The 135,421-nt window shown below is 43.2% G+C and overlaps 4 protein-coding genes and 2 long non-coding RNA genes across 14 annotated transcripts; 2 read left to right on the forward strand and 4 right to left on the reverse strand.

Moving 5' to 3' along the window:
• Positions 1-4,188: 4,188 nt before the first annotated feature.
• Positions 4,189-5,342, forward strand: LOC105091844 (uncharacterized). The gene is made up of 3 exons (XR_837405.3): positions 4,189-4,343; positions 4,429-4,557; positions 5,197-5,342. It is a non-coding gene; the product is annotated as an uncharacterized LOC105091844 (long non-coding RNA).
• On the reverse strand, positions 4,749-16,553 carry RIBC2 (RIB43A domain with coiled-coils 2). Its single transcript, XM_010983426.1, has 7 exons — positions 16,293-16,553; positions 15,405-15,486; positions 13,273-13,617; positions 12,101-12,219; positions 9,690-9,917; positions 6,072-6,238; positions 4,749-4,932 (listed from the first exon to the last, which is right to left on the reverse strand). The coding sequence occupies exons 1-7, from the start codon at positions 16,404-16,406 to the stop codon at positions 4,854-4,856; spliced, it is 1,134 nt and encodes a 377-aa protein (XP_010981728.1). The 5' UTR covers positions 16,407-16,553; the 3' UTR covers positions 4,749-4,853.
• A 117-nt stretch (positions 16,554-16,670) lies between these two features.
• On the forward strand, positions 16,671-88,115 carry SMC1B (structural maintenance of chromosomes 1B). 2 transcript variants are annotated; one of them, XM_010983429.3, is made up of 25 exons: positions 16,671-16,824; positions 28,246-28,434; positions 30,083-30,195; positions 30,285-30,488; positions 32,710-32,948; positions 34,235-34,493; positions 35,466-35,606; positions 42,650-42,732; positions 43,324-43,531; positions 44,881-45,066; positions 46,717-46,896; positions 53,840-53,986; positions 62,090-62,227; positions 62,530-62,646; positions 64,170-64,276; positions 72,298-72,439; positions 73,252-73,397; positions 74,745-74,898; positions 78,167-78,265; positions 80,084-80,240; positions 80,721-80,875; positions 81,894-82,045; positions 83,900-83,969; positions 86,574-86,684; positions 88,014-88,115. In XM_010983429.3, exons 1-25 carry the CDS (start codon positions 16,716-16,718, stop codon positions 88,113-88,115), a joined length of 3,708 nt encoding a protein of 1,235 aa, XP_010981731.1. In that variant the 5' UTR covers positions 16,671-16,715. The 2 variants fall into 2 exon arrangements, with proteins under 2 accessions (XP_010981731.1, XP_064347442.1); XM_064491372.1 differs by lacking the exons at positions 81,894-82,045; positions 83,900-83,969.
• On the reverse strand, positions 80,652-88,533 carry LOC135322506 (uncharacterized). The gene is made up of 4 exons (XR_010383089.1): positions 88,394-88,533; positions 87,160-87,304; positions 83,826-83,955; positions 80,652-81,249 (listed from the first exon to the last, which is right to left on the reverse strand). It is a non-coding gene; the product is annotated as an uncharacterized LOC135322506 (long non-coding RNA).
• A 1,983-nt stretch (positions 88,534-90,516) lies between these two features.
• On the reverse strand, positions 90,517-116,531 carry FAM118A (family with sequence similarity 118 member A). 8 transcript variants are annotated; one of them, XM_031463429.2, is made up of 11 exons: positions 116,287-116,531; positions 111,667-111,739; positions 109,758-109,969; positions 105,962-106,074; positions 104,912-105,164; positions 101,436-101,657; positions 99,525-99,653; positions 98,221-98,506; positions 96,549-96,581; positions 94,785-94,868; positions 90,517-91,658 (listed from the first exon to the last, which is right to left on the reverse strand). In XM_031463429.2, the coding sequence occupies exons 4-11, from the start codon at positions 106,006-106,008 to the stop codon at positions 91,639-91,641; spliced, it is 1,074 nt and encodes a 357-aa protein (XP_031319289.2). In that variant the 5' UTR covers positions 106,009-106,074; positions 109,758-109,969; positions 111,667-111,739; positions 116,287-116,531; the 3' UTR covers positions 90,517-91,638. The 8 variants fall into 8 exon arrangements, with proteins under 8 accessions (XP_031319289.2, XP_064347443.1, XP_031319284.2 ...); XM_064491373.1 differs by having other exon boundaries at positions 101,436-101,624; positions 104,912-105,167; XM_031463424.2 differs by having other exon boundaries at positions 104,912-105,167.
• Positions 116,532-125,325: 8,794 nt separating this feature from the next.
• On the reverse strand, positions 125,326-133,124 carry UPK3A (uroplakin 3A). Its single transcript, XM_031462230.2, has 6 exons — positions 133,025-133,124; positions 131,894-132,049; positions 130,729-131,008; positions 129,001-129,083; positions 127,299-127,431; positions 125,326-125,640 (listed from the first exon to the last, which is right to left on the reverse strand). Exons 1-6 carry the CDS (start codon positions 133,074-133,076, stop codon positions 125,481-125,483), a joined length of 864 nt encoding a protein of 287 aa, XP_031318090.1. The 5' UTR covers positions 133,077-133,124; the 3' UTR covers positions 125,326-125,480.
• Positions 133,125-135,421: the final 2,297 nt, after the last annotated feature.

Consider the following 135,421-nt stretch of genomic DNA (forward strand, 5'->3'; position numbering starts at 1 on the left):
GCAGGGCCACTCCGCATACCTGCATTTCCACAGGATAAAAATATCTCTGGATGTGTATTTACCCTGCAGGGCTCATCGCCAGGAGATGGCCTGTCTCACAATACCCTAGGCAGGCAGGCCTCACAACCTGCCCTATCAAAGCTGTAAATCCCACTGTTCAGAGAAGTCCCTGACAGGTCTTACAACCAGGTATCTGTGCACAAAATGATCATACAGCCCCTGCTCCTGTGTGCACAGTCCCCTTCCCCCAATGACAGACCCTGCACGGCCACCCTCGGGGCTCACACGGGCACCTCTCATCTGTGTGGCCCACTGTTGCTGATAGCAGGGTACCTATTAAACTTTCCTAAACTTTTCTTGATTCCTTGTAAATTCTTTTACCAACCCATGTCACTGGCCTCCCACAACAACAGTAACATACTTTAGCTAGATTTTCCTAGAGGGGTGCAGTCCAAAGGAAACAGGTAGGGAAAGATACTAGCAAAAACACGGAGAACCAAAACAAAGCTTCTGACGTGTGCCAAGTCGCACCCTGTTGAACACACAAACTGTGCTGTGTCCAGCGTCTCCTTACATCACTTCAGCAGGAAGGATATCCTATTGGTGAAATAATGAGCCAGAATTTAAAATATTTGTATTTGCCTTTAAGACACCATGCATTGTTCAGAGTCTTGATCGCACAAGGATTCTTTTTTTGTTTTTGTTTTGGGGGCAGTGGGGGAGGAGAAGTAATTAGATTTACTTATTAATTTATTTTGAGAGGAGGCACTGGGGATTGGACCCAGGACCTTGAGCATGCTAAGCGTGTGCTCTACCACTGAGCTATCTCCTCCTCCCTTGATTGTACAAGCATTCTTGGTTATATCAGACCCTGCGCACACAGATACCAGGACAAAGCAGGAACAGGCAGGGGGTTAGACAGCTGCAAAGTTCACTTCTCTCTTATGCAACCATGAAACTCTGCATGGGCTCCTTCTCAGCTGGGCCATCTGTAAGGCAGGGATAAGTGGACAGACAAGGGAATTTGGCTCCTGAATTATTCCCGTAAGTCTGCAAATTAATTCACTTTGTATATACTCTGCACTTGTAACTATGTAGCCTGGGGAACCCTAGACTTCGAGATGCTACTCTACCAGGACAGACAGGCAAGGCCAGGAGTGTCATGGAGGCCACAAGGGAGAATCCTTAAGTTATTTAGCATCGGCTGATCCTTCACTTTTCAGTTTTTCCCTCCATTATTCTAAACACTTGAACTCAGAATGGAGCTAAAGAACAATGTGCAAATGTCTTTTTCCTTCCTAGTTATTTTACAGCTTCTTCTTTCAGGCACATATTCGACTTTATTTTTTAGAGCAGCTGTAGGTTTACAGAAAAATTGAGCAGGAAGTTCAGAGTGCTCCCGTCTGCCTCTTCCCTGCCTCCACAGTCTCCTCTTACCATCCAGCATTAGTGTGGTACGTCCATTATGAACTGATGAGTCAATATACCGATACATCTTTTTAATTCTTAATTTTTATTGAAGCGTAGTCAATTTATGATGTTAGTTTCAGGTGCACAGCAAAGCGATAATACTAACACATTATTAATAACTAAAGTCTTTATCTTGATTAGGATCCACGCTTTGTGCTGTATATTCTGTGGGTTTAGGTGAATGTATAGTGACTTGTGTCCATCGTTACAGTACCATACAAAACTGTTTCACTGCCCTAAAAATCCTCTGTGCTCTCCCTACTTTTCCCTCCCTCCTCCTGAACTCCCTGACATCCATTGATCGTTTTACTGTCTTCAAGTTTTGCCTTTTCCAGATGTCATAAAGCTGGAATCATACAGCATGCAGTCTTTTCATATTGGCTTCTATCACTCAGTGATACGCATTTAAGGTTCCTCCATGTCTTTTCACAGCTTGATAGCTCTTTTTGTTTTTTTTTTTTTAGCAAAGAATAATGTCCCACTGTATGGATGTACCACTCTTTGTTTATTCATTCACCTACTGAAGGATATCTTCGTTGCTTCCAAGTTTGGGCAATTATGAATAAAACTGCTATAAGCATTGGTGAGTGGGCTTTTGTGTGGACATAAGTTTTCAACTTTTTTGGATAAATTCGAATGAGTTTTGAATCTTGTTATTTTTAACTTTTCTATACTGCTTTGTTTTAGATGTGTCTCCTGTAAGCATCATATACCTGGAATTATCAAAAGCCAGTTTGTGGAGAGATAGACCATGAAGCAAATAAAGCAGAATATTAACTGCAGAATCTAGGTAGTAGATACATGCGTATATTGTATAATTCTTCCAGTTTCTCTACAGAGAAACTCTGAAAAACTTCCAAATAAATGTTAGGAAAAAAATGAAAAGAAAAACAAAACAAAACAACCCTCTGGAGTGTGTGTGTCTGTAAAATCACAATGGGGCCATTCAGAAGAGAACCAGAGAGGGCCCCACACCTGGACCCTGGCTCTGCCTTCCAGGTTGGGGGAAGTTACCCAGCCTCTCTTCTTTTGCTTTCTCTCTGCAGGATGACAGTCACAACACCCGCTGGGGCCATGGGAGTTGCAAGGCCCTGCCCAGCACTGGGCCGGCAAGCCCTAGTTTCATCAATCCCTGGGTTCATTTTCCTGCCAGAGAACCAGGGGGGGTGTGTTGTGCTGCTGGCCACCAGCAGAGGGCGCACTTAAAGCAGGCAAGCGCCCAGTTTTCAAGCCTGACCTTCCGTTTGGAGTATTTTTTATAATGATGCGAAATTCAGGGTTAAAGCCAGCCTCCCCACATTGGGCGCACGATTCCAGGCATTTAACGGTATTACTGGCGGCTGCAGCAGCCTCCTGGCGCTGTCTCCTTCCTAGCCTCTGCCCATCAGCCCCGTGGATGATTCTGCCTCTCTTTTGCAAGGACCTACACCTGGGTCTCCCACTGGACTGTGAGAGAGCCGAGCCCAGAGCCCAGCATAGCATCTAGGACCTGAAGAGCACTCGGCATGCACTGAATGGACTGACAGCACCTCCATTACTCACTTTATCTCCCTGCCCACACACGGGAGGACTAACAATCTTTGGGCTGTCTCTCAGCCAGTACCCTCCCCCAAGTGTGGCTCGCTCAGTCTGGGCAACAACATTCTTAATGGGATTACCCCGAGCAGCAAAGGGGCCAGGTACCCCTCTGCATTCCCCATTATAGGTTGAATTCTGTCCCCCCAACCCAAAAGGTAAACTGGAATCCTAATCTCCAGTACCTCAGAATGTGACTTTATTTGGAAATAAGGCCATTGTAGATGTAATTAGTTCAAAGTCATCATGGTGGGTCCCAATCGAATATGACGAGTGTCCTTGTAAACAGGGATAACTTGGACACAGACACACACAGCATGAGAACGCCACGTGAAGATGAGGGCAGAGATGGGGGTGATACAGCTAAAGACCCAACGAACGCCAAAAATCACCAGCAAACCCCAAAAGCCAAAAGACGCCAGGAACAGATTCCCCACTCAGAGCCCTCTCTAGGAGCCAGCCCTGCCGACACCTTGATCTTGGACTTCTGGCCTCCAGAACTGTGAGGAACTGCAAATTTCTCTTGTTGAAGCTCCCGGTTTGTGGTATTGTGTTATGGCAGCCCCAGGAAACTATATACCCCCAACCAGCTTCCCTAAAAGTGTCCAGCTCTCACTGATCCCCCTGGGAGAACCCTGCCAATCCTCAGGCTTCGGTTAAACATCAGTCAGGGAAGGGTTCTGAGTGAGGGGACAACAAGGGTCGCGTTTAGACAGAGAGGGAAGGCGAGCTAGGCATTTTGCATCGATGCATCTAGCTCCATCTCGATGGATGATAAAGTGCCACCAAGAGCTGCCCCTTGTCCCCGGCCCGATGTATACGGCCCTTCAAGAAACCTACGTGGAGAAGGTGGAGGTACCTGGGCGGGATGCAGTCATCCTGGGCCTGGGAGCTAAGACCCTATTACTGCCTGACACCCTCCCCGCCTACTCCCCCCGCCCCCGGCCCGCGTAAATGCCTCCCTTCACGCCACCCCTGGCAAATTCCAAGTCACCGTTCAGGGCTGTGGCCGACTGCTAGTCGTCCCGCAGTGTGTACCGTTATAGAATTATTGCGCGCCACGTGGTTAGCTCGGATTCCCAGCCTCCGGAGCAGCTAGGCGTGGTCACGTGCCGCAATTCTGGCCAATAGGCTGTGAGCAGCGGTGAAACGTGCGCTTCCTGAGCCTTGAAGCTGCGCGCCCCACCCCCCACCAGCGTCCTTCCCGTTCTCTCCTCCCTGCGGCGCCGAGTGGGACTCGGTGGTGGAGCGGCGCTGCATTCCTGGACCTACCGGAGGCGAGATGGCAGAGCAACGAGGTAGCCCTGCTCAGCTTGGACGTGCACAAGAGGAGGAAATCAACTTCTGCTTTTTGGGCCACTCTTGTTTTGGGTCTCGTTACAGGGAGCCAGGAGAGAGAAGTGCTTGAGCGCCGGTGTCTCTGGTTCAGCCCCAGGCCCACCCCTTCCCGTCAGCGTGACCTTGGGCAGATCACTTAATGTGTCTATAACTCGGGCTCTTCACCTGGAGAACGTGAGTAATAAGACCCACGCCTGCCTGCTGAGAGGACCGAAGTGATACCCGGCTTTCGTCCCTGTATCCCAGAGCTCCTCTAGAGGCAGCACCTTGAGCTGAGTCGAACGGGCACTAATACTCCTCATAGAAATACAGGGAGAGTTTTAATCAAGCTTTGTCTACAGTGGAAAAATTAAGTTGAAGGGTACTTCTGGACCAAAGAGTGGTGGTTGTTTTTTTTTAACAGTGACTCTTCAAGGTTGCCGCACTTAATACGTAAACGAGTCAGAGAGAAGGAAGGTGATTTTTTTTCATTAACGACTGCTTGTATTAAATTGTGTGAAATAATCTTCAGTGGGATGATTTGTACAGACATCCTTCATGTATTTTCTCCTGATAATGAAACAAGGGGAAAGAGAAATCAGCGAACGCCTGACTTCCTGGCCTGCTTTCTATCAGTGTGTTATCCCCAGGGTACAGAATGCATTCCGGCTTGATGGGCTCAGGGGGAAGAAGGTGGCATTTCATCACCGCGGACCAGTTAGTCCAGGGAGCTGTGCCATCGAAATGTGGGGATATCTTAGAATTCCATGATTGTAAACATATTTGCTCATCCCACTCGATTTCAGTGAAATTATCTCTTAATGCTCCTTTTAGGCCCCCAGTGATGGACCGACCCACCCATCGATAGACAGACATCTGATTGGAGAACATGCCGGCAGGTCCCCTCTGAGTTCAACAGAACTTGATGCATAGATAGATAAACAAGTAAATAAATAACCCAGTTTTTAGTGGCAAGTTCACCTGCTGATCTGCATTTGACATTTTCTGTAGCTGGAACTCTGAACTACTTCTAGGACCTGTCTGTAATGAAGAAGAGACTCCAGGCTTGTTCTTGGCAGCCCAGGAGCCCCTCCCTCTGCCTGGAGAACCCTCCCTGCAGTGGGTGGCTGGCGCTGTCCTCCCACACATCTGAGCCACGCAGCCTCCCCCCAGGAAGCCTCCTGACTCCCCCAGGTTCACTCAGTGCCCTCCCCTGGGGCTCCCGCTACCCTCCATGCACCCCATCAGCAGCACCCAAGTCCAAGCCCACTGTGGGTTGCCAGTGCCCAGGTGAGGGCCATCCAGGGAGGGGTCTTTCCAGGATCAGGGCACAGTGGAATCTCAGTCCCTGGTCTGTTTGGGGACTAGTGGTTTTCCAGCACTTAATTTCTGGCTTCTTAGCTCTGAGCCCTTCCTCCCCTCCTCTTTACCAGGAGGTTGTGCCCAAGCCCCAACCACAACTGCTACAGGGCCGCTGGTGAAATATACGTCCTAGGCCTTTGGATGGGAAAGATTTAGGAAGGGTGAGCCAGGGGTCCAGGCAAAGACAGTGCCTGCACTCTGGGCCCTGCACAGCCAGTGCCCCCCACAAGCCTGATCCTCTCTCTGGTGCCCCCAATTCCCACCTGCCCCTCTTTGACTCTAACCTGGTTCCAGCCCCCTCTGCCTCCCTCCCAACTGTGCCCCCACCTTCCCTGCCCAGCACTCACTGCAGGAGCTGCTCCTTGGCCAGGCTGAGGTTGCTGCAGTCCAGGGCTCTGCGCAGGTCACGCTGCTGGCGCTGCCGCTGGCGCTCCAACAGCAAGCTGGTGCGAGCCCTCTGAAACCTCCGCTGGTCCCAGTCCATGTCTCGCTGGCGCTCTTCTTCCTGGAGCCTCTGGAGAGGGGAGAGGTGGCTCACTCCTGCCTGTCCCCAGTAGAAGGGCTCCAGGGGATGGTCTATGGGAGCTGGCCTTCCGTTTTACAGATGAAGAAACTGAGGTTCAGAGAGGGGGCAGGAAATCAGAAGAGGACCCCCCTCCCCCAGCTGGCATCATCCTGGGTGGCCCAGCTGCTTCCTTAACTTGGGAGGTGTTGGCCGGCCCTCTGAGGCCTGAAGGGACAGCAGAGTCTCAGTTCCAACAGCGCTCCCAGCCGCTCCCGGTATGCAGGGCCCACAGGTGTCAGGTCCCCCACATCTGGGATGCTACCAGTGGGCAGGTGCGCCCCCTGGGGGGACACTCAGATCCCCTGGTCACTTCTAGAATGTGCAGCCCCACCCTGGGCTCATGATCTCGGAGGTGAATTTCTGCATCTCAGCTCATTCCTCGCTGCCTTCCAGGCCCCTCTATAAAACCACTGAGCCCTAGGAGAGGAAACGGGATCAATGCAGAGAGTCACCCCCCAAAACGTGGGTTTTATCAGCTGTGCTGAGTGTGAACGGCTTTATCAGCTCACCCTCCTAGCGGCGAAAGGAAGGGAAGCAGGGGGCCGGGCCCGAGGACGAGCCTCCTTCCCACCCGCGGGTTTTAGGGCAGAGCCTCCTCCCATCAGATGAGCGGGGTAGAGTGTCCGATGGCCCCTGGGGCCTGGGTGAGTTGGCCACCAGGAGCAGATGGGTTGGCAGAGGCCCCAGCCCCCCACGCAGGGGCCAAAATGCAGGTGGTGACAGGCAAGTCACTTGGCCCCTCAGAAGCTCAGTTTCCTCACCTGTAAAATGAGGCTACTTACAGGTGTCCTGGGTTGTGACCCAGGAGGCTCTTGGCAAGAATAGGGAATGATATGAGGGCACACTCGCCCCAGACTGAAAGACTGCTCTTAGCACGGTCTCAACTTTCCAAATTATGTAAGTGCGCAAAAGAAGAGGCGGGAGGAAAGGGCACCGAAGACGGGAGAGTGCTGAGTGGAGTGGGTTTTTGTTTTTGTTTTTTGCCCCTTTGTGCTTTTCTGTCTTCTTAATTTTCTATAAAGATTGAAATGCAGGCATAAATGCCGCTTTCGGGACAGGTGGCTGACCTTCCTGGCTAAGCAGTCAGGCTGGGTGGCCGGCGTGAAGGGCAGGCTCTTCCCACTGGGCTGCTGCCCCGCCTCACCCCACGCTGCCCTCCACTCTCACGAACAGAATGTTCCCCCCAACACAGTTAGCGCCTCCGGGCCTGGAGGTGAGCGGGCAGATGAGCTGCCCCACCTGCTCCTTCCTTCCTTCCTGGTCCAGGCCATTCTCCCACCCGCCTCAACCCCTCCCTCCAGGCCTGCCTGCTTGGAAACTCACACTGACCATGCATCACACTGGCGTGGTGGTCACCTGCTGACCCCGGAGCAGCCCCACCCATCCTTTGCAGGTCTGAGAACTTCTCCAAATCTCTCCCCTGCCGTGATACTGAGTGATGTCAACACACCCAGAGATGACCCTTTCCTTTCTCTGCTTCTCAGCAGTTCTGCCTCCTCTGTCAAGACCTCCTTCCAGCCTGTCAGCTGTCACCCCTGGGGCATGTGCTGCCAGTGGTCCTCCAACTCCAGCGGGTGTCAGAACCCCTTGGGGTGGGGCACTGCTAGGCCACAGACTATGGGCCCCACCTCAGTGTTTCTGGCTCAGTAGGTCTGGGGTGGGGTCTGAGAATCTGCTTTCTCTCAGGTTCCTAGGCGAGGCTGATGCTGTGGTCCAGAGACCCTGCTCGGAGGACCTCTGCCCTCACCTTGTCACCATCGAGAGCGCTACCCTCTCAAGTCTCGCCTTTGAGTCCCATTCGCCACCCCGCTGACCTGTCTCTTCTGCGCTCTCCACACCCTCATTCCAACAGCTTTTCCAGCCTCCTTCCCTGCTCCTCTGTCTCCACTCACTCGCCTCGTGATCCCCGTGATTCCCTGGGTTCGCAGCTTTTAAATACCCTCAGTGCAGTGAGGACTCCATGTTTCTGTCTCCAGCCCAGATTCTGTTCTGAGCTCCAGACTACACATTCAGCTGCCTGCTGGGCTTTACTTGGGAGCTGTGTCAGAAAATATAATTTGTCCACCAGCAGCCATTTTCCCTTCTTCCTAAATAATCACCAGCACTTCAGTGCCTGTAATACACACTATATGTCCCAGCCTTCTTTACAGTTAAGGACAGCCTAGTGACTAAGTTGTCCAATGAAATATAAGTGGAAATGTCTTGTGAAACTTCTGGGAAGTGTCCCTGGTGTTCTTCCCTCTTCCTTCTTCCTGCTGGCTGGAATATGCATGTGATGACTGGAGCTCAAGCAGCCATTCTGCATTAAGAGGTGGGAGCCAGGTGCTGAGGATGGCAGAACTTTAGATGACCATGGAGCTACCACACCAGCTCTGTTTTCTAAGGATTTAGTCTACATGCAAGAAATAAAGTTTTGTTTTATTTAAGATGGTGTCATTTGGGGTTTTCAGTGGAATCCTAAGAGATGTAGATGTCTAAAGAATATTGCACACAACATATCCAAAATTGTACTTGTGATTTCCATTCCCCCATCAACCTCCCTCCTGGACTTGCTCCTCCCACCATCTTCCCATCCCTGTAAATGCAAACTCCATTCTCTCATTGCTTAGGCCAGAAGGCCGAGAGTAACCCCTAAGTCCCCTGTCTCCTGTGTGCCACGCTGAACCCTTCAACCAATCCTGTCCTCTCTACCTTCCAAATAAATCCAGAATCCGACCACTTCTCAGCACCTCTGCTGCCAGTGCCTTGGCCCCAGCCAGCACCATCTCTGACCTTGACCATGGCAACAGCCTCTTCAGTGATCTCTCTTCTTCCCTCTTACCCTGCTAGGTCTACCCTTGACACAGCAATGAGACGGATTCTGTTAAATGCAAGTGAGATCCTGTCACTCCTCTGCTCAAAACCCTCCAGAGCTCCCCATTTCATCACAAAAGAGGCCAAGTCTTCCCCAGTGGCCTGCCAGGCCTTCGATCCTCCACCTCTTGGACCTCATCCTGCCCCCTCCCCTCCCTCCACTTCAGCGACCGGATTCCTCTCTGCTCTGAAAAGGCAGGTGGTCCCACCTCAGGGCCTCTGCCCTTGCAGTTCACTCGCCCTGGTCCCTGGTCGTCCTTTCCCCAGACATGCACACAGCTCCCTCCCTCCCCTCCTTCATGTCTTTGTTCCAAAGCCACTTCTCAGTCCCCTGATGGCCTTCCTCCCCTGGCCTACTCCCCTCCCCAGCACTCAGCACATACGGGATTATTGGGGTCTTGTCCTCCCCCTACTGGAACATAAATGTCTTGAGGGCAGCTTCTAGGCTGGGTGTGACTGCGACTATAACTAGACAGATGCCCGAGGCAGGCGGCAGGTAGCCCAGAGCTGCATCTGTGGGCTCTGAGAGGAGGGGAAGGGCAGGTACCAGCTTCTCCTGGACTTGCTGTTTCTGAATCAGGCGGATCTGCTCCAGCTGCTCCTGCGTCATGCCCTTCCAGCGGTCGGGGACCACGCGATGGGGCCCGAAGGAGCTGGCAGCCTGCTGCGGGTTCTCCGAGAGCAGGTCCCCTCGCAGCAGGCTGGAGATCTCGGCCAGATTGTCCTCTTGTTCTTGTTTTTTCTCTTGAATTTTCTTTTCCACTGACTCCAAGGCCTGCACAGGGGAAGAAGACATTAAAGAAGACACTCCGGGCAACCCCCAGTGGGATTAAGGCACAGGCTGGCAAGTCTCACTGGGGGCCCTTGAAGGAAGAATGTGCTACACGGCCCCAGGGTGGTAGACTTGTCAGGCATGGCTGTGGGGAGACCCTTGGACCCCCGGCTGCCTGGGTGGTGCTGAGTGGGCTGGGCTCAGGGAATCCCTGCCTGTTGGTTGTGTGCATAAGAGCTGCAGGTTTGGTTTGCAGCGATTTGCAAAGCAGGGAGCTGCCTCCCCGCAATCCCCCCATTAGGCTGCCATCCCCTCAGCTTGGCCTCACCAAGACAGGGCTCTGTGCCCCTCCCTGTGGCCCTAGTCACCCTCAGACAGTGGTGGGCCACAAACAACAGCCAAACAAGTGACTCATAGCAGTGGTGTCTTCTAAAAGGGGAAAAAGCATTGTCGCCTCCATGTTTCTGCTGCCCCCCAGCCTTGACCCAGGGGAAAAATAAATCCTTGGCCAAACCCCTGTTCACAGGAGGTTTATGGGTAGAGGGAACGGACCCTGGCTATGTGGCCTGGAGGAAGTCACCTCCCCTCTCTGGGCTGTAGTTATTTCTCTGTGAAGTCAAGAGATGGATCAAGAGACATTTCTCAATGTTACCAGTTCTCTTTAGTACTGAACAGACAGGGCGCTTTGCCAGGTGCCCACACGCAGCAGGTGCTCACAAGGGGGCCACCTCAACTGTGTCACAGAAGCACGTGCTTTGCAGCTGGACAGGCCCAGATTCCAATACTGGACTTGCAGTATTTGGAAGTGCAGTATTTGAGTCTTCCAAAGCAAATCAGATTAGTACTCAGCTGTCCCTAAAGAAGTCAGTTCCCTACTCTGAGCCTGTTTCTTTTATCAATGAAATTGGGTTACTCATGCCCCTCTGATAGGGTGATGAACAACAACTGTGTGTTTCAAGCCACCGAGATTTGGGAGGTGTTTCTCATTCAGGCTCATTTAGGTAGGTGTCATCTCTATTCCCATTCTCCAGATGATAAAACTGAGGCACTTAGAGTGGCTTCTCCAAGGTGACAGAGAAGGGCCTGACCTCCTCTGTGAGGGCCGCCTCTGCAGAATGAAGGGTGGGGCCAGCTGGTCTCTCAGACCTCCCGTGGCTACTGGTTGGTGACGGGGGGGGGGGGGGGGGGGGGGGGATACAGGGGCCTCCGTCTGCCCTTTGTTCCCCCCAGCCCGCCCCATCTGTGGTAGTTGGTCTTCCTTGTTCCTCTCCCCTGCTATTGAAAACCAACATTCTCTCTGGTGTCTGGCCCAAACACTCCAGGACTGTTGATTCCATACCCCCATCAGTAGAACATTTTTGAGCTTGTGTTTCCAATATATTTAGTTCACAGTGTGGTCCTCTTAGACCATAAAAACAGCATGTACCTCATGGCACCCACATACTCACACACATGGGAATTTTAAATGACGAGGTTAAAAATAAATAGGAAGCAGGGTTCTAACATCTTCCTCCTGCTCCCCAGTGGATTCTCTTACTCAACTCTGCAGACCACAGCTCTGGTCAACCAGCTAATCTAATCAGCGAATCCAGGCCAAGCCCCTTCCCCAGCCAGGAAATATAATTACATTTGAAAAGGAAACCTGGAAGGGAGGGGGTCCCATTTCCAAAAGGAATAAAGAACTTGAAACAACTTCAGTTTGGGATGGGTGGAGAAAGGAGTGTTTGTGAGGAAGACGGGCAGAGTTTAGAGAGGAGGGAGCTGTCAGGGGATGCCCCAAAGTTTGCACAAATCATCATCATAACAGTTTCTCCCCTGATGAGTGCCTGTGGACCTGGTCTTGGAGGAACTCTCAGAGGTGGCAGAGAACTGAAAACAAGACCAGGTGTTTGGTCAGCAGCGCTAGGTGGTACCCATCCAGGCAGATATCACTGTCCTCCTATCACAGAAGAACCTGAGGTTTATTTAGAAAGGTGACCTGACTTCCCCAGGTCACGTGGCTGGTTTTGTCAGGTTTCAGGCCCCGATTCAGAGCTGAGGAGCAGGGGCTGGGGCTCATCCATCTCTGTAACTAGGGAGCCCCCAGCGGGGCCCTGTTGGGGTTTGTGATGTGATCCAGTGAATGGGGCGCCCCGGGGAGGTGGCTGTGTGCCTGTCCTCCCCCTCAGACAGAGCCCGGGGCATACCTGGCTCTTGTTGAATTCTTTCACAGCGGCACAAACCGCCTTTCTTGTGGTGCTTTCCAGAGTCTGTAAATGCTTGGCAGTTTCGTCAAACTGCAGCCTTGTCTTCATGTAGAGGTCCTCTGAAAGGAAGCACAAAGCAATCAAACTCTGCACGAGGCCCAGCGCACCTGCCCAGATGTGCAGCGCACCCCGCTGGACGTGTTCACGCGTTGGCTTCTCACCACGCCCCCATCCAAAGAACCGGGATGCGTCGGAAGGTTCTTGGCAGACTCGGACGAGTTCATTTAAGTAAAGCTCTTAGATCAGAGCCTGGCACCGAGTGTCAGCAGTTACCACCTTGCACTGGTAAAGTCTGCTCTGGATTAGTGATGTCTGTCGTGGTAGAGGGCACGGGGGAGAGAGGTTTAGGGGGCAGCCCAGTAGGAGACAAGGTCAGACTGGGAAGGCCTTCTTGGTCCTTGAAATAAGTTTGGTTTTTACTGAGTGAAATGAGAAGCTATTGCAAGGTTTTGAGCAAAGGACCCAGCTTAACTTTTAACAGGGTCATTCTGGCTGCTGGGTTGAGAAGAGACGGTAAACAGGACAAGGGAAGAAGCAGAAGCCAGTCAGAGGCTACAGGAGGGGTCCAGCTGGGAGATGTTGGCCGCTTAGTCCAGAGCGGCAGTGGCGGAGGGGGCTGGGATTTGAGATGACTTGCTGCTGGACTGCAGGCGGCATCGGAGAGGGAGGGAGGAGCCGTGCTGACTTGGGTTTGGGCCTGGACAGCCAGAAGAGCGAGGCACCCACTGATGCAGGTGGTCGGTCAGGTTTGCGGGATGATCAGAGTGTTTTACTGGATATGAACCGACTTAGTCTGGCCCTATGTCTTTCCCATTGTCTTCCCAGCAGACCGTGGGCACTCTGAGGGCCAGAACCAGCTCTGCGTTACCCGGCGCTCCAGCACCCAACTGGGGCACAAGCTCAGAGAGTGTCCCCGCGGAGCGGCCATGTCACTGGGGATGCTCAAACCCTGGAGCAAAGGCTCCGAGGCCTCCTTCGGCCCTCACGGCCAAAGCAGCACATTAGTAGGACTTAAGAGACAAAATGAAACAAGGGGAAAAAATGGTGGTGGGGGGGTTGATTTGTTGTAGAAAGTATTGAGACCCATTTTGTCTTTTTTTTTGTTCCATTACCTGCGCATTTTTGGTCGGCCTGGGCAATCTTCCATTCCCTTTGCTGTTGCAAGGACCATTCTCTGTTTTGTTCCTGTTGGAATTTCTTCCTCTCGTGGGAGTTTAAATCCTCTCCCATGAATTTCTGCATCCCTGATATTGTATTCCGAGCATGGAGATCTGACTGCCAGGCTGGAAGATCTTTCTTAAGGGCGAGGGGGTCAGAGAGGTCAAATTCACGGCGACTTTCTGGCTTCTGGAAGCTCTGTTGGAAGTCACTGATAGCTTTACAGAGATTTTTCCTATCTCTCCTTTCCCGGTTTTCTAATATGCACTTGATCTTGTCATTTTGCCTCATTTCAGCAGCTAGAAGAGACAGCATATCCATAAGCTTACGATTCAGTGGAAAAAATTAATTCGAGTCCACTTAAAAAAATTTTTTTAGTCATTCTAAAAGTGATACAACCCTCCAAAAAGGTAACACAACCATTAAAGAATTAGTACCCTGAATATACAAAAAGCACCTCATAAATTAACTTTTAAAAAAGCCAAGCAACCTAGACAAAAAGAGGACAAAGGATAGGAAAAGGCAAATCACTAAAAAGAAACCTGAATGATCAATACATTTGTGAAAAACATATCGTCAACCTTACAAGATGGGGAACGTTCAATGGATTGGCAAATCTAATACTAACAATATCGCGTATTAGCAAAGATGTGGGGAGATGGATTTCTTCTTCCCTGCTTGTGGGAGTGTCACTTGGTACACTGGTAACTTTAGAAAGCAGTTTGCCAGTATCCCATAAAAATGAGAACATGCACATCCTGTGACCTGCCAGCTCCACTTCTAGGTACACCAGGGACATGTGCAGCAGGGACATGATGCAGAGGAGTCACTAACATTGTTAGCAATTTAAAAAAAAAAAACTGGAAAAAAATCTAAATCAGCCACCAATAGGGGATAGATAAAGTAATTGTGGTTAAAATTCATATAACAAAATATCATTAAAGGAATTTAAATGAATATTCTGTATGTAGATTACTGATTAATTCCAAGAGTAGACTGTTGAATTTTTTTTAATGTTGCAAAAGGATACATTCAGTAGAACACCATTTATGCAAAAATTTAAAACACATACACAAAAACTTTATATCGTCACAGATATACATACATAAATAATAAAGTTAAAACACATGCACAAGAATGATCACAGCTCCAAGGAGGGAAGAAGAGGAAAATGGTAAGGTGGGCGAGAGCTTTAACTACGTTGGTGCAACATTTAATTCTCAAAAAGTATCCTTAAAATAAGATATCTAAAACCAATTTGCCAAAATATTAGCATCTAATCTGGTGGTGGGTACGTACATGTCTGTTCCATCATTTCAGTAAGTTTGAATTCCTTTTAAGCTAAAATTCTAAAAGGTAAAAGGTTTAGAAAATAGGAAACAGTATAAAGAAGGAAATGAACTTTACCCATCATGCCATCACTTCAACTCCCATCACTTCAACTTTACCACAGCTAACATTTTGATGTATTTCCTTTTGGTCTTTTCCTAAGCATATTTTTGCATATTTTTAAACATATGTATATTAACATATATTTAAACTTAATTGATAACCCATTGTATATACAATTTTGTATCTTGCTTTTTTTCCATTAAAATAATCCTTAACTGCTTTAAGAGAAATTGTTGAACATGATGAAGGAAAGTGGATTCTATTTGAGAATTTGATCTAAGAGCCAGAACACTATTATCTGAACCATATCTGGTTCTGAGTCAGCTCATGAGTGTGAGCTCAGGAGTGTATGTTGTCTGTGTAAACAGCTGTCCCCAGTAGAAGGTCTTGAAATTTCTGGCAGAGAATATGTGTGTGTCTAAGGTTTTTCATACCCAGGTTTTTTAAGAAAACAGAGAAAAACTTACATTTATCCTCAAAATAAATTTCCTACAGCCCACATAGAATTCAATAGCTATTTTTGTTTTAAGTGAGGAGGAATCAGTGCGTTAAGTTAATTGAGCACAAGAAATTGTGAAATTTTAAAGGGAGGAAGGGAGTAAAAGTGACATTTCTATATACGTGAGGAAATGGGGACTGGAGTCTAAAGGTACACAGCCCTGAACTACTAGATGGCTATTCAGGGAATACTCACCAAAGGTTTCCTGTCTAGCTTTTTCAGTAGCTTCTTTTATCTTCTGGTCACAAACCTGAGCATCCCAGGCTTCTGTGTCACCCTGGGAAAGAGAATTAGAGCCAAATAATTTTATTCAGTTAATAACAATCCTACTTGTCTTCGTAGCCTTGCCCCACTGTAAACCAGATTTTTTCATATACCTGGATGCTTTCCTTATAGTTGGTTCTTCAGCCTGTCTTAACTTTTCCCAGAGCTTCCTTCTCCTTTTCTTAGTCAATACATCCTCATCCTCAGAACACTACTTAGGCATCACCTCCTCTGGGAAGCCCTCTCTGATTTCCTCTCCCAGCCCCTTGGTGCTCCCTGGCACCCTGTGCTGCCCTCCCTCGCAGCACTGACTCCAGTGCATTCTAATGTGACTATTTTAATGCCTGCCTTCCCCACTGGGCTATGAACTCCGCAAGGTCAAGGATTGCCTCATCTCTTGGGCCCAGCTCGGGCTTGCCACAAAATAGAAACTCCGCTGGCATTTGTCACATGAATGGATTGGAGGGAACTCCTGGCAATGTAGAAAATCTGGCTTAGAGAGAGGAGAATCGCGTTCTAGTTTCTGTTTGGTCACTAACTCCAGACAAGCTCCCTCCCTGCTGCAGGACTAAATTTGCCAGTCTGGCAAGTGATGGGGGAGGGGGGCATTATTCGGTCTGTTAAGATCTTCTTATCCTCAGCAAAGTCAATACATGGAACTATTCTTCCCGGCCAGGTCTGGACCTGTTTGCAGCTGTGCCTGAATCAAAAGTTTCATTCCAAGTGTTCCTCTAGCCTCCTGCCGCCCGCCTCTCTCACCCCGCACCTCTCCTCCACAACCCCTCCTGGCCCCTTCCCCTTTCGGACGGAGGGTCTCACCCCAATGATCCTGTTCCTGGCATTGAAGATTCGTTTCTGTCTGCACAGCTCCGCATGACTCCTTTTGGCCAGGCCATAGTACTTCTCCAGGTCCTTGGGTTGCACTACCTCCATGACTGGGAATCACCAAGAAATTCTAAGAGGGTTTTTTAAAATGAGAGATAAAAATGAAAGGCAATAAAAATAGAACAAGCTCAATCCAAGCGACGCTGCCCTAAGAGGTCGGGCCGGTGGGATCCGAGTCAGCTCCCGGAGGCTTTCCCCACCTCTCGGTTTCCTCGGAAACGTAAACAACTCCGGTTGCTAAGAAACAGCGCCGCGTTCGCCCGTGTTCTCGCTTCCTCTCGCGAGACGGCACGAGGCCCTTCCCGCGCTTTTCCCAACGGCGTGTGAGGACGCCCCTGAGCCTCGGAGGACGCCGCCATGGGTCGTTTGGAGCTGCTGTTTGTGGAGAATTTCAAGTCTTGGCGGGGTCGCCAGGTCATAGGCCCCTTCAAGAGGTTCACCTGTATCATCGGCCCCAACGGCTCCGGTAACTTGGGACCCAGACCGCCTCCGCCCGCCCTGGCCGTCCGGGCCCATCTTGCCTGAGGGGCCCCGCAGGGTGGCCTCGCGGCCTGGACTCGGGCGGCTGCTGCCCTGCCGGCCTCGGCAAACCCCCCGGCCCGGCCCGCACCCTCCGCCTCCGGGACGGGGGTGGGAGGATGGGGCTAGAGGTGACCCTGTGACTCGGCCCAGGGGGGTTGGAGGTGGCAGGGAGCCGACCCTCGAACTCGGCCCAGGGGGTTGGAGGTGGCAGGGAGCCGACCCTCGCTCTCTGCCCCAGCCCTCAGACACCACCCACCTCCCCTGCTCGGGCCGACCCTCGCCCACTGCCCCCCGCCCCCACCCTAAGGCCCCACCACAGGCCAGACCCCGGCCCTGCACCCCCCCACTCCCACATACACCCTCGCTCCTCCTCCCTGGTCACCTGTCCTCTCCTCGCCATTCCCTTCGGTCTCTCATCCAAGGAGGTGAAGTGGGAGCGAGATCTGGAGGAAGTAAGTGGTTCCAAGGAGCCTGAACAACCATTGGGATCCAAGGAGCCCGAACAACCATTGGGATCCAAGGAACCTTCCCAGGAATATTGTGATAATGACCGTGTTTACTGAGCTTTTACCAAGTTCCTGGCAGCGCCTTTTTTGCTTAACCCTCACAAATGGGTGTTGTCCCCATTTTACAGTGGAGGAAACTGAGGTTCAGAGGGGCCAAATGACTTTCCAAGTTTCCCCAGGAAGTGGCAGAGCCTGAATTAGAGTTAGGGCCTGGCCAGGCTCCCCATGACTCTGTGACGGGAACCAGTGGGGTTATGTTACCCAAGCAGGTGATGTAGGACCTAAAAAGAGTGTTCTTTTTTTTTTTTTAATTTCCCCTAAATCTGGAGTCTCCCTTTGGTGCTCTCATCCCAGATTTCCTTTCTTACCTCAGAAACCTTATTTGAGCTGAAAGATAACTGTTGCCTCAGTAAATTAATTTATTTCACAGACACAAAGAAGACACTTAAATATGTGTTTTCCTGGCACACCATATCTGGAAATAATTATTGTGGAACTGTAGTGAAATTTCTGTTGCCCTATAAAAAACAGCTGCTGTTTAATGTTTTCTTTTGCACTCAGTACATGTGAAAAGAATACCTGAACTTAGAAATAGTCACATATTTGAAGATTTTCTTGCCTCTTCTGTGTACTATATTTCCTCATTTTTACTTTCTGTTGTTATCAAAGAAACCTCGAAAAGGTAATTACTTTAATGACTCCTGCATTCTTACCCTACCACTCATTTACTGGGGCCACCACCAGTTGATTCTCACCTTTTAACTGGTGATTATGTGAAGGGTGGCTCAGTGACCTTTTGCAACTCCCAACAGTGCCATCCTGAGAATGAGTATTTGCACAGAGTCTTAAACTTCAGTCCACTTGAACCATTCAAGATCCTGTTAAAACGGTGTTTTTAACTTGTTTAAACTACTGCCAAACAAGTTTCAGAATAATCTTATTTCTTTCCTTAGTTTAAACATACATAATGTGATTAACAGCATATCTTAAGGTTATTGTGAAAATGCCTTTACAAATTCCTCTTGCCCCTCTCTAGATCCACATGCCCAGGAAGCTCAGCTCCCCTCTTGAGAATCACTGGTAACCTAGAGCCTGTTCTTGGTACCACATAAAGCCTGTCATGGATTACTTCAGCACGGTCTACAATGCCATCTTGCCACAATAGAAATTACTGGCTTACTTATTACTGAATTTTGCCTAAGGTGTTCATATTCTTTTTGCTATATGAAGGCCAAAACTCAATATAGTACTTGTTTATGACTGATTTAATGGGTGATATTCCATTTATGTTCGTTTGAACACGTTAGTAGATCATTTTTTTAATTTTACAGAATTATTGGCATATTCAGATAGACTTTTGTTAAACCAATTGGTAATTCCCTGTTATGCTCGTTTCCTGTTATACTTTAATTTAGTTAGTTTTACTATTTGTGATAGTTCTCTGTTGTCACCACCTGCCAAAACTTGACATGTTCTCATTTGCTTGTTTTTAGTAAAATCTAATTTTGGGCTTTTTATGGGTAGCATAAGATTTTCATTTTAATCTTAACCTTATGTTTTCAACTCAAATGCAGCAAATAGCTGTCATATATATACGTGTGTGTGTATATATATATATGTACGTATATATATGTATATATTATATATAGTGTTAGAAGTAGCAAAAGATGTGTAGATTGACAGCTCCTGACCTGAAGGTGTAAGGAGTGTAAGAAAATGACGCACTAACTGAAATAGAAAGCCAAGTAACACGTGAAACTTTAAACAAGGAAAATACAACACCTGATTTGGGGAGTTATGGACAGGAATAGGTGAAGCTTAGGAAAGGTTTTCTAGAGGAGTTGGCATTTGAGCTGGGCTCAAACTGTAAAGAGTATTTTTCTAGGGTTTTGTGAAAGTCTATTTGTGGGATAGGTAATAGTCCAAATTAGCCAGAATATAGTGCGTAGGTAGGGAAGCCGTGGGAAATACGGAATCCTATTGAATAAATCCTTGCCAGAGTGAAGAATTTGTATTTAACTTTCTGGGGGAAAAAGTTAGACTTTGAAGGATTTTTAGCAGGGAACTACCACAAGGGTGCTTGACTATCTAAGGCCATCCTCTCCACTTGTGCTTTGGATCCTGTCCCTTCTTCAGTTCTTTGCTTTTGTAATGATCATCTTTCTCTTTTGAATTGTATGTTTCTCCCTTATTGGATAATTTTCATTGGCATAAATACATACATACAGGACATTGAGGATAGATGGATGTGTGAAAAGCAAGCGTAGTACAATGTTAATTATAGAATTTAGTGGTAAATATGTGGAGGTATACTATGAAATTCTTTCAACTTGTATGTTTGAAATTTTTATAATGAAATGCTTGGGGGAAACTCCCTTGAACCTCACTGTCTTTTCAGGCTGTTGCCCCATTTCTTTTTTAAATCAGTACAGTGAAACTCTTTGAAACAATTGTCTATAGTTCCATTCTCTTCTCAACCCCTTTGATTCAGTTCTCAGCCCCAAACTTTATTGAAATGACACTTATCTAGGTCACTATTGAGCTATATCTATGAAAGTCAGTGGTCAGTTTCGTATCCTTATCCTGTTTGTCATTTCAGCAGTATTTCATTCATTTAAAAATAACTGAATGCCTACTATATGCCATCTACTATTCTAGGTTGTTTGGATTTCATCAGTGAACATGATATAAAAATTCCTGCCTGTGTAGAACTGACATTCAAATTCAGAGAGACAGGCAACAAACTAAATATGAAAAATACATAAAATATTAAAGTGTTAAGCTTAAAAAAAAATAGAAACAAGGGAGGGGAATAGGAAATGCTGAGGGTGTTTTTAAAGAAGTTGGTCACGGGAAAGCCTTCATCTCTCCCTTCTTGAAATACTTTGTTCTCTGGACTTTTGTGAGTATACCAGCAAGGTTTTCTTCTACTTCACTGGCCACCCCTCAGTTACTGGCTGCTTCTCCCCCAGCTCTCTTAAGCGATGGAGTATCCCCTGGGAGTATATCCTGTTTCTTCCCTCTGTTCTTTCCCCCAGGTGGTCTTATTCAGTCCCATCCTTATGCTACTGCCTTTCCAAATTGTATTTCCAGCCTATAATCAGCATTTAGTTTCCTATTTCTAGTAGATATCTGAAACAATATAGTCAGGAAGAGTAGTTAATTTCCTCTCCCCTGCCTCTACCAAACAACAAACCTGTTCCTTCCTAGGTCTTTACCAGCTCACTAAGGGGTGCCATTTACTCATCTGTTTAGTCCAGAAACCCAGAGTAATTCTTGATTCCTCCTTTTACTTTCTACACCCCACTTTCCTCATCCAACCATCTATGTATCCTGATGACTCTGCCTCTGAAATACGTCTTGAATCCAATTGTTTCTTGCCCCTCTTCACTATTATAGTTGAAGCTGCTAGAGCTCTCATTTGGCTTATTGCTGTACTCTCCTAACAAGTCCTTCTGCTCTCTTCCTTGTCTCTGCAAACCAAACAGCAGCCAGAGTGAACGTTAAAGAAAAGGTGGTGGGGGGAGCTATAAATCAAAGCACTCCCCAGCTTAAAATTCTATCCAATGGCTTTCCTCTGCGCTTGAAATAAAATCCATATCTTACCATGATCCACAAAGCCCTTTATAATCTGACCCCTGTATGTTTCTCTTCTCAAATATTCTCTTTCTCCACATTTACTATGCTCAGGTCAGAATTGCTTTTTTTTGCCTTCCGTACACAGGCCAAGCTCATTGCCATTTCAGAGTTTTAGCGTTTGCTGTTCCTTGGACTTGGAATGCTTTTTTCCCAGGATTTCAGATGGCTGCCACCTTAGTGAGTTCTCCTTCATCCTTGATAAGTTCTCCCTGTCACAGCCAGTACATTACCAACTGTGCCAGTCCTGCCTCCATAATAACCTTGCCCTCGTCTCTCTATTCCCACTGCTGTCACTTTATTTCAGACTCATCATTTCCTCCTTGGATTAAAGCAGTCACCTTTTAGCTATGTTCCCAACATTTGGTCTTACCTTACTTTAACCCATGTGGCACACTGCTACCACAGTAATCTTCATTTGTTCCTGCAAGAAAGAAAATCGGTTTTATTTTCTTGGTAGATGAGGAGAAGGCATTTGACAAAATTCAATATCCATTTCCATCAACAGTTTTCTCTGAATGGTGTGATTTTTCAGGTGATTTTAGAAATACTTTTCTCTGTTTTCCAGATACCGTACATTGAATGGTTTACTGTTCTAATCAGGAAAAAAAGTTTATTAAGAAAAAACCATTTTGGATAATCCATAATGGTTGCTGAATTCTTAAAACAATATTTTATTATTGTAAAAGCAGTTTATTTGCATTGTAAAAAATTAGAAAGTAAGCAAGAGTAAAGCGGTAAAAACATATTCCGCAATGCAGAGAGTACTACTGTAATACTTCAGGGCATAGCCATATTGATTTTTACCCATATAGATCTTTTTCCCTGCAAACTTTTTTTTAATGAAAATAAGATCATACGATACATACTAACTTATGTTTCAGACAGTTATCCTCACCTTTCTTTTTTAGTTTATTTCATCTGATGCACAGCTCAAATTCACATTTCCTCACTTGACTCCAAAATGTTCTTTGACCAAACTGTTTTCCACCCCAGAACTACACATTGCATCTCTTATATTCCTTAGATCTCTATTAATGTAGTACAGTTCTTTTATTTATAACACAGACTTGTTGAAAAGATTGGAAGGATTGGAAAAGTTTTCCCACAGAAAATGTTAAGATGTGTCTGATTGCTTCCTTATGATGTTGTTTAGTTTTTTCCTCTGTTCCCTCTACTTTTGTGAACTAGAAGGTGTAGCTAAAAAGTTGATGGTTTCAAGTTAAACATTTTTGGCTAGACTTCATTTAGGTGATGTTGTATACTTCACATTACATTATTATCACATGATATCTGGTGATGCTAAACTAAGGTTGACCCCTGGATTAGGGTGGTGACAGTGATCTCCATTTTACAGTAGCTTTTCCCTTTCTTTCTAACCTAGTGTTGTAGTGTTACTGGTGCCACTTTGGCATTATACACATATTCTCTGTCAACCATTTACCCAGATGGTTTTAATGCCAATTAATAATCTTACCTGGGTCAGCATGTCATTAAGGTTTGCAAAACTAGGTTTTCTAATTCTATTTTTGCTTTCTATATTCATTGGATGGTATTCCTCTATTAAAAAAAAGTTTTTCTTCATTAAGTAGGCTTATACAGTTCACACACACAAAAAAAGCTTGCCCCCTTTCTTTCAACCAGTTTTTTCAAAGAAAAGAGTTTTAATAGGGCGAATGGTTTAAAATTTTTAAAAATTTATTTTAGTTAGCATCATTATGGACTCATGAATTTTCATTGGTGCAATGTACTATAATCTGCCAAAATCATTATTCTTTCTGATGCTCAGATTTTCATAACTTTAGTCAACGGGAGCTCCTTCAAGCTGCTTCCTGTTTCCTTTGGTCGTGACCTCATTAATATTTGAGAGCTTCCTTGCTTTCTAACGTAAGATGTCCCAGTTCTCAGACTCATCTTCAGCTTTCCCTGCCACAGTCTTGGAATCAACCACTTTCCAATAATTTCTGGTTCCTTTTAGAAGGCAAGGTATCAAAGACCACCATCTGGGAACTAGAAGTATTTAGTGCATTTAGATAACAGTGGTTCTGGACCATTCGAGAGGATTGGGCTAAAAAGTACATAAAGGGCTTTTTTGGATTTGTTCTTTTTTTTTTTTTTAATAACAGCTTTATTGAGATATAATTTACATGCCATAAAATTCATCCTTTAAAAGTGTACAATTCAGTGGTGTTAGTGTATTCATGGAGTTGTATAACCATCATCACTATCTCATTCCAGAACATTCTCATTACCCCAAAGAGAAATCTTGTACCCATTAGCAATCCTTCCCCATTATCTCCTCTTCACCCAGTCCCTGGCAATCACTTATCTACTTTCTATGTGTATAGATTTGCCTTTTCTGGACATTTCATGTGAATGGAGCCATGCAATACGTGGCTTTTTGTGTCTGGCCTCTTTCACTTAGCATAATTGGTCCATCTATGTATGTGTTAGTACTAACATGTATTCATACGTTGTGTTTATCCATTCATCTGTTGATGAACATTTGAGTTGTTGCTACTTTGTGGTTGTTCTGAATAGTGCTGTCATGAACATTTGTGTACAAGTTTTTGTGTGGAGATGTTTTTTCATTTCTTTTGGGAATATGTTTAGAAGGGGAGATTCTGGGTCCTACGGTAACTGTTTAACATTTTGAGGAACTATCAAACTCTTTTCTAATGTGACTCATCATTTTACATTCCTTCTGGCAATAAGTAAGCATTCACATTTTTCCACATCTTCACCAATAATTGTTATTGTTTGTCTTGTTTCTTTTAGCCATCCTAATAGATTGTAAAGTAGTATTTTATTGTAGTTTTGATTTGCATTTCCCTAATGACCGATTTTGAGCATCTTTTCATGTTACAGTAATTTTTAAAAATTGAGTTCATGCTGATATTTTCCATTCGGTTTTAACTTAACTGTGTTTTCACCTTCCCTTGATTTTTGTCATTGTAAGTATTTTTCATTACTCTGAAAATCTTATTTCCTAACATGACTAACAAAATTACTTACTTGTTTTAAGTTACAACATAAAGAAAACTCTCTTAAACTACCAGAACCAATAACATTATAGACAATAAAGCTTTTAAAGGGAATATAAAATTCCTTTGTACTTCTTTTTGGTCCTTAGAATGGATCTCACTAAGAATGTGCAGTCAGAATTTTGTGATCTGAAGTCCCTTGAAGTGAATCATTTCTCAGTATGCCTACGTTACTAATTTAATATTCAGTTAAATTTACTTGTTTGTGATTGTTTTCATTTGTGGGATTTTTAACATTTAGGTTTTTTTTTAATTGGTCATGCATATACATATTTAAAGATCAAAACTATAGAAAAGTATACACAGAGAAATCTTACTTCTACCCCTGTTCCCTGTACCAGTCAGGGTCCCAACAGGAAACAGGTGCCACTATCAAATTAGACAGTTTGAGAAAGATTGATTTACAGAAGTGTGGGAGGGCTATAGAGGAACCACAAGGAAGAGAGGAATCACAGGGCTAGCAGCAGTGGAGCTGCCACTACCCCAAGGCCCAGAGAGGAAGGAACCCAGAAGGAACTTTGAAAAGGCAGTGACATTCTGTTGAAGGGCACAGCCAGTTGGAAGCCACCTCCCAGGGAGGAAAGTAGGGAAGTAAATACCCTGACTTTACTCTTGTCCCTTCTTTCCTCCTGCCAGAGCTCCCCACTATCCAAGTCCAACTGGAAGCTAAAAGGCATGAAAGCTTGTGGACAGAAGCAGGGTGAGGAAACAGGTGTCCAACTCAGTTTCTAGGTCCTGCTCTTCTTTACCTGCTGAACATAACCATTAGTTTCTTGACTATCCTTCAGTGTTTATTTTTGCAAATGCTAGCAAATCTCTGTGTATTGTTATTCCTAACCCCTCACTTTTTCTCTAAATAAAAGTTCACATACATATGTTTTACTATATATGCTGTTACACACTTTTCTTTTCTCATTTCTTACTTTATCTTCAGTCCTCTTGTTGCTGTGTGATTCTCCACTGTGTGGCTGTTACATAGTTATTTCAAATAGTCCTGTAATTTTTGGACACAAGTTATTTTCAGTCTTTTTCTGTTAGAAATTACCTATAATGAATTGTATAATTGTGTATTTGCCGTTCTGTAGTAGTGCATATGTATCAGGGAGATAGATTCTTAGGAGTGAAATTGCTGGTTCAGAAGCTAAATGGAGTTATAATTTAGTTAGCTATTGCCAAATTCCCCTTTCATAGTAGTTGTATCATTTTGTACTCTCAACAGTAATTTGTGAGATACCCCGTTTCCTTCTTGCCTCATCAAAAGAATATATTTTCAAAGTTTTGGAGTCTAGTAGATAAGAAATGGTAGCCAAAACAGTTTTAATTTACATTTCTCTTATTAGGACTGAGCTCAAGTGTCTTTTCATATGGTTAAGGGCTTTTTGTATTTCTCTGAATTACCTTTTTATGTCCTTTGCCCATTTTTCTGGTGGGTTATTGTCTGAGAAATCTTCACAAGACATATCTGAAAAAGTCACTGCTATTCCTAAAATCCTTCATGGCATCACATAATCTGTAGCATAAAGTTTAGTTTCTCTCTTATCATTCCCAGCCTTGCAAGCTCCGCTTCACCTCTGTATAGTTACTTGCCATCTCCTACTGGAATGGTACCTTGCTCTCTCATTTGTACCAATGACCAGGCTCTTCTCTTTTCCTGGAATGGTTATGTTTACCTTCAGCACTGCCTCCCCAAACTTCTACTTACCCTTTAAAACTTAGCCGAGAATTACCTCCTGCAAAACCTACTCAGAGTCTCCAGTAGTTAATACTTCCGTTAAGTGCTTCTGTATTTCTTTGTGTTAATTTTATCTTAGAATTTATTATAGTAAATTATAATTTCCTCCTTTTTTTGAGAAGAGTATAGATTTTGGAATCAGACACCTAACCCCAAACAAAACATATGATTTGTTTGACTTTGAGCCTCTGCTTTTTAATTTATGGAATGCAAATTAAATACCCTTCTCATAGGATTATTGCAAAGACTTAATAGAATGGCAGATGTGGAGTATCTGGCACAAAAGAGGGTTCAGTAAAAATTGATTATATTTCCCACTGTAAGCACTTTTGAAGAAGTCCTGCATATACTTATTTTTAGCCCTAGTACTTAGCAGAATGCCTGATTAATAGGTGTTGCATAAATGTTTATAGAATGAATGAATGAATTTGAAGAGGCAAGAGAGTGAAGGTTAAGTCCAGCTAGGAAGCTCTTGGGAAGCGGGAGGACTCAAATAACTGGGAGGATGGTAAGGAGCGGAATGGAAGAGATATGTAAAATTGAAATCAAAAGGGACTTAGCAGCTGGTTGATAAGAGGGCAAATGAGTGGTAAATACTGAGGTTTTGAGATGAGAGAGTGATATGGTAATTCTTATATCTTTGAATATTTGGTCCATCTTTATCAAGTGATGATAGCCTAGAAGTTAACTCTTTCAGAATTATTATTTTCCTGATGTTGGTTTTGGATTATTTACAGTGGAGGTTCCTGATCTGGCCATAACAAAACTTAACTTGGTTCATTCATTTACTTTCTTTTCAACACTAGTTAGCAGGTGGCACTTAATAAATGCTTCCTGATCATCCTCTCCCAGTTACCCTCATCCTTCAGTTATTTCCTCATGATGCTTACTATAATGTATATCTTTTTTGTTTATTGTCTAACTTTCATAATAGATTATAACCTTCATTAGGCAGGGTTGTTTTATCTGTCTTGTCCTTTTACCGTATCTTTATGACCTAGCACACAAAATAATTAATGGAATGAATGAATTTGGATGGGGAAGTGTTTATTTTAGGCAGATTTTTAAATAAGGATTGACCAAAACCAGTTTCTATTTAGTTCTGTTACTGTCAGACTTCAATTCAATTCAGTGAATGTTCATTTAGTCCTATATATGTAACTGTCTACAGTAGCTCTCAGTCTGCAGGTTATCAATTAACCCAAAAAAGCCATGTTTCATACCTGTTAGTTAACTGAGACTTAGCTAAATACATTTGCAGCATTTAGCCACTTCTAGTTCTTTTTAGAAAGATCATAAACTTCTAAAACTAAGCCGTATTTCCAGTGACTGGCAGTATTCTCTTGTTAGTGTTACTTTCCTCGCTTTTGGCACTGGAAGTTTAAATTGCTTGTGGATATGGGGGAAGAAATGTGAGAAAGAAAAAAAAAGTTAGATGTGGTGGTATCTGAAATGATGCTACACCTTGGAAATTGTCTTAGAGCAAACTGTGGCGGTGATAGAACAATTTGCCATTCCTGTCAGAGTCCTCAGGACTACCCCCTTAGGGTGGTTTGCTAGGAGGACTCAGCATATGGTTTTACTCATGGTTGTTACTCATAACAGTGAAAGGAAACAGCAAACTCAGCAAAGGGGAAAGGCTCACGGGGAGAACTCTGAGGAAACTAAGCACAAGGTTCCATGACTCTTCTCCCAGTGTTACACAGGACAGGCTTAACTCCTCCAGCAACAAGTTGTGATAACAGATGTGAAATGTCATCTACCAAAGAACCTCATGAAAGAGTCAGTGCCCAGGGTTTTACTAGGGAATGGTCACACAGGCACCTCTGCCTAGCATGTACTAAAATTCCAGACTCTTAGAAAGAAAGCAGGTATTCAGCATAAATCAAACTGTTTAGGCACAGTCAGACATTCTTATCAGAAAGTTGTAGAAACCCTCCCAGACTCCAAAGCCAGATCCCACAATGCCAGCCAACCTTGTGAGCAGGGCTTTCAGAGGACAGCAGGCTTGGACGTGCGGTGGAACCTTTCTGTACCACCAACTCATACCAATCATAACTATCCTAGCAACCTAGGTCTAGCCCTTGTGAGAATCCTGGAGACAGGATTTTAATTATAAAATGTATAAAATGGGAGTAACGAAAATTCAAAAAAGTTAAGTGTTTTGCCTTGGTATAATACTTAATAATGAGAGAGCAGGGGCTTAGATGCTTAAGTTTAAAATTTAGATCACTTAATACTCTACCGTAGCTGTATAGAAGAAACCAGTGACCTATGTAGAATTGTTCAGGCACATGCATGTTGAATATAGAAAAGATAGACTATTTAGACGTGTGTATTTGCTATATTTTACTTCCATTGGAAGCCTGGTTTCTTTGGCTCTGGGTAAGATTCGTTTTATCATTAAGAATAAATAACTTTGTCTTTCTCTCTCTCTTCTTCCCCAGGAAAATCTAATGTAATGGATGCACTTAGTTTTGTAATGGGAGAAAAAATAGCTAATTTAAGAGTGAAAAATATTCAAGAACTTATTCATGGGGCGCATATTGGAAAACCTGTTTCTTCTTCTGCAAGTGTGAAAATCGTATATGTGGAGGAAAGTGGAGAAGAGAAAACATTTACAAGGATCATCCGAGGTATTTTTTGGTAGATGCTTGTTTAGGAGTCATTTGATTTTTCAAGAGTTAAGTCGAATTAACTGTTTTTTTCCTTTTGTTGAAAGGTGTGATTTATTATTCCACTGATAGGGTGAATTAGTGATTCCTTTTTTGTTCTTGGGTGGCAGATGTCAGAAGCATGTAATAGAACCTGTTTGATTCTTCACTGGACTTTTCTTTAAGCAGTCATATTTATTCAAATTCCCTTACTATCAAAGGTCATTTTTCTCCCTGGTTATTAGGTTAAAGTGAAGGAGAAAGTCTACCTCAAAGACAGGGATGTTGTAAAAGTCCTTTCTGAGGTTCTTTTTGTATACATGTTTATGTGGTTTTCCTAGTGATTAATTAATGAAATGCGTATTTTTGGTTTGTACAGAGTTTTTTCTATCACCAGAAAGCAACTTGAGTGAAATATTTGAATTTGTATTTTGTGATTTATTCATGAAATCCCTGCATTTCCTGAATAAACAAGATTGAGACCTATTTATATGTGTATTTCCTACCTATGCTAGGAGTTTACAGAGCCTCTATAAATAGATGTTTCTTGGTTTTGTTTTTTGTTGTTACTTGTTTTCATTCTGCCTCTAGAGCATGGTTCTAAGGTTCTGATGTATAAACACTGTCTTATTAACTTTCCTCAAGTCCAGTCACAAATAATTTTAAAAATACTTATTGTATACTTGTACCTTAATGTGTAATTTAAATATTTCACCACTGTATCACCCAGATATTTTCATTGGTTAGTTTTCTCACTTTTCTTTGAGTTTTTTATCAAGTCTGTACCTTAGCCGGAGTCCCTGACCTACTTTGTTTACAGTAAACCATCCTAAATTTATTTTTTCCATCTTTATTGAGGTATAATTGACAGATAAAATTGTATATGTTTGAAGTATATAACTGATGTTTTAATATACATTGTGAAATAATTACCAGTCATGCTAATTAGCATATGTATCACCTCACATAGTTACTATTTTCTTGTGTGTGTGTAGATGTGTGTGTGGTAAGGACACTGAAGATCTACATTCTTAGCAAATTTGAAGAATATAATACAGTACTGTTCATTATAGTCATACTGCTTTACATTAGATCTCCAGAACTTACTCATCTTGCATAAATGAAAGCTTACATCCCTTGACCAACATCTCCCCATTTTTCCTTACCCCAGCCCCTCAACCACTGTCGCCATAGCCCCTAACAAACATTCAATTTAAAATTGAGTTTAGAGGGGACACAAACATTCAGACCATTGCATCCATCCTACTTAAAATTGCAGTGCCTCTTTCTTCTACACAGGAACTTCCATACCCCCTTCCCAACTCTATTTTACTCCTTAGCACTTAGCACTTTCTCACATATTTATTTTACTTACATATCTCATTTTTGTCTGTCTGTCTTCATTACTAGGATATAAGCTCCTTGAGATCAGATTTCATTTGTTATGTTCACTGCTGTAGAATACTCTGTGGCATGTAGTAGACACTCAGTATTTGTCGACTGATTAAATACATATATTAACATGTATATTATTGCATAAGTAGCTATTTCAATAAAAAATCTTATTAAGCTTTCCATAGTTGTTGATATATGTCTGGTATTTATAACAGCCTTTATTCTTTTATTTTAGGGGGATGCTCAGAATTTCATTTTAATGATAATCCTGTGAGTCGTTCTTTTTACATCACAGAGCTGGAAAAGATAGGAATAATAGTCAAAGCACGGAACTGTCTAGTTTTTCAGGTAAGTAGCTGTGGTAGTTTATTTGAGTCATGATCTTGAAAATATATCACTATATTTTATGTGTTGGTATCCTTTACTGTTTTTAAAAGGGAACTGTGGAGTTGATTTCAATGAAAAAACCCAAAGAAAGAACCCAGTTTTTTGAGGAAATCAGCACTTCAGGAGAGCTTGCAAGAGAATATGAGGAAAAAAAGAGAAAGTTACAGAAAGCTGAAGAAGATGCACAATTTAATTTTAATAAGAAAAAAAATGTAGCTGCAGAGCGTAAACATGCAAAATTAGAGAAAGAAGAGGTAAGGTGTCATGTAACCAACTGTGCTGGGTACAAACACTTCCTGTTAGAATTGTAGGTATTGGTTTGGGATTACTAAAAAGATTATTTTAAAAACATAAGACAAATAAAGCCCAATATTCATCAGAGATAAACTTTTTGATGTATTTTCCACTGTTGAGGTTTTTTTTCTCTCAAACAGGTAGAACAACCTAAACTGCAAAGGTATCTGATTGTCCCAAATAAATTAAACTTGAGGAGTTTTTAATCTTATACGGCAGAGGCTCTCAGACTTTTGGATTTTGTTCTCTTAACACTTTAAAAATTATTGAGGAGTCCAAAAAATTTCTATTCATGTGCGTTACATATACTGATATTTATTGTATTTGAAATTAAAACTGAGATAGTAAAAAATGTATTTTAATAATCAATGTAAAAATAACTCATTACATGTTAGCATGAATAACATTTCTTATTTTTACGAAAAACACTGCATTTTATAAAACTAAATAATTAGCAGAGTGGTATTATTTTACATTTTTACAATCTCCTTAATGTCTGGCTTAATAGAAGACTGATGAATTCTCACATCAGCTTCTGTATTAACTCTTATTTGTGCTAAGGCCTAGCAGCTTTACCCTCCGTTGGCTTTTACACCATCAGTGCAGACGTCAACACAGTGAAAAAGGCAAATAAAATCTTAGTATTATTGTGAAAATAGTTTTGACCTCAGGGGCTCCATGAAAGGGTGTTGGGGAACCCTAGGAGGCACGGCCACACTTGGCAGATGCTGTTCTGTAGGGGGTTATTTCTTGGTGCCCTTCCCAATGCCTAGTATAGCACTTTGTATATTGTTGAGAGTTGGTTGTCTTTGGAGTAATCTTTTTCAAATGAAAATCAGTTTCTGTCTTTGTCTTGCAAAAAACCTCTTCCCAAGCAGTGCTTCCCACTGCACTGGGAATCCAGTCTCCAGATCCAGCCTGCTGAATCGCCTCTTGTTCACCCTAGAAGCTTTCACTTCCTCCGCTCTCCCACCACACTGACCTTTATTACTCATTGAACATATCACGCTCCCTTCTGTCCTGGAGCCTCTTCTATTTCCTCTGCCTCAATACTTGTATACCTACTTTTTACACAGTTGATACTCTCATGCAGGTTTTCATGAAAAAGCCATTTTCTTAGACAGGCCTTTGCTGTCCACGCTCCCAATCTAAATTAGCATCCCCTCCCTGGTAGCATTGCATTACTCTGTTTTGTTTCTTTTGTAGCATATTTTGCTGTATGGAATTATCTTATTTGTTTGCTTGTTTATTGCCTCTTCCCTACCTGCCCATTAGGATAACAAGATTGTAAACTTACAAGAGCAGAGACTGTTTCTATCTTGTTCTCTAATCAATTTCCGCACACAGAATAGGGCCTGGCACACTCTAGGCGATTAATAAATATTTGAAGAAATAAATGAAAGGTGGATGTGTTCCTTATTAGTGATGTTTCTCTGTTCATATTTTTACATGTGTGTATTTCCTTGGTTTTGTCAGTGAAAGGTAAACTGTAGTATTCATAATATGCTGAAACAGCTTACAGAAATGTAGAGTTGGAGGACTTTAAACATTAGAAGGACAATTAGAATAGTCCAACTTCCTCATTTTTTACTACACCGTGGCAAATGGCTGTTTTCTGTTACTTGGAATATTTCATTGATTAGGAGCTTTCCTCTCAAAGCATCACATTTCTTTCTTTCTTTATTAATAGTACAAATGGTAAGGAAATTCTTCCAATTTACATATTATTTAGAACTTTAACAGTCCTATTAGTAGAAAAAATTATATCCTATAAAAGGAATTTTACCTGGAATTACTGAATTTAATGTTGCTAGGGGCCTTAAAAGTCATATAACTTCCTTCAACTTACAAGTGAGGAAGCTGATGTCGGGAATGCTTGCCAGACTCTGAGGTCAAAACAAAAATGAGGTAAGGACTCAGTTAGCAGGTGCCACTTCATGGTTCTTGCCACCATACAACTGAATGCATGAATATAAAATTGTTTACTGGTTTACTAGTTTATTGTAGAAGTGTATACAGAAGCCTTCTCCAAATAATTCTACTCTTGACAAGAATACCATTTGTTAATGGCATAAATAAAAATTCATTAGAGGTCATTTGTTGGTACTAAAGCTGAGTTTATGCAAGGTCAACTTAAAATATACTCCTTTTTAACTGTTGTTGAATTATACTATTTTATAGGCAGAACGTTACCAGAGTCTCCTTGAAGAACTGAAAATAAACAAGATACAACTACAGCTTTTCCAACTGTATCATAATGAGAAAAAAATTCATTTTCTAAACACTGAGTTAGAGCGTGTGAATAAGGATTTGAGTGTCACGAAAGAGTCTCTTTCTCGTCATGAAAACATAGTTAAAGCCAAGAAAAAGGAACATGGAATGTTGAGCAGACAACTACAACAAACAGAAAAAGAATTAAAGTGAGGTTTTTTTTAAAAAGTTTTTAACAGTTGGATTTTATGTAGATTGATAGAGAAAATAAAAATATAAGTAACATTTTGATTTTTTGAATAAACTTTTTGCCTTGGAATACTTCTAGATATGCAGAAAAATTTTAAGGGTAGTACAGAGAGTTCCCACACTACTCACACTCAATTTCTCTCACTTATAACATCTTACATTAGTAGTACAATTTATTTGTCGGAATCAATGAACCAATATTGATACATTATTAACTAAAGTTCATACTTTATTCATATATTTTTAGGTTTTACCTAATGTTGTTTTTCTGATCCAGCATGCTATATTACGTTTAGTCATCATGTCTCCTTAGGCTCCTTTTAGTTGTGCTTGTTTCTCAAACTGTCTTTATTTTTGGTGACCTTGACAGTTTTAAGAAGCATTGGTCAGGTTTTTTGTAGAATGTGTCTCAGTTAGGATTTGTCTGATAGTTTTCTCATAATTAGATAAGAGTTGATGGGTTTTGGGGAAGAAGATAATAGAGGTAAAATGCCATTATCATCACATTGTATCAGAGATGTAAACATATCATATATGTTATATGACTTACCATCTAATATATCATAATATCAAGTGATATTGCTGTTGATGTTGACCTTTTCTTGCTTATCTGTAACTGCCCATTCCAACAGTAGGAAACCTGGGTTCCACTCCTCCCATCTGTTTGCTTAACTGTTCAATTCCAGTAATTACTTGTGGTGGTATCAGAATTGTTAACCCATATCCTTGTGGGAAGCAGCTTTATCTACTAGAGTACAATGCTTATGTACAGTTCCTTTTGCTTTTAGTTTTACAAACTCTACTCATTTCCAAAGTGACTTCGGTTAGCACCTTTCCCCTCCACCTTCTTCAGTAAGGTTGTTTCATAACTTTTTAATACAGTTAATTCTTTTGTCACATTCTGTATTCCATCTAGGATCCCTTGGCTTCCTAAGTGGTTTTTAAAAATTTGCATACATTACAGTTCACTTTTGGTGCTGTAAAACCATAGAAGTTTTGACAAATGCATGATGTCATATGTCCACCACTACAGTATCATACAGAGTAGTTTATCACCATTAAAAAATTTCTCTGTGTGTTACCTATTCAGTTCTCCCTCCAACGTCTGGCAATCACTGATTCGCTTAGCTCTGAAAGTCAATTTTTAGCATTTCTTTTCAAATGTATAATTTAATCAAAAGAACTTCTTCCTTTATATATTATACAATTTAATTTCCTTTAAAGCAAACTTTATTTTTCTTTTTAGATCTCTTGAAGCACTTTTAAATCAGAAGAGGCCTCAATACATTAAAGCTAAGGAAAACACTTCTCACCACCTCAAGAAATTAGATGTGGCTAAGAAATCAATAAAGGACAGTGAAAAACAATGTTCTAAACAGGAAGATGATATAAAAGCCTTAGAGACAGAGCTGATTGATTTAGATGTTGCATGGAGAAGTTTTGAAAAGCAGATTGAGGAAGAAGCCGTACATAAAGGGCGAGATATTGAACTAGAAGCCAGTCAGGTGAAAAAGTCAACGTGTGGGAAACCATGTTTCTACGTTTCAGCTTCTCCTTTTCATTAGAAAAAATTTAAAGGATAACATCTCTTTCTGATATTTTAAGTGTTGTCCTCAGAATTTAAGTTATGGGGATTTAGATTCAGGCTATGTATCTAGAATCTAAATGTAATCTTTATTCTAGGTTTTTTTCCTTCATAAGATTAGATGACATAACATTTTTGAGCTAATTAAAGAAACTACGTCAATAAGATACATGGTATCATTCTGTAATAAAAGTTAGGTAATTAAATTATATTCTTATGTTTTAGGTAATTAAATTATATTCACATGTAAGGTAGTCTTTTTTTTCTTACGAATGTTGTAAAAACTTAAAAGTCAGATAATATATGGCTTTGAAGAGACATGATCACTTAATTGACAAGGAAATCGATTTACTTAAGATGATTTAAAATGTTAAGTAATGAATTAATATCCAATTTAGTTTATAAGCTTTAATTATAATAAATCGATAATAGATAATCCAAAAATTTGTATTTGAGAATTTTTAATTATACTCTCAACGAAATTTCTATCATTTATCTCTTCCATTAATTTTATGATAATCTTATATCATAAAATATATACTAAAATAATTGTGACTATATAAATAGAAAGAAGATGTAATTTTCTCTGAACTCCTCTTGCTTCTGGATTATTAATGAGTTTTAATCTGCTTTCTCTTTTAAGAATTTCTTACAGAGACCTTATAGAGTTGGTTTTGAATACCTTATTGATCTATCTAAGCAATTTTAAATAAGACAATGTTTATTTTATGTTCACAGTTCCTTAGCTGGAGAAGATGGCCAATTATGATCTAATTTATGTAAAATGTACTTTTAAGAAGTTTAGTTATCTGCTAGTAAAGGATATGATATAAAGAATTTCCTCTCATGCTTCTTTAAGTGAGGTAGCAATGTTTAAATGCCTTTTATACAGCTGGATCGTTATAAAGAACTTAAGGAACAAGTAAGAAAGAAAGTGGCTTTAAAGACCCAACAACTGGAAAAACTACGGTGGGAACAGAAGGCCGATGAAGAAAGACTGGCATTTGAAAAGAGGAGGCATGGAGAAGTTCAGGTACCTTGGTTTGTGCAATAATGATTTAGAATTATTTTCCATGAAATTTTATTCCCTTTTTGTATTGACTTTTCAGTATATAAATGGGTTTATATCAGACATAAGGAATTAATTAAGATTTCTGGATTACCTGTTGTGCTGCTTAGTATCATTTTGTGCTCTTTCATGGTCTAAGGTGTAAATAGACAGTGCCTTCATTTTTGTTGTCAGTAAACATCTTCTGCACATCTATATAGTGATATGCGTGGGCAGGTGTTATTGTCTGTTCTTACATGTAATTTAGTCCAGTGAGGTTAGTGGGAGGACAGACAAAGGGAAAAAACAAGTAAGTATCATGATACAGGTGAATGGAAAGTCATTTGGAAACATTAGGGGCATAGCCGAAGAGGAGCTTAGTAGTCTACATCAGAAGTGACCTTTCCTTGCTTATCTATAACCGCCCAAGGCATTACATAGCCTGTAATGAAATGAATATGAAAAGGAATATATGTGTATATATATGCATATAACTGAATCACTGTGCTGTATACCAGAAATTAATGCACCATAACTGACAATACTTCAATTAAAATAAGTAAATAAATAAATAACAGAAAAAGAGACCAACTTTATAGTGTTCTGCCTTAGAGTAAGGCAGACCTGGCTTCCAGCCAGTCTTATTCTGTCACTGATTTGTGTTGCTATAATTAAATCATTTCACTTCTCTGAGCTTTGATTTCTTTATTTATGCAACGAGGATAGGTATGTCTACCTCATAGTGATGGCAGGTTGAATAAGATGACAGTGAATGTGGTAATACACTGAGCACCTTTCCCTCTTAAGTCTCGTGATCTTTTCTAAAGACTGAGAATTGGGCTGTAAAAATATTGTGACAATTCAACGATAACAATAGTTTACCATATATTATGTAGTCTGTGGGCCATCCTAAAAATGTGACCACAATTTCTAACAAGAATCACAATGGGGAAAGGTTCTAGGCTTTTTTGGGGGGAGAAATGTTCTAAATTATATATATATTTGGAATTTAGGGGAGAAAAAGTTTATTGATTACTTTGCTAGACACTTTTCATTTATTAGCTCATTTACATCTCACAATAATACCATAGAGTTAGGTTTTTGCTGTAGGGTACAAATGAAGAAACTGAGGGCTAGGAAGTACGTCTCTAGAAATGGGTCTGACATCTTCCAGGGATAACAACAATATAATTATAATGTAGTGTTTGTTTGTACATACCATGTATATGCCATGTTTACATCACTGCCATAAACCCAATGTATTTAATCCTCAAACCACTGTGAGGAAGATACTATTATTTTGTTCTCATCCTGGTTTTTTCTTTTCTAAATTTTCTGCCTTGATGTCTACATTTCTCATAACTTTATGTATTTAATTTTTAGTTAGGTTTTATTGAAAAAGTAATATATGCATATGGTAAATTTGCAAAGGAATATGAAGAGAAGACTTCTAGCCACTCCACACTCCCACTTAGAGAGTCCACACCCATAGCTGTTAACACTTTCTTATGCATCCTTCAGAACTATCCCATATATGTAATATATGAGCATATGTGTCTATACATATCTAGGGTGAACTATTGATGTTCCTGATTTATATATAATTAAATTTGGCTGGAGTTTATTGGCCTCAAATCTTCAAATTTGTTCCAGACATCTTTGATGCCTAGAGGGTTGTGTAACGTCACTGTGATGGGTCAGTTAATCTTTAAGAATAACCTTGTAGGTCATTGGGCATCAATCCATGGGGTCTGTTCCCAGAGGCCTTCATTCCCTTCCATTGGGGAAAGAGGCAGGTGGTTGGCTGTGCTCCACAACCTCTCTGAGATTAAGGTCCTTTCTTTTGATACCCCATGGTTTATTTACTTCAGTGTAGTAAAAATTAGAGTTTTTAAAAAAGGTCTCAAACATATACTAAATATGTAGCACATATTCTGAATTGAAAGAAAAATGCATTTGGCTATGAAATGTATACAAAGAAGAAAGGCTTTAGTACCTTTTATATCAATCAGACTATTAAATGCTGTTCCAAATAGCCTTAGTTCAGTAAGAATTGATATTCATATCGTAATTCTGAACCACTGAAAGATTTGGGAACCATCAATATTGAATTCTTTTCAGCTCAATTTAGGGTATTGTTTCCATTCTAATTATTTGACTGCTAATTTTCTGTTACCTGAGATTTTAGATAAATCAGAATAGTGCATTCCTCTATCATACCAGAAAGTAGACTGTTCTGTATATTAAAAGATATGTTTTCAGTAAATTTACCCTTTCTAATCTGTGGAAACATTTGTTAATTGAGAAAACCATTTCCTTTGGAGGTGATGAAAAATTGACAACATTTATCTTTACACATCTCTGGAAAGTCTTATTTGTACTTTGTTTTCTCCCTTATATGCTCAATCCTAAGTTTTTTAAAATTTAGTGTGAGAATTAAACTAGGTTCTCTTTAATTCATCCATTTCCCCCTGTTTTTCTGTGTGATTATTTTCGACAACATTGACACTGAGAAATATTGCATGATTTTTGGTGAGTACACCGTAATATAGCACAATATCGCAGTAGACTCCATCTTAATTGCTTGATAAATTATGGTTTAAAATGCCAGGTTAGTTACATGCAAGGTTGATAATATCTAACATTATGTACTCTTCTGCATTTGAATATATTTCTACTTAAGAAATTATAGACTGTCTGGTACTTGATACCAAACTTACATGTTTAAATTATTTAACATTTTATAGTTCATAGTTCTATAACTGTAATGATCTGGAAATAGAAAGTAATATAGCTTATTCCCTATACTAGGTGGTGGGAATTGAAGTACATCTATGTTCATCAGTGAAATTGGCCTGTAATTTTCTTTTTTGTATGGTGTCTTTGTCTGGTTTTGGTATTAGGATGATGTTGGCCTTGTAGAATTAGTTCAGAAGCATTACTTCCTCTTCAGTTTTTTGAAATAGTTTGAGAAGGATAGGGGTTAACCCTTCTTTGAATATTTGGTGGAATTCACCTGTGAGGCCATCTGGTCTTGGACTTTTGTTTGTTGGGTTTTTTTAAATTACTAATTTGATTTCATTAATGGTAATTGAGCTATTCATATTTTCTGTTTCTTCTTGATTCAGTCTTAGGAGATTGTACATTTCTAGGAATTTATACATTTCTTCTAGGCTGCCCATTTTATAGGCGTGTAATTGTTCATAGTAATTTCTTAATGATCCTTTGTATTACTATTATTACTTCTCTTCTTTTGTTTCTGGTTTTATTTATTTGGTCCTCTTTGTTTTTTTTCTTGATGAGTCTGACTAAACATTTATGAATGTAAAAAAAAATTTTCCCTTCCAGTTTTATTGAGATATAATTGACATATAGCACTGTTTAAGTTTAAGGTATACTACATACTTATTTGACTTACATCATGAAGTGATTATCACAATAGTTTGAACATCTATTCTCTCATGTAAGTACAAAATTAAAGAAATTTTGAAAAAATTTTTATGATAGAACTCTTAGGATTTCCTCTTTTAACTTTCTGTGTAACATACAGCAGTGTTAATTATATTTATCATGTTGTGCATTATATCCCTAGTATTTCTTTATCTTACGACTGGAAGTTTGTACCTTTTGACTGCATTCATCCAGTTCTCCCTCCCACCCTCCTGCCTCTCTAGCAACCATAAATCTGGTCTCTTTTTCTATGAGTTTGTTTGGTTTTGAAGTATAATTAATCTATAACACTGTGTTAGTTCCTGTTACACAATGTAGTTATTTGGTATTTCCATACGTTTCAAACTGATGGCCACAGTAAGTCTAGTTATGCTGTGTCACCTTACAAACGTATTACATAGTTGTTAGCTATATTCCCCACACTGTACATTTCATACCTGTGACTCATTTATTTTGCAACTGGAAGTTTGTACCTCTTAATCTCTCCTATTTCTTCCTCCCCTTATCTGCCTCCCCTCTGACAAACACCTGTTTGTTCTGTGTATCTCTAGCTCTGTTTATGTTTTTTATGGTTGTTCATTTGTTTTGTTTCTGTTAGATTCCATATATAATAAGTGAAATCATACAGTATTCATCTTTCTCTGTCTGCCCCATTCACTTAGCATAATACCCTTTACATCCATCTATATTGTTGCAAATGGCAAGATTCCATCCTTTTATGGCTGAGTAATATTCCATTTTGTGTGTGTGTGTGTGTGTGTGTGTGTGTGTGTGTACATATACATACACAATGGCTATTGTAAATAATGCTGCTATGAATGTAGGGGTACACTTATCTTTTCAAATTAGTGTTTTTGTTTTCTTTGCATAAATACCCAGCAGTCTTATTGCTGGATCATATGTTAGTTCTATTTTTAATTGTATGAGGAATCTCCATCCTGTTCTCCACAGTGGCTGCACTAGTTCACATTCCTACCAACAGTACATGAGGATTTCTCCACATCGTTGGCAGCACTTACTTGTTGTCTTGTTGGTGATAGCCATTCTGGCAGATGTGAGGTGATAGCTCATTATGGTTTTGATTTGCATTTCCCTGACAATTAGTGATGCTGAGCAACTTTTTGTGTGCCTGTTGGCTATCTGTATGTCTTCCTTGGAGAAATGTCTATTCAGATCCCCTGCACATTTAAAAAATTTTTTTTGATACAGAGCTGTATGAGTTCTTTGTATATTTTGGATGGTAACGCCTTATTGGATATATTATTTGCAAATATCTCCCATTCAGTAAGCGGCCTTTTCATTTTGTTGATAGTTTCCTTCTCTGTGCAAAAGCTTTTTAGTTTGATCTAGTCGCATTTGTTTATTTTTGCTTTTGTTTTCCTTGTCTGAAGAGACATATCCAAAAATTACGAAGACCAGGGTCAGAGTGTACTGCCTATGCCTATGTTTTCTTCTAGAAGTTTTACAGTTTTAGGTCTTGTATTTTAGTCTTTAATCCATTTTGAATTTATTTTTGTGCTTGATGAGAGAGTAGTCCAGTTTGATTCTTCTGCATGTAGCTGTCCAGTTTTCCCAACACCACTTGTTGAAGAGGCTGTCTTTTCCCCTTGTATATTCTTGCCTCCTTTGTCACAGATTAATTACCCACATAAGTGTGGGTTTATTTCTTGGCTCTGTATCCTGTTCCATTGATCTATGAGTGTTTTTATGCCAGTACTGCACTGTTTTGATTACTGTAGCATTGTAGTATAGTTTGAACTCAAGAACCATGGTACTGCTCAGTTCTATTCTTTCTCAAGATTGTTTTCACTATTTATGGTCTTTTGTTTTTCCATTCAAATTTTATAATTATTCTAGTTCTGTGAAAAATGCCTTTGGTATATTAATAGGGATTGCAGTGAATCTGTAGATTGCCACGGGTGGTATGGTCCATTTTAATTCCCGTGTACTTATTACATATCATTGAGTGATTGAATCTCTGTTGTCTTTTAAATACAGAAACACTGATAGAAGAAGAAATAACTTTTCAGTGTGGAAAGAGGTGAAAAAATACGTACCCATACTCAGTTTCCCACAGGAATGGTGGTTTCTATGTGGCAGGGGCTATTACTTTCCACAGATCCCAAGATTGCCAGGTGCTGGGCAGGAGTTGGTTTCTCTGGACGACTAGCATGATCAGCTGGCATCGCGAATCCAGAATGCCTGGTACCAAGGCAGTCTGATTATCCCCCATTTTGTGCCCAATAGGACATCCAGGCCCTGACCATTGTCATGTGTAATGATGTCCCTGGCCTTTTACATTTTCTCCAGTAACGCCAATTCTTCAACTAAAGCCATGTCTGAATCTTCTTCCAAGCCCTTGGCATAACAGGTGGTGGACCCTAAGAGACCCACCTGGCATGTGAAGTCATGAGTACGAGGGAGCCCACATGACCTGACATAAGCCCTGGGAGTGGCCAGAGTAAAGACGGAGGCAGGTCAATGTGGTCTTTGACGTTAGCTAATCTTGTTTTTGCCTCTTTGAATGGAATTCTTAAGTGAGATAACAGAATTTCAATATGGAAGCTCTGATTTCAAAATGTGTGAGTTCCTGAAGGAAAGGAATTACATCTTGATCATTTTTATAACTATGGCACCTAGCATAGTAGATATTTGTTCAGTGAATATGTGTGATAAATGAGTAAAATGAGAACATTATCTTCATGATATATGTTTGTCCTTTTCCACCTGAAAACTGTGCTATTTCTTCTCCTTCCTGGTGTTGTATACTGAAAAAGAATTATATTTTTTACTCTTCCACACTTCTGGTTTTAGATCACTTAGTAAGACAAATTAATCTTGCTGTAACACATAGGATGAATTAGACAGGGGGAAGGTTAAGGATAAACGAACTGGAAACCAGCACAGTCCTTGGATTTAGTGATAAAGTGAAAGGGGCAAGACTTTTTTCAAGTCCTCTCCCATAAGCCTACATTGGCCTTAGTCCTTGAGAGCGGGGACTCTGTCCTGTTCATTATTATATCTTTAGTTCTTAGCAGATGGCAGCCAGTGAATAAATATTTATTGAATGAGTTAGTTTGAGAGGTAAATAAGAACTATATATAGATATTTGAAAATGATCCCCTTGGAATTTGAAGTTAACAAAGTAAATTTGCTGGAGATCAGCTATCTAGTAAATGGTGGAGCCAGGATTTGAACACTGATTCTTGGAACCTCAACGCTCTATGCCATAGTGCCTTTTCAAAATTAACATTTGCTCTTATGGTGGGAGAGGGTATAGTTTAAGTGGTAGAGAGCATGCGTAGTAGCATACATGAGGTCTTGGGTTCAATTGCCAGTACCTCCATTAAAATAAGTGAAACCTAATTCCATCCCCCCCCAAAAAAAACCTAAAAAAAAAAAAAAGAAATCACAAGTGATAAAAAAAAAACTTGCTCTTATGAGAATTTTCACATGGTTATGTATGATATATTTCAAATTTACAGCTTTACTATTATAGTAAGCTCTAGGAATATAGTGAAAAATAATTTTATTTGTTTAGAGTTGTAATTGATTTCAGGTTTCATTTCCTATTTTAGGAAAATCTAAAACAAATAAAAGAACAAATAGAGGATCATAAAAAACGAATAGAGAAGTTGGAGGAGTATACAAAAACATGCATGTAGGTATATTAAAATTCCTTTTAGTTTTCCTATATCTCAGGGGTCTGGTATATTTGTGGTATATTTATTCATCAGATGAATGCTTCTGCTGTATCATAATATTCTCACTCCTCCATTTTTTTTTTAATTTCTTTATAGATAATTAAGAATTATACTTAACCACTAATGTTTAACTTTTGAAAATATAAATGTTTAACAGTGGTGAAACTTAAAATTCTGTTTTGGTATTGATATTTTATGATAAAAGTTACGTCATGAAAGCTAGCATGACCTAAGTATTTCTGCCACGAAGAATTTCTTTTTAATTGGCTTTTGCTTATTATTAAGCTCTTAATGATTGCTCTGGTTATAGTGATCTATCCTTTATTTTTCAGTATCCAGAAATATGTATCTTTTGAATCAATAAAGAATGATTAGAATCTCTTTTGCCCACGTTTAGTGCTAGGCTTATTTTATAGTATTTTTCGTCATTTCAAATTGATGCAGAACTATTCTGTTCCTCTGCAATGCCGGACCAGAGTATATTGTATCTTGTAATTCCTAAATTTTGGTTTTTCCTTTTTGCTATATAATGTATTATTATTATGTAGGAATTGCTTGAAAGAGAAAAAAGAGCAAGAGGAAGCCCTAGTGGATGAAATTGAAAAAACAAAATCAAGAATGTCTGAAGTTAATGAAGAGTTGAATCTTATCAGAAGTGAATTGCAAAATGCTGGAATTGATACCCATGAGGGAAGACGTCAACAAAAGAGAGCAGAGATTCTGGAACACCTTAAAAGACTTTACCCAGATTCTGTGGTAATTAGAAATGACTAGTTAATTGAAATTAAAAGGCTAAACTTTCTTATTTGGAAATGAAAATTTACCATTATTAGGAAGCAGTAGTATTTCAGAAATCTGTAAGTTTTGTGTTTTATTATTTATATTTAAAATACAATAATAAATAACTGGGGTAAAATGTCATGTCTATAGACAGATAATTATTGGAGAGAAACATTGACATGAACATATTACACAGAAAGTCCAAGTTATGGCCAGTAGTCCCAAAGGACACAAAGGGTGCCATGAAGTAGTCTGGTGCCCCGTGGACTTCTGGCCTCAAACCTCACTTTCTTCATTATTTCAGTTTTTTTAGAAATATATTTTCAGTAGACATTAATGACATACTTTTGAAAAGTATGAATTTTTACTGAAACAATAAATTTTTATTCCCTAAATACGACTGTCCATCCAGTATTACTAGTGTATTTCATTAGTCCAAATATAGCAGTTTTTAACCTGATGGTTGGACTGTTACCTTCACAGAATTATGTCCTTTAGTATTGGGTCTGGCATCTCACTCTCTTATGACCAGCACCAATATACACTGTGTGGTCCTTGTTTTATGATGGCCTGTTTTCAACATTTGACACAGTTAACCACTTCCACTGTTTGAAACACCTGTCGGTTGGCCTAATACCACATTCTGCTGGTTTTCCTCCTACCTCTCTGGCCACTCATCTTCATTTGTAATTTTACAGCATCCTTCTTGACTTTCTGACTCCTAAATGTTTGTCTTGCCTTCTAGATAATGTCGGCGGGGTAAGGCTATGTGCACCTTACTACATCATGCTATAAACCTCAGAGATGGCAACAGTCGAGGATTTTAAAAAAAAAAAGATCAAAGTATAGCATTGCTTGTTCTTCATTCTGAAGAAGGCAAACTGATAAATCAATTAATTCCTGAGAATGCTTACATAGTATCTCTTAATCTAGCAAGAAGCAAACTCATATGTATTTGTTTCTTTTTGTTTAACCAGTGTCTAGTTCAGTACCTGCATGTAGTAGGTGCCTCATATAGTATTATTCAATAAAGAAGGGAATGGATGAATTCTGTTTAATTGCTGTAGCTTTGGAAAATATCTTAGTACCCTGGTATGACTAGTCCTTCCTTATTAATCTTTTATTAAGTGAAGTATGATACACCTAAATGGATATTTCATAATGAAATTTATGTCCATTTGGATGAGACTCTGTTAAATTATGATATTTATAATTTTTATAGAATTAGTCTTTGATCTATGCTGCTTTGTTACATTAGAAAACAATGAATTATATATTCATCACTAATGTATTTGTTTTTCTCTCCTTTTTTGAAACTTGCTAAGTTTGGAAGACTACTTGACCTGTGTCATCCTATTCACAAGAAATACCAGCTAGCTGTTACTAAACTTTTTGGCCGGTACATGGTCGCCATTGTTGTAACTTCTGAAAAGGTAGCAAAAGATTGTATTCGATTTCTGAAGGAGGAAAGAGCTGAACCTGAGACGTTCCTTGCTCTAGATTACCTTGATGTAAGAAATTTATAATCCTTAACGTTTAGTAGTGATAAAATCTTGTCTTTTAAAGCATGTCTTTGTTACCTGAGATTGTGGTAGTGATTTAAAAAAATCATAGCTTGCATGCCAGTTAGTCAGGCATTCAGATGGCTGGTGTTAACGTATTGGCAGGCAAAGAGTACCATCTAGCAGGTACTATCTTTCTTGATTCATATCATCTCTTCCTAATCTAGTTTTGCCATAATTCACCTTGATGATTTTGAGGACATTGCTCCAACAGTGTGCCAGTCTGCCTACTAGGCAGCATTTTATTTTGTTCTGTAGCAAAGTATAGGACATGGCTAAGGCATATTTTCTGTCGGTGAAATGTCAACCCCGGGTCTCGACTGTAAATATGTGGTCCAGTAAATACATGTCAGCTCTTGGTGGAGCAAGCTAAATTTGGGGTCTTGAGGTATGTTTTGAAAGGCCTTAGAATATATAGAGTTTAAATTTCTGAGGCAGGAACTCTGTCATTATCACAACTGATCCTTCAGTGATTTTTTTCACTGCCTATTAAAGAAAATGTTCTACTTGGCTCAGCTTTCAAGTCCTTGAACTGCAGGCAGTGTGTATAGTGGTTAAGATCGCATGCCCTAGAGTTGAACTGACCTGAATTTGAATTTCAGCCTGCCTTTTAATTAGTTCTCACTGATTTGTTCTTAATTTTTCTGAGCTTCAATTTTTTCATCTGTGAAGTGGTGGAGTTAGTCCTTACCTTGCTGGATTATTGCCAGGAATCATTACATGTGGAGTGCCTGGCACATAGGAGGGGCTCAGCAAATGCTAGCTGGGTGCTAATGGTCCGGACTTGCCTTTGATGCTTTCACACTTCTGCTTATACTTTCTCCATACAAAAACTATTTAACCTAATTCACCTACCTGTTAAAATCCTGTTTTACTTATTTCGTGCTTAAGATTTTTTCAAGGCACACTCATTTTTAAAAAATATAATACAGAAGTGTATCAGGTGTAAAGGAAATACCCCTATCTCTTCTCAATGCCCAATTCCTTTATTGTTACTGTTTAAGATTGCTTCCATACATATAAGTTTATATAAATATATGTATATACACACACACACACATATGTATACATACACACACAGGAGTTTTGCTTTGTTTTACTGTTTTTTTTTAGTTATACATAGATGTGTTTTGATCTGTTTTTTTTTAGTTATACATAGATGTGTTTTGATCTCTTTATAGGCCCAACTTAAAAGTCATGTCAAAGAAGATCTGAAAGCTTTCCTGATCATTTAAACCTAAAATGATTTTTTGAGTTCCATATAGTTGTGCTACTCCTTTGGAAGTATATAAATGGGTATTATCTCCCACTAGATTTTATGATTTTGAGTGCATGAAGTGCTTCTCATGCATTGCTTTGTCCCAGCTACTTAGTGACAGAGTTGAATCTGGAAATTATATCTTCTGGCTTTTTATGAACTGTGTTTTTAAAAAAATATTATGCAAGCCAATTGCAGGATATTGATCTTGTCAAATGTTTATTGTATGTGAGTGCATACTATTAATCATTTGTTGTCACGCTTATGTATGTTTTTTGAAAAAGAATATAGTGAGTATTTGGTTTTTATTTTAATACACTAAGTATTTTTAAACCTTTTAGATCAAGCCAATCAATGAAAGATTAAGGGAGATTAAAGGCTGTAAAATGGTGATTGATGTCATAAAGACTCAGTTTCCTCAGCTGAAGAAAGTTATTCAGTTTGTGTGTGGAAATGGCCTTGTCTGTGAGACTGTGGAAGAAGCAAGGCATATTGCATTCGGTGGACCCGAAAGACGGAAAGTAAGAGGCTTAGATTTCACTTTTGGATAATTTAAAACAGTATTTATAAGACTAACATATTACGCACGCACAAATATTTATATGTGCTTTTATATGTTCTCTTATATAAGGAAAACTAACGTAAAACATAAGAATGCTTATGGCTTCAGTAGTTTTTACAACGTTCAGGTGAATTTTTAAAGAATTAATTTCTATAACACTTCCCAAAATCACAAATCATATTTTGGAAGTTAGATTTATTGTAGTAATAGCCTAAAGCTGTTCTTTTCTTCTGTTCTGTATACAAAAAATGTCCTTGCTGAATCTCAGCTTTTCTTTGTATTTACATATGTAGTACATGTGTTTCTGAATAGCAGGGAAGATTTTAGGTGCTTATTTTACATTCTCGGTTAATTCTGCCATAGCTTAGTGGAGATACTGTCCTTTTAACACATTTGAAGTTATAGAAATAGCATAAGTGAAATGAAGTTACTAAATGCTAATCTCTCAAAGGAATAATTTTGGTTTTTAAAATATTGTTTTACTCTCAGTTAAAATAGAGTTTGTATTTAGTTAAGCACTGTCAAATTTCTCAAGTTATCTGACATAGTTTTTTTAAACAACTGTATTTGTGATGAGTATAACACAGTGCCTAAAGGCGTAAACTATGTAGTAAGACCAGTGATGCGACTTAGTAATTAATTGTGTGACATTAGGCAAGTTTTAAAATTTCTAATTTTAGTTTTCCGATCTAAAATTGGGGAAATAATAGTACCTATTTTTTAGAGTTATAGAAGTTATAGGATTAAAATAAGTAATAACATGCAAAATAGTACTTGGCAAATAGGTCTTTAAGAGGAATAGTCATTTTTAAATTTACTAGTCAATTTACACATTTGATCTGGAATGTCCAGAATTGCAAACTAACACAAAACAGGTTATTCTTATGAAAGAGAGGAATTTCCAGTATTAAATATTCCAGTATTAAGTGTATTGACTTGTCTAATATGATTAACTTCTCATGCATTTTAGTACTTCTATCAGTGATAATCTTAATGATAATACCATCACTGTCTTAGTAATCAGTCATTGATTTTTACATACTGAATTTAAGCAGGTGAAATAAGTGAGTTACTAAGGTGTCTTCCTTATTTTGCTGCCTAATTAACATACTAAAATTGATTTTTGTATATTTGTAAAATTGATTTTGTAAAGTTGATTTTTTAAAATTTGTGTGGTCAATTTAAAGAAGTCACATGATGATAAGACTGTACTTAACCCTTCCTTTGTTCAACATATATTTATGGTTTGTATCTTGTTCATAGTAATATGCCTTACCCCTTCACGCTATATTTTGTTCTTATTGTTATTTCAGAATTTTAATCGGCTTTATTTGTCGTATTTTTATCTTAAGTATATTCCAGGGACTTTTATCTTCTTCCCGTTACTATTATTCCACTTTAAAAAATTCTCTGTTTTAGGATGCATAAAACATTTGAATAGATGTCAAATTTTCACAGAAATCATCTGATGTTTTCAATTTGTGCTCTTGGTTTTCCATGGACTTGATATTTTTCCGTTGATTTGATATGTTTTAGGATTTTCTTTATTCAAACACTGAAAATTGCATCACAAAATGATGCTTTGGTTAGTTTGTAAGCTACATACAGTATATATAAACTACATAATATAAATCACAGCAGTTTTGTTGTCAGTAGTTCGGTCGTCAAGATTTTTATGATAACTCAACTTTAAAATATTTTTAAAATTTATGTAACAAAATTGTAAAATCTAGAGTCTCTTTCAATACATGTAATTATTTCATCCATTTTTCTTGAGGAAAGAAACAATTATCTGCTTCCTTGTCCCATAGGCTGGATGGCTATTACTCTAAAACATATAAAGCAAGATCTATTTATGTTTTACCTGTTTAATATGAAGTAGCAAAAAGCAGACCCAGAAAAATGTCATTAACTAGCTGGTAATTTGTGAAAAGATCATTTTTACAAAGATTACACACATTAAACAAGAGAAAATAAAAATGTAGTAGGGTATAGTAAGTTCAAAAAATGGGTACCATCTGGAATAAAATATAGTTAGTTGAATCTAAACTTCGTACTTCATATCAGAATAGATTCTACATGGTTTAGAAATGTAAATGTAAAAAAATGAAACTGTAGAGATAATAAGAGAAACCATGGAAAAATTTTTCTTAATGTCAGAGACAGTAAGGCATTTCCAATATGACCAAAAAAAAAAAACAAACCCCAAAACTACAAAAGATGGATAAATTCATATAAACATAAAAATTTCTGCATGGCAGAAACCACCATAAGAAAAATCAAAAGATATGTCAAAGCAGGGAAAATATTTGTGACTCAATAAAAACCCAAAATTTCCTACAAACCACTAAGGAAAAGAACAAAAATAAAGTTGAAAATGGACAAAGTACATGAACAAACTTACTTTGATAAAAGGAAATACAATTACTCTTAAAAATGAAAATTCACCCTCACTTAAAGCATGAGAAATTCCCACTAAAACTACACTGAAATACTATTTTCCTCTATCAGATTGATCAACATCAAAAAGTTCGCTAACATTTTATTGGTAAAGAGGCCCCTCCATCACTGCTGTGGGGGTGAGAATTTGTACCAGCTCTGTGAAGGACAGTTCTAGCAGTTGTACTTCTTAGGAACCTCACATACACGTAAACTCACATGCATATGAAATGATATACAAATAAGATTTATTCATTGAATCATTGTTTGTAGCAGGAACAATTGGAAACAATCTGCACAAGACTAGTTGAATAAAATTATAGTGCATTCATACAATGGAACACTATGCAACCTTAAATAAGAATGATTCTCATACAGGTATGAGACATTCTCTGAGATTCAGTTTTTTAAAAAAGTTAATACATAGTCTAATGTGTAGTATGTTTCCATTTGTGTAAGAAATGGGGAAAAGAAATGTATGTGTGTATTTGTTTATGCAAAAATATTTCTGAGAGAATACATAAAAGATTGATAGCACTGATTACTTTTGGAGAGGAAAACGGTGCTGGAGCCAGGGATGCCAGGGAAATTTCTTACTCTACTCTCTTGTATATTTTGAATTTTGAACTATGTGACTATCTTACCCATTCAGAAATAAAATTATAAGTATAAAGTATATTACTTTTCATACCAATGAAACTTTAAAAATATGCATAATCTGCATAACACAGAATTATAGGAATATCCACCTTAGCAGCTTATAACCTGAAACAGTATTTTTGAAACAGTTGGAGTTGATTCAGTGGAATGATGAATTATCCCACAGAACAAAATTTTAATACCAGAGAATTCCTTATTTTTCTAACCCAGAGTTTTCTATAACTCTGGAACTTCTTTGCTACTTAAAAATTCCTCCAGCCCCTGATTTTATATGAGATCCCAACTGTGCCAGCCAAGGTATTTTTTCAGGAATGTAACCCCAGAGTAGGCATAGGATTACTGCACTGAGCAACTAATGTAAGCTGTAAGTTAAGGAATTTGCAGGCTGGAAGTAGAAATTATAGTCCTTCCAGAATAGGAATTTGTAAATCAAGTGAAACTAGGTTATTTGAGACTAAATTTAGTTTTAGAAGAAATAAATTATTTTAATAAACCTAGAAACTATCACCAAAAAAACTCCTATAATTCTATAAATTGTTGCCCACTGTGTTTTTAGAATTGAAGGAGGTGTATAACATGGTTAAGAACATGGACATAGATGTTTGACCAACTTGGACTTTAGTCCCTATGTATGGCCTTAGGCAAGTTTCTTAATATCTAAGTCCCAGTCTGTAAAGTGGAAATACTTACCTCACAGTGTTGCAAACATAGAATCAGATAGCCTATATGCAGTGTCAGGCAAGTATGTGCAGTGGTAAATGTGGCAGTGACAGCAGAAGCAGTCAGCCAGGCAGCAGAGTAAAAAGAATCTCGAAAGATTATTGTAGCCCTACTGAAAGACGAGGGGTTGACTTGCCAGAGTATCATGGCTGGGAAGAGAGAGCTGGCATTAGAATTCCATATATATTATGACAGATTCTTACCTCAAAGTTCTTGATACACTTCTCTCCAAGCCAACCCCATGGACTTTTTTCTTTTGTGTTATGTTTGTCTTTTACACATCAGAAATACAAGTTAGTAAATGTTCAGATTTGAAAATAGAACTCAAAAAGGAAAATAAAAACCATCCCTGTCTTGCCCCCTAGAATAGTTGTCAGATAAAACATTTGTACATATATTACAAAGTTACTTGTTTTTTATGTGAAATTCAAATTTAATTGGACAACCTATATTTCTGTTTGCTAAATCTAGCAACCATACCCTAGAAAGATCTAGTGAGTATTATGGTGTATATACCATATGTTTGATAATCAACTATATCACTCTTAGCCTTTGTAACTATTCGTATATGTATATTTGAGTCTTTACTATGAAATCAAATACATATTAACTTTTCTTCACTTTTTAAAATACAGTATCACTTCTGTGTTTTAATTTTAATCTAGAATTTATTTTGATGTTTGTCATTAGATGCAGGTATTAGCTTTTTCCTCCTAAATGGTTAATTACTTGTCAAAACATCATATATTGAATAATTTTTCTTTTTCCTATTTATCTGATTGAATTCAGTGATTTCTCATAATAGTCTAAATTACTTATACTTTGTTCTTTGTTCACCTTCTATAATTTGTTATCTCTATTTTTTGTAGCTCTTATTTTATATTTACATTCATTATAATAATCTATTATAATTATAAAAGAATCTAATTTCTTTTAAGAAATAGCTAAGATAGACATTGTAAATAAATATGAAAACTTTTTAGCCCACAGGCACTGTAATATCAGCATATCTAAAACTAAATTCATTTTCTTCTTTCTAAATCTTGATCTTTGTTCTGTATTCCGTAACTCAATTCTTGGTACCACTGTTCTAGCCAAATGAAATTCTAGTTTTCCTCAAGGATTTCCTTGTAACCTTTCTAGTTCCCAAGCTTTCCTGATTATATTTCCTAAGTATTTTTCAAATATTTTTCCTTTTCTTTACCCTAGGCGTTATTGGCTTATTTCATACCATCACCTCTGGCTTCGCTTAGACCAACCCATTTTCCAGATGGGTTGCCAAAGTGGTCTATTTAAAGTTCACATCTACCCACTTCTCTCTCCTGTTTGCTCCAACCATTCAGAGCTAACCCCCCGCCTCCCCCCACCACAGGCCCCATCAGTCCTCTGTTGCATTTGATTCTCATTCTTCCTGTGATGACATACAAAGAGCTCCACAATCTGCCCCGTCTACCAGCCTTGCTCCCTCCCTTCCTTCCTTCTTTCTTGTAATACACAATAGCTAGAGCTCTAGGAGTTATCTTGGACTACAGAATGACTTTGAAGATTGTATAAGAGACAGTGACACACACATCACTAGTGACACAGTGTAGATGTAAAGTAAGCTTTATTGAGAACAGCTTAAAAGCAGAGAAGCAGTGGAGCCTGCTTGGTTCCGCAGCTTTCCTTCCAGAGGTGTGATTTGGCCAGGCAGAGACAGCATGAGCTAAAAGCACTCCAGGACTGGGAAGCTTCCTCCATGCCGCTTTACGTTTTTATGGGGAGGTCGGAGGAGTAAACTGAGCTCGTAACAGTCGGCCTCCCAGTGAGGGAAACTGCCTTCCAGACCAGGGCTTGCCTGCAGGAGTTCAGTTTTCCTGCCATTGCTGCAGGTATCCGGTAGATATCTAGGGTTCTTCCAAAGTTCAGACCTGATGAGAAGACTCATTGCTAAGCCCTCAGTTGAGAGGGAGGGGAGCCCCCAAGGCCTTCCAGAAAGTACAAGGCCTGTCTCCCGTGAGGAGTAATCCCAGTGCTGGGATGGCAGAGCGGTGCGGTCGGAGGGGTCTGGTTTTTTGTTTTCTATGCGACCTCCATACAGACTCTAATCACAAGAGAGAGATACATTTTCTGTTAAATATAATTAATCTAATTCTAACTAGTACCTCTAATAAGAACACTGAAAGCTGTCATCTCCTCAGGAAGTCTTTTGTGGACCTCCTGGGCTGGGTTGGAACACCCCAGCTTTATGCTTCCAGATTATTCTGAGTGTGTTTCTGTTGTCTCATCACCTTACGCTGTAATGGTATGTTAATATGTTGCTTTTCACTATTAGCATGACTCCCTAAGGATCAGTACCATATTTCTGCGCCTTTGGTCACTCCAGTCCCCAGTATAGAATGTCTCAAACACAGGGAATGTTTGTCTGAAAGTAGAGATGAATGAGACTCCTGTTTGTTGGCTTTCTTTTTATTAGCTCGTTACATGGTCATAGTCCTCCTCAGTCAGTCTCCTCTGTTTTGACCACTTAATTACAGACATTTGTAAAACATGAAGTATTTTCATTTATTCCATAAAGCATATATGGTTACTCACAGGACTATAAACTTCAAGCTGTTTTATATTTTTGATTCCATTTAAATTTTTTTATTGGTCCCAGTTTCATATTCATTTTAGAACATAATAGTTTTGGTATCCTAAAGTTACTAAGGTTGTTTTCATAATATATCATTGACATGTGATGTCAGATTCTTCAAAATACAGTATTACGTGATGCAAACTGTGTGATATTAAATACAGATATTATTGGGTTTTGCTTCTCAATATTGAATATGTTTGAAACTAATACACAGTTTTATTTTGAACCTTTTTAATTGCTGCTAATTTGTTGCCTGGAATTGCTTTGGGCCTTAGCAAAACAGGATTTTGCATTTGAATTTGTTGGTTGGCTAGTATCCCTCATAAGCTAATTATTTTATTAGTAGAGTTCAGTAAGTGGTTTTTCTCACCTATAAATTCTCAGCTGTAAAAATTGCCATATTATATTCTGGTTTTATCTTCCTTATGTGCATTTTTCCAAGATAAAATATTTTTTAATTTTACAGACAGTAGCTCTTGATGGAACATTATTTTTAAAATCTGGGGTGATCTCTGGAGGGTCAAGTGACTTAAAATACAAGGCTAGATGCTGGGATGAGAAAGAGTTAAAGAATTTAAGAGACAGAAGAACCCAGCTAATCCAAGAATTAAAGGTAAATCCATGTTGTAAAAATTGTAGAATACTAAATAGATTAATTGTGTTCTTAAGCTAATTTCTTGGATAATAAAAGTACCATGCCTATAGTTTCAAAAAAATTCAAATTATTCAGAATGGAATAAAGTAAATGAAAATCTTTCCCTTACCCATGCTTACATCTCAGTGGTACTTGCTAAACAGTTTGATGCATAGCCTTCAGAAATTTTCTCTCTACATACAAATACCTATGTATTACTTTTCTGATTAGTTTCATTAGACTTTTGCTGTGGATAGTGTTTCCAATAAGCCTTGTCATTTAATATCATAACATGGACTTGTTTTCATTTTAACATATAAGAAACCACTTTATTTTTAATGAACCCTGCCCAGTATTTCATTATATAGCTTTTGTTTATTTAACCAGTTTCTAATGATGGACATTCTGTTTTTTGCCGTTATAAACAATGCAGCGTTGCACATTCTTTAGACAGGGAGAATGACACAGTGGCTAAGAGTGTAAATCTTATAGCCACACTGCCTGCATTTGAATCCTGACTTTGCCAGCAGTATGAACTTGGGCAAGTTACCCAACCCCTTTGTACCTTAGTTTCCCATCTGTAAAATGGGGATAATAAAGGAATTTCCTTTTAGAGCTATTTTAAAGATTAAATCAGATATTCCAGATAAAATACTTAAAACAATGCCTGCCAAAAATGTAAGCACTATAGAAATGTTTGTTGTTACCGTATCTTTACATGTACCTCTATGATGATTTATGCGTGGAATTTCTAGATCTAAGCATATGTGTATTTAAAATGTTGATATTGCTAAATTCCCATCAAAAGGAAATCTGTAGTAGAATGTGTATGTCTCTAGATTGCAGCACTAAATATTAGCAAATATTTTAATCTTTGCCAGTCTGGTTTAAAAAAAGTAATCCAATTGTTTGAATATGCATTTCTTAAATTATTACTGAGGTTGAGCATTTACTCATGTCTTCATTGGTTCTTTGTAACTTTTTCTTCTGTGAACTTCTTATTTATTTCCTGTGCACATTTTTCTTTTAGATTTTAGGTTGTTATTTTATTAACTACTTCAAGAATTATTTGTACATAAGTAAATAAGTGCTTAGTCATATATGTTGTAAGTATATTCTCTACTGGACTTTTTGTTGGCTATATTGAAGTATAATTTGTATACAGTAATAGTCAACAATTTTAAATGTATAATTCAATAAGTTTGGTAAATGTATGTAGTCATGTAACCACCACCAAAATCGTGATATAGAACATTTCCATAACCCCCCCAAATTCCTTTGTGCCCCTTTGTAGTCAGTCCCCTCCCCTGGACCTTCTGGACCCTTGCAGCCCAATTGACTTTCTATCATTATAGCTTTTTCTCATTTAGAATTTCACATAAGTGGAATCATACAGCAAGTAGTCTTTAGTGTTACGCTTTCTTCATTTAGCTTGATGCTTTTGGAATTCATGTTGTTGTGTGCATCAAAAGTTCATTCCTTTTTACTGCTCAGTATCTATTTGACATTTGACTTCATTTTGACAGTATGTGTTTTTAAACTTTTCTTTATATAGCCAAATGTATTAATCTTTTATAACTTCTGGATTTTAATGCCATGTTCAGAAAGACTTTATTCTTCCTTAAAATGACAAAAGAAATTCAATAATGCTTCCTTCCAAAGTATTATTTGTTGACTATTGTAATCCCCCACACTTTCTTGAAATGTCAACTTTAACAGATACTAAATCAGTAGAATGCTTTTAGATTATTTATTTATTTTTCCTATTTAGCTTTCTTCTTTTTTGTATACAAATGACCAGTTTTTGATTCAAGGAGATATTCTGGCAAGGTTACTCAACTAATTTTAATCTTTTTCTGTAAGCATAAGACTGCATATTATGTTTTGATCTAAGGTGTATAAATATTCAGCTTTTAAAGGTTTTACAAATTTAGCCCTAGGCACAGAGAAAGTTGTAGGAAGGTAACAACTTGAAATGAATTAGTATCCTATTTATACAAATCTCCTACCTGTGTGTCTCACCTGAACCTAGTGGAGAGCTGGGTGTGAATGATGCCTTGGATTCTGGGGGAGGCCACCAGGAAAAGCTGATGCAGAACTTCTGTTGTGATCTTTGAAGAGTACTGGGGGAAGAATCAGGACATAGGGGAACCCTAGGGAGAGGTTAAATATATGTCCCATGTGACTTTGCTTAGTCTTCTTGAATCCCATGAAGCTAAACGTTAGTAGGTTGTGGCCTCCCTGTTCCTGAGTTTGGGAGAGGCCAGGGAGACCAGAGATATCTTTCCCTGTACCTCAGATTTGGGCACTGACAGTCTTCTGTTGTTAATTGCTGGCCTCTGGGTGTAGAGCATATTTGTAGGGCAGCTGCCATTTAGGGTACGTTAATACCCAGACCTGATCCTCAGGAGGCAAAGAAATACATAAATGCATTTGAGTTGTTCTGGGAGCCAGTCAGCCCTTGAACAAAAACAGTAAAGGAGCATTAAGGAGATGCAGTATAGTGTTGGCCCTTCCCATATCACCCCCCAACACACACACACACAAGACTTTCTGGCATGAAAAAACATTTCTAAACTATAGAATGCAATAGATAGATTGAAGGATAGGGTTGCCATATTGAGACCCAAACTGATAACCTGGAAGATCAAATGGAATTGCATCTCAGTGAGGGGGGAAAATTACAAAGATAAAGATATCATGAAAATAATAGAGACTTGGTAGACAGACTCAGGAGAGTTGGTGTGAGAATAATAAAAGTTTCAGAAGGAGGAAAAGAAACACAGAAGAGAGGAAATAATTAAACAAAACAGAAGAAAATGTCTAACCTGAGGATCCTTAATTTGCCAATTGAAAGGACACACACAGTTCCCTTGTAGGCTTAATGAGAAAAGTCACACAGTAACACAGATCTAGGTGTGATTCCTGAACTTCTAGGATTCCCCTCCTTTAAAAAATACCCCTTATCAACCTTGTATCAACTACAGAACTAGGTAAGACTGGAATAAGGGCTGCAGACAACTGAGGGAAAGTACTGTATTACATCATTCACCTCTTAGGGATCTGCAGATAAGCAAATTCAGAGAGAATGTCATCCACATACTCCACGTGACAAAAATACTAGAGAAGGTACTCTGAGCAACACATGGATTAGATCAGACCTAATAATAATAAGTGAATAGTGCTAAACTAACTCAGCAAAACTTAGGACCTGGAGATGAAGAAAGAAGTAAATATATTCCAAAGGTCTCATCTCTAAGGAGAAGAGGAAGAATATTCTAAAAATTGTATGTTGGTGAGTGGGGAGACATGGAGTGTTTAAAAGTACACTAAATTAGCACAGGAACAAATAGCAAAAATAATGCATGAATCGAATGAAAGATAAAAAGAAGAAATAAAATTTTTGTTTATCAGTCATTACAGTAAACATGAGTGGATTTAAGTGTCTCATTAAAAGACCAAGACCGTCATAGGTTAAAAAGCAAAATTCAGCTAAATGGCATTTATAAGAAATTGTCTTAAAATTGAATATTGAAAATTATAGAACGAGCACTTGGCAAATGCAAACGAAAAAGAACAAGTGACTATACCAGACAATGTGAACTTTGAGGTTAAAAATCCTCACTTATAGTAAGCTTTCAATAAATATTTACTGAACAAATTGAATAAAGAAGGATATTATGTATTAAAAAACAAGATCTCCATTTTTAGCCCTCTTTGAAGCACATAACACCTAAATATTTAAAGCAAGAAAACTTAATAAAAATGAAACTAGAGTGAAACATTTCACTATATGTACTTCTTAAAAAATTGGGCAAATCTAGTAGACAGAAACAATGTAGAGGAATTTGTAATATAATCAATAAGATTAAATGCAGATTCTGTTTCTACCACTTCATAGCAGTGTGACTGAATAACTTACATAAATGCTTTTATACTTTAATTTTATTATCAATAGAATGGGAATAATAATAATACCTATTTCATAGCATTGTTAAGAGAATTAAGTTAATGTCTACTTTATAAAACAATGATAAATGCTCAATAAATGGGAGATTATTTAAAATATCCATAAAACACTTATTGAAAACTGATCAAATGCTTATCCACAGTGGAAACCTCAGTAGTTTTTTTAAAGCAGAGATTTTTATAGGTCACCTTGATCATAATTTAATGAAATATAAATAGTGACAAAAAAACCTGTCTACTTAGAAATTAAGAAATGTACTTGTAGATAGTTTTGGGATCAAAGATGTAATCAAGGAAAATTACAAGATGTCTCAAAAGTAATGAATAGAAAGTCTTTGAGACACAGTGAGCTACATCAAGAGGAAAATATCTTCATTATTAAAGAAGAGAGATGAACTAGAATGGAATTTATTACTTTAAGAAATTAGAACAACCACAAAATAAACAAGTAAAACTATAACAGAATTTTTTTTAAGCTGCAGTTAATCAAATAGAAAACTCCAAATAGAAAAGGGAAAAATGAATCTAAAAGCTGGTTCTTTTGAAAGACTAATAAAATAAACTCTTTACAACTCTAATGAAGGAGAGAAAAGCTAGAAGCAAACATACACATCAGGAATGAGAAAATTAAAATAATTTTGAGAAAATCTTAACAGGCACGTAACTATATTGAAATGAAGCAGAGGCAGGCAGCGGTGTAGTTGGCTGGCCCAGTCCCCACCCACAGCCTCTTCCTTCCTTGCCTGTTTCTATTAAAGAATCATAGAAATCTAGAACAACTTGATTTCCCAAGTTCCCTTGTAGCTAGCGGTGGCCATGTGACAGTTTTAGAGGTATAGGTAGAAATGTTGGTATTATAATTTGCGTTTTTTTCTTCCTGAGTGGAATACAGTCAGGAGGGCTGGAGACAGAGCAGTAGTTTTGTACAAAGAGACAGGAAGCTTGAGTATAAAAACCATCGTGTTAAGAAGCTGAAAGGTGCCATTGTTGAGGAACTGCATCACCCTAGACTGCTCTTGTGTGAGAAAAATAAACACATTTTTTTAAGCCACTGTTAGTTGAATGATTTCCCATTGAAAACAACTATAGTAATGTAAAATAGTGCAGCAACTGTGGAAAACAGTGTGGTGGCTACTCAAGAAATTAAACAGAATTATCATATGATCCAGCAATTCTACTTCTGGGTATATACCCCAAGGAATTGAAAGCAGGATCTGCAAGAATACTCATAGCAGCATTATTAACAATAGCCAAAAAGTAGAAGCCACCCAAGTATTCATTAGTGGATGAATGGATAAACAGAATTTTGTCTATACATACAATGGAATATTATTTAGCCTTAAAAAGGGAGGAAGTTCTAACACACGGACAAAAATGGATGAACCTTGAAGCTATTACGCTCCATGAAATAAGACAGTCACTGAAGACATACTGTATATTCTACTTATGTGAGGTCCCAAGAGTATTCAAATTCATAGAGACAGAAGAGAAGGATGGTTGCCAGGCTCTGGGGGAATCAGAGAATGGGGAGTTATTTCATGGGTATAGTTTCAGTTTTGGAAGAGGGAAAGAGTTCTGGAAGTTGGTTGCACAACAGTGTGAATGTACTTAACACTATTGAACTGTACCCTTAAATTGTAAAGGTGGTAAATTTTACTTTATGTGTATTTTGTCACAGTTAAAAAAGAAAAAGACGAACCAGATGGGTTTACAGTTCATTTCTAATATAATTCTAGTGTTGGGATAGCCATTCTAGATCATAGAAAAAGTAGAAACCTTCTTAGTTTATTTTATAAAGGTAGTATAACTTTAATATCAAATATTATAAAAATACTACAAATATAAAACTAAGTACTGACTTCCTTTGTGAGCATAAATGTGTAATTTCTAAATTAAGTATCAGTATAGAGAATTCAGCAGTGTAGCAAAAAAAAAAAAAATACGTCTGCTGAGTAGGATTTGTTCCAAGAATATATGGGTGTTTCAGTATTAAGTGATCAGTCAACATAGCCCATGACATTAACAAATTACAGGCAGGAGACAATAGCATGATCATATGTAGAAAGGCATTTGAGAAAGTTCAGCTGCTGGTTCTAAAGTTCTGAGTAAAAGAGTAATTGGTGGAAATTACTTAAGTAAAATAAAATATAGCTGTTACCCAAAACTGACTGAAATAACTGCTTAAATGGTGAAGCATTAAAATTTAACTATTTTAATTAAAATCAGGAAGTAGGACAGATACCCGCTGTTGCCGATATTTAACATGGTCTTGGAAGTTGTATTGAATACAGTAGGCACAAAACGAGATAATTTGTATATGTTTTCAAAAAGAAAAAGTAGCTTTAGGCTGATAAGACTGTAGTTTAAAAACTACTAGATTTAATAAGATAATGAGAAGGATACATCAATAAAACTCTAGTTTTTCTCTACTATCAAAAAGCATCTAAAAAGGGAAAGTATAGGGATAAGTATAAAGGCACAGTAATTATTTCTGAATGATAAAACAACAACTGAAAGAAAAGACATGATATTCTTGGGTTAGAAGTCCTCCAATTAATGTAACTGAATGCAAATTTAATTAAAATACTACCAAGGATTTAAAAAAAAATGATCCTCTAATTCCTACAAGTGAAGAGTTTCCTGAGACTAGTAAAAACAAAACAAAAAAAAAGTGATAAAGAGAGTGAGTTAGAACTTCTCTAGCCAGCATATAGAATACTATGAAAAGCCACTGTAACCAAGCTGATGTAGTATTGGCATTAATCTATGAAAAAGAATAGGAATTTCAGAAATAGGCCCAGTATATTTGACAATATACAACTAATACGTTGTTTTAGTTTGGTGGGAAAAGGATAGATTATTTAGTAAATGGTATTAGCACATCTAGGGAGAAGTAACTCTGTGCCCCATATAATTGCATACAAATAAATTCCAGGTGGGTTAAATTTTGAAATAAAAAAATTTTTAAATGAGGATAAAAGCCATTGTATAATTTTTTTAAAAAAGGTTTAAAATGAAAACTGTAGATCCTGTACTACCAAAGAACTCTATACACTGACATGAAAAAGACATGATAGAAACATCTGGGCAAAGGGTAGGATTAGCCTAGTTCACTGAATGAAGAAATCCATATGGCTAGTAAACAAAAAAAAGTGTCAATATAGAATATAAAACTTAGGGGAACACAAATTAAGATTATTTCATATCTATAAGTAAGATGGGAAAAATATGTATGCTGGTGGAGTTGTACAGAAACACACAGTCATTTATAGAAACGTGAATTGTTTTAGCCTTTGGGAAAGCAGTTGGTACCAACTAGCATAATAAAAAACATGAATACCTTTGATCTATTGATCTCACCTTGGAGCATCTATGGCATGGGAATAAAAACACAAATACTTAAGGGTATACAAACAAGTACGTTATTACGATTACTGTAGAGGCAAAAGCCTGGAAGGAAGCACAGTGAATGCCCATCATTGAGAGAAGAGTTGAATAATTTTGGTATAGTCACACTGTGGAATAATATGCAATCACTAAAAGAATGAATTTAGGGTTTTATCAGTTGACTTTTGTGAGTAACTGAATGAGAAAAGCAGGAGACAGAAAAGCATGTTTAACATGATTCTAAATTTGCAAAACAAGACTGAAAAACAACATATATGGGCGAATATGTGTACATATGTTTTCATATAAGGACTTGGAGTAAAAATACAGAACGTGTACTAGGGAGTTAATTTGGTTGAGTCATAGGGTAGGTGAAGGGAGAAGGAAATGGACGAGGCAAGACGAGGATATGTGCAGAGCAAGGCAACACGTATCATGTGGTCTCCTCTATGCCACGTGTGTGCCTTGGGTGGAACAGGCACTCCCCACTCCTCATTTTCTTGCCTGGTTCCTGTTAGGGAGTTAATTTTTTGAGGATGCTGCATGGCGTCTTAGTTACCCCAGATGGCTTCTGTACTTAATTGCCCAATGTTTTTTCAGAAGAAGGGAAGATGGAGTGTGGGTGTGGTTATATGTAAAAATCAGTGAGCTAGAATGTATGAAGGCACTCTGAAAAGTGAAGGTTTTTCCATTATAAAGTGTTATCATATTTCCCTTCCTTTTTAGAATTTAATGAAGGCACTTCGCAAGGAAGCCGACTTGAAACAATTACGGACTCTAGTACAAGGGACTCAGACGCGACTCAAGTATTCTCAGAGCGAACTGGAAATAATCAAAAAGAAGCGCCTGGCCGCTTTCTTCCGGGTAACACAGGCTTGCGTAAAATCTGATGGAGATTGGAACTGGGACGTAGAATTTCAGGGATTACCTGTATATAGCACCGTGTGATTTTTACACTTTTTCCCGTGATTGAGGTGATATTACAGTCCTTTAGGTTACTTTATTTTCCTGGTTGTTAATGTTGTTATCCAGTTGTACCTGCCCCGTTTACCTTATCTCATGGATTCCCTTTTTATTCTGAAAGATAACTGTCATGTGTTTGGCTTCACGATATAAAGCCAAAATAGCTGTACTAAAAAGACTTTTTTTTTCTCTTTTGTAATCAGGAACAATCTCAGCTACAAAGTGAACTGCTGAATATAGAGTCTCAATGTACTATGTTGAGTGAAGGAATCAAAGAACGGCAAAAAAGAATTGAAGAATTTCAAGGAAAGATAGATAAGGTTTTGAATGATACATTTATTACTAAATGGCATGTAGAATATAGTTCTAGACCAGACACCAGATTAAGGACTTCTTCAAAATGTGCTAAAGCAAAGTCTGTTAAGTGCTAAGTTTGTTTATATATATATATATATATATATATATATATATATATTTATTGAAGCATAGTCAGTTTACAGTGTTCTGTCAAGTTCTGGTGTACAGCACATTGCTGATAAGTGCTAAGTTTTATTGGTTTGCCAAATTCATTTCCTTGTGTTTCTTGAGAACTGCTATTGCCCATCTCGAGAGACAGTGACTAGGGCATAGTTCACTCTCTTCTGCTCTCCAGCCTCTCCTCGTCCATTGTACAAATTTCAGCCGCTTTCTTTCTCTCACTGCCCTTAACACCGGGAAGGAAAGAACTTTGCCATTTGTGTCATCTTTTAAGGTTGTGTGTTCACTCAGTGATTTTTTTTCTTGAACATTTATTACATGCTGGGCACAGCTGCTTGGATCTGGGGCAACAGATTTGATCTTCTAGCCTCTGCTTATTAAGTGACAGGAATTTTGTGGTTTAATTCATTCCACTGTTATTTATCTCTAATCCTTAAAAAGTTGTTTGTCACACCATCACTCAGTAACTTCCACCCATTCCTGTTAGTTCTGCCTTTTACCATATAATTTGAAACCATGCTTATGTTGCTCCTTAATTGTCTCTTTTCCAGATTAAACACCCCTAATTCCTTATTTATTTACATTTACCATGGATTTAAGACCAGTTCTAGTAACCAGCTGCTGGATACACTATTGTTTGTCAATGCCTAGAAGAAAAAATAATGTAAAAATATTGTATGACCAGTACAGAGTACCATGGGACTCTAAACACCCAACTATAACTTTCCATGGTTTGGATTATCTGCTTATATAAATTATAGCTTACTAATGCATCAGTCTTATCACATTCATATTTAATTTATATTCAACTGAAATCTGAAAGTTTTTAACATGTCCTGTTGTTAAAACAAGTCTCTCTTATAATTGTGCATAAATTCAGGGCTTTAAAAATGTTAAATGTTGTTTTGTTGGATTTGGCCCATTCTAATTTTTCCAAATCTTTTTGAGTCTTAATTCTATTCTTTAGTCCTCTTGATTTTATACTACCTGACTATAGTATTACTCACATAGAGAGAGTATTTTATTTGTTTATGTAGAATGTTGTATTTTGGTGTGGCTAATATAAATGCAGTACTTCTGATTTTGTATTAAACACTTGATAAAGCCAGAATATTTAAAAGGCCACTTGTAGGCTTTCTTACATAGTTTTTAGAATAAGAAATTTGAAAATAGATAAGCACAGTTTATGAAGTTAAAGAAGGAGAAGGCGCTGACTCCCCAGATGACGGTGACCGGGCTTGTTGGGCTCGCTCTCTGGCCCAGTCTGGGAAAATCTTGGTGGGAAAAACTTAGATTTAAGTATTGTCTGTATATATACTGTCTTAAAATTAATTATTAAACCACTTGTTTTGAAATAATTTAAAAGGTTGAAGATGATATTTTTCAACATTTCTGTGAAGAAATTGGTGTAGAAAATATTCGTGAATTTGAGAACAAACACATTAAACAGCAGCAAGAAATCGATCAAAAAAGGTATTTTTATTAACAGATGTTGGTAAGCAATTACATGTATATAAATGTAACTGTTATTTCATAGTTTAAAGGAATTATGCCTCAGGTAGTCTTTTTAAATAATTTTTAAAAATGCTTTATTATTTTCAGTTTTTTCAATGGAAGTACTAGGGATTGAACCCAGGGCCTTGTGCATGCTAGGCATGTACTCTACCACTGAGCTATACACTCCCACCCTGAGGTAGTCTTTATTTCAACTCATCAAGAAATAGCTAGTAAACATTCCTATTCTTACAAAGTGGTCTAATTCTTTTATTTCACAATTTTTTAAAGAAAGAAAACATAAATATATAAAATAAGAGAATGGGAACATAACCGCACTCACGGTGGTTATTAAAATTTACTTAGTTCTCTACAAATAGCCATATATGTGGATAAAGTTGATAATTTTCAATAAATAATAAATACCCAAAATTACCCCAAACAAGATAGAAAAAATTTAAGGAGGTCAGTTACCATGGGAAAAGAAAGTTAAAAAGCTTCCTCCCCATTCCCCCAGATTCACCAGGCACATGTGGTTTCACAGACGAATCATCCCAGCAGACATTAGAGGTGCATGTAGCGTCAGTGTTTAATGTTCGAACAAATGTTTGGTATTTAAACTGCTTTATAGTATAGAAGGAGAAGAAAAACATCTTTTTATGAAATGAATGTGATATAGATGCCAAAATCCAAAAGGGCACATACACATATATTAAGAAACTATAAATCAATTCTACCTATAAATAACCAAATAAAATAAGGTTATGTAGAAACAAGCAGTACAACACCAGCAAAACATTATCTAGTGGGCTTCATGCCAGAAATGAAAAGACGGTTCAGTAGCAATCATTATTGCTATAAATATTATTTACACGTATATGTTGCTGCCATATTAATAGTTAAGGGAGAAAAATCATTTGATCAACTATAGATGGTGAAAAATGCACTTGACAAAATGCAGCATCCATTCTTAATTTAAATTTTTTTTAATAGAAGTAGTTAGATACCTGTGATATGACGAAATAAATCTCATTCTAAGTTAACATGTCTTCATGGACTAACTCGATAGAAGTTTCCTAGTAAATTCAGAATATTCAGTATCACCACTGTAACTAACATTTTTCTGGATATACCAGTCAATATACAGTTAAGAAATTAAAGTATAAAAATTTGGAAAAGAAGAGGTAAAGTTATCACCATTATATGTTATGTATGTTAGATTATGTTATGTTTATATGCAGATTATATGTTACATATTTAGAAATTACTAGAGAACAAAGGAAAACAAAGAAGAAAATTGAGTAATATTAATACAAACATTAATATGAAATTTTAATTAAAATTAATATAGAATTGATTGAAAATGTATAGCCTTTCTATACACAAGCTGCCAGGGAGACAACATATTAGGTGAAAATTGTATTAGACAAGAAAAAGATAAATACTTAGTACTGAGAAATAAACTTACTAGGTGTGAAAACAATATATAAAGAGACCTTTAAGTAAGACTGAGAGATGTATACAGAAATGTGAATAAAAAAGAAAGGCATACTAGGTCTTTCATACGAAGACTCAATGTGTAAAGAATTTGGTTCTCCCTAATTTAATACGTAATTTACATATCATCTCAATACAGGTATGGGCAAGATTTTTTTTAAACTAGTTAAGCTGATTCCAGAGTTCACATTCAAAACTAGTTAAGAAAAATCTGAAAAAGGTAATGAGAAAAGACTAGAGCTCCCAGATTTTAAAACATAGTATATAAAGCTACCTTAATTAAAATCTTAAGGTATGGCTCAGAAATAGAGTCTAGGAATGTACTCAGATCTATAAAGGAAATTTGATCTAATATAAAGAGGCATTTCATATCTGTGGGGGAAAAAACCCACTTTTCAATAACTCAGTTGAGATGCATGTGTTAGCATCCTGGAAAAAACCTACTTGGATCCCTATCTCATTCCTTAGACTCAGATTAATTGCAGTTGAGTCAAATATTTTAATATAATTAAAATGAAGACATAAAAATACTAGAATAAGTCGTAAGAGAATTTTAAAAATAACCTCAGATTAGGGAAGGTCTTTCAGTATGACAAACCCCAGAAGCCATAAAAGAAAAAATTGGTAAAATGCAGATGTATAGAAATTGTTTTAAATATTTTGCATGGCAAAAGCATGATGAAGAAAATGAGAAGACAAATGACAATCTAGGGGAAAATATATATATATAGAAACTGTAAGAGTTGTTTCCTCTGGGGAGGCAGAGGGGAAGGGAAAGACATAATTTACTTTTTGTATATTCTCACACTTTTTGAATTTTGTACCATATTCATGTATTACCTATTCAAATGAAAATTTTAAATACAGAAGTAGTAAGTGCCTCTTGGAGAAAACAGAGACTTTTTTTAAAAAATCAGTCGTTATTCCATTGTCTGGAAATAAAAAGTCAACAGTTTGGCCCATTTTCTTTTATTCTGTATAATTCTGTCATAGTTCATTAATGTATTCAGTACCTATCCTGTAAGCCTCCCATGAGCCAGGCACTTTCTAGGCCCTGAGTGAATCAGGAAGTTCAAGCCCCTGCCTGTTCTAGGTCCTCAGCATTTCTGTGTACATTTCAGGATCAGCTTTTCAATTACTGCAAGAAAGTCTGCTGGGATTTTGACTGAAATTATGTTGAATCTATAGATCAATTTGGGAAGAATTGTCATCTTAACAGTGCTAATCCATGAACATGGTGTCTATGTCGACTTTTAAGATCTTCCTTAATTTCTCTTTTTAATGTTCTTTTGTTTTCAGTCTACAGATACTGGACATATTTTTTCAGTTTATTCCTAAGCATTTCATTTCTTTATGCTATTATAAATGGAATTGTTTTAATTAGCAATTTCAAATTTATTGTTGGTAGTATATTGAAATAAAATTGATGTTTTGACCTTGCATCCTATAGCCTTGCTAAACTTATTAGTTCTAGTAGCTTCTTTTGTAGATTCCTTCGGATTTTTTACTAGATCATCATGTTGTCAGTGAATAAAAAATTTTATTTTTTTCCAATTAGAATGCCTTTTTTTCCTTGTCTTATTGCACTAACTGGGACTTCTAGTATAGTGTTGAATAAAAGTGGTAAGAGTGGACATCCTGCCCTATTCCTAGTTCTAGGGGCAAAGCATTAAGTCTTTCAGAGTTAAGTATGATATTAACATTAGGATGCCCTTTAGCAAATTGAGGAAGTTGCCTTCTATTTCTAGTTTGTTGAAAATTTTTTATCATGAATGAGTATTGAATTTTGTCAAAATACTGTTTCTGCTATTGGAATAATTGTATGGTTGGGTTTTTTTAGTAGGGGGGTTCTCATTAATATGGTTAATTACATTGTGATTTTAGAATGTTAGCATACCTAGGATGAACCCCAGTGGGTCATGTTGTAATATCCTTATCAAATATTTTGGATTGATTGACTGAGGTTTTAAGGATTTTTGCATCTACATTCATGAGAGTATCGGTCTATGGTTTTCTTTTGATGTCTTTGTCACGTTTTTGTATCAGGGTAATGTCAGACTCATAAAATGCATCCAGAACTATTCTCTCCTCTTTTTTTCTGGAAGTGTTTTTGTGAAACTATATTATTTATTTCCTAAAAGTTTGGCAAATTTTGCCAGTGAAGCCACTGGGGCACCAACATTTCTTTGTGGGAAGCTTTTTAATTATAAGCTCAGTTTCCTTATTAGATACAGGGCCATTCAGGATATGTTTTTTCTTGAGTGAGCTGTCGTAGTTTGTATATTGGAAGGAATTTTTGTGTATTTAATGAGTTACCAAATTTATTAAGTTATTAATACTCCCTTTTTTATCCTTTTCAGTTCCTGTGGGCTCTGTACTGATGTGCTCTCTTTCATTTCTGATGTTGCTGATTTGTCCTTTCTCTTTTATTCTTGATGTGTAGCTAGACGTGTGTCAGTTTTATTGATCCTTTCTAAGACCAGCTCTTGGCTTCACTGATTTTCCCTATGATTTATCTGTTTCTGTTATTGACTTCTTTTCTCGACTCTATTATTTCCTTCCTTCTACTTATTTTGGGTTTAATTAATTTACTCTTTTTCTTGCTTTTTAAGATGGAAGCTTGCTCTATGTGTTTCGTACTCTTCTTTTTTTCTAATATAAGCATTTAAGCTGTGTATTTCCCTCTAATACTCCTTAAGCTGCTTCCCATTGCTTCTGGTATGTTGTATTTCATTTTCACTCCATTCAAAATATTTTCTAATATCCCTTGTGATTTCTTTCTATGACCTGTGGGGTGTTTAGAAGTTTTATTTAACAGTTGCTGTTGTTGGGGTGGGGAATTTAGATATCTTTCTGTTACTGGTTTTTATTTTAATTCCATTATAGTAAGGAATATATTTTGCATTATTTAAATTCTTTTAAATTGACTGAGGCTTATTTGATGACCTGACATGTATTCTATCTTAGTAAAAGTTCCATGTGCACTTGAAACAAATATGCATTTGTGGGTGGAGTGTTTTCTGAGTGAGGATTAAGTCAAGTTGATTAGTGTTCTCAGATCTTCTGTGTACTTACTGATTCTCTGTCTAGTTGCACTAGCAGTCACTAAGAGAGCAGTGTTGGAGTTTCTAAGGATACCTTTGGGTCTGTCATTTTCTTCTTCCAGTTCTGTCGGTTTATAGTTTATGTATTTGAAGGCCTTGTGATTAGGTGCATACTTATTTGGGATCATTATATCTTATTGCTGAATTAATCCCTTTACGACTATAAAATGCCCCTCTTCATCCCTGTCATATTCCATATTCTGAAGTCTGCTTGGACTTCAATATATTTTCATTCTAAAGAATTTTGCCTATCACTGTTTATTGAGTTTCTCATAAAAATCCAACTGGAACTCTTACTGAGATTGCACTGGATTTATAGATTTGTTTGGAGAGAACATCTTCAAAATATTAAGTCCTTTCATCTAAGAACATAGAATATGCCTTCATTTATTCTAATCATCTATGTCCTTCATTAGAATTTTAACATTTTCCCCATAGAGAGCCTGTGTGTTCTTAAGTTAACTTCTAGATATTTTACAATTAGACTCATGACTAGTATCTATTTTTATGATATTTTCCCAGTTGCCTTCTATGGGTATAGAAAAAAATGGTATCAAATTTTAGATTGACCTAACATCTGATAACTTTGCTAACTCCTCTTATTACGTCTAGTAGCTTATCCATTATGTGTCCTGGGTATTAAGTGTGAGATGCCTGTGACATCCAGCTGGAGGTATGGAGTAGACAGCTGAATATACAAGTTAGGAGTTCACAGGAGAGGTCCAGGCTGGAAGTAAAAATTTTGGGATTGTCACTATACACATGGTACTTAAAGTCACATGACTGGGTAAGAACACCAAAGGAATGAATGTAGATGGAAAAGAGAAGAGACCCTAGGCGATGTAAGCAAGGATGAAAAGGAATTACTAAGGGAACAGCCAGTAAGGGAGAGGAAAGCCAGAGTAGTGTGGTGTTCTGGAGCCAAGTGAAGAAGTGTCCCATTTGTACCTGGCCTGTATGTCTGCCTCCTGCAGCAGAAAAAATTGAAGGATTTGTTCTTAATCACTCATGCAAGCAGCATGGTGAGTGGCTAAGAGCTGGGATTCTTTGGCTCTTGCCCGAGTGTGTCATGCCTGGCTCCACCACTCCCTAAGTGGGTGGCCTTGGGCAAGATACTTAACTCTCTGTGCCTTGGTCTCCTTGTCTGTTAAATAGGGATAGTAGTATTACCAACTTCAGAGAGTCAGATAACTTCAGTGAGTTAATTCAAGTGAAAGCATTTGTAACAGTGTCCGGCACATAGTAACCTCTCATTAAACACTACTCTTTGTTTTAATCACTGCTGCTGTTGTCTTTGTATTAGTAGTGTCTAGCACAATATGTGATACAGTTAGTGCTTTAAAATGTTTCTTGAATGAATGATTCCGTTAGCAGGGTATGTAAAGGAGAGAGGATGGAGAAAGGAGGAGCTACAGTTGACACTGGAATTGGAATCTTTTTTAGAGATACGACTTTTATTGAGTTATAGTTGATGAATGATATTATATAAGTTATAGGTGTACAGTATAGTGATTCACAATTTTTAAAGGTTATACCCATTTATAGTTACTGTAAGATATTGGCTGTATTCCCTGTGTTGTACAACATATTCTTGTAGCTTATTTTATACATAATAGTTTGCACCTCTCAATTCCCTACTGCTATATTGTCTCCCCCCACTTCCCTCTCTCCGTTGGTAAACACTAGTTTGTTCTCTGTATCTGTGAGTCTGCTTCTTTTTTGTTAAATTCACTAGTTTGTTGTATTTCTTAGATTCCACATATTAAGTGTCTTTCTCTGTCTGACTTATTTCACTTAGCATAATGCCGTCCAAGTCCATCCATGTTGTTACAGATGGCAAAATTTCATTTTTTATGGCTTAGTAGTATTCCATTGTGTTGATGGACCCTTAGGTTGCCTCCATATCTTGGCAATTGCAAATAATGCTGCTGTGAACATTGAGGTACATATATTTTTTTCAAATTAGTGAGGGTTTTTTCAGATACATACCCAGGATTGGAATTGCCAGATCATATGGTAGTTCTACTTTTAGTTTTTTGACAAATCTCCATAGCGGCTGCACCAATTTACATTCCCACCAGGAGTATAGAAAGGTTCCCTTTTCTCCACATCCCTGCCAACATTTGTTATTTGTGGTCTTTTTGATGACAGCCATTCTGACAGGTGTTGTGAGGTGTTATCTTATTGTGGTTTTGATTTGCATTTCCCTGATGATTAGGGATGTTGAAAGCATCTTTTTATGTGCCTATTGGTCATCTGCGTTTCCTCTTTGGAAAAATGTCTTTTCAGATCTTCTGCCCGTTTTTATCAGGTTGTTTATTTGGTTTTTGGTTTTTTGTTTTGATTTTGAGTTGTATGAGCTGTTTGTATATTTTGGATATTAAGCCCTTAATGGTCATATCATTTGCAAATATTTTTTTCCATTCAATATGTTTCCTTTTTTCTTTTATCAGTTTCCTTTGCTGTGCAAAAGCTTTTAAGCTTAATTAGGACCCACTTGTTTATTTTTTGCTTTTATTTTCTTTGCTTTAGGAGAAAGATTTAAAAAATTATTACAATGATTTATGTCAAAGAGTGTTCTGCCTATGTTTTCCTGTAGGAGTTTCATAGTATCCAGCCTTACATTTAGGTTTCTGATCCATTTTGAGTTTATTGTTTTGCATATGGTGTTAAAGAATGTTCTAATTTCATTCTTTTACATGTAGCTGCCCAGTTTTCCCAGTACCACTTATTGAAGACTGTTTTTTCAATATTGGAATTTTTATGGAGAGTTTATAAAGCTGGCAAAGTAGGAAAGTACCTCAGGAAGGAACATGTTCTTAAATTCCCAAGTTTGGAGTTTGTGAATAAATAGCTATTTGAAAAGACTAATTGACTAAATAAATAAGAATAAGCATATAAATTATAACTTAAAAAGGGAGGGAACCTATACAGATTATAAAAGATTTAAGAAACATATTCATGTGCAATGTATGATTCAAACAAACCAGTTTTTTTTTTTAAACTAATGAGATGCAGGAAATTTGACAATGATAGCAATTTGATATTAAGGAATTTTTATCATTTCTATAATAGTTTATGTATAATAGGTTATGTATTAAAAGTCACTTCACTTTCAGAGATACAATATTAAAATATTTACAGATGAAACTACATGATGTCTGAAATTTGCTTCAAATAATCCAGTAGTGGGAAGGAGTGATAAGTGGGGTTACAGATGAAATAAGATTAATCATGGCTTGATACTTATCAGAGCCAGATGATAGCTGTATGGGAATCCATTATAGTATTCCTTCTACTTTTATATTTGTTTGAAATTTTCCATAAAGTAAAAAAGTGTAAAAAAAAGAATTGAAAGGCTCTGTTTACCACTTGTAATGCTTGACTTTATTATACTAGATTAGAATTTGAGAAACAGAAAACTCGGCTTAATATTCAACTTGAATATAGTCGCAGTCATCTAAAGAAGAAACTGAATAAGATTAACACATTAAAAGAAACTATCCAGAAAGGTAGAGAAGACATTGATAACCTAAAGAAGGTAATTATTGATGGGTGGCTGAAGTGTCATCGAAATGATGACTTTCTTCATTGAATAAACATTTGTTTTGAGCTCCTGAAATGTCCTAATAGTCTTAAGAAGTTGGGGGGAGAGGCGGGGGCATGCAGATTTGAGAAATACTTGAAGTAAATTAACACAGCTTCATGAATTATTATGTGAAGGGGGCGTGCCATGGATGACTCCTGCATTCTAACCAGGCGAGGGGTGGATAGGAGGAGCGATTAAGGAGAGAAAATTCTGGACCTGCAGAGGTTGACTTTCCTATGTGGCATCCATACAGCAATTTCCAGCAGGGAGTTAGAGAGTAGGTAGGTAAGGGGAGTCTAGTCTGGTTTATGGGAGTAAGTTGAAAACATATTTGAATGGCTGAGACTCCCAAGCAGAGAGGTAGGCAGTGAGGAGCAGTGGAGCAAGGATCGATTCTGGAAGGAGTGTTCACAGGTTGGGAAGAGAGCCAGAAGGGGTGGTATTACAGAAGACCCCAAGAGTGAGGAAACAGGAAGTGGAGAAAGTTGTCAAAAAGTCAAGTCTGGAAAATGTCTGTTTAATTGCCAATTAAGAGGACTTAGTAAGTAGCAAAAATTCTTTCACAGGACAGAGAACAGAAGTTAGGTGGCAGCCAGCTGAGGAGTGAATCCAAAGTGAACGGTAAACAAGAGTGGGTCACATTCTGTGACAGGTTCAAGCAGCATGCAGGATAAGGGTTTACCTCGGAGTGACTGGGTTGCTGTATTGATGATAAGTTGATCTACTGACCTTATTAATCTGCAATGCAAATCTTCTCCATTCAGACTGAAGAAGATTGTCTGAAAATTGTGAATGAACTCATGGAGAAACAGCAGCAACTTAAGGACATGTTTGTTGCTCAGAACTCCAATGCTGAGAAAGTCCAAGCTCAAATTGAAGAGGAACGGAAGAAGTTTTTGGCTGTTGATAGGTAATTAAGAAGTTTATCAGTTTGAAAGACCACAACCAGAGTTTTGAAGATATTTACCATCAATTTGAGATTTATTATAGGAAAGTTCATTATTTGAATAGGTACCTTTGTTGCTTTTGGTCCCACATCCCACCTATCAAGCAGCCTTATTTGGGGGAGAACCAAGAGAGGTGGTTAGTCGTTCAGAGTTCTCTTTGGTGGATGAAACAGAGACCTACGTAAAGAGCCCCTTACCCTGAATCCCCCTTGACACCAGCACTTCCGTTGTGGAGTCTCCCACTGGAGACTGTGTATGTGACGGAGCACGGCAGGTGAGGTGTAGACCCGGAGCCACGCTGCATGGTTTCGTGTCCTGGCTCTGCTGCTTCTGTGCTGTGCTTTCATTTCCTTGTCAGTGATGGCGATCATTATGGTGCCTGCCTCATAGAAAATTCGTAAGGGTTAAATGAGCTATTGCACATGGCACTTAGAACAGAACCTGCACATGCTCAGCATGTGTGTTTACCACGGTGACGACCATAACACTGAATCAGCTGGCTTGCTGTACCGCAGTGACATCTGCTTTCCTGTGTGATGCAGTCACAAGTGATCAGATGAAGTGAACTCTGTTTACTCAGCCTCGTGGCATTTCACAATTTTCCTCACTGTTCAAAGCTCTTCAGTGTTTTAAGATACAGTTAGAAAATTTTTTGTCTAAGATTTTTAAGTGGAATTAAGTTCATTTAGTCTTGATTTTTTTTACTCATATTTAGTTTAAACAGAACCACGTCTCTCTTTGTCATCATATTTTTGAAAACCATCTAATTCTTAACTTACTTTATTTTTGGCCTGCTTCTAGGTCTTCTTTACAATCCCACAATGTTTCAACTTGTATAACTCCCAACCCCTCATTAAGATAGAAGGCATTACATTAGTGGTAGTGGTAGTTAAAAGAAAAAGTTCTGGCTACTAGGTGTGTAATAATTTAATTGATAAGATATTTCTGTGGCTAAGAGACTGTTTATCTTGGTTTTAAGTTCTAAAATGTAGAACTTACATAGAGAAACGTAGCTTGAAAAGTTGTACAGATTTGAAAATAACTAGGAAAGCACTGTATTGTTGCTAGCCTGATTAAAGTAACAATGTTTATTATTGAAAATGCTCCCTTGGGTTAAATATTTACATTCATGGTCTTTGTCAAGAGTGTTAAAATTTAAATTGCAAGCATCTGTGAGATAATTGGAATTTACAGTAATCATAGGAAAAAATAAATCTTTTTTTATGTAAGTTTATAACATATGTTTCTTCCTTGGTGCTACTTTACATATTTAGTAAAATACAATAACTTTTATATCTGTGTGTTTACAGGGAAGTGGTAAAACGGCAAAAAGAGGTTGTAATCATTCAAACTTCTCTGGAACAGAAACGGTTAGAGAAGCATAACATGTTGCTTGATTGCAAAGTTCAAGACATTGAAATAATTCTTTTGTTGGGGTCATTGGATGACATCATTGAAGTGGAGGTATTCTAGCAAATGATTTTAAAGTATGTGCAGTCGTGTGGAACTTAATGTAATGCCTTTGGCTGGTTAGTGAAGTCCCAGCTATGCAGATTCTTCCTCTTGTTCTAAAGCCTTTTTAGGGGCAGAAAAGACATCTCTTCCTAGGAGGAAAAAAGTGAAAAATGATCATCACTCCAGAGGACTGGGCATTTTGTGCAGTTCTATTCTTTCTCTTGCTAATCCATGTCATTTTAGCTCCACAGGACGGACTGGAGCTTTTTTGTAACCTATATTTAGAGGAATCAGAGAATGAAAGCCGTTGGAGTTAGGGACATTTCGGGGAGGTGGTGTTAGCCACCGTGAACCGCAGGCCACGTGCCAGGGGGCTGCTGGCACGAGCAGTTCTCTGTACTGTTGTGACATTGTACATGGTGTGTGGAGGTATCTTGCTGTGCACCTGCACCAGCCACATGAGATGGTTCTCAGAAGAAACATGCTTCACTGAGTCTGTCCAAGTGGTGAGAGTGTGGGGGAGGCAAGATTAGACACCCAAGGAATCGGAAGATGAAACCGAAGTCTACTAATGGTGACATCTCTCTGTTTGCCTTTTTTTCTTTCTTTCTCATCACATTTATATTACACCATACTCTTTAGATTGGCTGGAAGTATATACATCCTTAGTTCTGTGGCTCATGTTAGGAAAGATAGGACTATACAGTTCAGAAAGTTTCACTATTAGCTGATCCAGAAGGTGGCGAAAATAGTTATTTGTTTTGCCTCTCAAGTTATTTCTTGAGTTCTTTGGTGAATCTCGTCTGTGGTTTCCCTTTCCACATGCCTCCTCCCCTTTCTGCTCTGCCCTCAGTCAGGAATCCATTCAGTCCCAGCCAGTTTTCTACTCCAGGAGAGGCCTTCAGCCCTTTGGGTTCTTCAGTATGAAGTATCTATATAATAATGTTTCTCTTGCTAATATTGACCACTTACCATAGCATAATTCTGGTGTGATATTATACTCAAAAAGTCTTTTTTCTCTATTTTAGCAAAGATCACATTTCAGATAGAAGGTAAGTAAAGGAGAAGACCCTTTCCTGGCCACAAGTGTCATAAACCCCACTCAGATGGCTTTAAAGAGGGGAAGGGGTAGGGCTGGAATGGAAGCAGTCTCACACATGACCCGGTCCAGGAATTTGAACGTTGTCAAGAACTCTTTCTGATTCATTTGTGTATTGGCTTTGTTCTCTCAGATCAGCTTTCCCCACAGGAAACCACTCACTTTGACCAGAGGAGAAAGACGGCTCTCCCCTGTCCTCTCTGTTAGAAAAATCCTGGGGAAGAACTCTGGTTGGCTCATTCTAAGCTGTGTGTCCATTCTTAATTAAGGGCGCAGAGAGAGGAGAGGGAGGGGCCTGTAATAGCAGAAGTGGATGGGAGCAGAAAAACAGTACTCACCGTGCTACAGAGAGAAGTGGAAAGTCTGTAAAGGAGTGTTATTTTAGGAGAGGTTGATCACAGGACAGTGTAGAGGAGGAAGCAGGTTTAGCGACCGACGTCTAAGTAAATGCTGCTGGGCGAGTGCTCCTGCTTCTGCTTTGATCCTGTTCCTCTTTCGGCTGGCGCACCTTCAGAAGTGCTCCCCAGCAGGCCCACCGTGAGTGTGGGCTCATGCTTCGTCAGCGTGGATGGCTTTCGTATTCCTAGGGGGGTATTTCAACGCAGGCATTAAGACCTGGAGCAGGATTAATACTGAATCGTTATCTAAAAAGAAAAAGTGATAGTTCTGCCCCACTTTGTGCTAGTCAAGTCGCTTTCTAAAGCTTGATGCTTTTTGAGAGAAAAGTGTCCAGGATAGCGAGAAGGCCCAGACCACGTCATGCTGGAAAGAGAAGGCTGAGGGAGTATGGTTGCTCCTCCAATAGAGGAAGGTCTGCCAAAGAAGGATCATACTTGTTCTTTCTGGTCCTAAGGGGAATACTAGGGTTGGGGGTAGAGGGCAGAATCAGATTTCTTCTGCTAGGGAACACTTCCTACTAGAAAGAGGGAGGGCCTCTAGTGGTGAGTTCCCTGATGGGAATGTTGCAAGCACATCAAGCAGTGGCCGTGTAATGGGGATGCTGTACAAGGTTGTCTGTAAAGCCCCAAACAGAAGGGGTCTTAGGTATAAGCTGTCTCTCTCCAGAGGGCGGGGAGAAGATCACTGAGTAGAATTAACTGACTTACAACAGCAGTTGTAGGAGTAATTGTGCACGTGAAGCATCTGGGGATCTTGTTGCCTAAGAGATTGCATTCCTGTTGGCTCCCAGGTGAGGCCCACTGTTACTGGCCCACTGACCACACTTTGAATAGCAAGGCATCAGAGGACTCATGTAGAAGCATAATGCAAAATACGATGTTGAATCACCTCAACAGGAATCGTGACAGTCAGCGATTCAGTATTACATTTTGTATTCAAGCTCCACTTCTGTGCGAACCATTTTAACATGGGTGTATTACATTAAAATGCAGACTTAATTCCAAAAGTAGTTTCATTGGGTTTGTTTCAGCTGAGAACATCTAGGGCGAGATGTGTGACACAGGCTTTTTTTTCTCTCTTAATTTGTGAGTCTTAGTTTTTGGTATCAGCATTACACCAGAGACCAGCCTACAACTGAAGAAGTACTTATTTCATTCCTTCTTTCCTAGTCCTTTCTTCTTTCAGAGAATGATATATATTGAAATTGAAATATTACATGTTGTCAACATTGCACTAGGCACCGAGAATACGGCAGTGAATACAACTGCCCAGGATCTCTTCCTTCATATTCTATCACATGCACGAAAACAAAATGGTGAACAAATGAAATACTTACGTGTTTGGTGATGATATAGGCTAAAGAAAGTGTAAAGGAGGAAAAGGAAAAGAGAATATTGGTAGAGGAGAGTTTGCAGTCTTAGATGCAGAGGCCACAGACGTCTTGCGAGAAGGCAGCTGGTTAGTAGTGGAGGTAAAAGAAGTGATGCAGACATCAGGGGAAGGTTGTCCAGGCAGAGGGCAGCGTGCCGGCTCTCAGGTGGACGTGTGCCTCGTCTGTTCAAGGAGGGCAGTGCGGTTGGAGCAGAGTGAGTACCAGGAGACTGGCACAAAATGAAGTCAGTGAAAGGGTAACAGAGGGCCAGGTCATCATGGCCTTGCAAGCCAACATAAGCATTTTAACTTTTAATCTGATTGAGGTGTTAACCAACTAGATTGGGGCAGGAGGATAAAGAGATCACCATTTCAGATGACAAAGAAAGGGCTTCATATGTTTTTCAGTTGGGAACTGAAGCAGAAAGTACCCAGGCAACACTTGATATATATGAGAAAGAAGAAGCCATTGAGATAGACTACAGCTCTCTAAGGGAGGACTTGAAGGTAACGGAAAGGTTTCTGTCGTTATGACTAACTCATGGTAATACTGAACATTTAAATACTACAGAATAATTTTTAGATGCCAGAGCATAAGTTTAGGGGAAAAAGTAGATTTCCTAATGATTTTTTAAGGAATAGTGTGAATAGGTTACATTTTTAATGTTTAGAACAGTTAAAATGTTTATACCAGCGTTTCTCACCGTGTGTCCTGTAGAGCACCAGTACCATGAAATGTCTTGCCAAAGAAAAGTTTCTGCCAGTTTTTTGAAAGGCTCTTCCCTTCTTGGAGATTCACAGTGAATAATAAAGTCTTTGAGAAGCCCTGAAGTAGACAAAAGTGGCCGACATACTCTGGCGTCAGGGACATTGCCCTGTCAGTGTCCCAGTGTGGTCCCCTCAGTAAGTGACCAGTCGTTCACAGCTGCAGGGCACAGAGCCAGAGCCCAGCATCGTGGTGTCTAATTCGGCAGCTCTGACTCTGCTTCTCAGTCATCCCTGCAGCCATATGATGCTTTGTGTTTTGGCTTCATCCGGAGGCTGCTTCTCTCATGAGGGCAAGATGACTGCAGCCTTTCTTGGCCTTCCAGCCACACAGCCACCACCCTCAGAGAAGACAGAAGACTGTCATTTGTGGTGCTGCTGCTCTTAAGATTGAAGAAAGGCTTTTCCCACAAAATTTCAGCAACTGCCCCCTCATCACAGTGGCCTGAAGTAGGTCATGTGTTCATTCCTGACCAGTCACTGTTGCATGGGGGGTGGACGTAGCTTTAGACCAAGCAGGGTTCAGGGGACCCATGAGGGAGAAATGGTCAGACGTGGGCTCTGTTAGGAAGGAAGGAAGGGAGAGTGGATGCCAAGTAGCAGTACCCACCACATCCTTTCATGTCATGTGTCTCCTATATGTTTTGTTAGATTTGTTGGGCTCTTTGATTGTACTCGTACTTTTGGCAATCAGAAAAAGTCTTGTCTTTTTTATGGTCTATTCAGTGCTTTCATATCCATAAAGTCCTTCCCCACCACATTACTGAGAAAATATTTATATTTTCTTCCTGTTAATGGTTTTCTTTTGTTTTCATTTACCTATTTAATTCATCTGAAATTTATTTTTGTATGTGATATGAGGTAAGAATCTTTTTAAAAAGGTACCTGAGTTAACCAGTTTCACTCAACATTTTTCAAATGATCCTTTTTACAATGAATTAAAACGTCGCCTTTATCGGCTATTAATTCCTTCTGTGAGGTCAAAAAAGTTTTCCTGGAATGTGATATCGACTCCACTTTCTCCCTTCCCTCCTCACTCAGGTTAATTCCGTTCATTGTCTAGGTTTAGCTGAAGTGTTACCCCTCCGGATGCTTGGACCCCTCTGCCTGCCCCGCAGACCTCCATGCTTGCCTGGTGGAGGGTTTCACACTGCTGTAAATGCCAATTTACACGTCTGGCTTCCCTGTGAGAGCTTTAAGGACAAGGACAGAGCAGTTTTCACTGCTGATTCCTCAGTGTCTAATACATAGTAGATGAGCAATATTTTTTAGCGAACAAGTAAATGAAGTGATATATGCATCGTTACTTTTTTGGCCCGATGAAGAAATAAGAAGACAAAGCCTGTTCCAAGAGAGCAGCGTCTGTGACGCGAGAGCTGTGAAAGGGCACAGCCAACAGGAAGCTGCATGTAGTGCGGCCTTGCGTCATTGCAGACTCAGAGGGCTGTGAGGGAGGGCAGGCCTGGGTGCGGGGGAGCAACGCAGGGGCCAGGGCCTAATTACCTTAGCACTTTGGGTCTAAAAGCCAGGCTAATCACTGCTGTCCTTTGCCAATAATAGGCTCTACAAACAGATAAAGAAGTTGAGGCCCACCTTAGACTCCTGCGGCAACAGATAGCCTCCCAGGAGGATGTCCTGTTGAAGACAGCAGCCCCCAACCTCAGAGCCCTGGAGAACCTAAAGACGGTCAGGGACAAGTTTCAGGAGTCCGCAGAGGGTGAGGCTGGGCTTTAGTGCTGCCAGGATCATGTTCGTGGGTGTTCTGTAACGCTAACCAATAATCCCCCTGGAACGTACCTTTGTTTTTATTATGTATATTTTTCCTCTGTTGTCTTAAAGTAACATTCTTTTAATACTGAGTCACTAATTCCTTCCTTTTTGAAAACTGTTCTGCTTTAATTTAAAAACAGGTGTATTGGTTATTTTAGAATAGGCAATGTTTTGCTTCATACCAGCATGAGAGGCATATTAGATCCTTTGTTGGAATTTGTTATTATTTAAAAATTAGACCTACTAGAAAAGGGGCTCTTCAATTTTAAGAGTCATTTTCTTGGAATTAATAACAGTTGAGGTATTTTGAAGGTAGACTTTACTAAAGACAACCAAACTCAAAATCCAATGTTAGAAATATTTTATGCTTTAAAGTTGAGAAAACCCTTGGTGTTCTCCAAAATAAAGAACATTGATTCTCTCTTAGCTTTTGAGGCCAGCAGAAAGGAAGCCAGAATATGTAGGCAAGAGTTTGAACAGGTGAAAAAAAGGAGATACGATCTTTTCAGCCAGTGTTTTGAGCACGTCTCAGTCTCAATTGATCAGATCTACAAGAAGCTCTGCAGAAACCACAGTGCCCAAGTATGTATTTTTCACCCCCAAGTATGAGTGGGAACTTTGTGTTGTTGTGGGGGTTTTTCCTGGTGGGAAATTGCCACCACACTGTTTGAGCAACTCACTTAACGGGGCAAAGTCAACTCGTGAAGACTGGTTGTCACAGTGACCCATGTTCTAGATCCTACTCACTCCACCACTGGCCAGCCAGGACAAGCCAGACTCTTCCTGGTCCTGGTTCTTCATCTGCAGAATGAGTGGGTTAGATCATTTGGTTTCCAAGTTCTCTTCAGCTCTGGAATTCTGTTATCTGGTACAAATTTGAGTCTATAGAGCTGTCAGTGGTCTGTGTAGTAGTTAGGGTAATGGAGAGCCTGTGAATCCGGAGTCTGTGGAGTTGCCTAGAGTAACAAAGGAGAAGGAAAGAACTAAAGGCAAGACTCAGATCTAGATACATGCCCCTTGTGACGACAGTCTCCCCGTTCCATGGTCATTGTCCATAGCAGAGACTGTGGGATGGAGTGTGTTCCAAAGATCAGATCTTATACACCTGCTCTCCCCTCTTTCTTGTGGTATTCTGTTATACCAAGGTAATCTTGAATCAAATATTTAGAATTGCAACCAAAAATACCTTACTTGTTTTCAGTAAAGTAGGACTAAAATAAACCACTGATTCCTTGAGGGCAGGATTCATCTGTTTCCATAGTACCTGGCCCATGACAGGTGTTCAGTAAAGATTTGACGAAAGGGCCAATGAGTGATTTGAATGAAGATTGTTTTCATGAGGCTGCGGCATATGGTGGAGGGCAGTCTGGTGGGAAGGCTCACCCCTGATGCCTGTGGCGGTGTTTTCCCTCTGCTCCCCACCCGGACAGCCCTGCTGTCTGAGCACATGGAGAGCTAAATATGTTATTTACAGACATTGGTATCTTTCCATCAAAATGGAGGAAAGTCTAATCAATGGTATTCTGCAGTTAAACTCTGTGGCTGTTGAAATTTGCTAATAGCTTTTCTGATACTGCTGAATAAATAACATGTGTTTCAGGCATTTCTTAGCCCAGAGAACCCGGAAGAGCCTTACCTGGAGGGAATTAGCTATAACTGTGTGGCCCCAGGCAAAAGGTTCATGCCGATGGATAATCTGTCAGGGGGAGAGAAGTGTGTGGCGGCTCTGGCTCTCCTGTTCGCTGTGCACAGGTAATCAGTTCATTACTTGTCTTTAGTCATGTTATGTATGTGATACAGAACAGTTTTTTTCAGCCAGACAATTCAGGTTATGTTTTAGGCCTATAACAATTTAGATAGCAAATCTAAGAGAGAATTCTGTTCTTGACAGATTTTTATTCAGTTTCTTACTGTCAGTATCTACTAATACTCCATCTTTATAGAAATCAGAAAGAAGAAAAAGGAGTATCAGTATCAATGGCCACACGTGAAATCAGGATTGCCAAAAACAATAACAACAAACCCAAACAAAGTAAAAACACCTAACTTGTATACTATTTTCCTAATCCATATGTGGAGATCTGCTGGTTAGTAGTGAATGTTAAGCAAAGTATTTCTTCTGGGACAAAAATGTTTAACCTCATTTCTGCTGATGATGGTGGCACTGTTTGTAAAATAAATCAAGGGAAAAAAGGGTTAGCTAAAATTAAGGCAACTTTCAACATTCAAAGCTTTAGATGAAGATCTAAGGTATAGATGATGCTGCCTCTCTGTTTTCATGGTCAGGAAGATGAACATAAAAGTTTTACAACTGTTTTTACTGGTCTCAAGGAAAAGGAATTGGCCATTACACTAAAAGGAGCCTAAGTTGAGTAAATCTTAGAGTAAGACTATTACTGGGCACCATCTCCATCCATTTATTCAGCAAATATTTATTAAATATTTACTGTGTGTCGAGAGGTGGTACAGGCCTTACAGAGATAGCAGTGAAGAAAACAAATGCCCTGTCTCAAAGATACTTCATTTTAGTTGGAGAAGATAAATAAGGTGATAAATAAGGAATATAGTAAACTATTTCTCTAACATGGAGGCTATTAGAAAATGACAGATGCTGTAGAGAAAACGAAAGAAGGGAGGTAGTAAGTAAAGAATGGTTTGCAGCATTAAAGTCTCCTGGGAAGGCCTATTTGAAAAGTAACATTTGAGCAAAGATTTGAAGGAATTAATTAAGGGAGCAAACCTTGTGGATGGATGTTCTAGGGGAGAATTATAAGGGAAGAATATTCTAGACATGAGGAACGACAGGTGCAAAGGCCCGAAGGCCAGAGTGAGCCTGGCACCTGCACAGAGCAGGCTGCAGCAGCAGCAGGCACAAGGTTAGGGAAGTGCTGTGCTGATCGCGGTGGAAGATGTTGGGCTGGACCCAGGTGGGACGGAAGGCTGAGCAGACAAGGCGTGGGGTATGAGGGAGTCAAGGGGTGACTCTCTGGGTTTTGGCCCAATCAACTGGCGTGATGAGAGCTGCTGTTAACTGCAAGGGCGAAGACCACAGGAGGGAGTAGGTTTGGAGGGGCAGGTGGGTTTGATTCTGCATGATTTTGAGTTATTACACCCACGTGGAGTTGTTGAGTAAGCCACTGGACATGTGAGGTGAGGGTTCAAGAGAGAGGTCAGAACTATCAGTAGAAGCGTGGGAGCCATCGGTGTATGGATGATACCTAAAACCTTAAGATCAGATGAAATCACCAAGGGAGCTAATTAGGTAGAGAAGTGCTCTAAGCACTGAGCCGCAAAGGCACCCCAGCATCAAGAAGTTAGATGAGGAGTTGGCAGAAAAGACTGGGAAGGACAGTGGGTGAGGCAGTGGAAGCAGACCATGTCGTCCTTAACGTCAGAGGAACGGGGAGAGGAGCACCCCAGATGCCGCCTGCAAAGGTCACATGGGATGTGGACTGAGACTTGAGCACCATGTTTAGCAACACAGAGATTACTGGAGACGTAGACAGAAGCATCCAAAAGGGCGAATCATTACCCTGAATGCTGTTAGTCCTCTCCTCCATGGCTTCGGTGAAACAGAGTTGTAACTTGATTGTAATCTTTTTCTAGTTTTCGGCCTGCTCCATTCTTTGTTTTAGATGAAGTAGACGCAGCCCTGGACAATACTAACATTGGCAAAGTAAGTTTCTTTCTGCTCTTAATTTCCAATAGAACATCTACAATTCAAGCGTCATGTTGCAGTCAGAAGACAGTTTACCCTGAACAAACTATGTTTGTTTGATAACTGCTGATTAAAAGTAAAATCTAAGTTAAATACCTAAAAACAAGATGCATCAGGGTAGTAGTTTTCATTCAAGGTTTAGTGGGCCCTCAGTGAGCTGTTGAGGAGTCAACACAGGGAGTCAGGTGGGTGAGGACCACTGTGCTGAACCCACAGCATTGCTGCTGGGTCACTTGCTTTTCCTCAAGGCCCCTAAGCATTGGGACCTAGAGGGTCCTTAATAGTAGACCCCATGGCCAACTGGACCAAATTAGTTATTTAAGAAAGTCCAAAAATAACGTGTAAATAAAATTCCAAAGGAATTACAGTTCAAAATTCTGTCCCACTTGTTTATTAAAATTTATCCAGTTACCGCAGTTGTGTATGATCCTGTTCTCAGCATTTGCGACTGAGGAAGCTAAGGGCACAGTTTAACTCTTGAGAAGCCAGTTTGAGGTCAGTGTTAAAGATCAGTGCACAGATACACAAAGCCACCTGGAAGAGACAGGCTCTCAGACCACACGTCTTGACTAAATTTTTGACATGAGGATGGAGTTGGCCATGGAAGTATGACCAAAGGATGGAGGCAAACACGGGCAGCACCCATCACTGCCCAGGGCTGGGACGGCTCCGTCCTGCAGATTCCCAGGGTCATGGTCCTATGCCAGAGCCATCCATTTTCAGAAATGGATGAATTAAACTCCTGGTTCTGATTCCAGGTTTATCCATCTTCCAGAAATGACTGGCCTTTGCATTTCCAGCTGTTCACAAGGAGGCTGCTCTAGTCATGCTGACAGAGACCTCTCATTGCTAATTTGTAAACGAGCCTTCTGCCTTGTGCTCTTGGTCAGCGAGCCCACCCCCGAGAGAGGTACCCACTCTCGGGGTGCCACCTCGACGGGCTGAGTCTCTGAAGCCAACCTCCCTGATTTCTTTCTCTGCTGAGAGTCAGAGGACTTTCAGGAGCTGCAGCTTGAGGTGCCTTCTAATGGCAACCTTTGCCAGGCTGTGTTCATCCTACCCAAGTCTCTCCAGGACCTTGCTTTTTGACCACGTCACAGTATACGTGAGAAGCCACACCCACAAAAGTTAGAAAAGTCCCGAGTCTTGTAGAGAACAGGCAAGAGCCACATTCTGTGACCTCCCAGACTCCAGGGTAACTGGGGAAAAGGACAGCACAACAAAAAACCTCGATTTGTCTCTCTCGAATGCCAGCCAGTCTGCATCAGCTAACTGGGCCCCATAGCCTGACTCATTTGGGAGAAAGTTCCCCTTAGGTTAATTTTAGCACTTTTTCCCCCGTATCCTTTGTGTCTGTGTTGGGTGGAGGTGGGGATCCATCACTGTGGACCACCCCTTCTCTTGGTAGCATTTAAGGTATCCCTATCTTCTACTAAATTTAGATGTTTGTGTTAGTGGCATCTTCAGGTAATAGATCTTACTTAAGACTCTTTTCCATTGGCACAAATCGTATCTTTTGAAAACCTCTTGATTTCCACTTTCCCTTTGAGATTTACATCCTGGTACCCACTGCCGACTTGAGTTCGAGCAGTTACATGGCATGAGCAGCTGTGAAGGTGCTCCACTCCCTCTTGTCATCAGGGCGCCCAACGTTTGTTACAGGCAACTCTGCTAGCAAAATGCATGCCTTACTGCTTGCACCCCATCCATATCAAGACTTTAAAGTCCTCTGTGGCTACAATCGATTCTAATGCTGGAGTTCCTTCTGTCTGTGAACTCAGCCTTTTAGCCCAAAGCAGTTTCCCTCCTCTCATCATTCACCTCGGCTAGTGACTCATTCCTCCACCAACGCTGCTGTTCCTGCTTCCAAGCTTGTGTTCTTAGTGCAGTCAGGACCCCTACACGTGAAGAAGGCTCTCTAGGCTTGCAGCGAGATCCAGGCAGCTGGCAAGTATCTTACAAAACTGTGGTTTGAGTTTAGGTTATTCTTTATCATTCTCCAGGTTCTGAGTAGTTTGTTCACCAAGACCTGTTTCTGTCCAGTCTATTTTGTTTTTATTCTCATTCCTTAGAATTCAACCTCCTGGAGCAGCCATGAGTTTCCCTCTAACCCAGCGACTTGACTGCAGATGATGAATACGTATATAATTGCCATATTTCTCCCACCTTCAGGCTTTAAGTTGGCAATGTAGGGAGTTTAAGGACCACCCCTTCTTTACCCTCATAAAGTACCTGAGTGGTAATTTTTGTTCTACCTTGTTGTAGAAGGTTGATTGCACATTCACAATAGTACCTTAAGTTAGAGCTTTATTCTTAAAAACAGTCTTCAGGTTTTCAATCATAGATTTAGTGAGGTTTATATTTTTCACTAACCTCTCATTTTGGAATCTGAGCTATTTCCATTTCTGCAGTTGTAGCGGGTTTACTGAATTACCAGAAGGGGGAGTATGTGCCTCGTCACCTAAAAGGGCAGGTTCAGAGATGTGCAGAGTCGCTGACCTCAGAGCCCAGAAACAGGGCTTTTCCTTACTGATGAAATGTGTGCTTTCTGTTTCCTCCCAGGTATCAAGTTACATCAAAGAGCAGGCTCAGGAACAGTTTCAGATGATAATCATCTCCCTCAAAGAGGAGTTCTATTCCAAAGCTGATGCACTGATAGGCATCTATCCAGAGGTAAACAGAAGTAAAGGGGCAGAGGAGTAAAACTGCCTTCGTGGTGCCCTCACAGCACAATTACAGGTTCCTGATGGAATCTAGATACTGTTTGATTTCTGCAGTTGATGAATATAGGCTTAAATGATTTTTTAATCAAATAAGATTTAAAAGTAACTACTATGGCAGTACACAGAGATTTAAGATATATTTTAAGTGAAAAAACAAACTGAAAAATTGCAGAACAGTTAAGTATGATAGTTTTGTTTGTAAAATAGTAGTACCCGTTAACTTACAGAGTAAACCCTTGATATTGTATTTATTTCTGTAGTGTTTGAATGCTTTAGGCAAAAACAAATGCATGTGGTAGAGCCAACAAGGAACCATTTAGCCTCCAAAAGTACCAGAGGGAAAAGGAAACTGACCACAGTTCCAAGTTGTAGAGTAACTTCTAGAATTCAAACCCACCTTTCTCAAAGGCTGTTCAAATACTTACCTGAGCTAGTGGGGCAGAGCCTCTCATTCAAATCCTTCAGTTCGTGGACAATTAGGTTTCACTTCCCGAGTTTTCCTTTAAGCTAAGATAAATATTAATTTCCCTTCCTGTGCCTAATTAATGTCAAGGAGTCACTGGAAATATTCTGCAGGAGAGAAATGGAAATTCTCGTTACCAGTGTAGAGAGAAATAAAATCTTTTTCTACCCATTTCAGGTTCTTTGGCTGAGATCCTGTAAATTAGACGCGCAAAAGACAGAGTAACGAGAGCAAAGCAGTTTATTAGCGCGTGCATCACCCACGTACACGTGGGCACGCCCAGCAATGAGTAACCGCAGGGGGGCCAGAACTGGGCCTGTACACCCACCACCTTAGGCTAAAATGAGAGGTTTCTGGGTAACAGGCAAGTGGTGGGAAGGTGACTAGGGAAAGTATGGTAAATGAGGTTGTTCGGTCGGCTTCGCTCTGCAGATTCAGCTAGGTGCCTCTCCATTGATGAGGAGTGAAGAGGGCGTCCCCTCTCACATAAATGTGAGCTCCCTTTCCTGCAGGGAGCTTGTGCCTAGTTGGTGGAGCCTGTCCTCATCCGCTGCTTCTCAGGAGCCTCTAGCTCAAAATAATCCACGTGCAAGAGGCGTATTTTGGGTGGCACGTGCTGGAACCCTTTACTAGCTAATACAAGAAATAAATCAGTCTGATGTAAATGCGGACGAGTGGTGCCTTTCTAAGTGGCTATAAAGAGGTTCCTTTTTAAACGCAAATCTAGACCCACTAATGGCCCTTATTTTACATTTAATAGCACTTTTTTCCCTAAGTAAAGGCACTGACTTTTAACTGTCTTCTCTCCCATTTCAGCATGATGACTGCATGTTCAGCCAAGTTCTGAGCCTAGATCTTTCTCAGTATCCAGACACTGAAGGCAGAGAAAGCAGCAGGAGACAGCCTGAGTCCCGTTAGGACGTTAGGACGCCGAGTGCCAGTGAGTGGCTGGCAGCTGAGAGCGAGGTCAGACAGGTCAGGCCGAGCGCTGCGCGGTCCCGCCGCTCTTGAGTAACAGGCTCCCAGGGCTGCGCGGCTACGCGGCTCGTGTGCCACGTGAGAAGCCTAACCGTTACCTCCCGAAGGTGCTACAGCTCACTGTAGCCAGAGTATTCAGTAGGTGGGGTTTCCTACACAAGTTAGCTTTAGTGAGTTTAAAAAAAAAAAAAAAAGGTAGTTTTGTACCATAGTTTTACCTTCCATTTCGAAAGCCAGGCAGGCAGTCTTTGACTCCTGCATCATCTCACTGATCGCGCCTTGTAAGTTAGGTAATCTTCAAGGGAAACTCTTGGTTTCTAAATATATTAGTTATAGGTTGTTGAACCTGTGTTATATGGAAAATTATATCAGAGGAACTGAAGTCAGTATTGAAAATATCAATAAAAGTATTCTAATTTCAACTGCCTACAATCTATAACTTTTAGAAACTAAAAATTAAGGTGAAATTGAATTGTATCTGTTTCAATGCAATCTACATTTTTCTAAATATAATTTGTTAAAAAGTAAACAGTGAACACAGGCTTTCCCAAGTGACAACTGACTTTTCTACTTAAACACAGTCATCCCTTGTCATCTGTGGGGACTGGGTTCCGGGATTCCCCACGGAGACCAAAATCCAAGGATGCTCAAATCCGTTATATAAATGGTAGTGTTTGCATATAACCTGTGCACATCCTCCCCATATTTTAAGTCATCTCTACATTATAATACCTAGTACAATGTAAATGCTGTGTAAATAGTTGCCGATATACAGCAGATTCAAGTAGTGCTTTTGGAACTTTCTAGAATCCTTTTTTTCCCCATCAGCTATTTTTAATCTAAGGTTGGTTGACTCTCCAGATACAGAACCCAGGGATACAGGGGGCCCACTATACATTGTTTGGGGTAGGAAAAAGTTGCAGAGTTTTCAATAGTACTTCATTCCCATTTCAAAATTAAAAAATTCTAGGGTGCTGGTGGCTCTGAACTTAAGACTGTCTGGGCCCAAGTGCTGACCGAGGAGCGCCTCCTGAAGCAGTCTGAACGATACTCATTATTTCACGCGCTCTGTGCCTAAGAAACAGACTAAGTCACAAAAACCTTGCTCCCTGGCCTCCCCTAGCTGATCTCTAAGAACTTTAATAGCAGAAGCCACTGTATTTGTCCTTTTTTAGTGCTGGTAATACATCTACATCACCGCCTCCCTCTGCCTTGAAAGACACCAGCTTGACACTGAGCTGTCCGTTTGGTGCCATGTGAGCTCAGCATAGACCCTTTGCTTTGCTGGGGCTGTTCTCTCCTAACCTGGACTCATGGACTGTCGGTGATCTTCAAAGTAGGATCCCTGTTCTGACACGGTACACCCACACTCCTGAAAACCCCGTGCTACGCAGAAGCACACGATGGAGAGCATGGGTGATGGGAAACATGGGGTGGGGGCACCGTACTGAAAAAGGAAGACAGGACCCTAGTACATAGCTGGCTTTACACATGTTAAACGGTTAAGAAACACAGATACTGTAGCAAATATGGCACTTCATCTCAAGAAACACCCTGAAGTTGGCATGTGAACTCACCCACTGGGTGAAGCACGCTGCTGTGGTCAAGTGGGGGGGGGTGTCGGAGGGAGCCGGCGGGGGTCTGAGGGCGGGTGGTGGAGCCCCCCCCCCAGTTCTGTGCAGCCGGCTGTGCTCCCGCTTTCACCCAGAGCAGGTGCGACAAACTCCTTTTAAGGATCAGAGAGTATTTCAGGCTTTGTTGAGGCAGCAAGGAGGCTCACTGTATAGGTACCTGCATAACTGATTAAAATAAAACCATCTAAAAATGTCAGAACTAGTCTAGGTTGAGACAGAAAACAAACAAGGCCATACTTAGTCGCTCCCTCACCTGGTTTTCTCAGACAAAATTATACATAAGCAAATGAGTTATACTCAGATTGTTTCTAATACGTCAATCGTGTTGAAATAAATTTGCATTTTGAAAGAAGAAACAGCAGAACTGACTAGATATGTCCGTTCATTACAGCAAGAAGGCCTCCAGTCTTGAGACTCACAGCTTGTCTGAAACTGGCTCCACTTTCCCAGTTCTGTGTCCTGTTCCCCGTCACTTTCCATGCTGCAGTGCTGCTATACCCTGTGTCTGCTCAACTTTCAGATTCAGATAGCCTGCCCTGATTACACTTCGTGTGTCTTTCTTTTTTAAGTGAACTTAAAATGTTGGCTTTTTAAAATACTTAAACATACTCAAGTAATCAATTTCACAACCGAACGGCAACTCAAGGTAAAATTTCTCATTAAATACATACCATGCCGTATCATAGCTAAAGAAAAGTTGAGCAGAGTTGACGATAAAATTTTATTTCTGACCAGAGTAATGAAAGATTTGTTTTCCATGCTTCAAAAAGGAAAGAAACAAAAGGTCTTAAGCAGGTTTCTGGCTTCTCTCTCGTTCCCTGCACATTGCAACCTCGCGTTTCTTGTTCTTCACTTTCTCTAAACCCAGAGGAGCGACAAAACAGGCAGCCTTGAAACAGCCCAAGCAGGGCCTGTGCTGGGTCCCAGAGCCACCGCCCCTGTGCCGTCTGCCCCGGGGAAGCCCAACGGCGTCGCCGTGTCACAGGCCCTGCTGCGCTGTGTGCGCACCCTTTAACGTGGGCCGGGGGCAAGGGTTTTAAGAGACAGGAACAGAAAGGCTGGACTTACCTCATACAATAAAGACTTGGAAAGCTTAGAACTTAACTAGAAGTTTCAAACTTAGTCTTGTGCCCACGTGTAACTTCTCAGCTACCCACCACGAAACGCACTTTTGGAAAGGCCCTCTGGCTCCTCACAACTTCACTGCTCGGCAGCATCAGACCTGCCATTCTTCAGAAGCGAAGTTACTGAAGTCGTGTAACCCCAAAGGGGCCGCACAGGGCTAGCCATTCTTCAAACACCCAACCCTCACCAGCAGTCAGTGCCCCCAGGGTCCGTCCGCTTTTACTATTTAACAATGCAACAAACAGACTTCTAACTTTTTTCCTACAGTAACAGATGTTTCCACATAAAAATTATAAAATTTAAGTGTTAAACTTCCTATTTTCTCTTTGGCAACTCCTGTTGCTTGGACAGTCTTCACTCTCCCCCTTTCATCAGAAAAAGCCACCTGACAAAGAGGGCAGGTCAAAGGGGAGTCGGGAGTAGCAGGCCTCCCCGCCCGCCAGCGTGGTCCCTGAGGTAGGCGTCCATCCGTCCTCGCAAAGGACACCTGGCGTGTGTGCGCGTCACCGCCCGAGCAGTCAGCACACACGGCGGGGCTCTCACCCAGTGCCCGAGCGCCACGCACCCCCGGGCTCTTCCGGGGTGCTCGACGGTTTAGGACGGAGATCCTGGGTGGAGTACTCTGACATTCTTCATCGTTTGGGACGGCACTGTGGTTACAGAAGGCTGGTTTTCAAGTTGCAGTTTTATTGGTTTGAAAGATTTCAAGACCCTCCAGCATCATCTGTTTAAACAAAAGGAAAGGAAAACCAAAACATTAACTGGATCTTTAAAAAGTATTTGCAGTGGGATTTCTACTTCAAAAACTGGTTATAGTTTTCCTCATGTACTAAAGACTTTGAACACACCTCCATAATGGAAACAGTAGCCACTGTCCAGAAATAGCCTGTGAATTATAACTACCATCAGGGGACAAAGTAAATTATGACATTAGATCTGCAAAGCTCTGGAAATCTCACACATACAACGGGAGCCCAGGGAAGTGGAGAGAAGGATGGAGGTCAGGGCGTGCGCGCAACGGGCCTGCCTGCAGGTGGGAGCCTGCCACGCGCTCTGAGCTCTCCTGCCGGCAGGAACGGCCAGCAGCACTGGGAAGATGACCTCGGGTCTCTCCTCCGCGTGCAGAACGGGACAAAGCTTTCTGGAAGAAAGTGGCCTTAGAGGGCTTTCTCTGTGAAGCCAGAGCTCCCTGGGGAGGAGGCTGCTGGTGTGGGTGCTGGCCTCCAGGGGGTCCCCGCTGACTGGCCTGCCCACTGCTCTGGAGCAAAGTCCAGCAGGCAGTGAGCTCTGCTGCCTGATAACACCACCCACGGGTCGCCCTGGGGGGAGAAAAGCTACGTACACGCAGCAACGGTCCACGCTCTGGACGGAGAACCGTCACCCGGGCCCGCTGCTCAGATCAGCAGGCCGCAGAGGAGCCCAGGCGTGCGGGCACAAGGAACAGGGCAGAGGCTAACGGGAAAGAGCCCCTGGTCCTGCAGGGACAACTCAGCGAACTCTAGTTTTAGCTTTTTATTTAGCTATAGATGTTCCTACCGGCTGAATTCACAATCCAAATATTTGCTAAAAGACTTCAAAGAATTTTATCCAAAATACCATCAAAACGGAACTCCCTCCGAAGATACATGCACTGACGTACGAATCTGAGGGAGGGGGTGCGGAGTCAGCCGCGGCTGGGGCGCAGCCACCAGCATACTCACCTCCACCACCTCAGCCGTCCCCTCCCGCCACCAGTCCTGACTCGGGCCACAGCGCGCTGCCAGCCGCCACTTAAAAACCTGCCATGTTTGCTTTACTTGACTAAGGTCTGGTACGAGTCTCTGCATTTATAACAGGCTGTTTCGACAGCACACGTTCCTTGCGGTGCAGAAGGAAGCGCATGCCGCAGCGCCGCCCCCAGCAGCCGCTGAGGAGCCAGCTTGGACGTGAAGCAAGTCAGTAACAGCGCGGTGAGGGCTTCGCAGCTCTCAGAAGTGCGGGGTGGACTGTTACGCAGGTGCTGGAGAGTGTTGTACTGAGGTTTTCTTATCTAACAGAAAATAAAGCCTGTTATCTGGAAACCCTCTATCCTAACGTTTTCAGGAATGGAGCAGTCAGGACAACCAGGAAATCTGAAAAGATACCTTCCTCATAAAACAACAGATGCTACGAGAGAGACTAGGTCAGAAAACAAGAGCTCTCAGAAGTTAACAATAACACTCAAAATTTAACCCAAGAAGTAGAATATGATTTTGAGAATCTCCCAGAAAGTTTTTGGGAAAAAAAGAAGACAAAATGAAAATTCAGATATTAGAGAAAACAGAACACAGCAGAAGCCAACCTAGGAGGTCCTAACTAACACGGTTCCAGGAAGAGGGAACAGAGAAGACAGCTGGAGGGGGCAAAAAAACCTGAGCAAGGGACATCAAAAGGGTTTCCACCTACAGATGTCCTCATGAAATGTCTAAACATCAAGGAAGAAGATCCTAAAAGCTTCCAGAAAGGGAAGCGACAGTTCACCTACAAACCACAGCAGTCTGGGCTGCAGACCCTCTTCCACAGGACACGCGGACACCCAAGACGGCAGAGCTCCAAGGGGGGATCGGAATGGTGGCTCCCGCACCACAGGCGACGAGCAGCCCCCGGGGAGCTGCAGGCCCTGCGTGGGGCCGAGAGGGCTCCCGGGGGACAGGCCAGCAGAGGGGGTGCGGGCGGGGAGAAGGCAGACCCGTACGGTGATCCAGGAGGGCGAGGAGGGGGCTCCAGGGCGACAGGTGCACACCGTCCAGAACGAGCAGGTGGGCAGAGGATGACTCGGGAAATGAGGGGCAGGGTGACTGAGAGAAAGCGCATGTTTAAAAATACCATGAAATGTGTTTTTTTGGACCATAGGAGGAAAAAGGAATCCAGAAATGCCTCAAAAAAAAAAAAAAAAAGCAACCCAACCACCACCAGTATGCAACAGTCAAAAACGGGAGCAGAGCTAATGGAATGTAAGGAAACACGGGACCTCGGTATCACAACCCCTCCGCTAGCGCAGCAGCCGGGGCCTGGGCCCAGGGGCGCGGCCCGCGGGCGCGCTGACCAGGAAAGACTGCTTCCTCCATGTTTCTTAAGTAATTGCTTTTGTTTCCCAACTTTTAGTGCCAACCTACAGACGGACCGGAAGGCGTATCCCCCTTCAATCCCGGAGCCCAGTGCCGGACGCCAAGGAGGCAGCAGCGGTGGGGGGGAGGCGGGGGGGCAAGGGCTGTGGCAGCCTAGGCTTCTCACTGGGAAGTCAAAATAACGTAAACAAGTGCACTAGTCAGGGACACAGAAACTACAGACTTCCGAAACCTGGCAGGAGACAGTATGAGTGAGCCAGGTCACCTTTCCTAGGGTCAACAGAGGTTGTCTATTTAAATGCACAGTTTAAATCAATATTTAAATAGTTCAAATAAATCTAATTCAGTGATAAGAGGTTAACAAAAAAATGACTCAAAGTGGTTTTCCTTGGAGACTACGGTGACATAAGTCAAGATGGTGCTCACCCCGGGGCAGTGAGGGAGCGATTGAAAAGCGATGGGGGGTGGGGGCAGCGAGGCTCCGACAACGTTCCATTTCTTGAACTGGAGATGACTACGTGGGGGTATTGCTTTGTGAAAATTCACTGGGCTGAACTTACAATTTGTGTGCTTTTTCTGTGTGTCTTTCTTCAACAACATGCTAACTTTAACAGACACCTTTTGGTGGATATCTCTGGGCGGCTGGAGTGACATACGCATTGCCCCCTCCACCAAGGGGCTTTGAAGCGGAGCACTGGAACTGAGGACACCCCACAAACAAGGCCTGCTGCACTAGGTCCCCCCGGAAAGAAAGGACACTGTACCAGTATCTGATTGTCTGGGTTTTTTTGAAACTTCAATTCCATTTTCTTCTAATTTCCTCTTTGCACAGTCCTGGCATGCATTACCTGAAAGGTGAAAACTTTAATTAAAAAGCTTATCTAAGGATGGCTGTCATCAAAAAGAACACAAACAACAAGGGTTGGTGAGGATGTGGAGAGATGGGAAGCGCTGTGCACTGCTGGGGGGAATGTAAACTGGCGCAGCTGCTGCGGAAAACAGTACGGAGGGTTCTCAACAAACTAAACAGAACTACCATACGACCCAGCAATCCCACTCCTGGGTATATATCTGAAAAAAACAAAGACACTAATTCGAAAAGACACATGCACCTCAGGGTTCACAGCAGCACTATTTACAGTTGCCAAGATATGGAAGTGACCTAAATGTCCATTAACAGATGACTGGATAAAGATGTGGTGTGTGTAATGTATACACAACGGAATACTACTCAGCCATAAAAAAGAAAAATGAAAAATTTGCCATTTACAGCAACATGGATGGACTTGGAGGGCATTATGCCAAGTAAAATAAGTCAGACAGAGAAAGACAAATACTGAGTATCATTTATATGTAGAATCCAAAAAATACAACAAAAAAGCAGCAGACTCACAGATACAGAGAACAAACTAGCATTTACCAGTGGAGAGAGGGAAGGGGGGAGGGACAATATAGGGGTAACAGATTAAGAAATATAAACTATTAGGTATAAAATAAGCTACAAGGATATATTGTACAACACAGGGAAAACGGCCGATATTTTATAATAACTATAAATGGAGTATAACCTTCAAAAAATTATGAAGCATTATATTATATACCTGTAACTTATATGATACTATACAGCAACTAAGCAACTATACTTCAATTAAAAATTTTTTGAAAATGAAAAAAAAAAGGTTATCTATTCTAGAATCTACCCTCTGAGATCCAGTCTCTAAATCTGATTTTACTGACACACTAACCAAATAACCCCTGCCACGTGCAACAGATGTCTATCAAGTTACTGCTTTTTTCAAAAGAAATGGATGGTTCTGGAGTCAGAGAAAGCAACTATAATAAATGTGACCTTTCACAAGGACATAAGGTAGAAACGGAAGGCTGAGGACAACTGTTGAAATTCCTAAACGGAAGCCCACCCAGCACGACGGCGTTTCCCGTCTGCGGCTCTGCCGGGGCCCGTGGGGACCCGGGGCACAGAGGCCCCCGCCAACCCAACTGACGGGCCGACGTGGGGAGACCTGCGCCAGGTTCACTCCAGGCGGGCGCAGCAGCCACTGAGCTCGGTCCCAGCTCGTCAATGAACAGGCAGAGTCGAGCCCAGGAGGATACTCATGTTCCAAACAAGTAATAAACAGAAAATTTTACAAGAATGCTCAGAACTTTGCAGTTAAAATCTCTGAAGGGGATGGGTCAAAAATTACTCCATCTTAGACCAAATGGTACGACACGAGCAGCGTCTCGTTCTGACCCCGGCGACTAACTCCGGGTTCTAGGACAGGCGGTTACTCTCAGGCGCCAGCAGCTGGCCCATGATGACAGCTGCCTCCCGGCCGAAGGGCTGCACTATTAACCCCTTCCTTGTGGCGGGACCACCACTGCTATTTCCATCGCTGGTGGGGCTGCCTGCACACAACACGGGCTAAGAATTTAACGTGACAAACACTTCTGTGACTTTATAAATGATGGCAGGAAGCCAGAGACGCGTGACGGCCAGAAACAGTCTGGTAACAATCAGTCGGCTTTACCCAGCAGCGTGGTGCTGTCCACTCGATCGGCATCTGGAGAAGAAAGGAAGACAGTCAGCACAGCCGAGGCTCCAGGCGCTTCCTCCTCGGCCTGCTCTGCTCCGGGTGGGGGGCTGCAGGAGAGGCCCGCCCGGCGGGAGCCCGCACTCACGTCCTCGGGACCGAGGGCTGGGGGCCGGCTCCCGCCCTCTCCTCTCCGCCTCCCGGGGCACCTGTGGGAGGCACCTGAGCCAGCCGGGCACACGGGACTGTCCCATCAGGGCTGTCATCGCTGGTGCGCCGCCCTCGCCTAACAGAAGTACCTCAAGAAGCTAAGTGAAAGTGTCCTTAGGGACAGAGTCACAGGTCACAAGTCCAGCAGGCCTTCAGCCCCGGCCAGCTGTCAAATCCACTCAGCGGCCAGGGTCCGGCCAGGGGGCCCGGCGGGGACAGGAAGCCCCCGCCGTCAGCCGGGTGCTGGCCCCCCAGGCAGCTGTGCGAGGGCAGGTGGGAGGGACAGTGGGAAGGGGCAGAGGGACTGGAGCCGCTGCCCCCCAGAGCGCGTGCGGGGACACAGCCAGTCACACGTTCCACTCTGCTGTCAGCCTGGGGTCCCGGGCACTAACTGGGCAGGTCGGGCCCCCCCCCGAGCCTGCCTCATCATTTAGCAACAGTGGGCGCTGTGACTAACGATGCAACAAGCACAAGAAGGTAGACTTGGGAGCGGCACGTGACGCGGCAGCAGTCCCTCCTCCCCCCTCAGCAAGCACTGCCTGCCGTCCTAGGTGTGCTTTTATTAATGGAAATGCAGCTTAAATCGGTCCATTTTGCTAATTATTAGCAATTCTGAAAAGGACCAGTGGGAAGAAATGAAGTTGCTAGATTATCTGTGCGTTCGGTCACTGTGATCTCAGCGCTGCCTAGTCTTCAAGGTCACTGCTGGTCACGTCCTGCCACCCCGGTGGTTAAGCCAACTCCACTGCGTGGGTGACCGCGACTGGGTTTCCTGTTACAACACGAGAGCCCACACAGACATTTCCAAGCCTGCCGTCATCCATGCTTAGTGCCACCAAACTCAAAGCCTTTATGTCCAGGTGACCAGTTTAAGAAGTGCTCAGTCACCTTGGTCATTCCTGGCAGATGACCAATTCCCCAGAAGAAGGGCCGAGGACATTCACCGAAAAGGTGTGTTGCACTCAGCAGAACAGGGAAAAGACATCATATGAGAACAGAAAGAAAAGTCTTCATAAAACCCCTTTGTGCCTCTGCAGCTTTAGCTTTTAAAACACAGTGACAGGGTGGAGGTACAAGACTCTGCCATTTTCCAGGTGTTCAGCGTCACAACCGACGGAGCTGCCTGGGCAGTGCCCCCTCCCGGGGAAGGCGACGTGAAGCTCGCCACGTCATGTGAGATGGGGACAGACGTGTGGGGCTCCAAGCACAGCTCTGCAAGGGGCAGGAGAGTTCTCCTTACAGACTGTCACCATCACACCAAGTTCCCCATCTGCTGTTTTTTAAGTACACAGAGACACTAAAAATAAATAAATAACGGGAAGACTGGCGCATCTGACTGTATGTAAAATTATACCTCAAATTTATGGTATGTAAAGTATATCTACAAAAAAAAAAAGCAAAAACTGGAAGAATCTTATCGGTTTTGTATATTGAAAAGTGAAAAAAAAAAATCCTGTACCTGGACTTCGCTGTTGGCAGATCTGAGCGGCAAGGTCTTGCACATATCCTGGAAAATAGTCAAAGCAGCCCCCGTAGGACACGACTTTAATTCCATGCAGAAGCATGTCCGCCTGGTGCTTGAAGAAGTGGTCTTCACTCTCCTTGAGCACAACCATGTAGTGCTCTAAGTCCACCTTGTTCGGCACCGAATAGAGGAAGAGAGCCTGGAATATCTGATCACGCAGGGTCTCTCCACAGCCCACAAACAGAAAAGACTTCGTGCAGTACAAGTTCTGGAAGACTTCCTGTGAAAGCCAGCAAGATCTTAGGACAGACCATAACGTCACACACTTGCTGTTTTAAATCGGGCTTCCTAACCGGCCTTTCCCAAGACCCACTGGAAGGAAGGCGGGAAGAAAGAGCCTCTCTGTCTCCAAGCCAGGGTCCCCGGCCCTGGCCCCAGACCCGTGTAGACACGCTACTGCCCACCACACCACCAGCAACCTTGTCAGTGCGGTCACTCAATTCAGACCTTCTAGAATTATGCACAGCTTTAAATGGTTAAAACATAAGGACATGAAGTTTTTTTTGGTTTAGAGCTGTGCACATGCAACGCCCTGGAATGAATGTCTCAATGGATCACAGGTGGGAACTTTGTGGGGAGGGGCCTGTTGTCCCGAGAACAGGGTTGTAGGGAGTGAGGGCAGGAGAGCTGAGGAGGGAACTGGTGACAATGACCCAAGGGAGTAGGCGCAGGGGGAGGCCAAGATTATTAATGGGGTCACTCAGGCACACAGCAGAGAATCACCAATTCAGACACCCAGACACCTCAGTGAGGTTCAGTGTCAGCAGGGCATCTCTCATCCCCACTGACGCCGTCCCTGAGGCAGCTGAAGGGCGTCAGCCCAGTCGTCCACGGGGCCACCCTGTGCACAGGGATCAGCACCGAGGCCAGAGGCCTGACTCCGAGCGTGATGGTGAGGCGGTGAGGACCCCGGGGCTCCCAAGAGCCATAATCAACGAGTTGATAAAAAGCTGGGAAGCAGCGTCTGCACACACCTCACTCTGTCAAGAATATCAAATAGCCTCAAAGAGTGAAATTTTAAAGCTAGGTTTTGAAAGCTAAAGAGATTGTGAAGCAGAGAAAGGAGAGGAGGTGGCTGAATGAACACAGAAGGGATGAGTGGGGAGGAGCAGCCAGAGAAGAATGTTCCAGACCGTCGGGGCCTGGAGTCTTGCCACACAAGCGCCACCACCCCCCTAGGCAAGAGGGCTGCACACTCCGCCCTACGGCTCAGCCGGCGCCAGGTCGGCCGGGCGTACCATGACTTCTGGGTCCTGAGTGACGTCTTTATATCCCGAAGGATCCAGCACCATCCCACAGGGGTCGGTGTACAGGCCGTGAATGTGCAGAACTCCGTACTTGATGTGGCCCCTCGCCCACTGCAGGACCTGCCGGGGAGCAAGCCGGACACACACGAGAGGGAAATGCCTGCATCGGCTCCTGGCCTCTCACCTACCTTGGAAGCAGCAGGAGAGATGCTTTACCTTATAGCTGTGCCCTTAAGACCCACGGGAACCTCGGCCGTTGGTGCTGGTTATTCACGCGCACCACCGCAGCAAGGGCTTCTCTAAAGCCCGAGACAGTGACAGAGAAGATACCTTCAGCATCTCAGAGTGTTTCGCCCTTTAAGACTGGTGCCTTTAGGGAGATCAGGACGGCCTTCACTTCTGAGTCACATGTTGTATTTTAATTACTGCTGTGTAAACATCGTTTTTACACCCAAAAGAGATGTACATGGAAAAAATAATTCCTCAGGTAGCTCTGTGTTGCCTTCATGTCAAGATGCAGAACAAGGTCCTTAAGGAGACGCACACCTTGTGCACCCTTTCGTCTCCAGGCCGGGCCTCTCGCATCAGAGGCGGGACTGCCAGCCCCAGGCCATCGACCGCCACCACTGCCCCTGCCACCAGGCACAGGCCCAGGGCCAGCCGGCGTCTCTGTTACACGCCATCTGCAGGGCATTTCCAGAGACACCATGTGCAGCAGCGAGCAGCCTCACAGACGGGCCCTCGCTGTCCCCACGTGCAGCAGGTGTTCTATCACGTGTCACCAGCAGCCCCGCCATGAGGGTGGCAGCACTTCTCCCGGCCCCCTCGCAAGGCAAGGGCCTGGGCCGCGACTGCCAAAGGGAAGCCCGGGGTTGAGCCGAGCCGGCACACTTCCTGGGTCCTGAATGGGACACAGTCTCAGTGTGCCTCAGTTTCCCTGCGTGTGGAGCGGGGCTGAGGCCTCCTCCCACGGTGGAGCAGGTTAACACAGGCAGCATGGGAGCTGGTGGTCATATTATAAGTCTTTAGGCAAACAGGTCACAGAAGTGCAGTCAATGTAATGAAATTATGTTCAACCTTAGTGACAAATAAAAACGTAACATGTGCTCCTATCCAGCGGGAGAAGTGTGCTCTGTCTTGTTTGTAGCACCACCGCATGCCGGCAAGATGTGGGAAATGGACTCCCCCTTACACAGCGCGGGCGCATGGACACTGGTAATCTTCCAGCAAACGCTTCAGTAATTTACATCATTTCTCTTTAAAACAGTCATACCCTTTGACCCTAACACTTTTCTAGGAATTTATTAAAAGTGTAAAAATTTCCCCTGTAGCATTATTTACAACTGTGAAGACTGCCAACAATGACAGGAAGGTGACAACTATAGTCTAGCCTCACAATGAAATTACATTTAAAATCATGCTTCTAAAAACAGCTTAAATGAAAAAGAATATGAAAACGAATACATGTATGTATATGTAGGACTGAAACATGATGCTGTGTACCAGACACACACTGTAACTGACTACACTTCAATAAAAATAAACAAGTAAATGAATCAATAAAAACAGCTTAATGACAGAAAATGCTCACAGCAGAGTATTAATGAAGAAAAATAGGGATAAAAACTTTACATACACTGCAACCCCAATTTGTTAAAATAAATAAATAAGTAAGCAAATTAACCACAATTCACAGCATCAAACTGGAGGCGACGTTGCCACCGTCGCTCCCGTCTAGAAGCAGGGGCAGCGCCCTCCGTCCCAGGCCCTTGCCGCTCCTTGCACGGTGGGGAGTAGGCGGCGCCTCCCTGACCACTAACTGACCGCTGCAAAGGTGGAGCCCGTGCCTCCCCGGCAGTGCAAACGTGCGGCCCAGCCCAGCCCCCGGCCCCCGGCCCGTACCTTGGTCTTGTCCTTCAGATCCAGGGACTCCATGGGCTTGTTCTGCTGCTGCCCGAAGATCTCCAGCAGGTTGTCGTAGTTGGTGGTCAGCACCATGGTGCCCCTGTCCATCAGGCTGAGGATGGACTGCAGCACCAGAGGGTTCTGGATGTGCTGCTCCAGGTTGTCGAAGACCTCCATCAGGCAGTCCTGGAAGAAGTTGGGCTTGGTGTCGCCCGTGCGCTATGGAGAGGTGGACCAGAGTTACAAAAACATCACCCGTCAACACCAGCGCGCCTAGGCGGGCGCTGCGACACCAGGTGCTAGGCTACGGGGGTTTTGTTTTGTTTTTTTTAAAGAAAGAAATCTGTTGACCTTGTAGGGTTTACTTTTGTTTTGTCTTTTTTTTGTGAGGGCAGAATTAGGGTTGTTTTTTTAATTTATTTTGACCAAGGTACTAGGATTGAAACCAGGACCTCGTGCATGCTAAGCATGCACTCTACCACTGAGCTGTCCACCCCCCCGACCTTGTAGAGTTTATTAAAAGAGGTAAAAGGAGGAGAGAGACAGATAACATGCAAATAATGTAAGTAAGACATCAACCGTGATGAAAAGCAAAGCAGAGAAAGGGGCGAGTACTGTGGGGACAAAGGGTGGACGGGCCAAAGGGCATCAGGAAGGGGCTGGGATACAGGGCGTGAGGAGAGGCTGAGAAGTGAGGAGCCCTGGAGAGAGCCGCCATCAGAGGGACGAACAGGTGAGACGGCACCGAGGTGACAGCACAGGCAGGGGCGTGAGCACCGGCCCGGCCTCCGGAGCTCAGTGAGGGCATGTGTCACAGGCAAGGTCAGAGGTGACCTGGAAGCTGGTCACGCGGGGCCCTGAGGACCACGCTGAAGACTGCGCCTCTCCCTCTGCTAGAGACACAAAGGCCCGGCTTCCTCTTCCTCATCAGTCTGCGAAAGTAGATGAAAGGCAGCGTGCCATGCTGCCAAGAGCTCCAGCAGGACTAGGGGGAGGTCCGGGGTGGATGCAGTGCCAAAGGCCGCTGCCGGGGGGGGGGGGGGGGGGGGGGGAACTGGCTGGCGCGGGAGGAGGGCAAACACACCCACCCTTGGAGAGCTGCTGTGAAGGGGACCGGAGAAGCGGGGGCGGGGCGAGGAGGACACAGGGTCAAGAGGCTTCCTGGTGCCGCCGCCTGTCCCACCTCCCCTCACCGGCCTCGCCGGGGCCGGGGGCACAGGCTGTGGAGCCTGAACTCCCTCCGCGTTCACACGCAACCCCTCTGCCCGCCCTCGGCTGGGCCGCCCCCTCCCCTCAGGCTCGGGAGTGGCCGTCACTGCTCTCCCCCAGGCATGTCCCTGCAGAGGTCGGCTGCCCCACGGCTGGCACGCCCTTTTCTGACGCTCTCCTAGCCCTCCCAGCCCCGAAAACCCCTCCACCGTCCCCAGGGTCCCGTCCTCAGTAAGCCCCCACGTCTTCATCCTCTCCTGGAAAGGTCCGCCTCCTTCCTCCACTGGCAGCCGGCTCCCCACACCCCTACACCCCGACGCCCCAACCAGCGGAGGTGTGGGGGTGCACAAGTCTCTCCAGCTCCACCTCTGTCATAGCTCGCGGTGGGTATGCCTGCATGTGGATGACCCCGTCTGTACCACAGCCTCTCAACTCCCCCAGCACTCTCCTACTGCGCTCTTGTCCCACCTCCACCAACCACGACGCAGTCACATCCCAAACTTTGTCATCACCAACAGCGGGACCCTTTCCAGAACCCCTGGTCCGGCCTCTCCCGCCACCTGCCCAGCTCTCCTGCACCCTGGCTCCCAGGAAACTTCGATCCCATCAGGACACGCTGCCACGACCCACCGCCTCTCACCTGCCACCAGCCTGACTTCTCCCGTCAGGCAGCCTAGACTCCAAGACGCAGCACTGCAGTTACTCCTCCAAACGCTGTCAACTTCCCTGGCTGTGCTGGGACTCCCTGGCAAAACCCCAACCCTGATAAAACTAACTCTCCACTTACGCTGAATCTGTTCTCAACCTGCTGAACATGGCTGGGGAAAACCACCATTCTGACTGGCCTCACTTCAGCTCTTTTTATGGAAGTTTTCAAAAAGACACAAAAGTAAAGAGAAGAGTAAGACAAACATTCATCTCCTTGATTCAACAAGTACCAACCGAGCTGGCCTCTCTTCAAAGGAATGACCTCCTCTGAACGGGCTCCCAGCCCTATGACCCTCCTCTGGTCCACCCCCTCTGCCTCCCCGGACAGGGCTCAGCTACTGTCTCTAAGGGACCAGGGAACAAGCAGCTGCAGGCTTCGCGGTCGCGGTCTCTGCGGCCGCTACCCAGCCCTGCCTGGGGCGGGACAGCGGCCACCGGCAGCACGCAGACGGGCGGCCGGCTCTGAGCTGACACACTCTCTTTATGAAAACAAGCAGCAGCCACCCCTGCCCAGTGATGCCAGCTGTCCCGTAAGAACAGGACGCCCACACCTGGCCAGTCACCCAGACTCTCCCAGACTCTGGTAAAGCCAGGTATGGCCACATGAGAACTCTGGCCAATGCCATGAAAACAGAGCGGGTATGTGGCTTGCCTGTCAAAATCCAGACGGGATGCCACACGGCCCTCCCTCCCAGTCCCAGTACCCCCCCCCAGAAGACGCACATCATTATGGTGGGAGTTGGGGCGGCAAACCTGGGGCGTCAGGGGGAAGCTGCAGAGTGACGATGGCAGACCAAGAAAAAGGAGCCCGCGTCCCCCCACAGCCACACCACTAGGCTCTCCCATGGCTGCCCACCCAGGCTTCTCTGTAGAAACACAAATGCAGTCACATTTGAGCCATGTGCTTTTAGGTTTCTTTTCACAGCAGTCTGAATTCTGCACGCTGGTTTTCATACTTTCTCCCTATCAATCCAACATCTCCCCACCCCTCAGACGACGGCTGTCCTTCAATAAACAGAACGAGAAACCTGCCACGGGCCAGTGCGCACGCGTCCTGGACGGCGATGACCTGGCTGAGACCTGGGTGAGAGCACCAGCCCCACTGACTCTGGGGCATCATCCAGCGAGCATCTCTGTCTCACCCACGTCCCTTCCACCTGCAGACACAGAAGCTACATCTTCTCCCACCTTGAAATGCTTAGGAACCACCTGTCATGAGGAGAGACGTGGCCGGCCGGCCTGCTCAGACCTGGACACCCCACCCTTCACTAACCGAGGCTGAGATCAGCAGGCTGGTCCCTGACACAAGCTCAGGTATCCATGCTCCGTCTGAAACACAGGTTGTTTCAGGAGCCCGCACAGCGCCCGGCATCCCCTCTGTTTAAAGAGACAATATTCAAATGGACTGAGAGATTTCTGGCTCATCAGCCCAGCTCTGTGGGAAACAAACATGATGCAGGCTTGTAGAAATTAAAACACTAGATTCACAGATTGACCTGTGCCCAGAATCAAGTTGCCCCCTGTGCCACCCAAAGTCCTTGTCTGAGAAGACTTACAGGGGACATCTTCCGGATGAGATCGTGGGCAACAACCAGCAGGTCCCGGTCCTTCATCACCTTCCTGCGGAACTCGGCCACGTCCCCTGGGTGCAGCACCTCCAGCTGCTCGGCGGCCTCGATGACCGCCTCGATGCAGCCCCTCCACGAGCAGAGGGCGGGGATGCCCGGGGCCACGGCAGCGCTGACACCAGTGCCGATGACCAGGAGCAGCTCCTGGGGCTGTTTCCGGATGAGGCTCTTTAGAAACTTCCTACTTAAAATCAAGGGAGGCAGAGAATGACAGTCAGCGTGGAAGTATTACAACCACAAAGAAAAACAGTGCAGTCTGGGAACACCTGTGAAGGGTGAGGTCAAGTACAGCCTTGCACTGGACACACACACACCGTCCCCCTAGTTTATACTAACTGGAAGTAAATCCTGTACATTGTTCTTTTTTGTGTATTAATTTCACATGCTTTATCCTCATCCCATAAGGGACTTGGAGACAGTTGTGTCTTCCTCACTTTGAGTCCCCCATGGTGTTGAGCACATTTAAGTGACAGACATTTATGAACAGCAAAGCTCAGCAGTTTAATTTCCCTTAAAAATGCAAAGAGCTTCTACATACAAACGATGATGACAAAATGATCCCTGCTTGCAGCGACAGAAAAGCAAACCCCTGGCAAAGCGCCGGCCCTCCGCTACGCAGCAGTCCCAGCCCACCCTGGCAAGCACCCCTCCTCCAGCCTCACTTCACAACAGCGTAACCTGCCCGCTGACAGAGACGTCTTTCCTGCAAGGCGTGGCACCCCTGGTCTTAGATGTGACCCTCTGATCACTTGCTGCTTGGTGTGGGGACCAGGCTATGGGCACTTCCTTGGGCAGAAAGGAAACTGCCTTCTGGAACATTTCTCACGTGGAAGCAAGGGGTAGTTACAGGGCCCTTGAGCTCCCCTCCTGACCCAGTGTTCTCACCCCACTTTCGCCCTCGTAGGTACTAAATAACAGACAAGGAGGCTTGTGATGGAGGCCATAGACCTGTCTGAAAGTGTAGTCGACTTTATTTACCTTGATTTTTGTTCACTTCTGTTTGTTGTCTTTTCCACTGAATCCATCTGTGAATCCTAAAGAGATTCAGAAGCAACTTCTACTTCCCAGATAAAAGTTCTCTTATTAGTATCCTGGAAGAGAGATGAGGCTGGAATTAAAATCAAAGGTCCTGGAGCTTTCTTTAAATTAGAATATCCAAAAAGCATCATCTATAAAAACATACATCCAAAACGGTTCCTAAGCCCCCATTTCCTAACTCGTGATTTGCAGGCCAGGCCAAGTCTCAGACTCAGCTTCTCCAAAGTGCTACACTGGACAGAAAAGGGAGGAAAACCAGGTGACGGAGCACAGCTGGAGCAGTGGGCTCGGTGCTGGGTGTTTGCACATGGACCTGCTTATGTCTGTGTTTCAGAACAGCCTCCAGTTGACATGAACACAAATGACTTATCACAGGAAGAAGACGATGCACGTGGCATAAAAAAGTAAGCCAGATACGGCGTCCAGGGGACCATGAGCTCTGCAGGCTACTGAGTGGTGCACTTGAGATAGATCGTGACACTTCGAGCAAGTCTTCTGAGATGCCAGGCCTCCCCTTGGCCGTACTGAAATCCAGACCAGCCAAATAAAATCCAGTCCAAAAAACAGTCAAAATACAAGGTCAATTCTTAGCTTACATGAAACAGGAATCTTAAACCAGCTAGGTCCCTGTTGCCAAACTATTTCCATCTTCTACAGTTTTTCCAGAATCATATTTCCCCCTAATTCTATAATACTTATTATCAAGAAGGAAATATATTAAAAAAATGTTAACACTGTTGGTGAGTATGCAGTTTGGTGTAGCCGTTATGGAAAACAGAATGGAGATTCCTCAAAAAACTAAAAATGGACTTACCATATGATCCAGCAATCCCACGCCTGGGCATATATCCAGAGGGAACCTTAATTCAAAAAGATACCCGCATCCCAATGTTCACAACAGCACTATTTACAATAGCCAAAACATGGAAGCAACCTAAATGTCCATCGACAGATGACTGGATAAAGAAGTTGTGGTATATTTATACAATGGAATACTACTCTGCCATAAAAAAGAATAAAACAATGCCATTTGCAGCAACATGGATGGACCTAAAGATTGTCATTCTAAGTGAAGCCAGAGAATGCCAGAAAGAGAATGAAAAATACCATATGATATCACTTAGATGTGGTATCTTAAAAAAGACAAATGAACTTATTTACAAAACAGAAACAGACTCACAGACATAGAAGATAAGCTTACAGTCACCAAGGGGGAAAAGAGGGTGGGAAGATTTGCAGATACTAACTACTATAAATAAAATAGATTAACTACAAGTTTATACTGTATAGCATGGGGAACTATATTCAGTATCTTGTAGTAACCTATAATAAAAAAGAATATGAAAATCGATATATGTTAATGTATGACTGAAGCATTATGCTGTACACCAGAAACTGACACAACATTGTAAACTGACTATACTCCAATAAAAAATATATATACATATACAAGAAAAAAAGAACATGAAAATGAATAAATGTATGTATATGTATGACGAACTATACCAGGAACTGACATTGTAAACTAACTATACTTCAATTTTAAAAAATTTTAATATATATAAAAAGGAAATATATGGAAAAATAAAGTTTAAAAAGCCCATAATCCTACTATCTACAGGCAGTAACTGTTAGCATTGTACATTTCCCTCTAGACTTTTTACTTTAAAAATTTTACATCCTTTGGGACCATAGGCCATATCCTACTTTTTAAAAAAAAATTTTAAATTTTATTTCGAGGGGGAGATAATTAGGTTTGTTTATTTATTTTTTTAATGGGGGGACTGGGGAATTGAACCCAGGATCTGGCGCATGCTAAGCACGCGCTCTACCACTGAGCCATCCCCTCCCCGCCGCCATGTCCTCCTTTTTTCATGCATTATAATAAAAGCATTTCCCTCACATTATTAAACTGTTCATAAACACAAGTGCAGTAGCTGCATACATGAACCTCCTCGTTACTAAACATCAGTGCGGGATGTTACTGTAACACTGACAACCATCTTTGTGCACAAGACTTTTATCTGTTTTGAAATTATTTATTCAGGAGAGATTTCTGAAAAGCAGAACTTCTGAGTTAAAGAACATGGACTCTGTACAACACCTCAGCACACACTGCCAAACTGCTTTCCAGAACAGCGGTCAGCAGAATACACCAGAGCCCTCTCTGCATCTCCTACGCGCACTGACTGAAAAGCACCTTTTCACAAGTGTAATCTTTTTCCCCTCAGTTAGAATCAGGTCACCAGAAGGAATTTTCCAGGGTAAGGAGACAAGGCTTCATCAGTCTATGAGCAGCATTATTAGATTTTAAAACTAAACACGGCCCTAAGAATAGCCCCGAAGATGCAGATACAACTTCGTGTACATGCCAGTGAACCCCCAACCACCCCCCCAACCCAGGGCAAAGGCTCAGAGCTTCCATCAAACTCCCCAAGGGTCTGTGACCTTTCCCCAAATGTTAAGAGCCCACAGTGTGCAGGTGAGGAAAATGCTGCTCACAGATGCCGCCCAAGGCTAGTGCTCAGCCCCATCGCCCCTCCCGCTGCGGGTTACCATCCAGGTCATCTGTTTCTAGATAGCCTCTCAGGAAAGGAACAAATATTGAGGTTTTCCACTATGTTATGTAACTGCTAGTATAAGCAACCTTGGGCCCCAGCCCAGAGATTTCAGTGACTGACCTAACTACTCGCCAATCCTCAGGTTTAACAGCTATAAAATAGGAAATCTTTTAACTGACTGAGTTTCGAAAGCTTGAGAATCTCTCATATGACGTGTTCTGGACTCAAACTGCCGAGTCAAAGAGCTCAGGCGCCCACAGACTCCCTTCTCAACCTCCCACTGCAGGACGGAACTCCGAGTCACTCTTACTCAATCCTATGTGAGAAGTTAATACCAGATGCTTACAGACTCACTAATCCAACTGCCCCCCAAAACAACCTGCATCACTTGAAAACAGTTACTCCTTCCCACCTGGGAGGGACTCTCAACTCACCCTGCTCCACACAACATCCTACAATGCTTTTTTAAACAGTCTCTGGTTAACCAATGACTTAAGAAATCACATGCCCCAAACCATTACTATTGTGAAGAACTTTAAAAATCTCTCTCTAGTTCTTTCAATTATTGTTCAACTGCTTCTGATGCTCCGAATATGCATGATCATAAAAACAAACTGAAAACCCAAACATTTACATATCTGCAAAAAGTCCGAGTAAACTAAACTTCTGTGGGCTGGACTTAACTCCAAAATTAAGTGATTTCAAAGTTTTCCAGAAGAACAAGTTATCACTACAAGCACCGAACACTTGCGCAACAGGTGCGCGCTCACACTCCTGTGTCGTTCGGTGCTGGTTTTAGTGCTCAAACCTCTCTCTGCTCCTGAGCCTGGCTGTCCTCAGCACTTCCAGCCGAACCGCGCAGGCTCCAAACTCCGCAGGCAGATGTGCCTCAAGGCTTTAATACTGATGTGTACCTTTAAGAATCAAAGCAGCCAACACGGGAAGTACCCAGTTACGCTAAATCTCAGCACAATAACTCTAGTGATGAGCGCATAGCTGCCCATATTTAGACATTTACAGTTCATTATAACAAGTTTATAAAGACATTACCTCATTTCCTGTTCTTTCAGCAACATAATTATCGGAGCCAAACCTCACAATGACTTAGAAAGCACCCCAAGCCCTCCTGGTTTGGAAATCAAGGACCAAGCAAGAGGTTCCAAAGCACTTAGTACCTGCCCCTGGAAGTTTCTGTAGGACAGCGAGCCTCAACGCAGTTCTTCCGAGCCGGTCCGCTTCCAGCCTCCAGTAACAAAAGCCTTCCGAGACCTTTTAGAAGCTGCATCTTTTGGTTTCCTTGGTGATTATGTCGTCACCACAGTTTGCAGGCCCGAAGCCAAGTCATCATAGCAACCCATTTTTTTTTTCAAGGACGTATCAGCATTTCCTGAAAGCAAAATCACGCCCCAGCACAGATTTGTATAAATAGTTCCATCCTCTTTATCTGAAGCCATGAGTAAAGGTCTGACAGGACGCTTTCTGCTTAAATGTGAGACCATAAGTGCTTACGAATGGAAATAAAGAGCAGCCAGAGGCTGCCTTATTCTTGCCCAGCACCCAGCACTAAATAAATGCTCATCAAACTAAGTTGAATGCAAACTAGAATAAACTACAGACATGGAACTTGTCACTCACAGCTGGCAAAACAAAGCCCCCACCCCCAACTCCCCAGCTCCACTGTGGTAGCTTACTCATCACCTCCCCCATCGCGCCTCCTGGTACCCGGCTCTTATACAGTTCAGTCCCCTCCCTCCCTGACTTGGCCAAGGGGATGTGGGCAGGCAAGCGTGTGACAAGCACACTGACACTGGAGCCTGCTCCTGGAACTCGGCCTCGTGGAGCCCAGTCTAGCCCCCAGTGGGGAGCCAAGGTACCCCAGCTGACAAGCAGCACCAATCACCCAGCAGATGGGCACGGCTACCAGAGCCATTCAGTGCCGGTGCAGCAGCTAGAGGACCACAACTGCGTGACCCCAGCGAGACCTGCTGGACCAGGCCCAGCGCGGATCTACAGAACTGGCCGTTCTTTGAAGCACTCATCCAGGTTCTACGCTGCCAGAGAGAGCAGAGGGGTGGGAAAGAAGACAACAGTATCAAGACCAAACAAACAAAAAGGCACAGATCAATGAGTGAAAGAGTCCATAAAGTCTGAAAGGGAGGGAGAGAATGTCAAGAATAGGAATATGTTACAAGGCGCATAATAGAAAAACTTTAATTAAAACTAATCACTTTCTATTACAAATCACTTTCACTTATCAAGTACAAACCATGAATTAGAAGTTTCAAGTCTGGAGGACCCTCAAAAATATCCTTAGGAAAATCTCTTCATTTCTTTCTATACATAATGACATGGATTTTGAGCGGTATAAGAGAATGTGGAGGTGAGTGCTCCCCATCGTACAGCCCCTTACAACGAAGGAAGAGGGGCGCACAGCAGACATACACTCTCAACACACCCCTCTTACACAGCAGGGGAGGGTATATCGAAAATATTCATCAAAATTTCCAAAGGGTGAGTTTTAACTCATCTGTAGCCGATGCATACAGTGATGGACTAAGATGCCCCCAGGCCACTGGGACTGCAAATGGCTTGATTCCTGGACAGGCCGGCCACACAGCAAGCTCTCACCCTCAATATTATCATTCTGCTACTGTTACAAAAGCAACCCACACTAAGAAATGATTTATAAATCAGCTACTCACAGGAGGCAGGAGACCTGGAAATACTAGTATTAAGTGTAATCCATGTAACCACTGTGGTTCCCAAGGACTGGAATGTCCTTAAAGGAAGCCAAACCCATTGCACACCGACTACACCCTGGCAGGTCTGAGGCCTCCAGCCATAACACAAGCTCTTCCCTGCACCGATCAGCACTTTACGGCAATATACAGGGGAGGGCCCGTGGCTATTCAACTCACAGCTCCCTGACACTGACTCACATGGTTGTTAACATCACCCTCACCCCTTACCCTGATCTGACTGCCGCAAGCTGCCTTTTCCATAGCAATCTGGTTCCCCGTGATGACTCGGGAGGAGGGAACAGAAGCAGAAATCACTGGGCAACAAGAGTAAGTTTTCAAGTACCTTTGGCAGTCAGACTTCCTGAATCACCTGGCACTGCTGGAGAGCTTGATGAGAATCACTAGGTTCACCTGAGCTAGAAACAAGGCACAAATGGAAGAAATTAAGCTTCCAGGACTGCAAAGGAGAGGCTCACCCTGACACCACAACAACACCTGGAGCAGCGCTGGAGCAGCACCGGCACTGGGGCTGTGGTGGAGAAAACACAGGACCTGGAGCCAGGAGACACCACATCCCGAGCCCTGAGACCCTTCCAAACCTCAGTTTTCAAGTCTGTCAAGTGGGAATGCCATCATCCACACTGATTGGACTGTTGTGAAGATTTTTAAGTGAGTCAATATCTGAAAGGTAATTAACACAAGATGTTTATCCCTGACTATGAACTACCAGCCTATCTCCCTCAGCAACAGCCAGCTTTCACTCAACACTGCTTTCCCAGGGCGGCCCCCACAACTGCATCTTCACTTCAACTCGGCTCCGACGGAACTGAAACCCAGGCCGGACCAGCAAGGGATCTTCAGGATGGACTGCTTTCCTCAATTTACAGGAAAACAAAATTTACAAAAAATGTACAAAACCTTAATTTGAAAACATGCTACTTAACCAGTGATTTTTTATTCAGTCAAAATAAGCTGTGGTGGAGGAAAAATGCTTATTTTGTAATGACCTAAATGTGTTTATTTGCTTCTTGAAACCAGCAGACCTTCAAACAGAGTTGCTTGGGCACACATGCTCAAATCAAGAAAACAACAAAACCCACCATTAATAAAAAATGTAACGGTCACAATTTAGCTCAAAAAGCAACATTAATTAGTGACACTTTCTACACCCTAATTAGATTCAAGGGAAAGTACTAAGCACTTTACACGCCTTATCTCATTCAATCCTCTCCCAACAACCCTGTGAAGTGGCTCTTACCTCTCACCTGGCCAAGGCTGACATTAAACCCTTTTAAGAGGCCAACCACCAGGGCAAGTGCAGGGCAAATGCAGTCCGGCACGCTTCCTCCTAACATCCTTGCAGCTCAGCAAGGCAAACAAATATACCTGACATTTTACTAGGAACACTGCCAACAGCTAAAGCGTTCGCTGTTTTAACAGCTCGTTCATCAGATGTGACACGTTGCACAACTCAAATAGACACGCTACTTAATAAGCCAATAATGGTAAAAATACACCAATACAGAGGTCAAAGGCATGCTGAACCTCCAGCATTTATCCATCCCAAGAGGAGTAAGAGATGTTCTAGAAAGTAAACCTCCAATGAAACATAAAATTATAGAATCTTAGAGCTGCAGTGCTCTTAACGGTTATGTGAGGCCAAATACCCTATTTTATAGATGTGAAAATTGAGACTCTGAGAGGCAGTGACTTGGTGAAGGTACCCCTGGGAATCAGGGAGTCAGGGGCAGGCTACACACTCACTCCTGGCTCATGTCCCCCAGGCTCGCCACTATCCTGGACACCACTTGGTCCACTGCGACCCCAAAACTCCATGTAAGGCACTCATTTCCACCTCTTTTCACCACCAAATCTTTACAAATACCAAGCGGCAGTTAGGCTGATCTGCAGGTTCACCTGCTTCCTAACCCTGTTCATCTTCCAGAAATGCATCAGAAATGGCCATGAGGAAGATCTGAGAGGCAGCAAGAAGCCTCGGGCAGAACAAGCAGCTCACACAGTTTTCTGTTTGGTCCCCAGGCCGGCTTATCACACAGCTGTCCGCATTAACTTTAGCGGGGACCAGATAAGGAGGGCTCAGCCTGGAAACAAAGCCACCAAGAGGACCTCATTCTCCTGGGAAAGAGACCTGCAGGCTCCTTGTGGGAGGAAGAAGAGTCTCACAGAGAGTCCAGGCTTAGAAGTTAAACAACCAGGTACTGCCTGTACTAATTAATATGGGAGTAAGTTAGCCTCTGAGCTGTACTTCCTTTAACTGTTAAAAAAAAAAAAGAAATAGTATCTTATATCCCAGGGATGCTGAAAACATTAAAAGGAGTAACCTTTAGAAGAACAAAGCCTACAACAGTGTGATTCCCACTACGCCCCATGGATGTGATGGGTATCCTTCCTGGATTTAGTCAATTAAAATTAAATAAAATTTAAAACTCAGTTCCTCCATCACACTAGTCACTTTTAAGTGCTTGACAGCGTGTCGCGTGTACTGAAGAGCACCCACACAGATCACTTTCATCATCACGGAAAGTTCTATTGTACAGTGTTATCCTGCAGTCTCCCTCCCCTCGGCCAAGCCCAGACTTCAAAAACAAGTCCTGTGGATTTCTCTCCCTAAATTGCTCTCTAAACCACACCCTCTATCACTGCCTCACAGTCCTCACAGCTTGTCTGGACTGCTGGCAGCCACCCTGCTTCCAGCTTCGGCCTCTCTGGTCCCACAGTCTCCAGAATGACGCTTCTGACACAACACATCTGAACTTCTCTCCTTCAAAGGCCTTCCAGTTCCTTTAGGACCCTGAGCCCAGCTTCCCAGTGCTCCATGATCTGGTTCCATCTCAGCCTCAGCCTCTCGTCCCCTGGCCCACTGCACCACTGTGCACCTCCTGCGTGGACTCTGGGCTCACTCTGCCACACAGACACAGTCACCGTGACAAGGCCCAAGGTGACCTGCCCTATGGGCAAAAGGACAAAATCTCGCCTAAAGGGAGTAACAAGGTTCCAGAGTCAATCCCTGGACAGAAAACTGAAGGCTGAGACAGGAAACAACTGGAACAAAGTATTTTGGGTCTAAACTTTAAGAGGACGCCACGGTCCTCACTACCACCACCCTGGTCCAGGTCACCTTCCCCACTCCTGTGGTCTTGCTTCCCCCAAACCATTCTCCCACACCAGAGCCAGTGACTGTTCAAAACCACAAAAACCATCTTCACTCCCCTCCTTAAGCCCCTCAATGGCCCCCCACTCCCTTCAGGTGCCAAATCCTCTCCTGGGCTTCAGAAGCTCCTCACTCTTTGGGACTCCTGTCTCAAGCCCTGCCCTCTGTCAAATGTCCCAGTTTCTCCCATTCTGGTCTCTTCTCTATTGACCAACTCCCATTTTCCTTCGGCTCTGAGCTGGATCACCACTTACTCAGGGCGATGGTAGAAGCAGGAACCCAAGAAAGGGCCAGGGGCAGGGTGGGCCTCCGGGAATAAAGCTAGATCCTTTCCACTTTAGAGTCCCTCTAAGAGCACCCTGAGGACCTTGTTCTTAGGAAGATACGACCTCTTTAGCCACACTTCTTGGTTTCCAGAATCAGATGTGCTTTGTGGTGTGCCTCAAAGCCTTTTCGCATACAGTTCTTTTCCTGGAATGACCCTGGCAAACTTCTCCTCAACCTCCACCTTCAAGATTACTGGTCACTCTTCCTTCCCTCCAAGAAGCCCTCCATAGCACCCCTTCCTGAGAATCCGACCCGCACCCCCAGCTAAGTGCAGTGCCACTACACTGTTACCACGTTATTAAAACTACGTACTTGCTTGACTACTCCCTCCAGTGCGGCCCTGAGAGCAGGGACTGTCATCTCCAGCTCCAGTGCCAATTCTTGGAAACTAGTCTTTTGGGTCTGGACTTTAAGAAGCTTAGCCATGCTTAAGGAAGCCACAGTCCTCACTGCCACCACCCTGGTCCATATCACCTCCAAACAATTCTCTGGCATCACAGCCATTTTAAAAAATGTTAGCTCCGTGAATGAAAAAATTAAGAGGAGAGAACTTCAAAAAATGCCCCAAGTCCCTCACCTACTTAGCTCTGCCTCCCTCCACATCAGATCTGATCTCTAGGCTCTTCTGTGGGGCCACACGAGTCTCACTAAAGAGCATTAAAAGTTAAACACTGTCCTGCTTTGGCCTCAATGCAACAGTAAACACAAAGTGCTAAGATCATAGCCCCTGCCTGGTTACAAAGAGTCATCAGGTGACCCATTATATGTCTCTACATCTTTTATGTTATCATCAAGAATTCACAACCCCCATGGAATACTTTCACAGAGCACCCATGGGCCCCCAGACCTCAGGCCAGAGAAATCCAGCATTGAGACCTGCGCGAAGAAAGAACCAAAAGGGGACTGAACCTCAGGGCAGGTGACAAAGAGGGCAGGGCAGATGCCGAGGGTGGGGGTGGCGGCCCAGGGACCTCGGGGGCTAAGGAGAGATGGCACGGAGGGCCTCACGGCCCAGGGGAATTCTGCGGAGGCCTGGGGATGGGAAAATCTGGGACGATCTCGGGGATCCTGAGGGACTCTTGGGGGGTTTCTGGACATGAGGATCCTAAAGGGTCTCGGGGCCCTGAAGAGTCAGGAGGTCCTCAGGGGGTCTCGGAGTCTAGGGGAAATCCTGAAGGGTTTCGGGGCTTGAGAGTCCTGAAAGTGAAGGGGCTAGAGGTGGCAGGGACTAGGGGTCCTGGAGGGGCCGGGGCGGATCCCGAGGGGTCTCGGGGGCTGAGGTTCTCAAGAGAAAGGGGGGGGGGGGTCTTGGGAACCGAGATCTGTCGAGGTCCTTGAGGTGGTTGTGGATCCAGAGTGGCGGGAGCCGGGGGTCCTGTGGGTGCGGGACGGTTCCTGAGGGCCTCGGGGTCTTGAGGGGCTCTCTACCCGGCACCCCCGGGCCTCCCCCACCTGCCAGCTCACCTGCGGCGCCGCCGAGACGCTGGTCGGAGGTCGCGCTCCCGCCGCCTACTCCGACTCAGCGGTCCAAATCTTCCGGGGCTCTGGGCGGCCGCGCGCCCGTTGCGCTGGGCTGGGCCGGGCGGAAGGCGGTCCGCGGGGAGGGAGACAGTACGTGCACCTCGGGTGGGAGCCGGAGCCGGAGCCGACGCCGCGAAGCCCTCAGCAGCGACTCCCATGGAGGCCGGCCGCCCCGGCGCCGCAAAGCCTTCCCCCGAGCGCCCGCCCTCGCCGCGCGAAGGTTCCGCCCAGTAACCAACGGCCCGGCAGAGGCCGGAGGCCCCGCCCCCCGCCCGAGCGGCTGGCCCCGCCCTTCCATGCAGGCCCTGCCCTACCTCTGGCGCAGGCGCGGTGGAGTGCGGCGAGAGCGCTCGCGATTCCGAACCTCAGTCTGCTCCTTGCCTGCCCCCGCGCTCTCAGCGCGTCTTGGGTTTCTTCATCTGAGAAATGGGCGCAGGTGCGCGTTGCAGACACGTGGCGAGCATTAAGTGCGATCGGAAGCGCCCCTCTGCAGCCACGTCCCGCACCACTCTCGTGCACAGCTTCAAGTCTCCAACCCGAGATGGGTCCAGACCCAGGCCGGTTCGGGCCCCCAAACAGGCCTGGCTTGCGAAAGACCCCTGCCCACCTAAAGTCGCCATCCCCTCCCCTAGCCCCGGATTCTTTTCTTTCAAAGCTCTTACCACTCTCTGAAATTACGTACACCTGTTGTAGTCTCTCCTTAGCCGCCCCGTGAGAGCCGGACCACCCGTGGATACCCAGAAGCTAGAATGGATCTGGGCACACAATCGGTGCCCAAATGTTAGTGAATGAGTGAGTGTCCTCCCCGTGCTCTTCCCTCATCAAGAAATACTCTTGCCCGGTGGCTGAGAATGGGACAAGCTAGGGTTCGGATCCCGTGAGTCCCTGCGACCTCACGCCGCTCTGTGTCCTGGTTCCGCGTCTGTAAAACAGGGCGATGCTAGTGCCCCCGCCTAAGGTGGTTGAGAGAACCAAATGTGACTCACATAGATGGGCTTGGCACAGGGGCAAGCAGCTGTTTTAGTGTCCGCTAGTGATATTATTCTGGGGGCCCCCTCCTCCCATTGTCTGCGGCTGGAAGCCTTTCCCCTTCTTTGTATAAGACATGACCGGATTAAAAGCCACTTCCGCTTGCCAGCCTTCCCATCCTTCCTGTATCCACCCTCCCTGCCCTGCCCAAGCCAGAGTTAATGATTATTTCCACCCTCCTTAGGACTCCCCACCCCCACCCCAGGGGCTGGTTTTAAAATTGGCTAACATACGCCACCCCACCCCACCCCCACAGGAAGCCTCCCATTCACGAGGGAGGTCTTGCTGGTGAGTTACAGCAGCCTGTGAATGTTTAGGGGCCCAGAGCCCAGAACACTGTAGGTCCAGTGACTCAGGGGCATGAGGAGCAGAGGAGAGCTTCCTATGTGGTGCCAAGCACTTGCCTGAGCCCTTCACCTGGGTTCCTTCCTTTAGCCTAGGAACGACCCTGTGAGGAAGTCACCATAATTATTATTCCAGATAAGGAGGCTAAGACACATGTAACCACCGCTACATACAGCTCCCCACGCCCGGGACACAGGATCGGAGTGCCATGCAATTCAGTTCCTGAGCACCTGTGCTGGTGCTGGACACCTGTGTTACCTGAAAGCTGGGCTGGAGTCTTGGTGGATGTTGAGACAAAAGACACAACTGAGCCAAAGAGCAAGAGAAGGAAGGACTCATTATTATTTGCAGCAAGAAAGGAGAACACTGGGGATCTCTCCCAAAGCAGTATCTCCCCAACAGCAAAGTTGCAGAAGTTTTAAGTGAAGGGTACATGCATATTCATGCAGGGGCTTGAGCAGAGGAGAATTCAAGATAGAATTTTGGCAAAGGTCGACATACCCCAGCTTTAGCTGACTTAAGTCAGGAGGGTCAGCAGCATCATTCTGTCCTCCACCTGGGTGGGGGCCTTAGTTCCTGCAAGAACTCAAAGACCGTGTCAGATTGTTCTGTACGTCCCAGGAGGAGGGACTAGGACTGTTTCATTGCTAAACTATTGTTTCTTGACTGCTTTTCCTGTGTTCCTGCATTTCCTTATTTCTCTTAAGATCACTGACGGGGAATGGGAGAGGGTACGTAGCTCAGTAGCAGAGTGCATGCCTAGCATGCTGGAGGTCCTGAGTCCAATCCCCAGTGCCTTCTTTAAAAAAGTAAACAAACAAACAAACCTAATTACCTCCCCCCCAAATTTTTCTTTTTAATTAGAAAAATAATTGATTACTGAGACCTGTTCAAGGGCAAGCATAGTGACCAGGCTTGGATCACAAAGTGGCTGAGTCCAAAATGGCTTCTCTTATGTCAAGAACGTCATTCCTGGTTCTCTTTCTCCAGAGACTCCCAATCTGCTTACACCTGGACCTGCAGGAGACACAGCCCAAACCCTCAAGGCCCTAGACCCCAGCATGGACCTTGATAAATAGGACCCTGTGGGCTTGGGGCTGTCAGAGGTCAGACCCAAGGTGCAGGGGTCGGGGCATCCCAGGGTGGTGGAGCTGGAGTAATCAGTTCAGCTCCAGCTGAGGCACAGGCTGGAAGTCTCAGCCCCTCCACCCAACAACTCAGCCAAGGAGTCTTACAAGGACAAGGCCAGCAGAAGGGACACCTTAGGAACAATGAATGCCCCTCCCACCCGTATCCATGAGAGATGCAGCTTCTCTCAAGTGGTGGAAAAGTACTGGGAGGCACTGCCAGCTGGCCGCCTTGAGCACTCAGAGCAGATAAGGCGGTGGTGTGGCAGGTGGGCCAGGGGCCAGCATGTGCTGGTATGTGGATGTGTATGTCACGCATTGTGGATGCTGTATGGCGTAGGAGTCCATGTCCCAGCCTCCACCCAGCCACTGTAGGCATGCCTCATTCAGTGTGGACTGAACCTAGGAGTGAATGTGTGTGTGTGAAACCACGAGGCTTGACTCCCTGAGCTCCTGGATGGACCTGACTCATTTCCATGCCACAGGTGCTCTCGTGGGCACACGGCAGGGGCTGCCCGGTAGGACATTAGCGTCTGGAATGGACATGCTTGTGTGTGTGTGTGTACATTGCTGTTTACCGAGCACCTACCACATGCCATGTGCTCTCCCCACGCACCTTCCTTCATCCTCAGTCACCTGTGCAGTAGGTATTATTAACTCCCTTTAGCAGACTGAGAAACAGACCCAGAGGACCACAGTATTGAGGCCAAGCTGGAAGGTGGGCATCTGCTGGGAACTGCTGCTGGGGACTGTCTGGCTACAGAAAGGGCACTGCATTGTCAGAATGGAGAACAGGGTCAGAGTCACAGGTGGGGCCCCAGAAAGGGTGCTCCAAAGAGGAAACAGAAAAGACATCAGGGACCAGCTGGCAATCCTTCCATCCTAGAAAGGAAGTGTGTTGCTCTGTTGCCATGGAAAGGCCCACATCATAAAACCCAGATGCCCTGCACGGGTGTAAAGGCCAGATATATAAGTGTCATACACCTCTGGACCACACCCTAAGTAGGTAACACACACCACACACCCCGTACCGTGTGTGCATCGCCTCATCACACACAAAGGTTGTAGAAATTCTAACAGAAAAGAGGCTAATTAAGCCTTTTGGATCCTTCCCCCACCTCCCCTCTCCTCAGTTTCCCTTAGAAATTCCTGGTGTTGTTCCTGCATCTGGACAGGCTGGCAGGTAGGAGTGTGATGCCAGGGCTGAGCAGCAGGTGGGGTATGTGTGGCTGGCAGGATGGGTTTGCCGGCAGGAGAAGAAGGGAGGAGGGGAGCTTGGCATATACAGCTTGGAAAAGTCTCTGGCTGTCCTCCTTGACCATTCTGTCTGCCCTCCCCCCACCCCCTACCCTCCATGCTCCAGCTCAGGCCCCCTCGGTGCTGGCCTGGGAGTTTGCAACAGGCTGCTCCGAGGTCTCCACTCCCCAGTCCAGGCCCCGCCCCACCCCAGCAGCCAGGGGGACAGGCATGAACACCCACTGTGCTAGTTGCTGAGGACGCAGCAGGAAAACCAGCCCCTGCCCTGGTGGAGCTGACGGTGTAAAAGAGAAACTGGCAATAGACAGACGTGTGAGGGCGTGGGGAGGCTGTAAAGAAAAGGGAAGTCGGGTCATGGACAGACACCACTATGAAAATCAAAGGGCAACACACAGCCTGAGAGAAACCTGCAAAGCACGTATCTGACTAAGGCTCCAGTCTAGAACATACTAAGAACTCTTATAACTCAATAATAAGAGAACTCAATTTTTTTGGAGGGGGGGAGGAGTAGTTAGGTTTATTTATTTTTTTATTTTTAACAGAGGTACTGGGGATTGAACCTAGGACCTCACGTGTGCTAAGCACGCGCTCCCACTGAGCTATACCCTCCCCTGACAATTCAGTTTTTAAAAACTGAGCAAAAGATTTGAACACATGCTTCATCAGAGAAAATATATGAATGGCCCACAAGGACCTGAAAAGATGCTCAACATTATTATTCCTTGGGAAAAGGCAAATCAAAACCACGGTGAAACACCACTACACACCACTAGAATGGCCGCAGTGTAAAAGCCTGAGCACAGCGAGTGTAGCCAAGAGTGTGGAGGAACAGGCACTCTCACACGGGGTGGGGGGGTGCACGGATGGGAAGGGATTCTGCATACCTATCAGAATAAAAGTAAAATAAAAAATAGCATTAACACCAAGTGCTGGTGAGGATGTAGAGAAACAGTCACCTACACACGGTTGGTGGGACTGGAGAATGGTTTCCAGCTACTCTGGAAAATAGTTTGGCAATTTTTTCAAAGTAAACATGCACTGGTGGGGAGGATATAGCTCAGTGGTAGGGCCCACGCCTAGCATGTACAGGGTCCTGGGTTCAATCCCCAGTACCTCCAGTAAAAAAATTAAAAAAAAAAAAAAAAGAATTAAAAAACACATAAATAAACCTAATTACCTACCCCCCTAAAAAAAAAAAAAACCAGCCTTATGCAACCCAGAAATAGCACTCGGGTATTCATACCAGAAAAACAAAAATCGTGTTCAGTAAAAAACCTTACGTAATTGTTTGTAGCCGTTGTATTCATAACAGCTAAGAACTGGAAACAACCTGAATGCCCTTCAGTGAGAGAGCAGGTATACAAACTGTGGTCCATTACTTCATGGAACACCCCTCAGCGATGAAAAAGAAAACGCTGTTGGTGCAACGACTTGGATAGACCTCAATGGAATTATGCTGCTGGGAAAAAAAAATTCTCAAAAAGTTATATGCGGATAGCTCAGTGGTAGAGCATGCTCCTGGTCTGCATGAGGTCCTGGATTCAATCCCCAGAACCTCCACTGAAATACATAAATAAATAAAAACTGAATTATCTCCCCCAAAATTAGAAAAAAGGAAAAATTTTATATGCAGTATGATTCCACTTATACAACGTTTTAAAAATGACAGAATTGTATCGATGGAGAGAGTAGATTAGTGATCCAGGTTTGCAGCTGGGGTGGGAGGGCTATGAAGGGTAGCAGGAGGGAGTCTGGTGGTGATGGGACTGCTCTGTATCTTTTATTGAAGTATGGTTGATTTACAGTATTAGCAGTTCTATACCTTGCTGGTGGTGGTGGTGACACAAATCTTACACACATGATAAAATTGTATGGAACTGTGCAGACACACACACAAAGACAGAGGGTAAAATTGGCCAAATGTGAGTCAGCTCTGTGGATTTTACCAATATTAATTTCCTGGGTTTGCTGTAATTATGCTACAGTCAGATAAGATGTTACCATTGGGGAAAACTGGGTGAAAGCTACATGGGTTCTCCCTGTATTTTTTTTTTCCAATTTCCTCTGAATCCAAATATTTGAAAACAAGCAGGTGTTTTTCGTGGTTCTGCTCCTAGGTGTTTCCCCAGGAGAAGTGAAAGCATGGGTCCCTGCCGGGACTGGTCCACGACTGCTCATAACTTCATTTGCAGTAACTCCAAACTGGAAACAACCCAAATGGTCATGAACAGAATGACAGATCAAGAAATTGTAGAATAGTCACACAGTGGAATAAACAGGAACAAAATATTAATACATGCTGCAACATGATGGATCTCAAAATAATTATGCTGACTTTTATAAAAAAGAATGACCTAATGCCATTTGTAGCAATATGGATGGACCTGGAGATTATCATACTAAGTGAAGTAAATCAGACAAAGACAAGTATCATATGATATCTCTTATATGTGGAATCTAAAAAATGACACAAATGAACCTATTTACACATCAGACATAGAGTCTCAGACACAGAAAACGAACGTATGGTTCCAAGGGGAAAGAGGGGAGGCAGGGATAAATTAGGAGTTTGGGATTAACAGATACATACTACTATATACAAAATAAAGAACAAAGACTTACTGATAGCACAGGGAACTATATTCAATATCTTGTAATAACCTACAATGGAAAAGAATCTGAAAAAGAATATAAACATATTGGGGGGTGGAGGGATAAACTGGGAGTTCAGGATTTGCAGATACTAACTACTATATATAAAATAGATGAACAGCAAGGTCCTACTGTGCAGCACAAGGAACTAGATTCAATTTCTTGTAATTGCCTATAATGAAAAAGAATACGAAAAGGAATATATATATGCATAACTGAATCACTCTGCTGTACACCAGAAATAAGGACAACATTATAAACCGACTACACTTCAATTGAAAAAAAAAAAAAAGAACGTTATGGAAAAAAGTCACAAAAAGTTAAAAAAGGGGGTGGAAGGTATAGCTCAATGGTAGAGCGTGTGCTTGGCATGCACAGGTTCTGGGTTCAATCCCTAGTGCCTCTGTTAAGGGGGAAAATAAAAAATAATGATAAATATAATAAAAATAAGTATATATTAAAAAGAAAAAAATAAAAAATAAAAAAGAATATATGTATATATCTGAATCACTTTACTGTACACCTAAAACTAACACAACGTTGTAAATCAACTATACTCCAGTTTAAAAAAAGAAAAATTATACTCAGCAGAGACAAGCCAGACAAAGAAGAGACCATACTATGTGGTTCCATTTATATGAAATTCTAGAAAGTGCCTTCGAATCTGTATGGTCAGAAAGCAAATCAGTGGGGGAAAGTGAGGGACAGGAGAGGGAGCTTACAAAGGAGCAGGGGAAAACTTTCCAGGGAGATGGAAGTGGCCATTGTCTCAATGTGGTGGTGGTTTCACAGGCTCTTCTTCTCTTTTGTCAAGCAGACTGTATGCTGCATTGCTTGTGAAATTTAGAATCATTCATTTAAAAATGGAGGAACAAGAAAGATGTATGGCATCCCAGGAACGTGTTACTGTTTATTGAGTATCTATCTGCTGGTGATAGAGCATGGACCAGGACCTCTGGCCTCAGGAGCTCTGGGTTAGAAATGGCAGGGACTGAAAAAAGTACTACCTCCTCTAGGATGTCCTCCTGACTATTCCAGCCCTGACTGGGTGAGGAGGAAATCCTTCCTCTGTTTCCTAAATCACCTCTAGCCGGATCTGAGTGTTGAAGGCCAGACCATGCTCTGTCCAAGGATCTGCTTTGACAACTCCTCTATGCATTTCTGTTCTGACCAGATAGGAGGCTCCAAGTTTTCAGGGTTTGGTTGGATTTAATTGAATGCCATCCTTTGTGACTGATTAGATCTCAGAAGAAAATCACCTATTTTGGAGCAAACTTCCCAAGCACAGATGAGGTCAGAGGAGCCCAGAGAGGGTGCTTCCTTGCCCAGAGTCACACAGCGTGTCCACAGTGATTAGCTAATTGATGAACCGTGATTGAGATGGGAGGGAGGATGAGGCAGCCTCCATGTAGAGGTGGGAAGCTCAGCTCTGAAGGCCTCACCTTCCCAGTCATGGGAGGAGGGGAGCCTTCAGAATCTGAGAAGTGAGCTAGAAAAATTGCTTCCGTGGGTATTTATAATTGGAAATTTCTGTGAAGCTTGAGTCCAGCCCAGAACCCACGAGCCAAGCCCCGCCTCCTCCACCCACCCCCACCCACCAGCTGGGGTGTTCTGCTCAGACTGCATGGGGCTGGCCGGAAGCAGGCAAAGGCTTAGCCTCGCCTCAAAATACAAACTGCCCCCCCACCCCAATGATGGTAGTTCAGTCCTACGCCCTCTGCTGCACAGGAGGGGTCTGCGAGCCGCATTCCGCGGGGACCAAAGGCCTCCTGCCTTGTCAGCCATCGACCCCTCTGGTGCATCTGAACATGTCGTCTCAGCATCTGTGCCCCTGGAGAACGATCCGGTGCCCTGAGAGCGCCCCACCAGCCTCTGGGGCTCTTCCTGGCAGCTGTCAGTCAGCGCTCCTGCTTTAACCAACCCTGCTTCTTTCCATGACGGGAAGTGGAACTGACTTGTTTCGCTCATCCCAAAAAGGGAAGCAGCCTTGCTACCTGGCTCCGAAGACAGAACTGTCATCTGGGTGGAGACCCGGGGCCAGAAGAGCCCCACCGCCCCCCACCAGGGGACTTGGTGCCCCTCCCCTGTGTCCTGCAGCCTCTTTTGCCCACCCGTCATGGGGTCCTCAGAGAAAGCTGTGAAGGAACCCAGGCATGCATGGCCTTGAAGTTAACCATTTATATCAGCCCATTTTACAGATGAGGAACTGAGCCCTAGAGAGAAAGAGATGACTTGGGGGGCCAGCAGGGCCACACCCAGGGCCCAGATTGGCTTCTAGTACCTTGCAGCCAGCACACCCCAAGCAGCATCTAATAACTGCATGTACACCCTGTCTCACAGCACCCCTAAAGCTCACATGAAGCCATCAGGGGAGGTGCTGACCTCCCACCTTACAGAGGAAGAGACCGAGGCTCAGGGAGGTCTGACAACCCAGGTGTCCTGGCAGCCCTGACCTCCTTACCCTCTCCACCTCTGCTTTGACTGAAATGAGCCCTGTGCCCCACCCTCCAGAGAAACAATGCAACCCCTCAAATGACAATGCCACATTCATTCATTCAGCTTCTCACTCATTCATTCTTTAAGTCTTTACTGAACTCAAAGTCTTAGGAAGATTTTATTAAGCACTTTCCTGCAGTTGGACCAACATGGCCTGATACACCTTGGGTAGGGTCTAGATGTGAACGCAGCTACCTGCAAGGCCCTCGGGGAGACTGCGGCCCCCCGGGCTCAATCCTGGAGCTTGCTGGTGTACACCTCGGCCCTGTCCAGGGGTGGCCCCCGGTTCACAGACGTGTACGAAGCCTCTGAGGTCCCCAGGGACTTGGGGACGGCCTCCTGCGTGATCTGGGAGTCGTGGGTGGTTTCTCCCTCAGCACTGCCCATGTCCCTGATGGAGGGCACGAAGACAGTCAGGGCTGGGGGTGCAGAGCAGACCCACACCCCTCAGCTGGCCAGGGACCCTTCTCATTAACCACTGCTTTCACAGATGTTGTCTTAGGCCTTCATTCAATAAACCGGTCTTTCCGGAGCACTTACGGGGTGCCAGGCCCTGGGATAAGGAAGGTGTCACTCTTTTGGAACTATGTGAACAATTTACAGGTCTTACCATGAGCTGGGCAGATGGCCCCAAAGAGCTAAGACTGTATATGGAAACAGACCACAGCAGACAGTGACTAGATAGAATGGGCAGGTCTAGGTGGAAGCCACCGGAGGGCTTCCTGGAGGAGGGGGCAGTTAATCTCTCCCTCAAAAAGGAAAGTGGGAGCACAGAAAGGCATTCCAGGCATTTGATAGGAAGTACTGGGGAATGTCTGGGGCAACACTGGGAAGTTTGGTGCAGCTGGAGTTGGGAGGGGGAGAGTAGGGGGACAAATGCTATCAGAAAAAGTCAGATAATAGGACCTTCGGTGCCAGATTAGGGTGCTACCCAAAGGGAGGAAGGGACATAACCACATCCTGACTGCTCCCAGGTCTGGCCAGACAGACCAGTCTCTTGATAGCTAATCTCATCTATTATTCGTGTTTTTGTTAACTTAAATGTCAGAGAGTTATCTGATTTCCCAGTTCACAGTCCCCTCCCTACTCCATCCCTCACCCACCCTACAAGTCTTTTCCTGCCTGGCTAATTTCTGTTTCCACTTAATTCCACTTACTCAAAGAACCTTTTCCATCAGCTCACCCCACCCTCACTGGAACAGGCACCCTCTATCTTTAAAGCCCCCTGGGTCTCCCTTCCTCTCTTCCTGAGAATTACACTGCATGTGAATTTTTGATTCATCCCTGCCCTGGTAAGAGTTTGTTCCTGCTGTTCCTTCTGCCAGGAAGCCCACCCTGATGCTCCAGGCAGGATCTGCCCTCCCTGGATTCCTTTGGATTCCCATACCTGCGGGTGCCTTGAGTCACTCCCTGCTCCATTCTCCCAAGATTAATGGATTGACTGCCTGCCTGTCTTCCCACCAGTTGCTCCAAACACCCTACAGGAGACCTTGAGTCCTAATCCAAATTGACATACATCAGAGGTGTTTATAGAGTCAGAAGACTCAGGAGCTCTGGTTAAGTGGCTGCATAACCTTGGGCCACCTTCCCCTCCTCAGGCCTCAGTTTCCCCATCTGTACAGCAACTGGGTGAATTATAATGACAACACAAGCTAATACCTGCTCAGCGGGTGGAGTGCTGCCCTGCGGCTCTACAGGGAATACTTCACTTACCCTCACAGCTCCACAGGGCAGATAATATTCATTAGAGTCTCCAGTTTCCAGAGGAGGAAACTGAGGCCTAGAAGGATAAGATACTTGCCCAAAGTGCGCAACTGTGTCAGAGCTGGGCTCCTCCCACAAAGCCTCGCTGCTAACCCTGATGAAGACTCAACCTTGGGACACCCCAGGACCCTGCTCCCCCCTCACTAGACCCCGCCCCACCAGCATGGAAGGCAGCTCTCTTGCTCCTGGGCTCTCCCGGCCTAGGAAGGACCCCCCCTCCCCCGCCAATTCCACCCACCGTTGGAGTGTGTCCCTGAGTCCCGCCCCTAGCTGACCGGTACTCACACAAGGCTGAGGACGATGGCGCCAGCAAAGCCCACGAGCAGGAAGAAGGGCAGGGAGCCCAGGATGGATGTGATGACGATCATGCCCCCGCTCCGCCGGCCGGGCCACGTGTCGATCGACGAGTACGGGATGACTACAGGATGCAGGCTCAGTTACTCCCCAGACACCGCACCCCTCAGCCTTCTCCCAGGGGTGTACCCATGGCCCCTGCCCTGGTGGCCGAAAATCTCAGGGATGAAGCCAGGACCCTGCTCAGGGACTGCCTCCCCCTGGGTTTGAGGTGCAATTATCTGACTTGCCCCCACATCCCACTCCCCAACTTTCTCTTGTGTGTGTCTCGTCTCTCCCTCATTTAACTGCTTTTTTGCATAATTTTAAATTGTAAACTGACTCAAGTCTTCTAGTGAGACGGATGGGACACAGATTACAAACGACTGAAATGAAGGTAGAGCAAAGGTGCCTGGCCAAACGGAGCTAGGGGGACCGTGGTCTCCCTCTGCTCTGGCCGGTGTCCCCCTTTTGGAACTAAATGGACAAACCATCTATAGGTCCTACTGTGAGCCAGCACTTTGCATTCAGTGTCCCACAGAGATCCCATGAGACCCTCGTTCTGCAGACCGCTCACTGCAGCTTAGGGAGGTTGAGTTCACGTACAAGGGCTCTTAGACTCCAGCCTCAAGCCTGTAGGTCTGTCTGGTCCCAAAGGACACATTCTCTGCACAGACTGACCTCCAGGCTGTGCCCCCAGAGAGCTGGGCCTGGTGCTTTTGTCAGGGAAAACAGCAAGGCTTCTCCTTCCCACTTCTCTGATGGGAAAATGGGGTCCCGAAGGGCTCACACAGCAGTGACACTCAGAGGCTGGGCTTGAACCTGGGACTCTCGCTCCCAGGGCAGTGCTGTTTCAGTGGGACCACGAGGCACGGGCACGCCCCTGGAGGAGTGGGCAGGAGCGAGGGTGGGAAGGAGCCGCCCAGCCACATACACCGTGGGTGGCAGGAGGCTCCAGGGGAAAAGCGCTGTGCTCCAGGCTGAGCCCATCTTGGGTGCCAAGCAGTCACCTCACGGAGGCTGAGGTGTGGTGCAGGCGAGTTCTAAAGTTAGGGTCCCAGGCCAGCAAAAATTTCCCTTGGAAATCTCTTCCATTGCCCCTAAAGTTCAGCAGACATGATTCCGTGTGTATAAATCTTGCATCTGTGTTAAGAACTCAGAGGGAGGCTTGCGCGGGGACAGGGCAGAATGTCCTGGGCCTGCGAGACTCCCCCCACCCATCTTTAGGAAAACATCTGGGTCTCCAGCTGTCTCCATGCCCCTGAGGCTAAGATGCCTCTGGAAACATCTTACATGGAAATGTTGTCCTGAGGGTTCAACAAAGGGGCCGGCTGGGTCTAAATGCAGGATAAACTCCATGCCCCTTGGAGGCAAATACACCATCAGGGCTGGCAATGCCGCTGAGTCTGACTTCAGTTACACCCGTGCAGCCCGCCCAGACACCCTCAAATCCTTCACCTTCCTCTGTCACGGCATCTCCTGCTCTTGAGGAAGGGAGGGAGGGAGGAGGATTTCTCAGGTTAAATTCTTTCAAGATGCATTTTCCTCATAACCCAATGGCCTGCCTGTGTCTGGGGAGACTTCGGAGTGACAGCATGAGTCTGTTTCCCAGGTTCCCTTGAGGACCGCCACCCAGCCCTGCCCCACCACTTACGCCGGTGGGTGCGGATGGGGTCTGACCATAGGGTCTGGTCCTGGACCAAGCCCGTGGACATATTGACGAGGACAAACTTGAACCTGGAAGGAAGTGGAGGGAGAATGACTTCTATCCATCCTGTGAGCCTCAGCCAGAAGGAGGGGGAAGGGGTTGGGGGGTCGGGGCAGCGCTGGGACTTCCAGGAGATGGAAATCTAGGTGGGAGCCTTTGCATCAGCAGCACCTTCACCCCGGGCCCTTTCTGCAGGTCAGACGCCACATCCTCCATGAAGCCGCCAGAGTCTAGGCTTTCCTTCTGGGAGCCCCTCTGTTTCCCTGTTATATTTATTAGCATGTAGCGTATTTGCTGACAGTTGGCCCGTGCACCATCCTTGCATTTTTGCCTTCCTCTATTCCCAGCCTGGTCTTAGGTTTCACCGCAGGGACTTTTCCTTAAAAAGGAGTAATATCTGCTTGCAACCCCACCGCCCTGTGATAAGGGCTAACTTTATACGCAGAACATCCCAGTCAGGTGTTACAAATCGTAAAGGCAGACGAGGGGACTCTGTACAAAGCAGCCGACTTTAGGACTTCTTCACCCTCAGTTTAAAATGACAGATGTTCTGAGAACAAAGAAATCAACAGCCTCCAGTTTGACACTTAAGAAAAAAATGAAGACCCTTAAAATCTCTGTAGCGTCCAGCATTTTGCTTAATCCCTTGATTCTCAGGATTCGAAGATGGGAACTCTGGAGGCTGGAATTTGTGCCTGGTGTCCCCAAGGCAGGGTGGGCTTTGAGACCAAGGAAGGAGGAGAGGTTTTCACACATTAAGAACGAGGTCAGAGCACAGGGAACCATATTAAATTTCTTGTAATGAGGTATAATGGAAAAGACTCTGAAAAATATATGTATGTATGTATATGCATAACTGAATCGCTTTGCTGTACACCTGAAACTAACATTTTAAATTGACTACACTTCAATAAAAAGTAAGAATAATTAAAAAAAAAAAAAAAAAAGAACAAGGTCAGAGTAAGGACTGAGGGTGGGGAAGGGGAGAGCCGGGACTCGTGTCCTGCTCGGCGGCCCAGGCCAGAGGAGGAGTGAGCCCTGCGAAAGGATGGCAGGTGAGGGGTGGCCTGGGCCCCAAATGTGGCCTAGAGGATACAGAGACCCCAACCGAGGCATCTCCAAGGTAACAGGAATGGGTGTCATCTAACCCAAGGCTGGGTAAGACCCCCGGCCATGGATCAGGGATGAGCCCCCAGCTCTTCACAGAGAAGATGCTCAGAAAATGAATCAGGGACCCTCTGTGCTGGGGTGGACCACAAAAGGGTATACGGGTAGGACCTTCGTGCTGAGTCCCAGCTTTTCTTGAGGTGACCTCCCCTCCCTCTCTGGACCACAGTTCCTTCCCTGTCAAACGAACTGCCACACAGGTGATAGGACAGAAGCAGGTGCATAATTTGTGGGGCCCAGTGCAAAAGGAAAATGAACCCCCATGTTTAAAAATTAAGAATTTCAAGGTGGCAGTGGCAGAGTATTAAGCCAAGAGTGGTCCTTCTGAGCGCAGGGCCCCGGGCACAGTCGCCAGCCCAGGAAGCCAGGAAGCCTTTATGGTACCTGGGACAGCCCTGGCACATGGTAGGTTCTGGAGAAAGGGCTCTCACACTGTAGCCCCTCCGGGGCGCCCCGAGGCAGGGGCTGGGGCCCACCTGCCGCTTTCCCGCTGCCGCTTATACGCACCTGTATTCCGTGGCTGCTGACAGGGGTGGGTTGCAGAGGCCCTGGAAGTTGGGGTCAAACAGGCAGGTCGCATTGGTGCCCACCCTGACCAGGTAGGCGTTCAGGATCTCCGAGGCCTGGGACACATCCCCAACAGCATCCAAGCTGGGCAGGTCACTGCATGGGGTCAGGTCAAAGGCTGCGGCCTTATAGGGACCTGTCCTTCCTCCCTCCGTCTGCTGGAATGTTGAGCTGAGTGGGGTCATGGTGCTGTCCTGTACAGAGGCATTCCTGGAGCTGGCTGTGGAGGCAGTGCCAGGGGCTGGGGGTGAGGTTCCTGGCCACCTTAGATCGGTCACCCATTCAGTCATTCATCCAATGTCCCTAAGCATCCTCTCTGTGCCAGCACTGTGCTGGTCCTAGGATTTCTTCCTTACTTGCTGGGTGACCTTGGACAACTCACTTTACCTCTCTGACTCTCTGTGAAATGGGAGAAAAATACTCTGCAGTGCCCACAGGCTAGGACTGGGATTGGGCACAGGTAGGCAGTCAGTACATGTCTGCTGAAAGAATAAAATGATGCTCTTACATGCACTGGTGTAAATGCCTGGCTGCTAGAAACATAAGAGGCTGTCATCGGGTTCCTACTCTCCGATCCCAGGATCCTGCCAGTGAACAGGTGTGGGTGAGGCCAGAGCCGGCAGGTCCGAATGCGTGGCGTCCCTCCCACACCCTGATTTTGAACCACCTGGAGAAGCCTTGGCAAGCACTTGGACTTGAAGACCAGAGAATCTGATTTGTTCTCCAGCTCTGGGAGCTCCAGTGAATTACTCTGCCATTGTGAGCCCCGATTCTTTGCCCCTGTGATGGGCACTGTAACAGTGACCTGGCAGACTGCTTGTAACTATTGGCTCTAAGGTGTACAAAGCACCTGGCATGATGGACGTACTCAGTGATTGGTGGTGGCATTATTTCCCCTGCTAGGCTGGATGTCCCTCCAGGGCAGAGACGCATCTGTGACCACAGCACCCGGCCCAGGGCTGGCACAGAGCAGACACCGGTGTGTGAGGTGCATGGGTCAGGTTAATTCCAGGGATGGAGCACCCCTCTACCTGCCTCCTTCCCGCTTCCCTGCAGACAGGTCAAAGCCCCTTTCTGAGTAGCCCGAGGGAGGCAGGACCTTTACCTGAGTCGACCAGTACATAGAGGTAGACCTCGTAGGTGCCAGGGAGGGGCACGGAGCTGTCAAACATGCAGAGAGGCTTTTCCAAGGCCACGGTGGTGAGCGTGGGATTGTTGGTGGCAAAGGTCACACTAGCCAGTTGGGGCTGGAGGTTCACACCTGAAGGAGGCAATGAGGATAGGGGCTGACCCCTGGCAAAACTGGCCACATGTGTGGGCACCCCCTGCACACACACGTCTGCAGTTACTGAGCACCTGCTGTGTGCCAGGCACTGGGTTTCACTCTCCCCACAGGCCATCTCAGGAACTTGTCTCAGACACAAGCTTCACCCCTGTCCCCACCCAGCGATCCTGACCAGAAACTGGGCAATCCAGCTAAACAGCTACCCTCTTGCTCCCCGCAACAGACATGCCGTCGCCAATAACCCCACTGCCCCTCCTAAGCATTTCTCCACCCTGTCAGCCCCAGTCTTAGAGTCCACCCTTTTCACCTGGACCCTAAGGAGCCCTCCCCCATCCTCTGCTCTCTAACCTGCAAACCTGACTGGGTCGCTCTCCTGCTGGGCCCCTTCCTGGCTCCGCACCCTGCTCCAACACAGTCCAGCCTCTCTGGAGAAGCAGCAAGGCCCTGAAGGGCTGGACCCTCTTTTGTTGGGTCTGCAGCCTCAGCTCTATGCAAACTTCCTGACCTCGTGCTCCAATCACACTGATGGACAATAGATGGGATGTTCCCAGGATACAGCATGCCACCCCCTCCTCCCTGAACTCGCCCATGCTGCTCCTTCACCTGAAATGTCCCTCCAGCTCCCGAGTCCAGGCATCACTGTGAGTCTAGACTAGTCCCCCTCTGCTCTCCCACAGCCTCCTGTTTGTGTCTTACAGCAGCCAACACAGAGCCCTTAAATCCGCATCAGAGGAAGCTTACTAACACTGTTGGCTATTATTATTACTATCTGGGCCCCCAGAGCCTTCACAGGGCCTGGCACAGAGCAGGCATTCACGTCTATTCCTGGAGTGAGTAAGTCAAGTTCCCAAACCTAATGCCACTTCCCATAGAGACCCCTCCGGAGGATCAAGGTGCATGCAGGACACGCCCCTCCCTGGGCACAGCCCCCTCCTCTCATCCCCCGCTTACTCGAGCCAAGTCTCAGGCAGTCGAGGGCCAGCAGGACCCAGAGCGGAGGCATCGCCTGGGAGAAGCAGAGACAGGGCGGGTGGTCCAGGCAGCGAGAGGGCACCGCGCCTCTCCCGCGCCGCGCACCTGCGGGCCCAGGGCCCCGGCGCGCCCCGCCCCTGCCTGAGCCAGCCAATCCTCGGCCTCCTCGAAGGGTATTTGCATACGCCCCGCCCCGGGCTCCCTGGGAGCGCGAGGCGTCCAGGGCACAAGTCCGTCCGCGCGGGACTTTCCCAGAGCCCTGCCCAGAGCCCTTACTGTGTGTCGAGGCTGGAACGGAGCCTTCACGGCGTCTCTCGCCTAATGATTCCTTAGGGGCAAACCATCCCCTCTTTGAGCGTCAGTTTCCATACTGTAAAGTGAGGACGCTAATTTCTTTACGCAATTCTATTTATGGAAACCCTAGTATGCACCTATCACTGAGCTCTTGCGAAGATGAAACGGGTTAAAGGGGGAAAGTGGTGTCATGGAAACCTTGAAGTCCTGGGTCTGTGAGCTGTACGCAGAACTCTGGTGTGAGTTTTCTAGTCACAGGAGCAAGACCATGGCCCAGGGAGGCCAGGGATTAGCCAGGGCTGCAAGTGGGCTCCCTGGAAACGCCGAGGCTGGTGGAGTGCTGGCGTCCTGCCACCCAGCCCAGGGCTGTTTCAAAAGATGGATTGGGGTTTTAAGGCCTGCTTCCTGGGGGGGAGGAGGGGATTTTGAAAATAGTAATAGGGTCTTCATCTGGACTAGATGGTTCCCTCCAGCATCAGGAACCGTGCTCATTTCCCAGGGCACTTTAAATATTAGGATTTACAGTTAAGAAATAAAAGTAAAAGGATGGGGAAAAATTAAAATTGGAACCCAACAGTAACTAATGAACCTGCGTGTGATGTTGATGACTTAACCACTTGAAGAAAAGGACTGTCTGAGGGACTTTGAATCCAGCTTGCCTGCCTGTGTTCCCTTGGTGGAGAGTCCTCCAAGGACAAAGAGAAATGGAACAGACCCTGGTCCTCACTAGTGAGGCAGTGGCGGGGGTGAGTGGGTGAGACAGAGCAGTTTGGAGGCAACTTTGGGACTTTCAACCCTAAGACTGGTGCTGTCAGAACTTGGGTTCTCAGCACAGCATGAGGGAGATTTGGAGTGGAGGAAGGACTCTGCAGTGTTTTCAGTGAATAATATCGTTATGAAGAAGTAACAAAACAACCCTCTAGCCCAGTCTACTGAGAGGGCCTAGAAGCAATGACACCCAGTTGCAAGAACTCAGTTAGCACTCTTGGACCCGAAACCCCACTCCCCGGTAAATGGCACCAGGACCCCTGCAGAGATGGCGACTCCAGGACTGGGACAGGGAAAATCCAGAATAAAGAAGCGCTCAAAGAATGATGGGGATGTGTCAAAGGCATTAGCACAGAAGGGGCTTGAAGGGGCTCCCCGCAGCCAGATTGGGGAAATTTTAAAATAAATAATCAAAGTAACCCATTCAGCCCAGTGGATAAAATACAAATCTTTAAGTCAATTATGATACTTTAATATAAAAAGTTTTAAAAGAGAGGGGAAAATTCTTCTTTAAAGAAGAATACCAACTGGCAGCGGGTGGTGGCAGTGCTGGGTAGAGCTCAGTGGTAGAGCATGTGTCTGGCAAGCACGAGGTCCTGGGTTCAATCCCCAGTACCTCCATTAAACACATACATACATATTTACAACCCAATGACCTGCCCCCTCAAAAAACGGATACAGGGCTACATGACAATTCTATCTCAATAAAACTGGAAGGAAAAAAATTAATTAAAAAAAGAACAACTGATAAATGTAGAAGGAATGACAAAACCAAAAGTCACATTTTACAACCATCCTGGTAATAACTGATTCAAGAAAGAATCATCTCAAAAGATGTTAAAACCATAGGGTGAAATCTTTTTAGGAAACAAGATACGCAGAAATCTGGGGACACCAACTTAATGACATCATCAAACCCGATGCCACCAGTCAGGGGATGGACTGACCTCGTGTGCTTCCAGGTGTCGTGGCTCTGGGAAGAGCCCACATCATCTATGGAGTGCTCCTGGCCCAGAAGTCTAACCTGAACCTAATCAACAGGAAACAATCAGACACATCCAAACTGAGGGGCTTTCTGCCAACCAGCTGGCCTGGATGTGCAAGAATTTTCACGTCATAAAAGGCAAAAGCAAAAACAAAACAACAAAATAGAAGAGAATTATGGTAGACTGAAGGAGATGTAACAACTCAATGCACTGTCATCCTTGGTGAATTCTTGGGTTAAAAAAAAGAAGTTGTAATGAACACTACAGTAGTTCGTATGCCAATGAGAGAAACTTGAATTATAGAATGTGTATTGGGTAATAATATAGA

The sequence above is a fragment of the Camelus dromedarius genome, chromosome 11, assembly GCF_036321535.1.
Source record: "Camelus dromedarius isolate mCamDro1 chromosome 11, mCamDro1.pat, whole genome shotgun sequence".
NCBI classification, from domain to species: domain Eukaryota; kingdom Metazoa; phylum Chordata; class Mammalia; order Artiodactyla; family Camelidae; genus Camelus; species Camelus dromedarius.

Bases quoted from the DNA above. Each gene is read 5' to 3' on its own strand.
- RIBC2 (XM_010983426.1), bottom strand. From the start codon at position 16,406: ATGGAGGTAGTGCAACCCAAGGACCTGGAGAAGTACTATGGCCTGGCC. The intron at 15,487-16,292 runs GTGAGACCCTCC...TCTCTTTCCCAG, and splicing joins CCAGGAACAGGATCATTGGG to GGTGACACAGAAGCCTGGGA. The intron at 6,239-9,689 runs GTACCTGCCCTT...TCCCCTCTCCAG, and splicing joins AGCAAGTCCAGGAGAAGCTG to AGGCTCCAGGAAGAAGAGCG.
- SMC1B (XM_010983429.3), top strand. From the start codon at position 16,716: ATGGGTCGTTTGGAGCTGCTGTTTGTGGAGAATTTCAAGTCTTGGCGG. The intron at 42,733-43,323 runs GTAGGTATATTA...ATTATTATGTAG, and splicing joins GAGTATACAAAAACATGCAT to GAATTGCTTGAAAGAGAAAA. The intron at 43,532-44,880 runs GTAATTAGAAAT...AAACTTGCTAAG, and splicing joins GACTTTACCCAGATTCTGTG to TTTGGAAGACTACTTGACCT.
- FAM118A (XM_031463423.2), bottom strand. From the start codon at position 106,008: ATGGATTCAGTGGAAAAGACAACAAACAGAAGTGAACAAAAATCAAG. The intron at 99,654-101,435 runs GTACGGGCCGGG...GCTCCCCGGCAG, and splicing joins ATCTGAAGGACAAGACCAAG to GTCCTGCAGTGGGCGAGGGG. The intron at 94,869-96,548 runs GTAAAGCCGACT...TTCACCTTTCAG, and splicing joins GGACAGCACCACGCTGCTGG to GTAATGCATGCCAGGACTGT.
- UPK3A (XM_031462230.2), bottom strand. From the start codon at position 133,076: ATGCCTCCGCTCTGGGTCCTGCTGGCCCTCGACTGCCTGAGACTTGGC. The intron at 131,009-131,893 runs GTAAAGGTCCTG...CTGCCTCCACAG, and splicing joins CTATGTACTGGTCGACTCAG to CCAGCTCCAGGAATGCCTCT. The intron at 125,641-127,298 runs GTGAGTACCGGT...GCCCTCCATCAG, and splicing joins GCCATCGTCCTCAGCCTTGT to GGACATGGGCAGTGCTGAGG.